The sequence below is a fragment of the Sander vitreus genome, chromosome 16, assembly GCF_031162955.1.
Source record: "Sander vitreus isolate 19-12246 chromosome 16, sanVit1, whole genome shotgun sequence".
Lineage (NCBI taxonomy): Eukaryota > Metazoa > Chordata > Actinopteri > Perciformes > Percidae > Sander > Sander vitreus.
The window spans coordinates 10,907,924-11,050,549 of record NC_135870.1 but is presented as its reverse complement, the minus strand read 5'-3'; the positions used below and the strand labels follow the sequence as shown (position 1 = coordinate 11,050,549).

Sequence of the window (142,626 nt, the reverse complement as noted above, 5' to 3'; positions counted from 1 at the left end):
CTCTTGACTCCCAGGACCGTTAAAAGGCGACTGTTTTATACACTAATGGACAGTTGTGTCCAAATTTTTTCATCAAGTGTAATTTCCAAAAGCCAATAATTCAAACTGCAGGTCATTTGAGAGAATTAAGTTTACTCTACATACCTCTCTCCTCCATGTTTTCCACGTCGCCACCCTTTGCGTAATGACGACATGTGGGCGTTAGTTACGTCTGTGACGTTCCAGACAGAAATAGGGCCATAGTGCCTGATCTAAACCACGATCTAAACCAGACTGTATATAAAAACCATAACAACTTTGATTTTCTATCTACTAACAGGTTCTACAGTAGAACATTTTACACAGGATAGCCGCATCAATGGCTATCACACTGTCACATCAATGCACTTTTGAGATGGATGCACTTGTTGTCAGTATGGGATCAATGAATAAGCATCTTTTTTATATATACAAGATTGTATTTTATTTATTGATTAAATTTGACTGAGGAAAACTATTCTACCAAGAGTGAATACATACAGGTATACAAGTACATGTTGTAAAAAGAAGCATATATTATGTACACAATTGGCATGTATACAGGTATGTATGTATGTGTGCATGCCGGGGCTGAACTATTCATTTGTATCTACTTCCAGTTTTGTCTAAAAAAATATTTTACTCATTTTAAAATTGTCATGAAACTGCTAAAATCTTGTTTTTTTCACTATTTGTCATTACAAATCTCAAACCATTTTTCCACAGATATGATATTGCTGTTAGTTACATTTAAAATATCTCAAAAATACAAACAAAATTGAACCCTTAATGACTTTACAATATGAAGTGAGCAAGCTAGTTGAAGTGGAAGCCAATCTTAGTATGGGAGCAATAAAGCAGCCTCTTTTTTTTGATTTGAAGGGTTTCTTTTATTCATTCATTAAACTGCAAGTTTGTTTTAGAAAAACTATTCCATTGAGAGTGAATATTTGACACAGTAAAGGCATATATCAATTCATGATTAATAAGGAATATATATCAACAAATACCAATTTCTTAAAGTTATTGTATAACAAATGAAAAAGAAACGCACACTATGGAAGGTCATCAAAAACCACTCCATTCAAAGAAGAAATGATAAGTTAGTTAATAGTTTCTCTATTTTATATTAACGTACTGTAATATTTACACTGTTTTAGATGCATTATGAACATGTATAGCCGTCAATCTGTCTTCTTATCTGCTGCTATAAGGGATCCATTGGCAGTGACCTCACCGTTGCTTTCAGGCTGAAACACATGTGAAAGAAACTTTAAAAATGCAAATTATCATAAGTTAACATACAACCATGAAGATGTTCTAAAACGAACACCAGTATCAGTCATGATTAGGCCAAGTGAAACCCAACTTAACCTGCAAAAGCCAATCACCCTAAATTATGTTAAATATGAGAAAATACATTTACATTTGTACATTTGTCTGGATGAGTGGTTAAGTGGTTCCTGTTAGGTGAGTTGTGGAAACACATTTTTCTATTGGAAATACTTATTTTGAAGCAATTATCTGATATTCCTGCACTAGAGCAGTCATCATGTTAGAAAGAATCCTTCTACTATATTCTACTGATATTCAATGTACAATACAATATTGAGGCCTACAGCTCGACAAAAATAAATAAATAAAAGAAAAAGGGTTTAATTATTAAAATCTCATAACGAAGCACCGATACCACATTTTTCTTAGACTAAGTACAAGTACTTACATTTGGGTACTCGCCAATACCGAGTACCGATATAAGAACTTAATAATCCCTCTGGGGTCCGAGGGTGTTTTCAGACACACAGATGATTTTGGCCTGCTCTGATATTGTTGTCAACAAATGTAAGCCATATTTTCAAAGTACCATGCCTTTTTGCTATTCAAAGCTCAGTGCCCGTGGGCTGGACATTTCCCTGCGTTATTGTCAATAAAATAAATCATATTCCTGATATCAAAATACTGAGTGAAGTTTAGCAAGAATGAAGAACGTAAAGTCCAATGATGCCATTCACATGCATATTAATTAGCCATGTGGATTTACTGCTGTTAGAGAGAATGGTTTGTTTACGCCAGCAGTTACCAGTGTTTCTGCCGGTCATGGGACCTGTAAGGTTTCATTTTACCAGTCAAATGGGAAAAGTTCTAAAAGAAATATTTTCCTCCGTGTTTATTGTGCTAAAAAAACAATTGATAGGCAGGCTATATAAAGAATAATATCATCAAGGGATGTAGATTTATACTATTTATATTGAAATGTAGGCTACTTGCTACAGGCAGAGAGGTTAAAAGAATGAAATCAATGCACATAACATTATGCTGATTAAAATTAAACTACAGTGCAAACAAACTGGCTCATAAAATTATAAAGTGCTGAGTTGAATCAAAATAATTGTAAACAAGTGTCTTTCTGCAACTCGCGATGCACATAAGCCTTTGCCTTCCCCCAAGGCAACGTCACTGCGCTGTTTTGATGCGGTTCTTCAGGGAGAAGCCTCTCTCTGCTGGCACACTAGAGACAGGAATTACGCAGGCCTACTTTGGCCAGTATGACCCCCCCGGATAGATTTCACCATAATCCCAATAAGCTTCGCAGGCTGTTTAGAAAGTCAAGCCTCCGTAAGAGCTGTCATCATTTATGGCATCTGGATGTGCTCCTTTTACGCCGCCTACCTGCTCGACTAAGAATGTCACGTTGCTATGAGGTGGTATCGGAGTCATTTTATAATTACAAGTACATGTACATGCGCACGGCGTCGGGTCGATACCCGATACTGGCATCGGTATCGGTGCACCCTTAATAACAAAATCATTACTTTTCAATTAACTTACCATGCAAGTCCCATTACTCTTTTCGCTAACTTTTTGGTCAGTAGCGCCAGTCTCCTGAACCGCTTTTTTGGTCCAGAATGTATTAATAATAGGTGAAATGAAAGGATAGAGGAAAGGCTCCAAGAACCTCTTGTAGACCCACAACAGGACAGGAATCACAATACAGGGAATGCACACCATGGCTGTGGCTGAAACAGGCTGCACAAAATGAAGAATCTAAAGCAGAGAAAGAACACACAGAGATTCACAAGCTTTCAAAATAATAATAATAGTAATGTGCCTTTATCTCAGTCACCACAGACTGTTAAACATTTTATGCAAATATATGAAGAAAGATAATTTTATATATTGATTTCATTAATCAAGACATATGACTGAACTGTCAATATAGATATCCTTGTGGGCTATAGGGTGGCCATTTAATTTTTTTGAAATGTTTGGTTAAAACCCTGCATGTCTGTCCATGAGGCCACCTGAAAATACAAATTAGTTGACTGAATAGTGAAATTAAACTTATATATAAATGCTGAGCAGTTATTACATAAAAGCATAAACAATGCCCTTATGAAACAAACGAACACATTTTCTTGTATGCTTGGAGGTTGATGCTAGGTGTCTGCTAAGATCTGTGCATATGATTCAGGAATGAGGTCCATTAATCATGCACAGAGCACAGAGAAACAGGATCAAAACCAGGATTTTGATGCCTGACCAAAACACTGTATGTCTAATAAACTTAATGCTGACGGTGTGCGGGACTTCCGTTTTCCTATGCATCTGTTGACGAGGTGTGCATTAGATAAAACTTAGTTGGACTTTGAAGAATAGAAGTGAAAATTGTCAAAAATATATAAAAACTACAAAACTACAAGAAAAGTTCTAAGGACAGAGGGTGTCATATATTGTACAGATTGTAAAGCAAATGTGTGATATTGGGCTGTATAAATAAAATTGATGCAACTATTGTTGTGATGTCTGCTCACAGTGCCAAGGATGATTGAGAGCCAAAACAGCAGCAACGTTTACCAATTAGCCATCTACAAGATGATAAATCCTTAGGATGATTTGGGTAGTGCCCAACTGCAATAAAAACCTTCACTGGTCGATCATAGCAATGCCTGTTAGGGTTGTAGTACAAAGATGAATAGCAGCCAACCAGACTGTAGTGTCGACAGAGCTTCACAAGGGGGAGTATAACAAGCAGGTTTTAAGTGTCAAGATGCGAACTGTATCTGATAAAGTGTATTCTCCATATCACTTTAGTAAGCACATGTATTATGCCTCCCTCCACTAGTTCTTAAAGCAGTGAGGTTTGTCACCAGCGACCTGTTAGTAAAACTGGTGTTTAAAAAGCAAATGTTAAGTTAAAAATAGCAGAAAAGAGGCGGTGTTCTCTGCTCTCCTTTGCAACATTAATCGTCGACCTGCCGTGGCCCTTTTTGAGACAACTGTGTGTGTTATTAACTTGTCTTGTTACTGATCAGCGTCATCAGAGTGACTGACAGCTAACGTTAATGCTAGCTTCCTACCATCGCTCCGTAACGTTACAGGTATGAGGAATTATAATGAACCTGCAGACTAAACAGCATTTTTCTAGCCATACATTAACTAAGTAATAATTCTCACCTCTGTTGATGACAAAACACCACTGTTGTCACGTACTGCCGCTGTAGACGGGATATATTATTCTCATGTGTTTTGGTCTCTGCTGTGAAGTCTCCGGAATGCGATTACACATGCGCAATACCTACTTCCGTAGAAGAAGCGACTAGAAGCGGAAGTTGTCCGGGGCGCTAATCTTTCTTCAAAACACAATCAACCAAATGAGTTTCTGAATAACAACTGTGTAAGTGACCGACACATTATCAGAGTTAACAGTAAAACGTTGTACACGTTTATTTACTGGGGATGCTAGATAGTGCAATACATGGCACAGGAATTAGCAGCATCTCGCTATTTACGGTGTTTTTAACTGCTACATGTGATGCCTAGCTTAAAATAGCTAGGTAAATATCAGACAGCTAAATGACAGATTCGTGCGTGTATGCTATAGTTTACATGAAGCTTTTAAGTCAAGCGTTCCCTCTTGATTTGAAAATGAAAATGGTATCCAAGTTGCAATAAAAGAGTCCTCTCTATAACAACATTTTCGATATTTAACTTAGCTATTTTATAGTTTTGTGCAGATTTTACCCTCCTGAACATTTGCTGTTCAGACGTTCCTTGTAAAGTTCTGTGTCTTCATTTCAGTCCCACAATGCCTCTGTCAACCCAGTCGCAAGGCGATGCTGAACAATACGTTTTAGTGGCCAGTTTGGATAACGCTCGCAATCTGTCCAACATACTGAAAGCGATCACATTTAAAGACCATGCCATCTTCAGCGCCACACCCAACGGCCTGAAGGTTACTGTGGAGGACTCCAAATGTCTGCAAGCCAATGCCTTCATCCAGGTGTGCTTGCTTTACATAGTAATACTAACTTTAGTAGTACTTTTTCATTGAGCAAACACAGGAAGTGATCCAGCTGAATGCAGGAGAGTCTTGTGTTTCTGTTAAATGTATCCCCTTTAATGGCGATACTTGGAATAACAGACATGTCTTCTTTTTGTTCCAGGCTGAGATCTTCCAAGAGTTCACCATAAAGGACGATTCCGTGGGTTTTCAGGTCAACCTCACAGTTCTGCTGGACTGCCTCAATATATTTGGAGGAAGCACAGCACCAGGTAAAGATGAAGGAATCCAAATATATATTTATTTAAACAAAGTTTGCTAACTTTGTTCATATTTTAGCTATCGTTAGATTATTATCCATCTCAGCTATAATTTAACATTTTCATTAACTCCCTGGTGCGATGATGCAGGAGTATCAACAGCCTTGCGGATGTGCTACAAGGGGTACGGTTACCCCCTGACCCTGTTCCTAGAGGAGGGTGGAGTCGTGACTGTGTGCAAGATCAACACCCAAGAACCAGAAGAGCCAGTGGACTTTGAGTTCTGCAGCACCAACGTCACAAATAAGGTAAACATTCACTATTTCATGTAATGATAGGGATAAACTACTTTTCAGTTTCCTTACAATGTCACTTACTTTACAAACACATTAGGGATATTTGTGACAGTATCTGCAAGTTTTATAAAAAACAAACAAAAAAAAACATGACTGATTACTACTCATGTACCTCTGTCTCTTTTCAAAGGTGATCCTGCTGTCAGAAAGTCTGAAGGAAGCCTTTTCTGAGCTGGACATGACCAGTGAGGTGCTTCAGATCACTATGTCCCCCAGCCAGCCATACTTTAGGTGTGTTATCAAAACTAAAACAGCATTGCTACTTGTTCATGTTTACAGGACATTTGGCTAATGGTTATATTGCTAAAACTCCAAAGAACCATGTTTAGAATACATTAATCTCCTTTCAATAATGAAACGGTTAAATCTTTCAAGGTTGGGGGCGACCTCTAGCTCACCCAGTAAGAGCCCATGTAGGCTGAGTCCTTTGCAGCGGCCCGGGTTCGAGTCCAACCTGCGGCCCTTTGCTGCGTGTCATCCCCCATCTCTCTCCCTCCCGCCTTTCCACTGTCACTATCAAATAAAGGGAAAAGCCCCCCAAAATAATATTTCAAGGTTAAGGAAGTACACTAAACTCTACAATGTTTTTTTTGTTTGATTATACCAAACAAAAATCACCTCCTGCACACTGTCAGTGCTTATATGTTAAATGGATTGAGTAGCAAAGTTTTAGTCGCGACCTTCATCAGGGATTCTGTTTTAACAAAATGTTTTCCAATAAATTTACCATTTAGCGTTCACAGAATCAATTTTAGAGTTTTAGAAATAGTGCTGACAGATGCTTCTTACTACCTTTCAGCTAAAGCGCTCCTCACTTTTTCTGCTCTTCAGGTTGTCTACGTTTGGGAACTCTGGAAATGCCCATTATGATTATCCCAAAGACTCTGACATGATGGAGCTTTTCCGATGCACCAAGACACAAACCAACAGGTATGCACCGAGAAATAGTCTATACTAACCCTGGGGTGGACCAGGGGAACTGGAGATAGTAAACATATGAAAAGAATGGCATTGACGAAGTAGTGGATGAATGGACATAACGTGTGGTTATTTATTTCCCATAAGTTCTTTTTGAGTTTCATTTAGTTGCCGATGTGATGTGGTGATGGACTCGTCTCTTTAAAAGCTGATGATTACGATCCAATTCATATACCTCTATAATCTAACTACTTTTGTAATAACCTTTCTGACGGAAGACATTTAAATTGTCAGAGCAGGAAAAGCATAGATATAATTAATAACACTGATTGCTTTGTTCCATTTAATTGTATCACAGAGCCACACCAGTGAGTCAAAATATCTGCTATGAAAAGGACCAATTCTGCTGCCTCAGCTTTAGTTTGTCCACCTCTTGTACCACACACGGAGGAATTCGCTCTCTGTTTCTGTCTGTAATGAGTTTTATTAAAGCGCCACCTTCTGTGCTGTCCTCTGTTAATTGGCGACAGGTACAAGATGTCCCTGCTGAAGCCGTCCACCAAAGCCCTGGCTTTGTCCTGTAAAGTCTCCGTGAGGACAGACAGCAGGGGCTTCCTCTCTCTGCAGTACCTGGTCAGGAACGACGATGGACAGATCTGCTTTGTAGAATATTTTTGTTGTCCTGACGAGGAGGTGGAGGAGCAGTAATTACAAGTCTGTGGAATTTCCCTTTAAACAAGCACCTTAACTTCGGTGATGGCCGGTCGCTTTGAATTTGTAGGCAGTCTAGCCAGTGGGGTGCACACCAGAAATAAATGGAGGACTTAATGGGCCAAATGGATAATGGACACAGTGGCAAAGGCTGCATTGTTTTTACAAAATGGCCTGGTTCACTATTTGCCAAGCCATTTGAGTGGAGCATTTCCACTGGATTTGTGGAAAGATGATGTCACTTACCTGGTCTTGTCCCCGTGTGTAGTTAGACCACTATTATAACGAGTACATCATTCCATACAGATATGTACTACTGTTTGTTCCTATGGAGACTGAGGTACTTGTCTCCCTCGACATAAAAACATTGCCTGTAACTTCATGAGCATGCAGTTTGTAGACCAATTGTGATCTGGTCATGGTCTGTGTACAGTGCGATATCTTTCTGGCACTTCTGCCTTTTTTCTTTGACACATGGAGTGAGCTGGTTGACGGCCCATAAAAAGGAAGAGATTTAAGACACGTCACATGATACGGTTTCCTCAAGGGGTCTAATGTTGCAGGTTTACAGTAGGTCTGCTCTCAACAGGCCTTTGATTTCCCTGCAGCTCTCCACACACATGCCATAGTTGTCCATGTTGAATGTGTATGCTGACACCTTTAACAACCACTTGTTTGGAGTATATTGGACAACACAGACAGTAAGTTTAAATTGTTTTATTTCCATGACATAGAAAACTGCAGTCACTCAAAATCAATAAACAAGGTTGTTTTTTTTTACACTGATGGAATATTTACTTTTATCAAAAGGGCAAGTATTGTTTGCTGTATTGTTAAAGCTGAGACTTATTGCCAGCTACAATCGGCACAATCCTCCTAAACAAGGGAGCAAATTTACAATGGGTGAATCCACCTCTACGGCAACCGATGTCATACACAATGTAAATATTTAAGATTTCATACTGTCAAAACTGATAATTAAATGACGTTTTGCACATTAAGTCTTCTCTTGCTGCACTGTTGCATTACCACATTTCCTTGAGACAATAGTGAATCATGGCAGTAGTAAGCCACTCCCTCGGAATCGCGTCCCTCCAGTTACCTGCGTGCCATCCTTTGTCTTTTGAAAGCTTTGTGTTTGTTCTTCTTCATCACTTTAGGCGCAGGTGCTTCCGTTTGGATGTGAACAGCCTTCTCCTCAGCTGGCGTTAGGAAGACGTCGGCTGTAACGTCTTTGGCCACTTCCTGCTTCGCTTCAGTCCTCTTCGTTTTCTGCATCTCCTTCACCATTTGCTTTTCACGCACTCTGGCTGCGGCTGCCAGTCGGATCTCTCGCCGGTGCTGTGGGTGTGTGAAGAGAAATGTAACTGACAGTCAGAAACTAATAGCAGGGTTTCTGCAGGTCTTACCAAGTCAAAATTTAAGGCCTTTCTCACGACAAAAGTACAATGAAATGCAGAGTCACAAAAGTACTTTCAAGTACATAAATGTATTCAAATTGAATAAAAGCGACAGTAATAATAGTCTGTACACATACAGCGAATTATATATTTGGACTAGCGAAAGAGAACACCGCAGAATTTAAAAAAACATTTCAATGAGCATTAGAGGTAGCGTTGCATGGATGTAGGACAATTAAGACGCGTTTAAAATAATTTAAGACCTAGAACACAATACTTCAGCAAATTTAGGACTTTAAGGCCTAAAATATTGATTTTGAAATTTTAGACTTTTTAAGACCCCACGAAACCCTGAATAGGCTGTAGCAGGGTAATGCATCAGGCACACCACATGCTTACAATCTAGACTAGCAGGCACTGGATTTTTACCATGTTGGGAGACTTGAAGTCTGAGTTTTCAAAGAGCGTAGGCCCTCCAAAGCTCCCCTGAAAGATCTTGATGAGGTTGAGAACCAGGCGAGGTCCGATCTCCACTAGAGAGGCATCCTCCTCGATGATCTGAACGGGGCACAGAGAAAATATTACAAATGTAAAGAAAATAAATATTTGAATACTGAACCCACAACAGAAGAACAATGAAATATTTACTAATTTTAGCCTTGTAGACTTTGCTAAGAATTGTAAAACGTTACCTGGTAGTTTCTGAACCATATCCGGTTGTCTGCAATGGTGAATGTGAAGACGTGGTCCACAAACGGCTGACTTTTAGGGTGGTACCGTGGCGTGGAAAAAGTCTGAAACCGTAATGAGTACTTTTAAATTTAGAAATGTAGATACACAACCTACTCAGCTTTCAAACAAAGTAAAGCTTGCATATGGTTACATTCACTGCTGCATTTGAACAATGACCACCGACACTGTCCAAGTCATATTACATCAAGTTAACTTTAATCTAACACTGTCTAAATTTAAATTACACAATGCAAATGTAAAATTGTTGAACGTTCCAGTTAAATAACACTCCATCTCAGAATTCCACAATGTCATCTTCTGGCTGCAGTTGAACAGAAAGTACTTTGCTAGGTTATTACCAAAAGGGTTGTCAGGATTAATGTATGCATCTTGTATACACACCTGGATGAAGAGCTCCTTCAGTAAAGCAAAGTGGGGCTCCTTGTCAAATTTCTGTAAGAGACAAAAAGTTTAGTTCTGGTTCTGAAAAGTTCTTACCTTTTCATTGAACTACCAGCTGTCAACGTACATAAATGCATTTTTTGTTGTTGCAGCTGGGTAATATAGAACCCCTTAGTACTCAGACCAACAATGGGAAATCATGTACCAAGAGTGGAGAGTGTGTGCAGGTGAACATTTTATAGTTCAATTAATCAAAAACAATAATTAGACTGATAATTACTGAAATTGTCTGATGTCACGTTTGGATGGAATTACAGGTCTTTGTGGCACAGATGCCCATCGCTGAAATACTCACGGGATCGAACGAAAGCAGCGGCCTGGATCCTTTGAGGCAGTTTCCTGTCATCTTGAGTTCAGCCAGTGTGTGAACTGTGGAGGAGACAATCATATAAATCTTTTTTTTTTTTCCCATGGCACATGACAGATGTTGGACTTCAGGATTGTAGGACAGATGTAACTCACTGTTTTGAACCAGAAACTTTGCAGAAGGGCCATGAGGACTGTTTGAAATCCTATAAGAAAAGAACATTATTGAATTTACTTTGAATGTGTTCTATAACAGCGGTTACCAAATTGGGGGCCGGGGACCCCCAGGGATCCTTGAGGTGGTCCCAGGTGTTGCACAGCAAAAAGTAATTTATTTTTTACTATATTTCCATCCATAAGTAAAACAATGACAGAATGTATGACTCATTTGGTCATGGGCTTCATACACTTTGTTATAAAACATCTAAAAAGCAAAAATCCTAAAAGATACAGGACCCAGAGACAAAATCTTATCAAATGGGGGGGGGGTCCATGGATAAATTAGTGTCAGTTTAGAGGTCCTTGATGTGAAAAACTTTGGGACCGCTGTTCTATAACACCAATTACAAACGGGCATCATACTGTTTAGAGAATGTAACAAATACACACCACATATAGAGGTCCTGCTTCTTCTTGGCCTCAAAAAAGAGGCATTTGTTGCAGTTTTTGATCTCACACACCTGCAAACAATGCAGATCTTTAATTAATCTGTAATGTATCTGAATATACATACGTGTTCAAATCTTAAATAAACTCACCTCATTAACAATGAACAACTTGTCCTTTCTGTCCATTTTTGTATCTAAAAGACACAAGAAATACCTTGTTATTGTGGCAGTATGCTTGACCAAACTTATATCTGCTCAACATAATTAACAATGTGTAGTCCGCTCATGTGGGGTGTGTGAAATAATACTGTATAATTGACACAGGGCACCAACCTGCTTTTGAATGAGGCATCAGGGTTCTCAGGTCTTGCATCAAGTGTCTTGTTCTGAAGTTAATGCCTCTTGAGGAGAAAATGAGAACCCTTTCCTTGTTGGTCCATTTACCCTGTTCAAGATAATTTATTTCATCATATCAAAACAAACAAAAACACGCTTACAATTATATCATTTAAAACATCCCCGGTGATTCAGATGGCCTCCTTATATATTTTAATAATAGCCAGGAAACATTGAGCAAATCAAATGTTTGCTTGGCCCGGTTATGCGAGTGTTGATCTCAGACTGGGCACGTTGTGATTTAAAGACTTTATCTTTGTCGTGCTAACGTTACACATTAACATACACAAGGCAATGCGTATGTCATAGCTAAGTTACGGGGTATTTGCTGTTTTAGTATAACAATGGCATTAAATAACTTAAAGAAAACATACAACCGTGTATTACGCTAGCTAATGTTAACTCGCTACCAACTTCTGTGGCTAATAAGCACAAGCACTTACCAACGAAACCGGTGGTGGAATCGTGACTTCATTTTTCTTCTCCTGTTCGGCTTCTAACGGTGCTTCAGCTTTATCTACTACAAATTTCCCTTTCTTTGCCTTTTTATTAACAGGAGCCTGTCCTCCACGTTTTCTCTTGAACGCCGACATGTTTGTACGCCGATACAAAATCTCGCGTAGAATCCATCCAACTCAAACACACGTGCGGATAGAGCAGAGGAGGAGACCCCTAGTGGCGCGGAGGTGGTAGTGCAGGTACTAAACATGGCGTCACATCCGAAAAAACAACAACTAAAACTTAAACGAGGACTATGAATTTTCTACGACGGCATATATTAATTCAAAGCAATTATTAATTCATTAATAATTCAAATTATTATATTTTTCTAATTATATATAATGTTACATGCATCTAGAGGATGGTCTGGCAAAGCGAGACTAAATGTGATATAATGTCAACAGGGCCATTGCCAGGAATTTGGAAACACTGAGACTGAGGTCAGAATCAGCTTTATTGGCCAGGTTCGATAGATAGGAAAGTGAGGAATATAAAATATACTGTTAAGTATACAGTATAACTGTAAGAAGAACTTTACAAAAAACATACAATAACAGTTGAAGAGAGGGAAGGAATAGTGCAATATCAGTATGGTCTGAGATTTAAGATTTGAATATAAATACAGTGCAAGGCAGTCTGCATATTGTATACTAATACACCCATAATTGTACGCCCCACAGCCCTATGAAGAATTTGATCAGAACATATTAAGATCTCTAAATTCTTTAATTAATTTTATTTCTTCATAAACAGAGGTGTGGTAGTCAGCGTGCATTGTAAATAGTTCATGCTTTAGTAGTAGCTTTAGTTCATGCTTTTTTATCACCACATTGGTCTCAAGGAGAGTAATGGTATAATATTCTATAGTAACAATATAATATAATATTAGAGCATAATAAAAAAATAATCTATTATACACGATTTTGATTTTGTAGAGGGCAGCAATACGGGGTTAGAGCTTCATGTCTGCCGAAATTACAAAAGTAAAGAAGACCAATTCTCGCGAGATTTAGCGGCACCATACAGTAGATAGGGTTTATGATGCTTATGGTCCTAGCAACCGGTCGTAAAGTAACTTATCATATAGAAGCTGTTTGACAGTGGTAAAGGACATTGTGTGTATTTGAATATGTAAGGCCAAAATATTATAATATCGTCTTCTCTAATATACTGTGAGAAGTCTGGATCATTTAAGAGATAGAATAGAAATGCTGCAGTTAGCATAGCTAGCTACATGCTGCAGTTAGCTTTGTCTGGGACAACGTGAAGAACATCTTTACAGAATATTTATCCTAGAGTTAACTCTGTCTTTGTAGTTAGCTAACAATGAAGTGTCACTATGAAATTTTGGGTGTGAAACGAGACGCAGGAGACGATGAGTTGAAGAAAACGTATCGTAAATTGGCATTGAAGTGGCATCCGGGTAAGTTGTAGTAGAAACATTGTATAGGCACAAAGTAGGATCACAGTATCTCTGATGTAAAAGTATCTATACCGCTCTGGAATAATATTTCATTTAAAGTAAATTTTCTTAAGTCACTTCTTCGATATTTGCAAGTATTGTTAGTATTGGTAAAGTATCAAAAGTGAAGAGTAGTCTTATGTGCCATCTCAGTGTGACATGTGATACTACATTATGATTTTGAAAGTATATATATATTAACGTCTCTTTAAGCTTAATTCTTTATTGAACCATGGCAGAGAAGAAGGTTTCAGCTTTTTATATTTGACGGGAGCTACGGAGTCATTATGCTTTTCAAGTGAAACTAACTAAAAGAAAACACCCACTTTTAATATTGTAGTGGTCTGCAACACTACATATTGATTACATAGTGTTAATTTACTAATGTGCCTTTGAAACTTGTGTTATGTATTTCTTACTCTGAGAACATTGAGATGCTATGTTTGAAACTGCTTTGTTCTGGTATATTCCTTCTACTGTCAGTTTTTCATTCTTGCAACATGCAACGCTATCAACAATAATCTTATATCAATAAAGCTTTCAGTGAAGTTTTTCACTCTAACAATAGCTGTGGTTTCCCTCTGAAATTTCTAGATAAAAACTTGGACAATGCTGAAGATGCGGCGGAGCAGTTCAAGCTGATTCAGGCAGCTTATGAGGTCCTGAGTGATCCGCAGGAAAGAGCTTGGTGCGGATGAATTTATTTCAAAATGTGCAGCAGGGCTCTGATGTTAAGAGTAACAATATCTTAATTATTATAAGCACAAACCGTGTGGGTGATGTATGTCTTAGATTGATGCCTCTTGTCTCCTTCTGTGTGGCAGGTATGACAATCATAGGGAGGCTCTTCTGAAAGGAGGAATCAGTGGAGATTATGAAGATGACAGCATTGACCTGCTGCAGTACTTCACGGTCACCTGCTACTCCGGCTATGGAGATGACGAGAAGGTTAGTGTTTGTGGTCAACCATGTCTCTTCAGTCTTCTTCTTCGTCAAGAAAAAATGCCAATAGAAGCAGGATCTCAATCTGCCGAGAAAACGTCTTTCAAACATCCCATGCAGTCTCATTTTGTGGGTGATAAATCAATGATGTCCCCATATGATATTTGTTTCCAAAGAAAAAAAAAGAAAATTCCCGCACCCACTTGTCACTCACTTGGTGCGGAAGTATTTTTTCGTTGGAAATGGGTCTTCGAGTGAATTAATTCCCTGCATCACAAAGGCGACAAAGCAAGTGGGCTGTGTGTTGCTTTCTACTCACCATATGGTATGTTGTCAACATGTCTTTATTATGTCCTGAACAGGGGAGGAAACCAAAAACTGTTACTGTTAAGTGTTAAACTGTGCAGGTTTATCCACAATAAGCACAGAGATACGTGTGACTGACCTAGAAATGGAATCTTAAACTCAAAACACATACCACACAATTTGAATGGATGTCTATTGATTTTAAAAAGTCAATGCAACCCGGTATTTGTGGCACCACACAACTAAATAACAGGTCAGACTATCTATCCTTGTTGGATTATTCTCTTATTAAGGAAGAGGAAGGAGTGTTGAGATTATCAAAAGGAATTGACAGCATTTATGCCATCTGCAGGAATGTAGGCAAGCTGAAAATAATGCCCCACTTAAAAAAAAAAAAAAAAAGAAACAAGATCCGATCTCCTTTTTCAGTATGTAAGAACATGCATCCAGTCTACCAAAACAGTAGCCTGACATCGTCATACTCAGATTCTAGTCAGACCTCGAATGTTGTGGGCGGGGCTAAGTTTGGCTGGCTTTCAGGCTACCAAGATGGCACAATAGACCCAAGATTTGATGAAACCCAGGTAGAATTGTTTTGGTTTAAATTCCAAAAACTATGAGTCACTTGCACTTGTTGTTCAAATTGGTGGTGGCAGCGTCGTCCTTTGGGATTGTGGGTACAGAAATTCTTTGTGCATCTCAGAACATTTATTTTCTCATGTATTATTCCCTCTCGTTTTTATCCACTCTCCCTTAGGGCTTTTACACAGTCTACAGGAATCTCTTTGAGTCCATTGTAAAGGAGGAGATGGAGCACAGAAAGGTGGAAGATGAGGAAGAGGAGGAGTTTCCTCCCTTTGGAGACTCTCAGAGTGACTATGACACCGTAAGCCAGCACCACACTTAAAACAACTTGTCTCAAGGTTGTTCCTCTGTTGGATGATGTAAGAGTTCTTTATACAATTCAGTTACATGAAAAAATAGTACATTTTTCTGAGTAAAAACTAAACTAAAGAGCAACAACACTAAAATATTAATAGTGAACCAGAAAGATTTGTAGTTGGCTTCTGTACTTATTCAGTCTCTATTTCCATATTATTACAGGTAGTGCACGTGTTTTACGGCTACTGGCAGAGCTTCTGCACTCGTAAAAACTTTGCCTGGAAGGAGGAGTATGATTCGAGGCAGGCCTCCAACCGCTGGGAGAAAAGGGCCATGGAGAAGGAGAACAAGAAGACCAGAGAAAAGGCTCGAAAGGAGCGCAACGAGCTTGTGCGTCAACTCGTGGCTTTTGTTCGCAAGCGTGACCGGCGTGTGCAGGCCCACAGGAAGCTGGTGGAGGAGCAGAACGCTGAGAAGATCAAGAAGGTGGAGGAGCTGAGGCGGGAGCAGAGGCTCAGACAGGCCAAGTAAGTAGTGGATGGATGGTTGGGTAAATGTGACATTTATCGGTCTCTTTGTCCCTTCTCATACTCATAATACTCTACTGTATGTCCACCCAAGACTGGCAGAGGAGTACAAGGAGCAAAGCTGGGCGGCCATGTCTGAACTTGAGAAGGAGCTGCAGCAGATAGAGGCTCAGTATGGAGAGGAGTTTGGAGATGCATCCGAGAGTGAGGAAGAAGAGCTGGATATGGACACAGGGGAGAAGAACAGCGACGAGGGAGGAGGTCAGTGAGACTGCGTGTCCTTCTCACTTCGCTTAAATTGCATCCCAGACTCCTCCACTTGCCTCCCTTCCTCGCGTCCGTCCCACCACATGGGGGAGACGCGAGGAAATCATGGGAGGAGAGAGGAAACAAGCAAATGTGTTTAAGAGGGATAAGACATCCGTTTCCTCTGATGCGCCACATGAATTTGTGAGCTGTTTGGGCGGGTTAGCAACCATTTCAGCTGCACGGCTTCTGCGAAGGCTGCTCTCGTGTTTCCTCGCCTATAGCTCCTCGGTGATCCCTCCTCGGTCCTCGGGGTATAAATAAGGGCTTTGAGACGGCCTGTCACGGAGTAGGGACAGAACAACTTCTGGTTCAACCGAGGAGCTATCAGATAAGAGACATGAGATGCGGCATTAAGGGGTGGAGAAATTGATCTTGTATGATACATTCATCCATGTTATCGGCGGGAGAAATCAAAGCCTGAACTATAAATCAAAACGTTCGGCAGGACTACCTTTAACCCCTTGCATTAAGTATAAATCCAGCGTTAAACTTTTGTAAACTATTCGAGCCACCTGTTTTGTCTTTTGTTTCTCTAAATTAAAAAAAGGAGTTTAAGACATTGTAACAATATCCCATTAGGCTGTGTTTATACATAGTAAACTGTGGTTTATAGTTAAGGTTACATTTTAATTTAGAATTAATCTCAAAGGGAGCAAGTAATACTGGGCATACAGCATGGTTGAGGTTTGAATTGAAGTTGATTTGTCAGTGAAGTATAAAGTTATTTTTGTGTGTGTGTGTTTCCTTTTTTCCCCCTTCTTCAATGCATCAATATTCATTCACAGATGCAGAGCAGCCCAATGGACACGAACTGACAATTGATGATTATTATGATGATCTGTACTGCCCAGCCTGTGACAAATCCTTCAAATCAGATAAAGCGTGAGTAACCCCTCTCTCACTCCACCTACCTGCAGGTACCCACAGGGTCCACGGGGGTGACAACCTCTAATGCATTCACTTAACTATTATATTGATGTCAGCGTTGCATTAGAAAGTCGCACAAAGTTTATATCTATCCAAAGTGTTAATAAAACAGTAGGTTTGACATGACTGAATCAATGTCCTGATGTAAATGACAGGAATTATGTAATTGTAAACAGACTGCCTAAAGTCTTGGTAATTTTATCTTCGGCACTAACTGATCGAAGGTGTGTGGACTTCATTCAGGGTTTTTCCTGGCTCAGAATGGGTCTTTTTTTTGGGGGGGGTGGATATACGCACATTCATTCACAGAAAGCATGATCGGTTTGCGTACAGTATAGGCAATGAGTCTGTGTTTCCGTATTCGACCGAAATCTATTTTTTATTTCTGAAAATTTGATAAGCAAAAATGTTTACGCTTGAGTAAATAAAGCTCCAGTCAACTAAACTGCTTAAAAAAAAAAAGAATATTATTATTGAAACACAAGTTTGACCACAAGTTTATGCTCTGCTTTACAACGGTCGTTTGGTAAATGGCTATTAAACACAGTCGAAAAGGATTTGTTTGATCTAAATTCTTATTATTTTGGCACCGGTGATTTTCCTTTGGGGCTGGCTAAAACCTCTTTGGGGGGGGCGCCAAAAATTTGTTGATGCAGGAAAAAACCCTGTGAGTGGGTTTACGTTCCCTATAATGAATCTGACCAATGGAGAAGAACTGTAATAGTCAAACTTGAATGACGTTGTCAGTCGTTACTCATCGATTTGCTCGGAGCTCTTGCAGTTTTTGTTTGTGCGTTTTTTGTTTTCTTACTCCTTACTCAGTGATACTGCACACTTCAGACAAATACAGTAGTACAGTTTGAAATGACTCACTTCTGTGCGTTTAATTCCTCAATTTAGCAAATGTACCTTTTCCATGGCGGAATCAATGTCAATAATTATTTTGAGTGATTATGTTAATACTTGTTGGTGATAATACATTTCTGTAACGGGCGTTTATACACTTCACACACTGTTAGATCTGTGTTAGCAATGCCTTAACGTTGTTTCTTTCCTTTTTTCTCTACAGTATGAAAAACCATGAAAAATCGAAAAAGCACCGGGAGATGGTGGTGTTTCTACGGCAACAGCTAGAGGAGGAAGATGATTTACTTGGTTTGAACCTGAACGGAAAGGAGGGAAGAGAGGAGGAAAATGAGGAGGAGGAGGAGGAAGATGAGGAGGAAGACAAGCCAAAGCAAAAGTGCGTAGCTTATTTTAGTACCTTTTCACCTGGTTGTCAGTGTGGTTAGAACTTGTTGAATTGTATATAATTTCTGGCATTTTTCTTTTACCTACACAGGCTGTCCAAAAAGCAAAAGAGGAAAAAGAAACAGAAGAAAGTAGTACAGGCGAGTTCTATATTCTTCTTTCTTTCAGAAGCTGTGCCTGGTTTAGTGTGATGTAAACCTTCTCATTTTATGCTCTCTTCCTCCATAGCAGAGTGCTCCGGAGGAGGAGGAGGAGAAGGAAGAAGAGAAACCAACGCTGACCACGTGCGAGGACGAGGCCCCCGAGAAGTCAGAGAACACTACAGAGCCGGAGAAGCAGGATGATCCCCCTCCAGCAGAAGTCAAGAGGTCAGTCCAGTTCGCCAGTCTAACTGTGTGTGTTCATTGCTTGGTGCTGGGCAGGTAGTGAACAGGTGGTTTATTAGAGCCATTTCCCTGGAAACAGCTGCCTGTTGGAAATGAGCTCGATGAGAGTAGAGTTAATGGGTTGTGAGATCAAAATAATGAGTTGAACAATGCTGAGAGAGTCGGGTCGTATTGCCTATGTTTCAGTTACACTTGTGAAGGACTAGCGGGACCTGACTCTACTGAAATGAACACTGGAGAAATAGGGGATGCAACAAAGTTAATTCCTAAAATAAATTAGGCGGGATAACCGTTATTTTTAGGGCTGGGTATCGTTACTGTGACTTCGATACCTTTTTCAGATCCCAATTTTATAAAATCCATTTGACCAACTCTGTGTTCTATAAAGGTCACAGGCACTTATTTTCATATGTTTTGGGAATGTTCCCCAGGGGCCAGATTGTGGGTAATGGTTGCCTCCAACCTCTCCGACATGTTTAAGATCAGCGTGCCCCATTCACCCGTTGTACTAACACTAAATGATTTGTGCAAGCTGGGCCTGACACTGGTTAAAAAGCGAACGCTACTAGCCGGGCTCACTGCAGCGGACAAAAATTGTTGCTGCGTGCTGGAAGCCTCGCCTTTCGATTGTGGGTTTTAATGTTTTAATGAAATAGATATGGACCTTTTTCACAGCAGACATTTTGACTTGTCATAGTAGGAAAAGCACAGCTTGTGTGATGTGATTATTACTTATCTGTCATCTGAATGTTGCCTCAGCAGCTCTGGGAAGACGAAAGGAAAGAAGGGAGGAGGAAAAGAAAAAACGAAGAATGTCAAGTCAAACACAGAAGGAGAACAGCTTCCTGAGGTTTGTACAGTTAAACCCAGAGTTTAAGGATTCCATGCGAGTGATTTGTATTTTCCATTTAATCATTTCATTACAAATCTCCTCTGCCTACACATGCATCCACACTCGTATAACATGTAACTTAGTTTGAGTTATCAAAAATAACCTTATTACATAACTTGCTGTGAGGAAACGATCCATCCTTATTCAGTCACATTCTTATTTCCACCTTCAGAAGGAAATAAACCTCCGCTGTGTGACCTGCGACAACGAGTTCTCCACAAGAAACAAGTTGTTTGACCATCTAAAGACCAGCGGTCACGCCAGCCCTCTCTCTTCAAACGCTCCCAACAGCTCCATGAACAAGAGCAAAAAAGACAAGAAGAAGAACAGATAACAAATTATCTGGGCAGATGAACCTAAAAGAGTTTGACTCAGCAGGGACACAGGAAACAGAAGTCTCCCGGTAGGAAAATAGAAAAAAAAGCTTTGAAAGTGGACTTTTAATGGACTGCTTGGCTAACGAAGAGCAGAGAGTTTTTTTTTTTTTTTTTTTTTTTAATTACACAATAATCTGATCAGTAAGACAGTTGTATGTGTGAGAGAGATAGGACTGTTTTACTATTGTAAAATATAGTTTTCCAGATTAGTATGATGAAATATTTTCAGTACCTTTCCCAGTAACTTATGAACGTCTCTGTACTGATAAATCTATGTGGAGAAATAAAAACACAGTATGTGCATAGGATACACCCTATTATTAGATCCTTGAGTGTTTTGGGAATCACCTCTTGGTTTGTCGTAGGGGTATCAGTGTATCATAAAAACAAAAGGTGACGATATTGCATGTTGGTATTTATACAACTCTGGATTGATTTGCATCAATGCCTCAGGTAAACCTGTCTAACAAACTCCTGTATGTTTAATATTTCTGTACAAAACACGCACCTGTACCTTTTTTTTTGTTGATTTATTACACAAAAAAAACAATAGAATATTTAAAAGCATGAATAGTAGCTACATCAAACATGATCATTTTTACATCTATAGCCTGTAAAGCAATCATGTTGATTTAGTAGATCTAAACAGAGCAAAATTAATTTCAAGTCAGTCAGGAAGATAAGATTTTTTTTTTGCTCAGTGTATTACATAAAGTCCTCACTAAAAAGAAAATGTTCTAAAGCAGGACAGGCTTCATAATTAACATACAGATCATAGTTCCCATTTAAACAGTAAATAACACAGTCTTTCACAACAGGACAAAAATGGTTAATTACATTTTAACATTTTAAAAGATTAACAAAAATGCAGTCTAGTGCTGAGTGCTAGTGGTTTCCAGGTTTGGTTTTAGGCATCGACTTACTCTGAGCCTTTCATTTTCTGTCCATGTAGTTGTGGACGGCCTTGTTAAAAACTGACAGGAAGAAATCGACATCGTCCGTTGTGATGCACATAGGGGGTTGGATGCGAAAGGTCTGAAGTGGTGAGAAAAGACGAGGGGACATTATCAGAAAGCGTAAACATGCATAACCAGGTCAAGTGCTTTATTCATGGTCACTCGAGACACATTTGGAGACACGTTCTACACACCTGTCTACTTGTGATCTGATCACTCTGATTGGATTTTAATAGCAGGTGAAAATGGGGCCATAGTAAAGGCCGAGCAGGCACTTGAAAAAAAAAATTTCAAAAAAAAATGCCATAATTGCTAAATAAATTTATAATAAAATAAACAGATTTTAACACAAGAATATGCTTTTGTGTTCTTCCTCTTTCACGATTTCACTCTTATTGTAAAGAAGGGTAAGAACCCAACGGAGTGCTCCTCCTATAGGCCAATCTCCTTATTAAACGTTGATGCCAAAATTTTTGGCCCGTAGATTAGAGGGTATACTACCACTGATCATATCAGAGGATCAAACTGGCTTTGTAAAAAAATCGGCACTCTTATTTCAATATACGTCGCTTATTTGACATTTTGTACTCACCCTCTATGGCAGTTCCAGAATGCATCCTTTCCCTAGACGCAGAGAAAGCGTTTGACCGCGTGGAGTGGAAATATTTATTTGCAGTCTTAGAAAAATTTGGCTTTGGACCAAACTGGATTAGGTAGATTAAACTGCTATATCCAAGCCCAACTGCTTCTATCCTTACCAACTCTCAACGGTCTCAACCTTTCAATCTTCATAGAGGAACCCGTCAAGGCTGCCCTTTAAGCCCACTACTTTTTGATCTGGCTATAGAGACACTAGCAAATGTATTTCACAGCTGCAAAGATATTTCAGGGATTTTGAGGAAAGGCATTCAACATAAAGTGTCTCTGTACACCGATGATTTTACTTTTTATATCAAACCCAGATACCTCTTTACCTGCAATGTTGTCCTTACTCAATTTGGAATGAACTTTTTCTTGTGAATACGGAGGCACTTGCCACTTTTAAGATTGTGGGACATGAATTCACCTACCTCGGCGTTATAGTTACAAGGAAACATAAGTGTCTTAATAAAGAAAATTTTCAGACTCTACTAAATCACGTGAAAGAGCGCTTGGTGCAGTGGTCATCCCTACATCCCTGGTGGGCCGGCTCAATTCTGTTAAAATGAATAGTCTTCCTAAATTTCTATATCTCTTTCAATCTATACCAATCTTCATTCCTAAATCTTTCTTTGACTCATTGGACTCAATCATATCGGCCTATATATGGAGGGGTAAGCGCCCTCGACTAAACAAAGTCCATCTTCAAAAATCCCAAAAAGATGGTGGCATGGCACTGCCTAATTTCCGACTTTACTACTAGGCGGCTAATCTACGTAGTCTTACTTTTTGGTCTCACTTTCATGATCGAGCTGACAGTCCGACATGGGTGACAATGGAGTTGAGATCGGTCCGAAATGTCTGCATTTTAGCTTGGATCCTCACTTCCTCTCCCCACAAGTAAATTAACTGATAGTCTGACGGTTTGGCATACAATGAGGGTGTGGGCTCAGTTCAGGAGGCATTTTGGTTTCCATGATTTTTCTCTTGAGTCCTATTTTGTCCAACCCTTCCTTTCAACCTTCACTATCTGATTCTGCATTCCAAGAATGGCGCAGAAGGGGCATCGAGAAGTTTGAAGATCTTTTTACTGGTAATAACTTTACATTATTTGCACAATTGTCTGAAAAGTTCAGCCTACCAAATACCCATTTTTTCAGATACCTGCAGGCGAGACACTTTCTCCATTCTCAGATGCCTAGTTTCCCTGAGGCAACCACTGCGACCACCGGCGACGTGTTACTGTGTCTGCATCCATCGCGCAAGGGCTTAATATCGGTTGCCTATGACAAATTGATGGGCATAAAACAGGCTCCTGTGGACAAAATTTAAACTGCCTGGGAGCAGGATTTAAACCTCTCACTGTCAAACAATGTATGGGATTCCATTTTCAGGCTGGTAAATTCAATATCTCTCTGTGCACGTCACTGACTGTTACAGTTTAAGGTGGTGCACAGGGCTCATATAGCTAAAGTCAAACTATCTCATATGTACTCAGATGTTGATCCCTTGTGTGACAAATGTAAGAGTGGTGAGGCTTCACTTATTCACATGTTCTGGACTTGTCCCAGCCTGGAAAGATACTGGAGAGATGTTTTCCAAACCTTGTCCCTCATTCTTGATCTTGAGCTAGAGCCCAACCCACTGATTGTCCTTTTTGGCACCACTGGGGTGGATGACACGCGCCTAACTCCAACCAAAAGTCGCACACTGTCCTTCGCTTCTTTTTTGGCTAGGCGAGCAACACTACTAAGATGGAGGGATGCTGTTCCGCCCACACACGCTCAGTGGCTTAGGGACATCATGTCCTGTCTAGACCTTGAAAAGATCTGCTACTCAGTTTGTAACTCAGGTGGGAAGTCTTCAGTCAAACTGAAGTTTTTTTTTTTTTCTTTCCTCTGTTTTGCTTCTTTGCTTGTCTTTCTGTCAGTTACATAGTCTGTATTTGTCTATGTCTAAATTCGCCTTCTACCCATTTATCTTTATTTCTCTATTCATTCTGTTGTTTTTCTTTTCTTTTTTTAATCAATTTATCTTTAATTTTTAGTGTTTACAATTTGCGGTTTGGTACTTGACTTCCAGCAGATTCTTGCAGTGCTCCAGGTACAGTGCTCCGTGGGAGGTATCATTTGTGGAGGTGGCTAGTGGGAGGGGAGTTTGTGCTTTGACACTTTGGAGGAAAAATGTGCATTGTATGAGCATTTCTGTGTTTGTGACTGAACTTCAATAAAAATATCGGAGAGAAAAAAATAAAATAATGGTAATGTTTATTCATTTATAGAACTATTAGTATTGACTATAGGGCTGGTTGGAGAAGCGCTGTAGCTGGCGAGCTAACTGGATTTACACAAATATGGTTAAAACTAAATCAAATTATTGGCTGCATAGATACAACATTTATATATGTAGACAGAGAACGAACGGTATTTTGACAAATTAATCTAAATAGGGGGCGCCATCTCCCTTTTGGTTTCCGATTTGTCCCCCACACAGGATGCAATTTAGAGAGCACAAAAAATATTATGAATGAGTTATAATTCAGTGTGCTTGCGTGATTATGGACTTTTCAACCTCAGCTGAAGTAATTACACAAGACTGGATTTTGATCAAATTAAAATATCTTGTGCTAATGAACAGGACTGATGTAGAAAGAGATTCATTCTTACGTCAAGCACTGATGAAGCAACGGCACAAGCCACAGGACTTCCTCCAAAGGTGTTGAAGTGGGATGCCTTAGCAAAGGAAGCAGCAATGTCTAGAAAACACACGAAGAAACAAGCTCACACCTCCACTCACTGCTGCCTCAAATATGCTTTTTATGTCACACAGTATTATCAAACCTGGTGTGGTAACAACAGCTCCCATTGGGAATCCATTACCGATGCCCTTCGCCATAGTAACCATATCAGGAATAACAGAAGTGGCTTCCTGTTCGCCCAAATCCAGTCTGGACCTGCCAGGTGCAAAATAGATTAGTTTCTTAAAAAAAATGTTTTAATTCAAATGTCATAACTTTTATGTGTATATCTAACCTCATCAGCAATGCAGATCCCTCCTCTCTTTCTCACGAGTTTGTAGGCCTCCTTGAGGTAGTTTTTAGGGTACTGCACAGCTCCTCCGACTCCCTGTAAAGACAAAACACACTCACATGTCACATCTTAACACAAGCAGTCATACTGAACAAGACTAGACAATGATAACAAAGAACGCAAGTTCTAACTTTTTCAGGTCAATACTGCACAACAGAGTAAAGTACCTGGATTGGCTCTGCAAAGAAAGCAGCAATTCGACTTGGGACACTTGTAGCAAATGTCTCTTTGAGCTGCCCAATGTATTTGCCATTTGCCATGCAATGACCTGTGGGATTAATGACAATTATTTTGGTGATAAATAGGCATGTACATTACAACATATCATTTAGCTGACGCTTTTACCCAAAGCAACTTACAATATATATATATATATATACACACACACGTGTGTGTCAGAGGTCACATGCCTCTGGAGCAACTAGGGGTTAAGTGTCTTGCTCAGGGACACATTGGTTGATGTATCACAGTGGGAATTGAACCCAGGTCTCCCACACCAAAGGCAAGTGTCATATCCACTGCGCCATCACCAACACTGTGTACCATATATCACCAAAATAGTTATTCGCACTTTACAGCAGTTAAGGGCTGAGCATTCAATAAATTGTCTTTATGTGCAATACAAACGTTTTGACAGGCATCTCATATCACATTTTCCTGTGGAAGTTGAACATATTGCATTCCTTTGTTGTAGGAATATTTCAGAAGGGATTGTAATGCTTGGTGTCACACACAATGGTGGGGTTATGAGAGCACCCTGAGAGATAACCAAAGTGTGGAGCAATGTGTTTGTGTACCTTGGGCACAGCTACATTCTCTGATGGTCTGCACAGGAGAGTCCTCCCCATGGAGTGGCTTCCTCCCCATGGACCTCTGAACACATCAGGACACATGGTCTGTTTGTTGGGCAGAAACCTAGTCAGCTAGACCAGCCTGACAGCATAATTAATGCAACACAAAGAAATTATTATGAAACACGCAATGATGCCACAGCATTGTTAACCATCACCAATCCACAGTATACAAAGTAAGCGGAAAAGTAATAAAGTGTTTTGTATCTATTGCTGGCTAGTTGTGCAGCCTGTGGCATGCTCTTGTTTGATGTTAATGCAAAGCGTTTTTTTTTGTTTCAACTACAGAGCACATAAAGTAGTTGAAAGATGCTGGTCTTGTGAACTGCCATCAAACTCCTTTGCATCCATAAAATCAAATCTGAACTGTCTGCTAAAGGTGTTTAGTACACGTACAAACAACTCGTTTACAACAAATCTTTAAGCTGAACTGACTGAAAGATCTTCTCACTGGTGACAGAGAAGAGCACGCTGGCCAAAGACTGACCTCATTAAAATATAAAGAATAGGTTTTATGTTGTGTATTGCTGCGTATGACACTGCAAAACATCAATGTATACATACATGTGTGCAGCCTGAACTAGTGGCGATGGGGTATTTATATGGTGAGTTGGAGGTAAGATCCATGGTCTGTTGGGTGCCACCGTGATATGACCCTCTGGAGGATAATAAAAAGAAAATCAAACATTTTGAATTTTTAAAGCAATTACTGCTATATAGGATAACAAGGATAAGACTTGTACCTGAAAGTGATGATGTCAAAGTTGCCTGTATAAAGGCGAGCCATCAACATAGCCAGGTCATTGGCCTCTGAGCCACTGTTGGTCAGATATACCACCTGGACAGCGAAACACAAACCATCAGATATTTTAATTACATCCTACATGTTTATCCAGACTTCTGATGGTGATCAAATCCACTGCCATCTACCTTGAGAGGATCCGGTAAGTAGGAGGCTAGTTTTTCACAATACTCATGGAGAGGAGGATAGACGTAGATGTTTGTAGTATGCCACAGTCTCTTCAACTGCTTCTGTGCGGCTTCTGTCACTTTCCTGTGCCCACAGATGTCAGGGTTGGTGCAACTATGAACAGTGATTTTTGACTGAAAACATACTTGAAAAATTGGAATTAAACATGTTTTCACAGCAAAGAAAAAAAGACCTTACGGGTGGCAGTGGCCCACACTAACAGTAGCCACACCAGCAAATAGATCCAGATATCGCTTCCCGTCCACATCCCACAGCCACTGCATGTGTCCCTGGTGGATGAACACTGGTTTCTTATAGGAGGTTTCCTTCATGATCATGGGGTTGCAGTTCTTCCTGCGGATCTCCATCATCCGCTCTTTGGACATACCCTAGACAGAGACAAATACACAGGGTAGGAGCTACAGTCATTGTCAATACCAGCATGCTATCTGATATAATAAGATATATAATTATATTCATTATAAAGTAATTACGAAATACAGGGCCCAACCGTGCAAGATAGAGACACTGTATGTCTGGAGGATATTGTGTCACGTCTGGGGATGCAGGCTTGGACCCAAAAGTGCAGAGACGAGGAGGCAGTGGAAGATTTTAGAAGATTTATTAAATAAGACAGCTTACAACTAAGGAAGTCCTGAGGCAGGCAGGCAAAAGGAGTTCCAAAATACTCAGAAAACAGAAGACTAGTGAATCCAAAAACCACATGGAACAGAGAGAAGTAGGGATCAGACAAAGGAAGCACAGAAACTAAATACACGAGGTAACGAGGGTAGCAACGAGGGACAGGTGATATGAACAGGTGAGACACATCAGGGCAGGGCATCCAATCACAAAGGCGGGAAAATACAAGGCAGGAAGGAAAGCAAGACATGACACAGGAGAAACAGACACTACAAAGTAAAACAGGAAACCAAAGCATGAAAACACACAAGGCTAGGAAAACAAAACACAGAACTAACACAGATAAAACATAACCAGGAACAAATAACAGGGAAACAGTAACACACAGGGAATTAATTGACAAACTCTTACCGTGTATTCCTCTGGTTTGAAATTGGCCTTATTCATTTGTGCATTTCTACCTTTCAAAGCCATTAGCAGTGGATATGCATTATATCACCCTCTGCATTCTGCAATACCTATGTCTGTGGTTTACTATTAACATATTGTAGTGTGTGTACTGTACTATTGGCAATCATTTCAATGTCTTTACATTTAGGGTAATGTCACATGCAGTAACTGCCATGTAAAGTTGAATATTTAAGTGCAGCACGGTACACCTTTGTATGACATAATGACTTTTTTAGATTTTTACTAAAGCCATTACAGAAAGTAAAACCCAACAGTGCAAGATAGACACTATCTGAATGCCACCACACTCTTACCTTGTATTCCTCTGGTTGGAAATTGCATGAGGGCATCTCTGGTAGTTCAGCGGGATGGTATTTGAAGGCTGATTTCTGACATACTACACCTGTGAAATAGTTTCGATTGAAATTCTTAAAGAGGTAAAGGAGATTGTCATGAGCTGATCAAAGCCTCACTATGATATTTCTGTGACATTTAGGGCTTGTTTTTGTGACTGTTACATTTTCCCAGAGGTCTTGAAACCTCTTAACTTCATTTCTAATCTAGACCATATAGTGTAGCCTGACAATCAGATCAAACTGGCATTTGTCAGTGAATTGCCATTACATTGCTGAAACAAATCGTAGATGTGGGCAGCGATTCAGACATCTGGAACAGGCTACTAATTATCTACAGAAAAAACAAAACATCTAATCATAATGTTGTACCTTCATTCTGAATTATCTGGTCAATATTTAATCCAATTAAAACCTGGTTGATGGTTTACCAAATTAACTTAACATTCTGCATCACAGAACTAACTATGCTTCCTGTTTTTCCCAGTCTACCCATGCCTGAAAAATTACAAAACAGAACTGGTTTGACTGCAGGCAAAGTTATATTATTTAAAAAAAAAGTAATGCTCTTAAGTGGAGATTATGAAGTCTAACAAGTAACATAACTCTCACCAGGAACCCTCCATTTAACCACTAATGTTCCAAGTATTTTACTGCAATGTTTGCAGGATTTTTGTTTCTGTTATTTCATTTGTTACAGTTGCCTTAATTCTTATGTCATCGTATCAAGTCTTTTTTTTGAATAAGACATCCATATTACCCAGTGAAGTGCACCAATCTCTTCTGCAGCCTATAATAAATAAATCCTTCCTACGTTTTTTTTTTAAAGATAATTTTTTGGGCATTTCCATCTTTAATGGATAGGACAGCTAGATATGAAAGGGGGAAGACATGCAGGAAACCATCACAGGTCAGACTCGAACCCTAGACCTTCTGCGTCGAGGAATAAACCTCCACATGTGCGCCCACTCTACCAACTGAACGAACCTGGCCACAAATCCTTCCTAAGTTTTACACAGACACAGACAGATAATTAATTTATGAGCTAACAATCTAATATCATTTACCAGAAAAATTAATTGTCACCTGGTATTCAAAGTTTACTAAGACAAACATAAAGGCTACATAAAATACCTCCCATTCAGGCTGCGTAAGCATCAGCAACAGACCATGATTAACAAAAAAGGCTTTTGTTCATCTTCATGGTAACTCACCACTTCCCAGGTGAAGTTTGGCAAAACTGGGTGAACAGCAAGACTGTCCTGTTGAAACGGCACAATGGCCACTTAGAGATGAAATAACTTTATACATTTTGAGCAGGTACAGAGGGCACACAGCTATCACTGTCTGACTCTGCAGCAGACCTACTTCTTATTTTTGTAAAAGGTCAGAAGGATGGGTGGACAGTGCACAGCCAATGGTACCCTGGTCCCACCAAACCTAACACAATTAACATAAATTAATATATAACCACTGATACCTGGTCACTAGATTTCCACTACATGCTCACTGATTGGGTTATGAAAGAAGGTCAGATATGTTGGATTGTGCTGGTGCTTTACTGTTGGAGACCAGAGAAGATGCTAAACTCACTCTGACGTGAGTGGGACTTTGATGTGTGGTAGGTGTGACTGTGTTTTCTATGCTGTGCCTGTTTTCCCTCCTGCAATAAAAAAAACAAACAGGTGGCTGCTTTGGTGACCAGAGCAGCTAGCAGGATGTCAGAGCACCTGCCTGCACATGAGAAGTGGGAGTAGCCATGGTTATAAGAGGCATGCTCTCCTAGGCCACTCTCTCTTTTCTGAGCATCCACCTCTTGGTCTCCACAACCCCTCTGTTTATTTTAGGTCTGCTTCTTAAACAACACTACAAACCTCTACTCCCACTGACTTCTTCCACATCGCCATCCCCTATCATGTGTTCCTTTGTTAAGTGAAAGTTGCATTTTCAACTTTTTTGTTTGTGGACTTCCTCCATCTTTTTTAGATATACGGTTGATGGTCCCAACAATTACAGAGAGTTTTTTTTATGACAAATGTTACATTTTCAACAATGACAAACACTGATGTTACCATTCTAGGGGTATGTGCCATTTTGAGGGGTGACCCAAACAGTAATTATATGAGAAAGCTATATCTTATGTAATTGGAAGGAAAGTATTAAACTCTATTGTAAACTGTGCAAACACTGACCCATTAGAAGCCCTACTGTAGTTCTGAAATCCCTTGAAAACCCCTTAAGTTGAACCCATCTCGTTTTCAAGGGGGGCACTCCTGGTAGAGAGTGACATCCAAATTGTATTCTGTGGATTCTCATGGCTGCATATCCTGAAAATCCAGTCAGACAGCCCCACCTAGTTAACTAAAATTAGACTTTTTCCAAGAACCACAAAGAACTAAAAAGCAACAAGCATTAGGCCCTGTTCTATAAATATAGGAATGTTTGCAAGTGTGACATACAGTACATGTTGGTTGTACCTACATGGGATTCCTCTGGGTGTTTAGACACCAGTATGGAATCTTTGCGTTGTATTCCTCGCGTACCCAGTCTAAATATTAACAGCTGGCAGAGAGCCGAGTAATTTGAGAAAGTAATAGCCCTCATTAGTCTTGAATGGTTTGGGAAAAAAAAAAAAAAGGATAGAAGCATACACGTATGCATGGACTACAGACTACGTTTCTTTTTCAAGAATTTGAGTCCTTAGATACCCTGGCTGGAGCTCTACTATAATAATATAATAACTATAATCTGGTTGTTTAGTTGTATTCTCTTTGGGTAAAGTATATTACACCCAGTGCATTTCAATGTCTCATGGAGCATTTGTTTGGGGACTGCTGACATCAGTCAGTACTCTTGTATTTGGACAATGATAATAATTTGATAAGGAAGGATGATAAGGATAATCTTAGGAGAAGATTATATGATAAAAAAGATAATTAAAACCACACTCCCATTATGACTTCCGTACCTCAAATAGGTAGAGCAGTAGAACCCATAAAATGAATACCTGTAGAGGGCGGTGTGACCGGTGTAATAGTACAAATGGCTGTTCCTCAAGCTCACAGATTTATTATTATTACATTGACATCTATAATTTAGCATCAAAGCATGTGTTCAGAAATTACAATCTTACGTTACATCCAAGCATGATTCAGCAGATCCAAAACAAGCTTAATGAACTTCAAGTTATTAGAAAGGCCCTGTACACGATTCTTTTCTCATTATAATGAGTGAGGTACGTTAAGTGATTCAAGTCTTCAAATTACAACGTAGTTAAACAAGTTCCCTTTTACAAGTGCTAAGCAAGGGCAATAACAGAGGTAGTCTTCCTCAGAAGGTCAAAATGATTGATACTGTCATTTTAAAGAATATACAAAATGCAATCCACTGCCGAGAGGGGTTCCAGATTTGGTCCTTGGCATCGAGCAATCCAGCTGACCTTTATTTGTCTTTCATCTTCTTTCCATGTAGTTGTGGATGGACTTGTTAAAAATTGCCAGGAAGAAATCTGCGTCTTCCATCGTGATGCACATCGGGGGTTTGATGCGAAAGGTCTTAAGTGGTGAGAAAAATGGAAAACAAGAGGAGAAATTTTGGAGCTCCAGAGATTACTGGGAAAACAAGTAACCAGGTCAGGTGCTTTATTCTGTGTCAGGCAGCAATATTCATAATATGAATCTATATTGAAAAGTATTATCAGAGAATCCTTTTGTCAAGCCACCAGGGGTCTTTTGTTAATGCAGGGTTAATTTTTATGGTGGTTTAATGATTTCAAATCTAACTTGTTTTATCTCTTTTCCATGAAACAAGCAGCTTGGTGATGTGGATGTCAGCTGTGTTCATACCACATGCTGACTCAGCAATCTCACAATGTTCTTCTCACAGTGTTCTTCTTTCAGTGTTCTTCGTCTTTTACGATTAACAAGATGTGTGGTGGTGACGTTTAAAAAACATTTGCCTCATATGCTTCTATTTTTTTAGTATAATAATCACTATGTGACAGAAACAAAAAACTGCAGTATTTTATTTCCCTAAGCCTTGAAATCCTGTTTTTCTTTTACTCAGAGTTGCCCAAAAACTCTTCTGTAGTGTTTATACCACATGCTGGTGACCCTGCAAAATAAAGTGACAGAGGGAAAGGCTACTTCAAGATCAGTGCTGTTACCTGTCCATAGATTCCTCCTTTCCCTATCAGGACACCCATGTCCTTCATGTCCTCAAAGATCTCACTCATTGCCTCAAGAGGCAGTGGCTCTCTGCTGGCCTGTGGAGGACAGAGAGGCGAAAGGATGAATGAGGCTGGATGTGTAACAGTAACCATAGTAATTAAGTAATTAAAGGTAACTAACTATATGAACACTGCAACTGCTTGTGTCCAATTATTCGATTGTGACTCAAGCACCTAACCTCTGATTGCTAATTGGCTTGAGAGGCTATAAATCTGAATAATGGAAAGGACACCAGTATGGAATCTTTGCGTTGTATTCCTCGCGTACCCAGTCTAAATATTAACAGCTGGCAGAGAGCCGAGTAATTTGAGAAAGTAATAGCCCTCATTAGTCTTGAATGGTTTGGAGGATAGAAGCATACACGTATGCATGGACTACAGACTACGTTTCTTTTTCAAGAATTTGAGTCCTTAGATACCCTGGCTGGAGCTCTACTATAATAATATAATAACTATAATCTGGTTGTTTAGTTGTATTCTCTTTGGGTAAAGTATATTACACCCAGTGCATTTCAATGTCTCATGGAGCATTTGTTTGGGGACTGCTGACATCAGTCAGTACTCTTGTATTTGGACAATGATAATAATTTGATAAGGAAGGATGATAAGGATAATCTTAGGAGAAGATTATATGATAAAAAAGATAATTAAAACCACACTCCCATTATGACTTCCGTACCTCAAATAGGTAGAGCAGTAGAACCCATAAAATGAATACCTGTAGAGGGCGGTGTGACCGGTGTAATAGTACAAATGGCTGTTCCTCAAGCTCACAGATTTATTATTATTACATTGACATCTATAATTTAGCATCAAAGCATGTGTTCAGAAATTACAATCTTACGTTACATCCAAGCATGATTCAGCAGATCCAAAACAAGCTTAATGAACTTCAAGTTATTAGAAAGGCCCTGTACACGATTCTTTCTCATTATAATGAGTGAGGTACGTTAAGTGATTCAAGTCTTCAAATTACAACGTAGTTAAACAAGTTCCCTTTACAAGTGCTAAGCAAGGGCAATAACAGAGGTAGTCTTCTCAGAAGGTCAAAATGATTGATACTGTCATTTTAAAGAATATACAAAATGCAATCCACTGTCGAGAGGGGTTCCAGATTTGGTCCTTGGCATCGAGCAATCCAGCTGACCTTTATTTGTCTTTCATCTTCTTTCCATGTAGTTGTGGATGGACTTGTTAAAAATTGCCAGGAAGAAATCTGCGTCTTCCATCGTGATGCACATCGGGGGTTTGATGCGAAAGGTCTTAAGTGGTGAGAAAAATGGAAAACAAGAGGAGAAATTTTGGAGCTCCAGAGATTACTGGGAAAACAAGTAACCAGGTCAGGTGCTTTATTCTGTGTCAGGCAGCAATATTCATAATATGAATCTATATTGAAAAGTATTATCAGAGAATCCTTTTGTCAAGCCACCAGGGGTCTTTTGTTAATGCAGGGTTAATTTTTTATGGTGGTTTAATGATTTCAAATCTAACTTGTTTATCTCTGTTTTCCATGAAACAAGCAGCTTGGTGATGTGGATGTCAGCTGTGTTCATACCACATGCTGACTCAGCAATCTCACAATGTTCTTCTCACAGTGTTCTTCTTTCAGTGTTCTTCGTCTTTTTACGATTAACAAGATGTGTGGTGGTGACGTTTAAAAAAACATTTGCCTCATATGCTTCTATTTTTTTTAGTATAATAATCACTGTGCGACAGAAACAAAAAACTGCAGTATTTTATTTCCCTAAGCCTTGAAATCCTGTTTTTCTTTTACTCAGAGTTGCCCAAAAACTCTTCTGTAGTGTTTATACCACATGCTGGTGACCCTGCAAAATAAAGTGACAGAGGGAAAGGCTACTTCAAGATCAGTGCTGTTACCTGTCCATAGATTCCTCCTTTCCCTATCAGGACACCCATGTCCTTCATGTCCTCAAAGATCTCACTCATTGCCTCAAGAGGCAGCGGCTCTCTGCTGGCCTGTGGAGGACAGAGAGGCGAAAGGATGAATGAGGCTGGATGTGTAACAGTAACCATAGTAATTAAGTAATTAAAGGTAACTAACTATATGAACACTGCAACTGCTTGTGTCCAATTATTCGATTGTGACTCAAGCACCTAACCTCTGATTGCTAATTGGCTTGAGAGGCTATAAATCTGAATAATGGAAAGTCCAACTTTTGCACAAGGAAACCAAGTTTATAATTCTTGTTTGTTGTTATTGATACTGTCAGAGGTGTTTAATCAATGTGATGCTCATTTGTGAGGCTGTAGTTTGTAGTTTTAAACTAACTTCCTTTAAGTCGATCTTGGTGTCGTGAAAATATTAGGACACCCATGCTAAAGTTGACTATAAAGAAGAATAGAAAAATCATCTTTTGCAAATTGATCTAAATGCCTTAATTAAAAAAATGAGGAAAAATCCAATCTTTAAGGACACCAATTTTCTTTGTGAATGAATAATGTATCGTAAATAAATAAATGTTCTTCCTTAAAATACAGGGGGCATAAGTAAGTACACCCCTATGTTAAAGTCCCATAGAGGCAGGCAGATTTGTATTTTTAAAGGCCAGTTATTTCATGGATCCAGGATACTATGCATCCTGATAAAGTTCCCTTGGCCTTTGGAATTAAAATAGCCCCACATCATCACATCCCCTTCACCATACCTAGAGATTGGCATGGGGTACTTTCCATAAAGTCATCTCTCAATGCAAATCAAACCAGCTATTAGGCTAACTGAAATAAAACCATGTCAGAATTTCAGTCAGTAGTACATGTCCTGAAGCTGAGATTGTTCTTAGGTCACTGTTGCTCCGGCTAATGGTTAACCGGGGCACTGCTGAACCATGCCCCCGGGAGGCACAGAACAGACACACACATTGTTCAAGCATGTGAGGAGAGGTGAGTGTCACTTCTGTCACTTCTCAGTACCTTGTCTTTGACCATTTCCACACCGATCTGCAGGCCTTTTCCACGGACATCACCGATTATCTCATACTTGTCTCTGAGTTTTGCCAGTTCTGTCATCAGATAGGTGCCCACATTGAGACTGTTCTGCTGCGCGCCGTCTTCTTTGATAGTCTGTTGAGATAAAAAAGCGTTAGTCATGTTTGAATTGTAATTCAGTGTGCTTCTGTGATTATAAAAATGTTGTTTTCAGATGCAACTACAATAATATGAATACAAAGATATACACAAAAAAAGGACCGATGTACAAAGAGAAGATTAATTCTTACATCTAGCACTGATGAAGCAACGGCACAAGCCACAGGATTTCCTCCAAAGGTGTTGAAGTGAACCCCCTTGGCAAATGAGGCCGCAATTTCTGGAAAACACATGAAGAAACAAGCTCACACCTCCACTCACTGCTGCTTAAAATTATGACCTTGTTTGGAGATTTTTAGTGGAGTCCAAACTCTCAACTCACAAAATAACTCTATATAATTCATCCCTATCTGGGAAACTGGGTTGTATCTCTTCCCATGCATCATGACAATTTAATAGCGGAAATAATAAAGAACAATACACTTTGCAAACTCTCTTACAACTGTATTTAATCTTTTACAAACACACAAGTAGATTTCCGAACATGCCTTTTATGTCCCACATTATTATCTCACCTGGTGTGGTAACAACAGCTCCCATTGGGAATCCATTACCGATGCCCTTCGCCATAGTAACCATATCAGGAATGACATCATGACCTTGGAAACCCCAGAAGTGGCTTCCTGTTCGCCCAAATCCAGTCTGGACCTGCCAGGTGCAAAATAGATGATTACAGTTTGTTTCCATTTGTATTCAGAAGGGCTAAAGAGATGGAAACATGATAAAAGACACCATGGCGGTCCATTAAAGCTTAATATATAAACCCATGTTAAAAGGTTGTTTGCTTTATATGCCTCTTGGGCATAATATAGTAACTTGGAATGGAACTGTAAACTCACATGCAGACTTCCTTATCTTGCAAAATAAGCTGAAAAAAGAAAATAAGATTGTGTAAAGATAAGTAATAGGCCAACAACTCAATTATTGACTTGTTCCCATGAGCAGTAGGTGTTTCATTTTCATGTAACTTTTAAATGTTTCTGAAACTGTGTAATTTTTCATCTAATGATCATAAATGACCTGTAACAGCGAACGAGACTAACAGTGAAATAAACGCTATTTTTACATCGTTTTAATAATGCCTTTGCCCGGGTCCGATTTTCTCCGCAAAGTCACAAAATGATTTACGGCAGGTATGCCAGCTCTACAGAGCACACATTCTGATCAGTCACAGATTTCGGTGTAACACCGGAAACGCCTGTGTTAGTGAGCCAGGTGAAAGGTAGCAGGAGATTTCTTTATTATTAATAAAGAAATCCAATAATTTATTATTAAATTATTGGCTCGTGACACAGTGACAGTGATAGCGTTACCTGGTTTAGCTCACGAGACGTATGGAACACTTGAAATGTAACGATGCATCTGTAACGTATTTTCTAGTTGTAAATTTTAAAATTGAATGATTTTCTGTCTGAGCAAAACATTCATCGCAACTATATGACCTCCTGGTAAGATAACTCAGTAATACAGTAATACAGCACCATAAAGAAAAGACCTTTACGACAGCAGGTGTGGTAAAAACACTACCACTTCTGTCCAAAGCGGCCGCTAGAGTCAAAAACAAACTGAAAGTTACAAATAGCCACTTTAAAGCTGCAATGATCAATATTTTTGTATCAACAATAGTTCAAATGACTATGAGTAATGTGAAAGTCACTCACAGAGAATTATCACCTGACTCTGCAGTCCCCCTAAGCTGTACAGAGCGTTTTAGTGTCTTTCAGCTCATTGTTTTTGTTTTTACGGCCCTAAAATATTCAAAACATAAAATGTATATCTAACCTCATCAGCAATGCAGACGCCTCCTCTCTCTCTCACGAGTTTGTAGGCCTCCTTGAGGTAGTTTTTAGGGTACTGCACAGCTCCTCCGACTCCCTGTACAAACAAAACACATTCACACCCCACAGTCCCATCTTAATTAACACAAGCACTCGTTACACTTAAAATGAGGAAACAATTAACATGGATGGCATACTAACAAAGGCCTCGTTCGCACTTTCCTGATGTCAGCTGCATTTACTTAGTAAATTAATCATTTACTCGCTAGTCTCGTATTGCCAGACCATCCTCCACACGCTGCGGAGGATGGTCTGGCTAGTCCACACAGCATTCCGGGATGGGAGAAAAACGTGCTCTGGTTTATTGGCATTTCTTTAAATAAATCGTCTTGGATGGACCAACGGTGCCTCTGCAAAATAGCCTCGGGAAGGAACTTGTTTTGGTGGAACGTGTACGTTCAAAGGTTGTTTTAGTCGTGCAACAGAAAACTCTGATTGGACAGATACTAGCTAGCTGTCTGGATTCACCCTGCAGAGATCGGAGGAGCAGTTAACCATAGTCTTCATAAATCCACTGGAGTTTAAAATTCCAAACATAAAGAAAGCCTAAGGTAACGGACATCAGGAAAAATTGAGGGACATCCGGTGAAATTTCCGGCAGCACCTGAACAATCCCGGAAATGAAACGTCCATATAGACTATTGACTTGCTAATATTACTGTAAAGACATACAATCGATAGTTAATATTCAATGTGGCAAAGCAACAAATCAGACATGCAAAACCATTTCCAACATGTTGACTCAACTACATTTCTTATATATATATATATATATATATATATATATATATATATATATATATATATATATATATATATATATATATATATATATATATATATATATATATATATATATATATATATATATATATATATATATATATATAATACTCCACAACAGTACCTGAATAGGCTCTCCAAAGAAAGCAGCAATTTGACTTGGGACACTAGTAGCAAATGTCTCTTTGAGCTGTCCAATGTATTGGTCATTTGCCATGCAATATCCTGTGGGATTAAACAAAAGTCCTTTATGTCAAACTAATACAGACATAAATAGGAAATTCCAAAAACAAGCAATGGGCAGAACAATTTTCAATGTATTGTTTATCATCTTTCCATAAAATAGTATCATGAGTAAATGTTCATACTACTACATGGTTCACAGCTAATGAATAAATGAAAGTTAAAGCCTACCAAAATCAGTTAGTGTAAGATCCTAAATACTTGAACAAACACAAAACATCTTTTTTGTCTCTCTTTTTTTTGACAGTTGACTCTATGGGATTTTGAATATTTTTATTATTATATTGTATTTTGTGGATTGAGATGGGGCTTTGATAATTGCCCATATAACAGCTAACAACCATTGAACTAAATTTAGCAGAGGTGTCATTGACTGATATTGATATTATACAGCAGCATAAGTTTTTTCTGTGTCAGTCATGTATATATGCTAACATACAGTACTGATCCTTTCCAGATAGGCTCTCTAGCTGAGACACAGGCATATTATATAGCTACAATTCCTGAAAATGGTAAAAGGTTAACAGAGGTAGAGGTACAGTAAATGATCAACAGTAGGAGACTTTGAACTTTATACAGGCAATTCAACACTTTTTGTTGCATTTTATAGTTACAACTTACCTGTCTTACTATTATGACTATTAGACAGATTTTATAGAAAGAAATGCAATTTGTGAATTGCAAATCTACGTAAATTAATTAAAATACACATCCCTTTAAGCTGTCACAGACATCTGACCTGAAATTTAAACCTGGGCTAATATTTTTTAAATGTTTTTTTCACTTTGGATAAAGACAGAACGCTCTCAAAGGTCAAGCATTCACACTAACAAAAGAAGCAGTTGTATGTTGTGCATGTAAATTACTATGCAATTAAAAAGGAAAAGAATAAAACACACACAACCTTACACAACCTCCAGCATGAACCATTGTTTATCACTGTGCATGAACACAACACATACAAAACAGTAAAGTTAATGTTTTGTAGGAATATTGCAAAAGGGGGTTATAATGCTTAATCGTACAGTCAACGGTCGGGTTTTTTTCTGTTTATGAGAGCAGTATGAGTGTGTGGAGCAATGTGTTTGTGTACCTTGGGCACAGCTACATTCTCTGATGGTCTGCACAGGAGAGTCCCTGCAGTGGCTTCCTCCCCACGGACCTCTGAACACATCAGGACACATGGTCTGTTTGTTGGGCAGAAACCTAGTCAGCTAGACCAGCCTGACAGCACTCATAATACAACTTGGACTGCTGCCACAGCATTATTCATCTGTATTTCAGATATTTATGGAATCTATACGAAAACAGAAGTGAAGTCATGAAGCTGTTTATTGCAAAATGTGAAATATAATGAGTTTAATTAATGCACAGAATATAAGCACTAATGGGCAGTAAGAACATAAAAACAGTTTGGAGTGACCACTAATTAACTCCAACGTATTTCAAGCTTAGAAATGTATTGCTTGGAACAGCAGCTATTTTCAGGCAGATGCCACCTGAGCATTGGGTGTGTGTGTGTGCACACATGTTCTTTCTGCTTCTAAGTGCGTGTATGCACTTATTTAGAACATTTTATTTTACATTTTTAGCACAGCTTTCCCTCTGTCTTCGGTGAGATGTTCATTTATTACACACACATCTGTCTATTTACATATTATATATTAACCTTCGTTAGAATAAAAATTATAACGCACACCAACAGCTGTATGTGTTTCCTTTATGGCACTGTAAGATGTTAATGCATACGTACATTTGTGCAGCCTAAACCATTGGCAATGGGGTATTTATATGCTGCGTTGGAAGTAAGACCCATGGTCTGTGGGCTGCCACCGTGGTATGATCCTCTGGAAGAGAAAAATGAATCCGAGACATTTAGATTACAGAGAACTTATTCTCGACAATTAAACTATCAAGGTATACTAAGCTGAATGAATATAATAATGCCATTTAAACACACATTCACAAAGAATATTTTTTCATATGCCTGAGTAGGAGCTGGAATCATCAACTTTGTAAGCTGTTGTTTACTCAAATTGTGTACTTGTGACTTCTGACTCACAGTGTCAGGTTCAATTCCTGTGCAATAACCCAGCAACACTGTCTCTAATCAGCACCTGTTTACTGGTTCCACTTAATATTTATTCATCATTCTCTATTTCAGAGCTGTTCATACTGTTTATATTGTAATATAATACTTATATAACATAATACTTATTTATTCCAGCATCCTTTGCACTATGCTCCATAATTAAAATAATAATAATTTATCATAAAAATGATTTACTCCTGCACACTTTGCATTCTTCATTGCACTACTGCCTCAACCTGTCTATACTGTTTCTGTTTATAGTGTGTATATATTGTTTGTTTTGTATGAGTAAGCACATTGTGAGCAATGTATAATCGAAAGCAAAATTCCTCGTATGTGTCCTCATACCTGGCAAATAAAGCTGATTCTGATTCTTGTTCTGATAGAATCTTGAATTAATGGGGAAATTGTGAATTTTAGTCTTTAGCCTTATTAAAAAAAGTCATGTTAGTTACTCTTACGTTATGTAATCTTTAAGAATTACTGTTAGATGAACACAACAAACATTTCTGTATTTTTATATACTTTTTATGGAATTATGAAACACATAAGGATGTCTCTCTCTATTGACAATTGATTAAAAAATATATACTTGTACCTGAAAGTGATGATGTCGAAGTTGCCTGTGTAAAGTCGAGCCATCAACATAGCCAGGTCATTGGCCTCTGAGCCGCTGTTGGTCAGATATACCACCTGGAGAGGGAAACACAGAATAAGACACATTTAAATAACAACCAACATGTTCATCCAGGCACCTGGCCTCAGCTCTTCAGGAGAAAAAAAATCCACCACAGTACCTTAAGAGGATCCGGTAAGTAGGAGGCTAGTTTCTCACAATACTCATGGAGAGGAGGATAGACGTAGATGTTTGTAGTATGCCACAGTCTCTTTAACTGCTGCTCTGCAGCTGCTGTCACCTTCCTGTACCCACAGATGTCAGGAATCAGATATAAGAACATGTAATAATAACATTATGAACTGTATATCACAATTACACCAACAATTGTTGGAAATAAAGAACTAACAAAGAAAAAGGACCTTACGGGTGGCAGTGGCCCACACTAACAGTAGCCACACCAGCAAATAGATCCAGATATCGCTTCCCGTCCACATCCCACAGCCACTGCATGTGTCCCTGGTGGATGAACACTGGTTTCTTATAGGAGGTAACCTTCATGATCATGGGGTTGCAGTTCTTCCTGCGGATCTCCATCATCCGCTCTTTGGACATACCCTGGACAGAGACAAATACACAGGGTAGGAGCTACAGTCATTGTCAATACCAGCATGTTACATTTTATATTTTATTTTATTTAGGTGATACAGAATGCAAGACCCAACTATGTAAGATAGAGACACAGTATGCTTGGAAGATATTGCTCTTACCGTGTATTCCTCTGGTTTGAAATTGCATGGGGGCATATCTGGGATGTCTGTGGGAGGGTGTCTGAAGGCAGATTTCTGACATAATGCAGCTGTGAAATAATTACGATTGAAGTTAAGAAACTGAGGTAAAAGAGACAATGATTCTTTGAGGAACTACATGAGCTGACTGCGTTACTTGGATGAGGCCGATGAAAGCTTTACTAGGAGATTTTGTGTTACATTTTGAATTCATTCATGAAACAACCTGTCAGTGACATTTATTTTACCCAAAGGTCTTTCAACTCTTTTCTTTCTTTCTACAGACAGACAGATGTGCATTTTAATTGGTGTTGATGCTGTTGTTTTCAGAACATTCAGTATTTATTCTGTATTAAACCTGGCTGACAATCTAATCACATAAATTCCTTTTAGATCTCATTTTGTGCAACACAGGATACAATCCTGCCTGTTTGCTCTTGGTTGTAAAATGTAAAAAATAGAAGGGCCGCTGGTCGGCAACAAGTAATATGATCAAAGCTCAATTGTTTACCCCAGGAGAAACATTCCACTTTCGACAGAGGAGTAGAGATTACGTAAAATCTAATAGCGTAATTATTCCCTCTTCCTATGCATGTCCTAATTCGACCAGTCCTGGTGAAGTAATATGAAGTATCGCAATAACTATCTTTTAAACGTCTTCTGCTGCAATTTAATTTATATGTAGTTAATCATATTATTTTTTCATCCTATCAAATATGCCTTGTTTGAACTTGAGGTCGGTCAGTTTTACTTGGCTAAAACTAGCTAAAAACAAAAAGCAGTCTAATAGTCCTGCAATAAATCCTACCTTCATGAAGTTTAATATGTTCAGTTTTTGTAGAGGTTCAACTGAAGGGTTTGTGGTGCTGTGCAACTGTATTGCATTAGGTGTTTCTGTTATGAAGCCTACACTCATTGTAAATGGGGTGGACAAAATATTAGAAACACCTCACATAACGTTAAAGTTGAATCAACACCTCTCTAGAATTGTTTCTACAAAAACGGAACAGTATGCACTTCATTAGGGTAGGATTTATTTGTAGGACTGTTGTATTTTGTGGATGTGGCACTTTGCGTTAAACCAGTCGGGTTTTGCTAATTAAAAGAATTAAACGTTAGCTAAAACGTAACATTAACGTTACAGCCTAATGAAAAAAATAAAGGATAGGCCTAACTTAAATTCACCTCATGTTCAGGTTAATAGAAAAGTTCTAGCTAGTTAGTAACTTAGTTAGCTCTTGATTTTTTCCCGTCTCCATGGTAACTCACCATTTGCCAAGTGGAATTTGACAGAACCGGGGCGAGAGCAGGACTGTCCTTTTAAAACTGCACAGCGGCGACTTAGAGAGGAAACAACTTTAAACATATTGAATAGGTATATAGGGCACACGCCTATCCTACTTCCTACTCCGTTCACCGTCTGACACTCAACAGGAGACTACTTCGGGTCTCCAAAAAGTGTCTGAGATGGGGGGCGGTCAGCGACCACTCCACAACTCTGAGGCACGTTCAATCTCAAAACGGTGTGCGTGTTCCTGTTTATAATAGGCAACACCCATGCTTGAACATGTTTCCTCGAAACGGCGTGCAACGGGCTTTGAGGTACGCTTTCTCTCGTTTTGGTGGGTGTGTCAGAAGTGTTACTTACCCAATCAGCAGCGACGTGTAGCCTAGCTACGTAAACTCCTGGTAATTAAAAGGCAGACAACAGGGTGTTCAACGCACCACCGTTTCAGTTTAAATAAACGTTTTGGTACGTTTTGCCGGGGCTGAACGCACACTTGACTACCCCAAAGCGGCCCCTCTGAAACGTCACAGGATCGTCCATGCACAGGATTGTGTCATAGGTCATACAGTGGTGTGAAAAAGTGTTTGCCCCCTTCCTCATTTCCTGTTCCTTTGCATGTTTGTCACACTTAAGTGTTTCGGAACATCAAACCAATTTAAACAATAGTCAAGGACAACACAAGTAAACACAAAATGCAATTTGTAAATGAAGGTGTTAATTATTAAAGGTGAAAAAAAATCCAAACCATCATGGCCCTGTGTGAAAAAGTGATTGCCCCCCTAAACCTAATAACTGGTTGGGCCACCCTTAGCAGCAACAACTGCAACCAAGCGCTTTGCGATAACGTGCAATGAGGCTTTTACAGCGTCCCTGGAGGAATTTTGGCCCACTCATCTTTGCAGAATTGTCCTAATTCAGTTACATTAGAGGGTTTTCGAGCATGAACGGCCTTTTTAAGGTCATACCACAACATCTCAATAGGATTCAGGTCAGGACTTTGGCTAGGCCACTCCAAAGTCTTCATTTAGTTTTTCTTCAGCCATTCGGTGGTGGACTTGCTGGTGTGTTTAGGATCATTGTCCTGCTGCAGAACCCAAGTTCGTTTCAGCTTGAGTACACGAACAGATGGTCGGACATTCTCCTTCAGGATCTCTTGGTAGACAGCAGAATTCATAGTTCCTTTTATCACGGCAAGTCTTCCAGGTCCTGAAGCAGCAAAACAGCCCCAGACCATCACACTACCACCACCATATTTTTACAGTTGGTATAATGTTCTTTTATGAAATGCAGTGTTCCTTCTACGCCAGATATACTTGGACACACACCTTCCAAAGAGTTCCACTTTTGTCTCATCGGTCCACAGAATGTTGTCCCAAAAGTCTTGGGGATCATCAAGATGTGTTCTGGAGAAATTGAGACAAGCTTTGATGTTCTTTTTGCTCAGCAGTGGTTTTCTCCTTGGAACTCTGCCATGCAGGCCATTTTTTGCCCAGTCTTTTCCTGATGGTGGAGGCATGAACGCTGACCTTAACTGAGGCAAGTGAGGCCTGCAGTTCTTGGACGTTGTTGTGGGGTCTTTGTGACCTCTTGATGAGTTGTCGCTGCGCTCTTGGGGGTAATTTTTGGGCGGCCGGCCACTCCTGGGAAGGTTCACCACTGTTCCATGTCTTCGCCATTTGTGGATAATGGCTCTCACTGTGGTTCGCTGGATTCCCAAAGCTTTGGAAATGGCTTTATAACCCTTTCCAGACTGATAGATCTCAATTACTTTCTTTCTCAATTGTTCCTGAATTTCTTTGGGTCTCGGCATGATGTGTAGCTTTTAAGGATCTTCTGGTGGACCTTACTGTGTCAAGCAGCTCCTATTTAAGTGATGCCTTGATTGTGAACAGGTGTGGCAATAATCAGGCCTGGGTGTGGCTAGAGAAATTGAACTCAGGTGTGGACAACCACAGTTATAGTATGTTTTAACAAGGGGGGCAATCACTTTTTCACACAGGGCCATGATGGTTTGGATTTTTTTTCTCCTTTAATAATAAACACCTTCATTTACAAATTGCATTTTGTGTTTACTTGTGTTGTCCTTGACTTTTGTTTAAATTGGTTTGATGTTCGAAACACTTAAGTGTGACAAACATGCAAAGGAACAGGAAATGAGGAAGGGGGCAAACACTTTTTCACACCACTGTATGTAGCCAGCATGCAGTCATGTAGAAAATCATGTTTAACCTTCTGATCAACTGATTTTTCATACTGTAGCCACAACAGAATAATGCATCTACAAGAAGTTGAGCGGAAACTGTTAAAAATATATTTTTATCAGAGATTATTTAAAAAGGTAAAACTATATTTTTTTATTTCAGGTGGTTCACTCTGACCAGTAGTGGGCGCTGCAGTTCCCCATAATGTCTTTAAGATATAGTCTTCTACAGGAAGCAGAGAAAATAAGCACATACAACATTGAAACAAAACAAAAACATTGTAAGTGTAAGCTTTCTGCAACTGGGATTTTACACACATCATTTTAACAGATACCCACATTACACCAGTATAGATCAATATATCTGATAAAAGACATTAAAAAAGTTCATGAAACATGCCTGTGAGGAGAAAAATATTTATGACAAATAAAGACATAATTAATCATAATGGCAGCATTTAGTAACACATAATTTATACAATCAATCATATTCTTTCTGAAGTTGAATGAAGATTAGTATTCAGATCCTTCAATCAAATTTTTCTTCTTCAAAATGTGACACTGCAGCATAATTGGAGAAAAGACATCTCTTATATGAGGAAAAAATGGAAAATAAATAAAGTTAACAGCAAAATATTGTCTTAATCCTCCAGTGTTAGTGTTTTCTGTTAGTGTTCAGTCCCGACCTAAAACAGGTCTTGCAATGTCCCAGACATGCCAGTTGAGCTTATGTGGCAGTTAGCAGGTGGGCAGGGTGCACATGGTGGCAGTGTCAACATAACCATTCATCGCCAGGGCCATGTCGCCCTGAACCGGCATGGCATTGTGAATGCAGGCTGTCGGCTTCTGAGTAGTGTTAACTGTGGACAATGTGTAGCAGTTCCCTGTCCCTCCATTAATCTCCTGGTCCACACCAGGGCACCAGTCTTCTTCCATCACCTCGCTCTGGAGCAACAGCATATTGTCACTGTCCACCCCCTTCACCTTACTGTAGTCCTTCCCCTTGGGCATCTGGGGGTAACCTTCAATGCGGCCACAGCTTGACACAACAGGCTGGAGAAGCACGAAATCCTCTTCGTTAACCCTCTGGACTTCAACGTACTCGGTGGACCGGAGAGCGGGCGACTGCAGACCAGCAGGTGCCTGTTTGCGGCCAATGTTGGAGATGTTGACTTCGCTGTGGGCCTGGAGTTGCCGGCCGACCTGTGTCTGGGGATGGAGCAGATGAGGTTGCTTGTTGCCCAAGCAGAAGTCCCAGTTGCTCGGTCCGAGAGCCTCCTTGGTGCTGTGGCCAGGCTGGGTGAGGCAGGAGGATGTTGAGAAGCAATGCTGTTTGGCCATCTCAAGTGAACTCTGTTTGTCCAGTGGGTTTGAGCTGTACTGGGGCAGTGGAGAAAATACAGAGGGCCAGGTCTTCACCCTTCCATTGGACATGTCAGGGCTAACCATGTCTCCATGAGCGTAGGTCAACGTATCTTCCTCCCAGCCCTTCTGGTGCCTCTGTGCCTCTGTCAGCATTCGACTGCTTTCCCTATCTGTATGCCTCCCTTCTTCTTTTGCCTCCCCACACTTATCCATAAGCAGAGTGTGGCTATCGCAACTGCCCCGGCCAGAGTCGCTGTCAGATGTGGAGCGCTCACATTTGAGGCAACCACCATGTAGATCCTTGCTTTCCTCCTGCATCAGCTCCTGCTCCACTGGAACATACACCTCTAAGTACTCCACCAGAAAGTCCTCATAGTTGGATGATGTGGTTGGAGGGAAATTAGACACCATCAATGCACTGAAGATCTCGTCAGACTTGCCATTCTATACACAAAGAGGAAAATTCAGTTACAGAAAAGTAGTGATACAATAGTCATACGTCCTTTGACTTATTTCAAAATGATTATTTGCAGAATGTTTGTATAAATCAAAACCTTGTTCCATACAGTATGTAGCTGCTTTACCTTGAGAAGCTGATTATCAAATCCTTTGATTTTAGGACCAGGGACTGGTGGCAGAATACAATCCTTTAGACTTCACACATGGAACAAAAAACAAGATATCTATGTCAGGGCTTGTGAGCAGCAGAGGAACAATCAATAAGTATGAGATGATAATAACAATCTTATCTTGCTGTACAATATTGAAGCCCAAAGTATCAGCGGTTACATAAGCCCTTTTATTTTGTGATCACAACTTATGTATCACATTATCTCAAGATATTAAACTGTTTCAGTGTAGGTCTTTCATTATCTTGCAATGACAAAATGATAGTTTAGTTGCCATCAATAAGAAAGATATGCAAATAACAGTAACTGTAAGAAATGACAATAACATTTAACTATTCTGTAATAGCTATTAAATAATAGCTTTAGAATTTTTAATTGGTTTTCTTAAGTAAATACTAAATACTAAAACAATAAATTTCTTAGTTATACACTGTCAATGAAAAAATGAATAAAGTTGTAGTCACACTTTTCTCCTCCTAATTAATAATTGGGAGTCTGTGTTGTAATTCTACAACAAAGCACTGACTAATTATGTGCTTAGAAAACAAATATATGCTTCTTTTTAATGGGATAGTTCAGTCACCATCACAACGAAAATAAAAGGTATCTTAAGATATGCTAATGATTATGTTGTGAACTTGAGGTAAACAGCCGCTCTGGGCCTCTGTAGCATATAACATGTATTCATATTACAATAACAAATAACATTTAACCAAACACACTGCATCATAAATGCATGATCATTGTTTTACCTGCGGCTGTTCATGTGAAGCAACCATGTGACGATGAGGAAGATGAAGGCAGAAAAGATTGTAAGGAGGACCCACACTGATTTCTCTCGATGGAAATCTGTAAGACACAACCCAACAATGTTAGTGTCCTATTATCTATTTATTCCTATGGTGATATATATTATAGGATATTAAATTAGTTTAATGCATAATTATATAACCATCCTGCTTCTATCCAATTACCATTGGTTAAAGGCATGATTGACATTTTGGGAAACACGCTTATTTGATTTCTTGCTGACAGTTAGATCAGAACTCAAGTCTGGATATGGTTAGCTTATAGCTTAGCATAGCATAAAGACAGGGAAAACTTTGGACAGAGCCGGACTAGCTGTTACCAGTCTTTATGCTAAGCTAACTGTCTCCTGGCTGTAGCGTCATACTTGACAGACAGTTATGAGAGTGGTATAGACCTTGAAGATCAGATCTCATCATCTAACACTCAGCAAGAAAGCAAATAAGCAAAGCCCCCCCCCCCACAAAAAAAAAGTTGCACTATTACTTTAATAAATGCTTTATAGCTTTTTAAAAAAGTACATGGTGTATATATTTATATATACTGTGAAGTGTACGGTAGATGATTGTTGGTAGTCTTACAGTCAGGAACTTTAATGTAGGAAGTGGAACTCCATTCACTCCAAAATCCATGATCGGGCTTACAGCGCACCTCAACAAGGTATTTACCACCTGACCGCAGGCTGAAAATGTTAAATGTCTTCTGATGGCCTGCAAGGTGCATCTGGAAACACAACACACACAATTGACACAATGTGAGGAGTTATGCACTGCCCAATCAGTCTTTGAAGTTGTTAACAACAAAAGTTGTAAGGTATAATTAAAGAAAATGAAAATGAATCATTCATCACTAACATGGGGGTTGAACATTTTAACTGCTTGGCCACTCCCTTAGACAGATAACGAGTTACATACCTCCCACTCATTTTCCTCCTCCAACTTGACGCGGAGCTCGTAGATGAGAGTGATCCAACCTGACCGTGTGTCAGCTTTTTGTGGCGGTTCCCATGACACCCGGAGGAAGGGCCAACCCTTGTCCTCCATTACAGTCACGGTTTGCTTCTCTGGAGGATTAGGCTTGACTGGAGAGGGAGAGAGAGAAAATGTGAATGAGTAAGGGTGTGTTTAGTGTGGGTGTCACTGAGAGGGAGGAAGAGAAAAATAATGTATGTTCATACCACAGTTACATAATACGAGCCAACTGTGAGTGTGTAAGGCGTTTCCAGTGTTCTCAATAGACAGGTGACCATGTCTCTTCCTCTATGTAAAAGTACACCGTTGCACACCTCCAACTGAGGTCATTGTACTTAAAGAGTGACTTTCCAAATTTAAGATAAGTATTTCATTTTATGTATGTATTTGTTTATTTGTTAATTTGACAGGAAAAGTGCTCATTAATCAACAGCAAAGTAACTGTAAATGAGCCAGAGTTAGCTCAGCAGGCATTTTGTGGCGCGGTGGTTGAGATAATTGTCAGTGTTTAGGTTTTAAAGTGGCCATATTATGCTCATTTTCAGGTTCATAATTGTAATTTGAGATTGTATCAGGATAGGTTTACATGGTTTAATTTTCAAAAAAACACCATATTTTTGTTGTACTGCCCATTGCTGCAGATCCTCTTTTCACCCTGTGTCAGGTCTCTGTTTTAGCTACAGAGTGAGACCTCTCAACGTCTGTATTATCTTTGTTGGCAGTCACACATGCGCAGTAGCTAGGTAAGCTCACAATTGCTAGCTAGCTGTTTCTCCAACTTCGGCCTGTACAAGGCAGGATTAGCTGGGAGACTTCTTCTAAACGAGGGAACACTTCCAACTTTGCGTGGAATATCTGCATAACAGGGACATGTAAGTAGTTCTATACAATTTATTTTGCAGACTAGGGTGAATTTGTGTGTTGTAGCAGTGTTTTGCCATTGAGAATGAGCTAGTATGCTAGCGCTAGCATGCTAACGGTTAGCCCCCTAACCTAGGGTGACCAGACGTCCCCGGTTTCCGGGGACAGTCCCCAGTTTCGGTGACCTGTCCCCGGCTGGAGCTGTCCCCGGAAATGTCCCCGGTTTTCACTGTGACTTACAGACCTGAAATTGGAATGAAAGAAAGAAAACATTGACCAAACGTATAGTCGTGCACCCTACACACGCAGGCTCAAGACAGCCAGAGCAAGGGCTGCTCAGAGCTCAGAGATGTAGAATACCCATATTTTACGATGCTTTATTTACATAGTAGTACATAGTCTGGTGGGTTTAGCGAACGCAATTTCGCAAACTTTTTATGTTTAAAAATCATACTCTTTAACAGAAAGGCCGACCTACTTAGAAATCCTTTCCATAATGTCCATTAATGTCCACACTTAGAATATTAATCTTAGCCTGTCAGTGGCAAAACGAGCACTTTTATGAACGTGAATACAAGCTGGAAAATTGTGCTATTACTGGTTTAATACTGGACAAATGTCAAAGGAAAATATTTCCTCAATAGTTTTAATTGTATCCGTTACTCAATGAGCTGTTGCAGAAACAAGCCCAGCCTGAAGCAATAAAGCAAAAGCTGTCAGATAAATGTAGTGCAGTAAACATTACAGCATTTCCCTCTGAGGTGTAGTGGAGTACAAGTATGAAGTAGCAACAGGGTCGATTCTAGGATCAGACCTTTAGGGGGGCTCAGCCCCTAATGAGAATGTGACACGGATATAGTGTATGTAAAAGTGTTGTTGCTGTGAAAAATGATTTGCGAGAAAATGAACATTGAACTTACATGAAATGTTATCATATTTGCATTCTGCATAAATCTCTGCACACCCATTACTCTCTGTGAAATATCTCACAAACTCTTTACTCAACACATGCATCGGTACAACTAGCGGTTCCCGGGTAATCCGGTTTTGAAATTTCAACTAAATTTCTACATGGTCTCCAACTTTGGGTACAAATTATAATGTATTCTCATGTAAACTATTTATGTCAGCACAGACATTTTTGTAAATTAGTTAGCCAGTGTATCACACCATAATGGTTATTATATTGCCAGATTCCAGACTTACAAATATGAATATATATTTCTACTGGTATGCTTCCTAGTGACATTAATGCAAAAATATCAAGAAAAAACTATTCCACCTGTGTGTGCATGGTTATAATTCTGAAGTGCAAAATAGTTCAGGCTACAGCACAAATATGTCCATCCATAGATAAGAATAATCAAGTCTAACCTCTCAATTTCTTTTCAAAGTGCACCAGATTGATGCAAAACGTTAAAATAGACAACATTTTCTTACAGGGGAGCATGCCTATGGACCCCCCCCTACGGAGGCTTGTGCCCCAGTGCAGCTATAGGTCTGGTGAGGGGCAGTGTCCCCGTTTTAAGTTTTACAAAGATAAAAACATTACCTGTTTTGGAGGTATTTACGCTTCTGAGCTGAAAATGTCCCCAGATTTTGTCTCAGAAATCTGGTCACCTTACCCTAACCCCCTCGTTTCGGCTAGTGACGTAGAAAGCCATGCAGATTTTGAACAGCTCACTACCAACTACCCTACCCTGTCTGTGGCCTTCCGCATCCCCAAGCCCCATGTGTTCCTACTTTTAAAATGGGTCACAAATACAGTATATATATAAAACAGCTCGGGCCACTTTAGATCTTAAAAACCATCACTCAAAGAGGAGAAAATAGTGAAGTTGTTGGGGACTATTTTCAGCCATGGATTAATTCGTATTTGGTGCTCTGGTGAGTATTTCCGGCAGCAGTACGGTGTATGTGGGATTGACTCAAAATAAACTACACATGCAACACGTCAGTGCAACAGTGTGGCACTTTTATGTGTTTATGATAGTTTTTGAACAACAATGCTGCCCTGCAAAGGCAAAAGACCTTAACTCGCTAGAGTGTGAAACTGAGAAAAATGACTTTAAAGTTTCTGTTTTGTCCAGACAAAAGTATTATAGGTAGGACTCCCAAAAAATACTAGTTGCTATAATGAAGAAATGTTTGTATGCAAAAAATCTTGAGCTCTTTGCAAGGCACTGTATCCGTATCACATTCTCATTAGGGGCTGAGCCCCCCTAAAGGTCTGATCTTAGAATCGCCCCTGGTTAAGGGTTAAGGGCCACCAAACTGCTCAAGATGCACAGTCAGCGAACTCAACTTGGATTACTACTTTTTAATTCTGAGATAACAGCCAGAGTCGAACGAAAAAAAAAAAAGTTGGAATTACTTTTACCATTTGGATTTATGTAAGATCTGACATGAACACCTGCAAGAAGGAAATATGGCTCAAACACGTATGGATTGTTGTGGATACAGCAGATGACGTGCATTGTTATGGATTATATATTCCATGGATTATATTGGATTGCATGGAAAGGTAGGATGCCTGTGTATTAGTTTTCGGCGTCTGATGTGACGCTCCGCCAAGTGAGGAGGTGTGTCAGCATCAACGTTAGCGCTATGTGACACAGATTAAATTTAGCTAGCTCCGGACTGTCACTGTGTCGTGTGTATGTTACGTGGTTTGGTGACAATTAAAGAGCGGCAAACTTTGACAGTATGACAAAGCCAGAGTAGGCAGTAACATCACGGCGGCACAGTAACATCTCTCTTGATGCCTGGCTAAACAAAGTCAGAACACCGGCACCGGAACAAAGGCAAAGAGCCGTAACAGCTGTTACGGTGTTCTGCTGTGGTTTCTCGTATGGTTTTGGAAGTTACGGTTGTCATAGCCCTTTATTTTGCCCTTTATGTTAAAACAATCAAATTGACTCACGATATTTACATGATAAAGGAGGTCTCAAATACCCCAAAAATGACATTAACTCATTTTTGACCAAACATGATGTTACGGCGTTTTGCCTTTGTAGGGCAGAATGGATGTCTGTGGCATAGAGGAAAAAGCTATAGGCTTGGGATAGTAATATTTGTTACTGGGATCAGTTAGTTTTTGGTTTAAATATAGAATATCAACAGATTTATTCTTCAAGCCCCTTCATTTCTCTTACATTTGGTTTGATCATTATTAACGTTTGTTCAGCAGGCTGACAAAATATTTTTTAAATTTCACTGCTTTAAAATGGTGACCTTTAGTGCGCAGTTACAGCTGGAGGGAGGGTTAGAACACTTAGAGAGCATTAGACCCAGAGTAACCCAGTGTGCCATTGAGCAGCTGTGTGAGTGTGCGTTAAAATACACATTTTTAATCCTCATAGGGAAATTGTGCCTCGAATATAACAACGAGAGAAAATACGACCCAAAACACTCATTTCCTTACCAATGTACACTACATCTACATCCACGGGGTCGGAGAAGGCGCTGCCCAGTGCGTTGGTGGCCACCACAGTGATGTTGTAGTTGACCCAGATGGACGTGTCGTTCTTGTTAAAGAAGCAGGAGTTCGCTCCAGCTGTGTGGTAGTCGGGACATTCGTATACTCTCTCTGAGCTGCAAGAGAGGTAGGGGAACAGCATGTCATTGCATGTGTGCATTTGTGCTGTACTGCACTGTTACATTTCCAAAGAACAGCATGAATTCTCCATGCTACATTTCCTCAAAATGTCCTATTATGCCTGCACCCTGTGTATTATTGGGTTTGCATCTTCTTTTTTTTAATTCACTGTCAGAAGCTCCTACACAACCGTCTTTCTCACCACAGGTTTGCCTCATCTCTAGGATGTTTTCTCCTCAAAAGGACATCCAAAATAACTCAGCTGAGTCCCAGTAGACCTGCTGTAGCAGCAACTGGTGCGAATTGGTCAGAGGAACCATTAGGTAGATTTCTGAAAGATTGTGTGAGCTTCTACATGCATGACGTTCACCCAGCGGTGAAGTGAAAGGAAGCCGCTGGTGGCTACTCTGACCTACAACCTCCCCGGGCAAATGGCAGGGGTTGGCCCCAAACCACCGGGTAGGCTGCTCACTGACAACTGCGCCGGCCATACTGACATTAAGCTTGATTATTCTTCTATGTTGATGTAGTCTGGATTGACGACAATTCATTTACTGATTAATCGCCGGAACATCCGGCGCCGCCGGATCTTCCGCCGGATGTCCCTCACCTTGCAAAACTCCGTGGGTTTTTGGAAACATCAACAAACTTTGAGCTAGCAACCTTTTTGCTGAAAATGGCAAGTTTTGAAGAAACTTTAGATTGCGCAACAGGGCAGGCCTGCTTGTTTTTTTCGGCGAATGATTGTAAAGATTTACAAAGAATATGTTTACGGCATTTACTATCTAACTGGAATGTTTTGGGACCGATAGGTGGGATTGTTATGGACGAAAAACACACAGGGATACACTGCTAAAAGCTAATTATGTTTAACCATATATCCAGCTTATATAAATAGCTCATGTTACTGTATTGTGTGAACAATTAACTTCATTTAATATTGTATGTGGCGTTTTCGTTTGTGGGGTGCAAATGTTCCACCAAAACAAGTTCCTTCCCGAGACCAATTTGCAGATACACCGTCGCTGCGACTGGAGCTTAGCGCAGCCCAAGACAATTGTGATTGGTATAAAGAAATGCAAACAACCCAGGCCATTTTTTTTCTCCTATCTAGTGTATGTGTGGAAGGGCCAGACCTTACTCCGCAGCACTGTGGTTTGACAAGCGAGACTAATGTTGATCTGACGTCCTCATCTTTGCTGATTTACACTGTAGAGCCCTTCAGACCTGACAAAATCAAACCAGCTGCTGCAATCGTACATTAGAATTCTCGATGAAGAAACTCAATGAAGTTAGTCTGTAACTGCATTAAACTGGAAGCCACTCACCTTTCTTTGCGATAGTACAGGGCGTGGGTAGTGGGCAGTCCCCCATCAGAGCCTGGCTCCCACCAGCAAGTGAAGGTCTCTTTTTCGGGAGAACGGCATCTGGTCAGTGTGGGCTTCCCTGGCGGGCTGTAGCCTTAAAACAGACAGGAAAAAGAGGATATGAAAGCAAATACTAGATAATATTCTTAACAGTGTGTATTATGTTACAAAAATAGAAGTGGCATTGTCAATGATGTGTAATATGCCACAAAATATCAGATATCAATTTCAGATCACAGATAAACAACACTATTACTTAGCACCTTTTAATTGTGCAGCTGTGGCTCCTGTTTCCTGTGTCATCTCTCAAGATACTGAGACTGTGTTTCAAGTCTGGCTCGATCCAAACACTTACGTTTTCCCATTGTATGTGGCGTGAAGAACAGCAACAACAAAAGCAGGATGAGTTCCACGGCTTTCTTCATCATGGCACCACAAAGCCTTTGGCTGTTGAAAAAATAAACATAAGACAGCTGAATATGGGGGAATTGTCGGATCTGTGCTGTTGACAAATCAAGTGACCCACAATGTTTGATGCTGTCTGCCACAACAACAGAACTGCATATTATTGTATTGAGTCACAACCTGCTTGCATGACAAAGGAAAACCGCCTGCTGTAGCTGAGATGTTTTGTTATTGTCACACACCCTGCTTGAGGGTAAAGTCATACGTGCAATATTACAATTAATTTAAAGCCCTTGAAGACATAATTAGGAAGAGATAAGATAAAAGAATGTCATCCACAAGTGAACCGTTTAGAATACTGGATACATTAATGCAGAGATAATATATGCTTTTCAGCAGTGATACAGAATATAATTACAAAAGCAATTTGTTTGAGAACATTACTGAATCCTGTCTTTGGACTTAACTTACAAAATACCCATGCCTTAAACAGATATGATCATTATATTAAACTGACACAAAATCACAGAACAGTAAATGTGATGAACTGAAGAAAATCTTCTACAGTGGATGTATGCCGTTTCACTCAGGATTAAAAAAACATCATCTCCGTTTCTATCTACCTCTACCAGCTGGCACATGCAGCGTGACTGATTGCATAACCTCAGTTCAGGCTTTTGCCTCAAAGACAGAGACACACACAGCGGGAGGCGGGATTGTCCGATTCCCATTCACATGACTTGGAAATCTGCGACTCACTAGCCATGTGCATATGTTTGAGCTATTACTAAAGGGCAGGGAGGGGAGAGAGAGAGAGAGAGAGAGAGAGAGAGAGAGAGAGAGAGAGAGAGAGAGGGTAAATAGATGCTGGAGCTGATGTTGCACTTCATCCCTCACATGCTCTCTCCCTTTCTTCTGATTACTGATGACGAATTGTTGCTGTCAGTTGAGGATTTGACGTATTGAATAGAGAGATCTCTTGACTTGCTCTACTCCATCGAAGGCCAGGAAAAAGTACCGACATGCATGTTTAAATTCTTACACATACTACCTCCCAGACCCAGTCCGCCAGATATAAACCTCAGAGCCATCACACGCTTAGCACTCACAATAACAAATGACACCGATCACCCCCTCAATCAGCACTTCACATTACTATCATCTTGTCGGAGATAAAGAACACTTTAATGGAAAAGAGCTCGCTTCAGCAGGGGTTTTGTCCCCTCTGCAATGGCAGCCCTGAAAAATCTGCCTCTGGATGCATACATGGAGATTTTGTGTACTATTCTTAAATGAAATAAAGTTGAGTCTAAATAAATGCTATTATATGCAAATGACTCCTCTCTATAACACCCTAAAAACATTAGGCTCTCAAAACATTTAGCCAAACATGGAAAACGGATGATGCAAAAAATGTACGAGGAAGTACGAGGAAATGGAATATAAGAAATGCTCTTCCAAACAGACATATCCAGTCAGAGACTAGTATGTGTATGTATTTTTAAGTGAGAATTCACTATTGCTTCAGAAAAAGTCTTTCAACATTGTTATTTTAATTAGGAGCTTTTCTAGTGTGCATGCCCCACCCACATCTGTGTACTTGCACTGTCCCACCTACCTGACAAACATTGGCATGGCACCTGAGGTTTCTCACTGGTTAGGATTTGTTTAAAGCATTACAAAGCTGTGCAGGCAGCTTGTTTTAAGGCCGTTACACTACCTTAATAACGTAAAGATTTTCGGTAAGTGACTGTTCCCAACTCTTCTTTATGGTGCCTTAATTTCAATAACCTCACCATGATCTGATAATTGGCATTAAGGTAAAGGATTAGCCACCTGCTGTATATAGCCTTCTTACGTAATCAGTAGCCCAAAATGAATAAGCTGCTAAGCTGGGAAAGCATTGGCGGTGAGAACAGTGAGAATCTTGTTCCCCTTAACAGATAATAATGGTCTGGACATTTCTCAGTTTTACCTCAGGAGCCCCTTGTCTTATTTGTTAATTACATAATGTATATCCCTCCACATGTATGGCCATCATACAAAGCCAGCTTACATTTAACTGCTTGGTTACTGACCCACTGCTCCATAGTTTTACATATAGTTTAACGTGGTGAACAGTTAAGTAGCAGGGTTAAAATGACAGATATACACTTGAGAAAATTATATAGCAGCGACCAACATTTAAGGTAATTATGTAAAATGTCTCATGTCTTGAAATAGAGCACAGGCTTTAGGTGAATAATACCCAGAGATATACCTGCATGATCTATACATTCACTACATTTTAATGTAACAATCAGTTTTACAAAAACAATCAGAAATAAGTCAGTCAGGTCATGGTAGGACTATGAATTATTGACGATTTGTGTTCGTCCGCTGCCTCTCAATATCAAAAGGTGAGAAGAGTATAGGTCAAATGACATGTTGAGGTAAAAATGTGAGCAGTGAAGCAAGATGATCCCCTCTGGGCATGGTAGTACGACAGCCGACCATTGCAAAGGTGATTAATAAGGAATGTTTCTTTTTCATGCACTGAAAGACACCGCTGAGAAACACAGCAGCAGAATAGCAGTCCTGATTCTAGGAACAGCAATACACAAAACATCCTTAATGATTTACTGCACAGCCACATATTTCAGTTTTATATTAAATACATTTTTAAATGCAGCGCACATAAAATAAGCAAGCAAGCCTCCTTTTCCTCAAGGCATAGCCGCTCTGCTGTAGCCACTATCATAAATGAAAGCTTCAGTATATAGACAATACACTGACGGTGTCTTCAGATCTACCGCAACTATTGCTGCACAGGGAATTCACACAGTAGCTCGGCAGGTTTGGCATGATAGACATGTGGCTCGTTGTTGCAACAGCTCCTTAAGGTTCTGCCCTCATAACAGAAAATATAGATAGTGTATGTTACAATTTGAAAATTCAGCCATGGATAGAAGAAAAATGTAAAACATAGATAGTGTACATTACAATTTGTAAATATGGCCATGAATTGAAGGGATATGTAAAACAGATAAGAGGAATCACTCAAACTGCTTTCATAAAATGTTGACCTGTGCTCCTCCAGAGCAGACTAAACACTTCTTGGTACTGTAAAATAACCGGTTTGATCATCAACTGAAACTAGGAACTCTTTGTTTCTCAGAAAGGTATTTACGGGCAGAATGCAACAGAAAACATGATGTCTAACTTGAAGTTGCTGAATACATTTTAAGGAGATGAAAACTTGATTGTAATGACCACATGGCTTTTCTATAAATCTATTGTCACCCTCACTATAAAGATTTAGTCATACTACTGGTGGATACTGTAGACTTACACAAGCTTAGGATCCCAGTTTAATACCAATCGATATGTTTGGGTATAGTTCTCTGACATATGTAACTTTCCATCTTTTGCTCTGTAAAAGACAATTTCCTTTTGTACATTCACTGTACAGTGAGAGTTAAAAAATACACAGAGCTACACTAAGCTTAAGGTACAACAATGTGACAAACAATCTGCATACAAAAACACATGCAAGTACAGAGCAGTATGGTGACACTTACTCACTCACAAACAGCAATGTGCATGTGTCTGCATAAATGATTAAACGGCCCCCAGAGCACATTTATGTCAACTACATACAGTAAACCATTAAAAAAAAACACAAATCATGTGTCGCCTATTTCAGCACTGTTCCAGGTACACTACCTACAACACTTTTTACTAATTTGTGTTGTAAATGTGTAGCCCTGTGAAATTGTACTTCCTCTATGGTCTTGGCCAACCTTATCCTGTTCCCTCCTGCGTTTTAAAGCACTCACGCAATGGAAAAAAAAGACTTCAAGGACACCAGACAACACAGCCTTGATGTTAAGAATTAGATTAGTAAGATAAAAGAAAATAACTGTATAGGTGGCCACTACAGTTCCACACATTAGACTGGTGCATGTGTTTAAAGGTGAATTCATTTAACAGCTGATTTCTCCTGACACAACTAGGTTGTGAGGGATAGATTTGACCGTAGGTGGCTCTGCTAGGAGATAATTGCGGCTGCAGGCATGTGCTTTTCTGATGGTGCGTTTAATAAAACCAACTCAGCTCCATCTGGTCTGTCCTTGACAAATAGAAACACTGAGTGAGATAGCCATGCTGTGAATGTACACATGAGAGGGAAAAATGAATACTTTGTTTGTGGTTTAATTACAAAAAATAAGGCATAGTGCATTAGTAAGTAATTGCAAAAGAGCATAGGGTTGTGAAAAGAATTTATTGTCATGAGTCACCACTTATGTTGCCCATTACTGTCTGTTAGAGCTGGGCAATATATGATATTATATCGATATCGTGATATGAGACTAGATATCGTCTTAGATTTTAGATATCATAATATCGTAATATGGCATAAGTGTTCTCTTTTACTGGTTTTAAAGGCTGCATTACAGTAAAGTGATGTCATTTTCGGAACTTACCAGACTGTTGTAACTGTTCTATTATTTGCCTTTACCCACTTAGTCATTGTATCCACATTACTGATCTCATCTCATGAGAGATACCAATCTCATTGTGTAAATATTTTGTGAAAGCACCAATAGTCAATACTACAATATCGTTGCGGTATCGATATCGAGGTATTTGGTCAAAAATATTGTGATATTTGATTTTCTCCATATCTTCCAGCCCTAGTGTCTGTGTCACAGCAGCAACAGCACCAACCAGTACATTATAAATAATAATAAAATGTAAACTCACCTGTACAGAGAATACTCACATTACAGTACACTTTCTGTAATATTAAATGAGCCTTTGTCACACAAAAAAAGGCCAAAACCAGCGCTGCCTTTCTGACCTGGAGAACTGATCAGACTGATCTCAGAATTATACCCTTTAAATGTGAAAAAGTTGTTTTAATTGGTGTGCAAGCATTTGAAAATAAAGGCACAACCAGTGTACTGATTAAAAAAATAATCCTAGATGGATTTTATGCTTCAATTATGCTGTGTGACCTATTAATAACAGCTGCAGTTAGCATGCAACACTGACTGTATAAAGGCCAGTGTAGGGCTAACAGTGGAAATAGTCAGTAAGCTGCAGGCACCTATTGAGCTGATCAATTTGGTTCTATAATAGCCAATGGCCTCTTTCACCTCTTCCTGACCAGAGGAGGACCAGATCATGGGAATGGAAATCCCATTATGTGGCTGACTCCCCAGCATCATCATCCTCCTAGGCTGAAGGAAATAACCTGCCAATCAGTCAGCTGTCAACCAGGGAATACGTCCGATCCAGAGGAACACACAAAGAGTATAGGTGTAAACTAATTCATAGTAAGGTTATTGTTATTTGTGACTAAATTTCCCTTTTTTTTTGGTATTTCCCTCTAAATTAATTTCATGCGGTTACAGTTTAAGAAATAAGCCACTTTGTGCACGTTCGACAGATTTAATTATGCTATAGGAAAACTCGCATGATGACTAACATGATCTGAAATATAGCCATCCTAAAACTTTTCATCTCTATCTCATTTAATAATAAACACTTTAACATAACTGCTTGGGTCTTTAACTGTAACAACAAGCATCAACAACAGGTTTGATCTTCTTTTAAACGATATGGCAATATGGTCCTTCATAAACGTTTGCTGTTACCTGCGCTTCTAAGCAGCTTGCAACAATAATGAACAGATAAGGACTTTATAACATAAATTGTAACGCTCAAATAATGATATTTAAAATGCATTAAATTGCTGTTTTAAAGGCAACATGGTTGGTACAAAAATGATCCTGATGGGGGGGGGGGTCCGTCAATCGGTCCATCATCTGAAACTGGCCTGAACACGCTGCCCACCAATGAGAAGTATACAGTAAACTCTACGTGCTCCGCGCCTCTGTGTTCACTCGGTCCTGATGTTACAATGCAAAAGATAAATGTAGGCTGTATCTTACCAGCAGCTGAGAGGAGTTTTAAGTCTCTCCCTCGGTGCCTTAGCCGTGGTGACTTATCTGTCTGTTCCCAGGAAAGCGGAACTTATACTATTATAACTGGTTTACCGGGATGACAGAAGGAAAGGACACATGCGTTGCAACTCAGCCGTCCTGCCAGCGACTCAGCGAACGAATCGCAACATCCACTCTCCTACCTCAATGATCCTGAGGAGGGCGGGGCAGATTGTTAACCCTGCCCCCGGCTTTGGTGGGCATCATACAGCCTGTGGTTGCCACAGAGGAGGGACAAACTGATGAGTGTGACATTGAGCAGAAGTTTTTCAAAGGCGTAGGCTAACAATTAAAAACCAATGGGAGATTTGGGAGCTTAAAATGTGTTCAATGTAACATCTTGTCATTCAGATTGATTTGTTTTGTGTGTCTACCCAATTTCTTTTACATTAGGCCTACATAATATTCCCTTTCAATTTGTGTTCATTGTTCATTATCTTCAGGGATTGTGTGACCTAGTGGTTGTGGTTAAGGTAGGCCTATCGCTCCAGGATTTAAATGACAGTCAATGCAATTTCCTCCTAAGTGACAAAACAGAGAGGGAAACCTACTTCTAATCCAGAGAAGCCTATATTTCCAAAATATAAACACATTATCTCACAATTTGTTGTACCATCAGGGAATTCCCCGGTAGCTTAAAACAGACTTAAAACTGCCATGTAGTACACCACTACACTATGCCCTTGCTGTAAGTATATATTTATTTTGTGTATAAAAAGATATAACCTGGGTTTGGGTTTTCTCAGCAAAACAATACAAGTCATCTCTCCTCAGTACAACACATGCTGACCTTGTTTTTACACATGGTGTAGATACTGAATTTGTTTTTTGCTAAGGATTTATGCATCAGTGACCACAAATGCATTTTATTTGACATTTGCTTTACATTGGAGTCTCAACCTTCTTGCCATATGAGACCCACCTATTTCATGAACGAGGCTGCGGCTGTCAATTTTACTATGGGGTTTGACAGTGTAGTATCTGAAGAGCCTATAAGGTTAAAGTTTGTATAAAGCTCAGACGTGCTGAGACATAATGAGCACTGTGTTAGTGAAGTAAGTTTAATGATTTTCCTCTCAGTGGAGTGATGTGTTGAAAAGGATGTTTTATGTGATTCTGTGATTGGGGGCTGAGTGGGATCAATGATTTTATGTGTAGTGTTGGAGCCCCCCAAAGAGACTCTGACCTCAAAGGGACTCAGACCTTTACTTGACAACTCACATCTATTTACTTTATCTAACATGTTACCTAAACATACCCCTTATAAGCCATGTTCTTGCTGCAGCAAGACAAAGTGCATATTGGCTTTGTACTCTCTGGGCTCTGCAGGATCCGTCATGATGCTGAAATCCTTGATGTAATAAACCTTTTATAATCAAGAACAGTGTCAACGAAGTTCCTTTTCCACACATCGGCAACGCAGGGCTGCAACTAAATATACAACAACAGCAATATTGTTTCAAATGATGGACAGGTGGACACTGTAGTCCAATCATTTAACAATCACTGCTCCTCTGTGCTCCTTTACCTTTACCTGCTCCTTGTATATTTTATGTGGTGCTTAATCTTTGATTTATTTCTTTGACTGTGAAGCACTTTGTGACTGGTGTCTGTAAGAGGTGCTATATAAATGTTGCGTGCTACCTTAGTGGTTTTTACTCACTCTACCTACGTATGAACAAATATTGTAAACCATGTTGTGACCATCAGAACGCTGTGACCTTATAAAACAGTGTGTACCCTCTCTCCTCACTGGTTCCTCTTACTGGGAGCTGTAAACATAGCGAGGTCTCCCACATCTGTCTCCCCCTGCCCTCCCATGTTCTGTCCCCGAGTCACTCTCTTATGCATTAATGTGTTTGTCTGTGTGTGTGTGTGTGTGTGTGTGTGTGCGTGCGAGAGAGAAAGAGTTTATCTATACTTAAACTGTTGATATGACATGAATATGTAAAGGATTAGTACACTTTTTTGTTTTTAATCCTCTATTATAGAGAAGCACACATCCTTTAAAAGAAAAGTACAGCCATAATTAACAGGTTTTTACAACAGGACGTAACCCTGACCATGATCAGCACTGAACAGAATATAATGTCTCGGTTTGTGTATTTCTGTCTAAGTAGCAAAAAGTATATTTGGCTTGGAAGCTGTCTTTACCCTAAATAGGACTAAAACCAGTATGGAAAAATGATGTGTGGACAACTGTGATTCTTAAAAACACAAGTTCTCTGTGCAGGTACACAACATACAGGCTGCAAAAGAAACAACATGCAGGCTGCAAATTTCAGCTGTCAGAAATTTCGAAGTAAACAAGGAAAAACAGACAGCTGGGAGGATACAGGAGGAGACAGAGACAGATTCCTTTTAGGGATCTGTTTCAGGATCCAATCATTGTCTCCTGAACCGAACTTCCTTTCCTTCCACGCACACACACACACACACACACACACACACACACACACACACACACACACACACACACACACACACACACACACACACACACACACACACACACATACATTCACGTGAAAGAACTCCTGGAAAGTGGTGACTGTGGAAAACCTATTTTCAGGTTAAATTGTGTGAAGAAATCTTTAAAAAATGAAGAAAAACAAGAATTGTTCAGATATTCAGTATAATGACGGTCTCTATCAAACAGTGGTGGAGGAAGTATTCAAATCCTTTACTAAATAAAAATAAAACACTGTAAAAGTACTCCATTACAAGTAAAAGTCCTGCATTGAAAATGTCACATAAGTAAAAGTATGTAAGTATTATCAGCTAAATGTACTTAAAATATCAAAAGTAAAAGTACTGCCCATTGGTTATAATGTCAGATATCATATTATTGGATAATTATTACATTATTGATGCATTGACGTGTAAATAGGATTTTACTGTTGTAGTTGGTTCAGATGGAGCTCATTTCAACGATTTTATACAGCGTACTATCTGTAATGCATTATGAATGAATGCTTAATTTCGACATGTAAAACAATACAATAAAAACAAAAAGAACAAAAACAAAATATAAAGTTAACATGTCCGAAAACTAATAGGAAAAAGCAGAAGCTTATTTAATCCTACCCCTTTTCCACTACTATATAATGATCATCATGAATGGCATCATATTTAGATCATATATCTTTACCACAGTCTTTATAATTTCCTACCGATTTTCATTTACACCCCACAAAAACATACATATTTACATATGTATATATTCACCATAGAAAATAAAAAATGTAAATATATGTTATACAGCAAGATCATTATGTGATCACAGCAGTTTTGTGTGTAAAATCTTACCTAAAAACAAGCTGTCAAATAAATGAAGGGGAGTCAAAAGTACGATATTTTCCTCTGAATTGCAGTGGAGTAGAGGTAGGTCTATAAAGTTGCATAAAAGGGAAATACTCAAGTAAAATAAAATTACCTTTAAATTTGTACTTAATTACAGTACTTGAGTAAATTCCACCACTGCTTTCAAAGTCTTGATCTACTGTACATGCCCTCTTGTGAAAAAAGCCTTCCTGTCTGAAAAATGTCAGTGATTTGTGTATGATGTCTATGAAGTCAATGATGAGTGAATAAAAAAACCCGTCTCTAACATATTTAATTTAAAGAAAAAACGATAGCATATTAATATAGATTTTTTATTTTTTTTGACTGGCTTATTGATAAGCCTTGGTGCATATTTTCATTAATGCCTAAACGCAGCTATTTGTGAGTAGAACAATTCCGAGCAAAACATTTGGACGAAGTGTCTGATTGTATTAAGGGTGGCTTGGGAAATCGCCGGCCCTCCCCTTTTTAGCTCTACTTAGAAGCAATAATGTTACGTAATATGACCATCTGCTCTTCATGTTGATTTAAAAGTCCTGTGACATAGCCATGGTGAATGTGAACATTTGAACCAGGACGTGCTGTCCTTTTTACTCGATGTCTCTCATAATAAACGAGTTAGTGTTGCGTGTGCGCAGCAGCAGAGGATGTGTTAGATGTTTTCGGTGTGACAGCTTGCATGCCTGTGCTTGCTTTTTGATGCTGGCGCTGTTGCAAAAGAAGGTCTTGAAAGAAGAGAAGCACGAGCTGCAGTCAGAGATGAAGGACTGAGGTCCACCTCACCTCTTCCTCAATAAAACAATGTAACTGAGCTTTGTGTCTCTGACATTTGCTCTCTTAATCACTGGACCATCTGGCATCAGGTTTCAGGGCCAAACCGGTACAACCGATCAAGAGATCACGGCTATGTAGTGACATCTAGCGGCGCCTTTGTGAACTGGTCCGACAAAGCAATCTGTGTTTATGTAGTCTAGAATTTCATCAGCGTCTAGGCGGCAGTATAGGACCAGTGTTGCTCATAAAAGTGACGATAAAGAAACAAACAACATTACATTCATTCACATGTCTCTCGATATGTTAGCGAGCTGTGCGAATGAATATAAATGATCGACAAAAAGTCACATAGGCCTATTATAATACCCTAAACATGGCTAAAACTAGATATAAACAAAAGAGTTTGTAAATGAATGAACCCACTGTGAATAGGAACTCTTCACATACTGGACCAATGAGTTGTAATACAGTTCTTAATCGATTTGGCACATTTACTGAAATAAACTTAATTGTCAAAACTCTAAGTAGCCTACACCACGTGGTACTTTCAGCACATCACCCTATGTGAACTGCAAAAGTTGATCACCCAATCAAAAGAATTAACTCATGTTTCAAATGTAAATAAATCCATCAATGAATACATCATTGTCATCAAAACAAAAGGTTCCTATATCATTGCTTAGACCAAGACAGTCAAAATGCAAAGACATCTTGTCAAATGATAGTGTACTTTGAAAGTGTGATAGTAATATTATCCAGTTGCTAACATTGTATATTTAGGCAGCTGAATAGTAGCCTATTGTAGCTACTTCTCTATGCTATTAATCTATATGTTTATGTATTTTCACATAGCTATAACCTTGCTATTTTAGTCTATTGTTAATATCATTATTTTCACTTACTTATCGCTTGTTTTTATTTAAAATTATGGATGCTGATCTAAATAAAACTAGAGTTCATGTAATTTCCCACGGTGACTCCTGTAACTTTTGCCTCTTCATCGACCTAAATTCGTGACGCGGATCAGATTGGCTGTATTTTTCCACAAGCCCCGCCCCTGACATGAACGCGCTCAGGACTGAATGGTAATGACCAGAGCGAATAACCACCTTCATGAGACTAGTTAGCTAGAAATTGTGATATTATATATTATATAGATACCTAAAAAATCCTAACAATATCAAACTTAGTTGCTTTGCGAGACACAGCCTCACACACCCCGAAAAAAAAAACACAGACACACCAGCACCACGCCCTCTGCATATTTTATTGGCCGATGAGGAACTTTAGAGACTTCACGTCGCACTTGATTGGTTGATATTGACAGCAATCACGTTGAATCGGCACACGATTGGCTGAGCTGTTAGGAGGAAGTCAAGTGTCAAAACGTTTCGGGGGATAAGCTTGGAGTTGACAAAAGCGATCTGTTTTAGTTGAAACATTTTGGACACGGTTTTTTTTTTAATTTCCAGGTTGTGTCCTGGATGGAACACGCTGGCGAGGGTTACGATATCCGGCTGCGAACCGAAGCCCCGTGCCGTGCCAAGGTCTCACCGTGGATTTGACCACCACCGCACGGCACAGAGGAAAGTGAGACTTTATTGTCCAAGGCTAGCTAGCTTTGCCAGGCGGCTTTTTGTGTGTGTTTAGTGTGAACCGCAGGCTATATGGCTGCGAATTTTGAGCCGATATATGGACTTTCAGAAGATGAGGTAAGATTCAATTTCACCAAAGCTTTGTTATGAAGACATCAGTCATGAATAGGTGTCTCTCATTAGGGGTTCAGTCCTTAACAGCAACGCTAGCTAACAAGCCCTCACCGACGATAACATTCCATAGTGATGTTCGGGCAGCTGTCAATTTCCTGCCCTCTAGTCTGCGTGTCCACTAGTTTACTAACATTAATTTCAGTAACAGATGCACCATTTTGCCTTCAGAGTATTGCAATTAAACCGCCCAGTTCGACCGAGCAGGATTAACAGCCTCGCTATGTCCTTTATTTGAATTCATTTATGAACGACTTGTAGCTCCAAAGTGCTATTTTGAAAATGAGACATTTTTTTGTGTGGAGGGCTAGGTAGCATTTCAAGCTTAACAACTCTGTCTGACTTATCATCTCTTTTTGTCAGTAATCCAAGCTGTTTGATGGTGAGCTCACCGCTAAACGAGTTGAAAGCGGAGTCATGCACGTCTTAAACTGTCAACTGAGGTCGATAATTCAGAATCATATGTTATTATTTATTAATAATATTAATGTTACCAAAGTACGTTTTCACTTGCAAGGAATTTGTCTTGGTTTATTTGCTGCATAGAATACACGTTTTAGTAAAGGGAATAAGCAATAAGGCAAAGTAACGTTACTGCTACCGTCAAGAACATAAATCCAGAATAGATACCTTAGTAATTTTTTTTTTTTTACCTTTTAGGCCAGTAAGCCTATCATCAATGTGTTTTTTCACAAATTGTCTGATTTGTATTTGCTAATAATAATTTGTTGGATTCATGTTGACATTTTCATTTTTGAAAAAAACTTTAAAACGTTGCAAAGATACTCCCTTTATTAATTTTGCCTGATGATGGTATTACCGAAACGTTGCATTCTATTACATTCATTTTTTGCAAGTTAGACAGTGTGCGGGAGTTTCTTTGCAACTTTTGACTTACTTATACACCTCCGACGCACTTGTCTCACGTTATATACTGTATGTGCGAAGTTTTTCTGTAATAAAAAACGTTACCAACATGAATACTTTGGTGGCCCCCCTGCTGTAACTCTGAGGGGCCCCGGGACCCCCTGTTGTTGCGATATGATTCACGATATTGGAGGGGATGATCATTTTTGTATTAATGATTATTCTCATTTTCATTAAAAAAAAATATTAAAACAAACTAAAAACGATTTATAATGTGATTTTTGCGAGGATCTTTACCAAACAAAGACTTTTTTCTTTAGTCTGTAGGAAACTATTTGTAGCCTGAGACGTCTCTGCAGCACCCCAATACTTAATTCAGAATGGTTAGAACATATTTTGCCTTTAACAAATATTGAGCCACCCCTGCGATTGGGATATTGGACTAGTCCATATTGCCATTTCGATTAAATTGGGATTAATTGTGCTGACCTAAAAGTAATTATGCAAACGTTGTTTTACATAGTAGCACGATAGTCACGAGTCAAACATGATGACACTACTGAGTGAAAAAATACTTTGCTAATTGAGCTGCTGCCTCGTCACCAACTACCTGTCAGACATAATTTAATATGCATTTGTAATGCAGTTTAGCCAACTAGTAAGACTGGAGATTTCTTTTTTTTTGGATGATTAAAAATAATTCTTTCATGTTTATTAAAGGTTCTCAGAGGAAAATAGGGGCGTGACTCTGATTGTTGAGTTTGTCGTCAGTAGGCTAAACTGTCTGTCACCAGGATGCAGGCGAGATTTCTACGTGGCCTTTTTATGCAAATTTAGTGGACATACGTCTTGGTAGATACACTGAACATTAACCCCCCCCACATATCTGAATGGATATTCTAAAACCCATTACATTTGTTTTACTGACATTTTACATTTTTTATTAAGATCAGACCAGGTAATGATTCACTTTATTTCACAGGTAATGAACAATCTAACTCAGCCAGGGTTTGTGTTTGCGCTGCTTTCTTGATGAGGTATTTTGACTTTCATAGCCCTGTGGTGCCCTGTCTGTCAGTCATTACTGGAGGGGAAGCATGCCAGTAAAAAATAAATAAATAAATACACACACACACACACACACACACACACACACACACACACACACACACACACACTAACTGCAACATGGGGGACTTCAGAAAGGTTTGGGTAGTTTTTGGTTAACATTCCTGTTATCTCCACAAGTAATGGTTTTTAAGACAAATGTGGCCCTACATTCCATGAGACATTGCACTTCCTGTGACTATGAGGCAAACATTCAGAAATGTTACACCCTCTGAACAAGGCCATGGCCTAAGGTAACAGCTGGGTTGGTCTGGGCTCCCATCCCCACTCCCTCCTTTGCTCCATTCTCTAGCACTTGTCATTGTTGTTCAGATTGTGCTAAAAAAATAGTTGAAAGGCTTTATGTAAATATCATTACCTCTACTCAGAACTACCACCAAGAAGCTGTGTGTCAGTGATTTTACTTCAGACCCCATTTCAAGTCAAGTAGAGAATAAGAGTGTGCGAAGCTGTAAACCAGATATGGTGTGTGGTGGTTTAACTCAACCTATAGTTTCTTCTACAGGCGGTGCTGTGGGAATTAGATGCATACGCACATACATAAACTAAAAGAACATCATGTTTTTCTCTGCAATAATTCAAATACATTTTTTAAATGTTGGTGTCAGTCATGACTGAAAGCTTTTCAGGTAAAACTCATTTGGTTTCTATGTCAGGGTTATTGACTTAGGTTATGAGATCTTTTTTTTTTCTTTCTTTTTCTCCATGAATTTGATTTAATGTTATCCTCTTTCTTCTACAGCATGAAACGCGAGTGCTGCGGGTTAAGGTCGTTGCCGGAATTGATCTGGCGAAGAAAGACATCATTGGAGCCAGGTGAGCATCACAGGACTTTCTTTTTACGAAGATGCTGTTTCGTCAGAGGTTTCTTACACTGTTCAGGTGCACTGCCTCTGACATTGCACGTCTTTTGCCCAAGCTAGTCTTATACTTTAAAGGTCCCATGACATGCTGCTCTTTGGATGCTTTTATATAGACCTTAGTGGTCCCCTAATACTGTATCTGAAGTCTCTTTCCCGAAATTCAGCCTTGGTGCAGAATTACAGCCACTAGAGCCAGTCCCACAATGAGCTTTACTTAGGATGTGCCATTTCTATTCTACAGCTATTGAGGAGGGGGGGTTGGTGTCCGTCCTTGACCAACTGCCACTTTGCTCGTTTAAAAGCCATGATGCCTCTCTCTCATAGGTGGGCCAAATTCTCTGGGCGGGCAAAGCAGAGAAAGGGGAGGTAACCTTCCTCCTTATGACCTCATAAGGAGGAAGATTCCAGATCGGCCCATCTGAGCTTTCATTTTCTCAAAGGCAGAGCAGGATACCCAGGGCTCGGTTTACACCTATCGCCATTTCTAGCCACTGGGGGACCATAGGCAGGCTGGGGGAACGCATATTAATCTTAAAAAAAAACTCAGAAAATAAAATCTCATGCCATGGGACATTTAATATGTTGGCTGATGTTTGGCTCTCTAAATATGTATTGCCATTTTTGCCACTGTTTTTGTAACACACGCTATTTATATGAGAAAAGCCAAACATAAGACCAAGTGTAGGACGTGTGTAAATTCTTATTGCTATTTAGATGGACTCCTTTAGTCTGTCCTTTCAACATTGGACAGCACAGTGCTATGCACTTTGACTACACTTCTTTTCCTTATAAAGACCTTGAACTCCAAGTGTTAATCAATGATTACCCACCTGCCTCTCCCATCCTAGTTATAACCACCTCTATTACTTTTTTCCCCAAGATAAAAGTGGTTGACTAATAATTATACCTACCACATACTTTCTCACATGAACAAATGTTAAACTTAAATGTCTGTCGGTCTTTGAAACAGTACAGCCTTTTTATTATGCTGTCAGACCTCCTCTCTCCTTGTGTGATTCTGTGATGAAGTGTAACCCACTGTTATCACAACTTTTATGCAGCATTACATAATATCCCTCTGTGGAGTTTTTATTTGAAGTCTGTGTTTATTTATGTTTCTGCATAGCTAAGCTCTGTGACTTCTGCTCTCTGAATTTGTCATACCTACTGTACCTCTTTCCGTACTTGCGGTGCTAGCACACTGTGATCAATTAATAGTACACAGAGTGACCATCAAGCACTGCTAAATCAGTAATAATGTTATATATGTGCTATTTCAGACTGATCTCATGAAGTGGCATATGTATGACATGCAAATTCGTATGCCATTATTGGCGTGTTATAAAGACGCATACTCGCTTTTTAGTGTGTTTATCAACGCCGTTTGGCCTCAATTAACTTACATTACCTTGTGATTGCGTGTGAATTTACGGCGTAGGGAGTAGTATGAAACGGTGAAAATCCGCGTAGCGAGGTTGGTTGGGGTGGCGGATGGGTAAAACACAGGACTTTCACCCAGGAGACCGGGGATCGTGTCCCGTGTGGCGTTTCCTCGCTCTCTTGTTTGTATAAAGCCAACCCCTTTGTTCTTTTCCTAAACTCAGCCGTATATTTCTTCTTTTCCTAAACTCAGCCGTCGCTTTCTTCTTTTACTAAAGCCAACCTAAACCCAAACGGTTCTTCTTTTCCTAAACTCAACTGTAGCTTTCTTCTCGCGATAACACGTTGTTCTCGTGATACGTTGTTCTCGTGATACGTTGTTCTCGCGATACGTTGTTCTCGCGATAACGGCATGACGCGATAATGCGCCACGTGGCGTGTATGTTTACTTCCGCTTTATACAGCGTAGACATACACACGGATAGCTCAAAATGCGTACAGATAACACGCCACTTGGCTTTAGAAAGTCGGCGTGTATGTTTACACGAAGTCATGATACCGCGTTGGCTATTTATGTGCTCTTACTCAGGGGCCTAACTTTAAGTATAATACCTGTTTATTTTTAATGGGTTTATATTAAAGTGCTCATATTATGCTCATTTGCGGGTTCATAATTGTGTTTAGAGGTTGTACCAGAATAGGTTTACATGGTTTAATTTTCAAAAAACACTATTTTTGTTGTACTGCACATTGCTGCAGCTCCTCTTTTCACCCTGTGTGTTGAGCTCTCTGTTTTAGCTACAGAGACCTCTCACTTTGTTGGGAGTCGCATATGCACAATAGCTAGGTAAGGACTACTACCCAGTCAGAAGCAGAGTATGAGGGAGTGCCATGCTAGCAGCTAGATGAGCATTATAATGTGTGTTACAAAGTGGCGCACGTTCGTCACGGAAGTAAAGGCTGGACTACAATAGAGCTGTTTGGAGCAGTTTGTGAACAGTGTTTTCTGTTGGAGATGGTAAGTCCCTTTGGGGTGGACTTTGGGCTTTTTCACTTTGTAAACCTATAACATGCACAAAAAAGATATATAACACAATAAAGGAAAGGGGGGGAAAAAGCCAAAAAGCATAATATGAGCACTTTAAATGACTGAACCCAGAATGACCAACCATCCCTTCTGCTGCAGATTTGTTTTACCTTCAGGAAGTCGTAGGCTGCCATTCTTTTCAAAGACGCATTTAAAACGGTTCACTGACATGCTGTTGGGCTTCTCATGGGCATTCCTTGCCAAGTTCCCACACTGGTATTGATGTCATATGATAGCCTATAAATCAATTCACATGTACAGGAAGTGTAAATGGGATCCACATATAATTCAGGAGTCTGCAGGTGGAGACAACACACTCCCTTGAAAGCAAATTCCCAGACAGTTGAACTGATATTCCTGTTCAAAAATCAGCTCTTTCGCCTACAAAGGTTCACTCAAATACCTGAATAAGTCTTTTCATTGAAATGTAACGCAAATACAGTACATGTAGCAGTCCGGCAGTAATGCCATCCCAGGCTGTCTAACTGAAGATCACCTGTTATCATTCTTTAACTGCATGCTCATCAGTAACTTCTGCTGGTAAACAGCAAGCACGAGAACGTTTAACCCCTATTTTCCACCGGGTGTGTCTGCGCTGTGTTCCGGAGGTGCAGTGGCCCCCGCGAGCAATCGTGGCCATTCAAGTCAATGTTTTATATTCCACCACCCGCGTTACGGCGCGTCCCAGAAGCGTGCTTGAAGCGGCTCCGCTAAAGATACGCCCCAGGTCTATTTTCATGCGAGTCGCAGTCTTTCGGACAGCCGGGCAGGAAGTGAAACAGGAGAGCATCCAGTCAGTTTATGAAAATACACCTCCAATATCGTATATGTTTCCTCTACATCATGGAGGTGGAAAAACATAATAGACACCACCGATCCTTTAATGTTAAGGACAACGCCAGAAAAGGGAAGGCATGGAGTTTAGTTGCAGGAAGGCTTAGAGTGGAAGGTAGATACTACTAGCTTAATAAACACGTGATTGTTCTTTCAAGTACTTGTAGAGACGCAGTTATGACTAGTGTAAGCCCCATTTAAATTTAAACACTGTCCCTACTGTTGTTTCCAGTAATGCATTGTATCTGAGCTATGAGAGAGCGGACGCTGTTGGAGAACGAGCCTGGCATGTTTGGACCTGTGTCAGTGCTACTGACGTGCCAGAGTGCATGTGTTAGCATCCTAATGCCGTGCTGGCAGGACAGCTCAGCCTGGCTCAGGAGAAATCTGAACTGTAATGAAGAAACACTGAATGAGGTCTGGGTGTGTGGCTAGCTACCACAGGAGACAGTGCTGACTTGGCAGTCTGTCACCTAATAAGATGCTCAAACAGTGCTGGCTTGTTCTTTTCTTCTTTTAGCTCCAAACCTGTTCCTGTTGCTGATAGCCCACATTCTGTAATACTGTACAGCCACTTTGATCTATTGTGTTCTGCTCTGTTATTTCGGACTAAGTGAAACACCCCTGGGTTTTGGTTTTGTTTTGATAGAAACTTGAGGAACTCGCATGCAATCAAACAACAAGTGGACCGAGCTAGCACTTGAATCCAGCGACCCATGCTAGCTTTTATCTCCCAGTCTTGACATTAGAGGGCGAAGTAGCCTGTCTCCCTCAGCTGGATTTTTGTTGACAGAGGGAAGGAGACAAGAAGGAGTCTCAGTGCAGTCGAGATACAGTAGGCCCATTGTTTTAGTTTAGTCACAGCACATCACAGACCCACACAAACGCACAATTAGAGGCTGTGGGGTTCCTGGAGACGTTAATTAATAATCAAGCAACAACGGTTTTGCTTTGGGTACATTTGCAGCTCATTTAGTTTTTTATATTTCCCATCCTTTCCTTCCCTTTTCCTTTGGCTCCCTCTCAGCAACTTCCTCAAAATCAATGTAAGGCTGCGCTTCAACTGGCAGGCCAAATCTAATTTTGGATATATCCATACTGGAATAAGATTGCTGCTTATATCAAGTCTGGATGGCAAAAAATCCCCTGGAAACTGATTATGGCAAATCAGATTTAAAACACATTCATAGATGGTTTGAAATGTGATTTTCAAAATCAAATTCCTACTGTATGTGTGTTAAGTCTAATGGCCGCAATCAAAATGTAATTTATTGCACAGGAACTGCAATATGTAACACTAACTTCTTACCCAGAGCATGGGAAAAACAACAATTTAATAAGATTCTTTGGTGTTGAAAGCTCTGTGCCACATCAGACATTGTGATGTTGTGGAGTTAAATGTTACATCTCTATTCTTCATGTGGCCTGCAGCTTGCTTTTTGACTTCCACATTGGAGAAACGCGTCATCTGTTACCTTTTATGTATATACATTAAGTGTTTCCACACTATACAGTGGATGTGTGTCCTCAAATAACTAAATAACTGGAATAACTACGCACATAATGCAACAGATGGTGTACACATTGATAGAAGTTATTTCAGGACACAGCAGACGAGGAGAAAAGGGCAGGGAAATGGAAGCTTTATGGGAAACTTTGGCACCTGAATTAGATGATCGATAAGTCAGTTAATTGATTAGGTGAGAAAATTGATCAGCAACTCTGGATCACCGAATAATCATTTAAGTAAGGTTTTGGACTGTTGGTCAGACAAAACAAGACATTTAATGAAGTTAACTTGGGCTTTATGGTATTGGGATGGGCATTTTTTGTACTGTTTTCCGATGTTGACACAGATGTTCTGATGAAGACCAAACTATTAATCTACACTTGAAAATGTAATTGACAGATTAGTCAATAATTAAAATAATCATTAGTTGCAGCCCTACTTTAAAGTCAGGTATTGTATTGGTTTCTGAATTTGGATGTTGTGGTTAGATCGCAGCAGGAGTGAGCCAGGTTAAAAATCATGACTTACCTTGGAGTTTTCCGTCCACTTAGCTCCACAGATGTCCAATCTGCCCTCAGCAGTCATCTTCCTTTCCGTATCCATTCAGAGCTTTTTTTCTGTTGCCTACTATCAAAGGGTTATACAAGGCAAGTACAATACAGAAAAAAAACCTTCAGCCATCACGTTGTTTGTGTTGACAGTGCCACCTCTCCACATACTACGTGCTTTATGTAATATACACAAGAATAAATGGCATTATGGACAGAATACAGACAACAGGAATACATTTAAGTGTGTAAGAAATGTAATCACAACAAGTAGCCAATCACATTTGTAAAAGTGATTTTTGTTGTCCAGGTTTGGTTTTAATGTAAAAAAGTTTTAAACAGGAATGTGTGTTAGTAGTGAAGTTACTGATTCAAAAATGTCCACTGTCACCACACACACACAGCCTTGTGAGAAGTTTTCCTTCTCAGGGAGGTATTTGGAAAGGCTACAACCTGACACTGTACCTCGTGTTGCCTGTTGGGACTGAGATCAGTCGAGTAATTGGTGTGCCTGGTGAATAGTGCAGCTCTGCCTCTCTATCCAGAACTCACTGGAGATTTTCTACCCTGTCAGCACCTTCAGATAAACCAATTGGCTATTTTTAAATAGCACAGTCACATACTCTGCTTACTATTTGCACTGCTCACCTCAAAATCATTTGCAGTTTGTATTTTTAGCACTCTGCTTTGTCAATAAGACATTAGTGCCTTATCTCACAATACCCACATACAAGCAGTTTTTATCTGCTGGGTTGTTGGTGGCAGACTCAGGTTTCAGGTCTGGAAACAAGCTGTGTGTCAGAGTGTAGGTAGCCTAGCAATATGGGCTCTAGCACCTGTGTCCACAGTTAATGATGTTAGATTGGAAATGGGAAAAACTAAGCACACTAGGCTGTACCATAGACAGTATATAAACTGGACCAACAGATCCCGTTGCTCTGGACGGAGACCAGTGAAGGATATTAGAAGCACCTTTCCGGTGAGCGCTGAGCGTTACTGCGCAGCCTCCAACTGAGAGAGACGACGTAAATGTGACGTGAGCAACCTGTCTGAAAGTTGTATGTCTTCTGGTAGCTGTGCCAAGAGAAATCTCAGTCATTCCCAATCTTGCAGAGACAGAGAGCGTAGGTATATGTAAGGAGAGAACATGGGCACAGGCTAATTATTGCTAACTAAAATGTTAGTTAACATTAGTAATTAAACTTAAACAGCTAATGTAAGTCCAAACTGCCTGCGAGCTTCTCCTGTACTATACGGTAATTCCTCTGCTATGCGACAGTAAGTCGCGTGGTTATGACACAATCGTTAGCCTATTTTGACAGACGCTTACCCCCTCGGGCTGTACAGATTGTATGTTATTTCCCTTTTAAAGACCTAAAAGTGTGTTTTAGTACAGAGGATTAAAAACTGCCAAGTACTTAGTTCTCACTTGATGTCTTGACTGGCTTTCTTAAGTGAGGAAAAAAAAGATTTTAGAAATATATTGGAAAAATATTGTTTTTGGTATTGGTACTGAACTGTACCGGTATGTATCTTGTCAGCAATGCTATTGTACATTTTTTAAATATTATCTAGGAAATACTCATGACTGTGGGGAGCAGATTTGTACCTGTGAATTTGCTCAAGCTGTTACAAAGTGAGAACTGTGAAAGGCTCAAGATCCCTTTTTCGGCACAATTTTTTTTTTAATTCTTCTTTTGTTTCTGCAGCGATCCTTACGTCAAACTTTCCCTCTATGTTGCGGATGAAAACAAAGAACTTGCCTTAGTCCAAACAAAAACCATTAAAAAGGTAAGTCATAAGGTAAGAAGAAGTGACTTTGATACATGCGTCTCGTAGCTTCAGACCTAATGATCTCTTATGTGTTTGCACCGTACCAAATTGGCCACTCCTGCCGCAGTAATCTCCTCCCACTCACCTGTACCACGTATAAACCGCACAGCCACTCAAATGTGGCTATTGTTTTCACAGACACTTCCCTTTTTGAGTCACAGATTTGAGATCACCCTATCCTTCTAATCCCATCCCCAATGCTTTCACCACCTTTCCTTCCAATCAAGGTAATCGTATCATCTTATGAGATGGAAACCACAGGAAGGCACCAGAAGGCAGTGCTTCCTTTTCTGCTCAGAAGAGGGACATTGGGCATGCTCTTTTCTCTCAGTGGCCTATTTTTTTTTCACAGCAGGGGGAGCTATTACTTGCTATTAGTGTAAGCTCCATTCAGAGGGTATTTAAATGATAAAAGACTGTGATTTTAAACCAAATGTTTGTTTCTAACATTTTGGAATGTTTTGGGCTTCATGGTTTAATATGAAGTCTGTAGAGCTCTGCGTTACATGTTGTTCACATGTAATACAAAACATGTAATGCATGTTATTCTGCAAAACATTTTATATAATAATTGGGTGAAACCTCGATGAAGCTGTTTGCTTCCAACACTGTAAAATAGCCTGTACTCAGCTTATATCTTTTGTAAATTTCTCCTTTCTTGCTAGTTAAGGTTAGCTACATGTAGCTGCCAGCCAACCCTCTGCTGGAGTCGGGCGGCTCAGGCCTCCATGCAGGCAGACGTATGCTGCCAGTGGCCATGGTTGCCTTGCTGGATATAAATAGCTGACAATGCACTGCTATGTGGAGCAGAAAATGAAGCATCACTGCTCGCCCTCTTTTATAGGCTCTGTGTCTTTAAGTGGGACACCTTTTGATGGCATCTTTGTCATTTGAGTTGAGTGTGGCAGGATGGCATGAACATTGATAACAAATGAAGAGTCAGTCTGAGACTAACATCAGTACCTAGAAGCAACCCTGATTCTATAACACATACATTGATATTTGGCATATATTTCTAGAAATTTTCATTATTTCATCAAGAAGAATTGAACAGATTTTGGGGTTAAATTTTTTTTTTTTTTTTTTTAGGGCAGCGGGTTCATTTGTCTCAGCAGTTGTTTTAACTGAGATGCTATTTTATCGCTGCCGTAAAATGTAAAGTGTTTATTAATCAGAGTGACTTGTGAAATTAAGGCTTCATTGACATCCTAGTGTTTAAGTCATTTCAATCACCGAAGGAATTTTAATGAGATGTGTCACATAGTTCTCAGTCCAATAAAATATCAAATGTGTGAGGCAGAAGGAGAGCTTCTGTGTGTCCACACACTGAGCTGATTCATCCAGAAAATGGATGAAAGTCCACATTGCTGTTAATTTAGGGACTAATGCCAATCGCTGGGACATGTTGTTAGCCACAAACCTCCTCTAACAACGTAAGAGGATCATTGACGCACAAGATTGAGCCTAATTTCTCACTATGGCTCTGAGTTCGATAGGTTTCATACATCTCTTTTGTTTTCTGTGTGAACTAATGACAGTGTTCACTGTGCTTTAATACGCAATTAATTATTATCAATCTAACCACGGCTATACTTTGTGTTTCAGACCCTCAATCCCAAATGGAACGAGGAATTCTACTTTAGAGTGAGTTCAGATTTAGAACTCTTTGTGTGTTTTATTATGTGTCAGATTCCCTGTCTTCCTGCTACGATGATCTGTTATTTCACTTGTTTACTCTAGAGTGGCAGTGTCAGAGTTGTAAATCTTTGGATGCATCTTAACTGAGACCGGAGTCCCACCTCCTCCATCACTATAATCAAACAGACCATATTAGACTCAGAAGCTTAGCTACATGCGTATGATTACTCCATTGGTTATGTGTAAAAGAGTTATAGTTCAGCCCTATGTTATGAAGATTTGAGGATTGACTACCTTCTAGCCACAGTAGTCGTGAATTATTGTTACACAAAAACAAGCAGGCAATTGCCTACAAAGTGTTTGTATGCATGTACATCTACATTGGCTCTGTATGCTACATAACCACTGGATGACTGCTGTGTAATCTCCGCTGTCATTTTGTTGCCAACACAGGTGTGTCCGCAGAATCACAGGCTACTCTTTGAGGTGTTTGATGAAAACAGATTGGTAAGATTCACACTTCATAACCTCTTACCTTTTACTCCCTCTGCATATATTACGCATACATTACACATTTAATTTTTTTTTTATTTCTGTTTTCACCAGCAGTTGATTTATTTAGTTCCACCCACTGCAAACCTCATGTCTCTTTTCATTTACTTCATGCACTTTGTTTCCACTTCAAGCTAAGTATACATTGTACCGTTTAAATAACATCTCATCTATTTCACTGGTGATAATGGGCTTTCCAGTAGTACTTTACTTTTATGGTTTAGTCTCAGTTATGCCATCAAAAAACATCCATGTGCTAGGGCTGCACAATTAATCGCAATTTTATCGCAATATGGACTAGTGCAATACCCAAATCGCAGGTGGGGCAAAATATTTGTTGAAGGCAAAATATGTGTCTAACCATTCTGAATGATGTATTGTGGGGCTGCAGAGACGTCCCGGCCTACAGATCCTATCCTGCAGACTAAAGGAAAACATCTTTGTTTGGTACAGATTCTTGCAGAAATCGCACTACATGACTATAGTACATTTTTATTTGTTTCAATCAAAATGAGAATGATGATCCAAAAAAATTTATCATTCCTTCCAATATCGTGAATCCAATCGCAACATCAGTCAAAAATAATCGCAATTAGACATTTTCCTCATATCGTGCAGCCCTACCATGTGCCACCAAATAAAATCAGATTATTGCAGAACTAAAATTGGTGCACACTTGTATTGTTTTCGATGCCCTTTTTTCCCCCCAGAATCGGCTTTCATTTAACCACAGGGATCATTGACAACCTGCTATAAATTGTATTGACTTTATCTGCACCCCAGTGTTTTCACAGTTTTCTTCTTGTGAGCTCTCTGACACATTGCCAGATTTGATGTCACAGGATTTCAGCTGTAGGCTCTCAGTCAATAGAACTCAAGCAAAACAAATACATTGCTGTCCACATTTCGTCCATGTGTACAGGAAGTGCGCGGCCTGTTTATCTGCTGGTTTCATCTTTCTACTTTAAAGCTATAGTCCACTAACAACTCCTACATTCCTCTTATGTAAAATTTCTCAGATTTCCACCAAAGACGAGAACACTAGTTTCATTGACTTTTGAAATTAAGCCTGTTGTAGATTGAATGTCTGCACAATGTCAAGAGTTGCAGCAATTAAAAACAGCACAAGTAGGTCTTGATAATCGTTTGACTAATTCACACTTTTGCACAACCTTCACCTTGGCGAACCGTCTTCAGAGGAGACAGGGGCGAGTGGAGTGGTTGTTCACATAATGAAGACATTGTTCTGTGGAAGAAGTGAAAAGGCTTCCCTCGAAAGGAGATTAGGACTGCAGTGATATTTGCTTGTATAAATTCTCATTAACTCTGGGGTCTGTGTCTTGAGTTTGATAAAACAAACAGCGGATGCAGCTCAACATAGTTCTGATGTTCTTGGCTGGATAAGGCACATTCTGTCTGGGCCTCGCAGGTTCAGGAGGACTACTGCTTTTGTGCATAGAGCACTGACGTGGGAGGTTGACAGATTTGAGCTTGTGATTTGAGCTTGTTGTCACACCACATTCTGCAGCTTTCCTGATATCTTTGTGAAGGGAAGGTACATTATATGATTAATTCTCATTCAGTCACTTCCATGTGCATGTTACTGATAAAATCAGTGCATACATTAGAGTGTGTTGTGTGCATATTCGACAGAGGGGAATTGCTGTTGCTCAGCCTGCTAAGAAAAAGGCAGGTCCAATTTTTCCCTCGGTACAGTGGGAGCTCTCTGCTGCCATATAGAAGAGGATAACACAAGAACAGCACAGCACTGACAGCCTCAAGCCCGATCCTCTCCTTATATGTCTGAGGAGGCGCTTTTATGTCTATCTCTAGGTGCATGCCAAGGCAGCTCCTCCACCACTGGCCAGTATTTCTTTCAAGGGGCTGCTTGTTCTCTTACATCAATTAATGAATGGTTTATTTGTCTGAAGAGCTCAAATGTTTGACTAAACTTGTGCTATAGCATGTATGATAGATTATGGTTCACTTATGTACTTGGAGAAATGCTCTAGGTACACTAAATGTCAACTAATGTAAGTACCTACAGAATATAGGAGAGCGATACATATGAGACTGACAGCTACCATGTAAATGTAATGATAGGCTGAATAGACCTACAATACAGTGTAGTGCTTTGTTTAAAGCAGGCATGTTATGTCATTTGGCAAGTTGGGCTTGCTGCAATTGGACCACACATTGGCATTTTGTTTCTTTTATACAGAACATTCTCCATAACATTTCACACACATTTATTGACTGTGCCTAACACTATAGGCAGTGTGTCATCGCGAAGTGTAACTGGCTGCCAAGCCACGATTTCTCCTCTACAGTCTTTTTGTTTGGCTGTTTCTCTGACTCAAGTCAATAAAGCGTGTCTCGTTGATGCCCTCCTGTCCACAATGGAGAACTTTCATTATTTTGTTTGTTGCTTTTTTCCGTCGTTTGGCTGCCAGCTTGTTGCAGCTAGATTTTTTTTTTTAAACCGATAGGGTGACGCACTAAGGGCTAAACCATAGGTCGAACTAGTCATAGAAGTGGGAACAACTTTTTGGAAGATATAGTTCTGAAAGGCTAAATTATCATAGGGGCTTTATCAGTTCTGTTAGTGGAGGCAGATGGCTTGGCCACTAGTTCTGGTCTCAGGGCAAAGTAGCCTCAAACCTCTTTTTTCACATGCGGATCCACCGGTGAATCACAGCAGTATAAAGAATGCTCTCATGGATGCACAGTGTGTTGTGAATCTCTCTCTCTGTTTTATCATGTACTGTAGCAAAATGCATTGCAAGTGCTTAAGCATCATAATTGGTGTGCCTGATTTAAGCATTGCAGACTAGGATCACAGCTGAGTCGTATCTTGGGAGATTTTTGGAGGCAAACAGAGTGGCCTATAAAACCACCAGACAGTTAAGTGTTTGGCTGTGTATGGGAGACAGCCTAGTCTAGTCTGTTTGAAGAAGACTTGGATATCTTTCTCCAGAGAGGACTGCTCTTTGCCTTATCAAAGCTGCAATCTGTCAGATTTTTTTCTGGTCCATTTTTAGCAACAACTTCCTTTATGCTTCTTTTTTTCTGATCCAAGCTACAAGAAGTAACAGGGCTTAATTTGTCCTTCAGATATGTTGGTGAATTTAGCAATTTATTGAGACCATTTAGTAAGGAAATCTTCACTTCCTGTTGTGACCAGAGTACATGTTGAAAAAGGATATGGATGTTATATTGTGTGTTTGTATACAACAGATATATGGGTCTGTTCCTCTTTCTTTCTGCCCTCCCTCTCCAGGGGGGGCATGGCTGTGTGCTCTGCCAAGTTTATTTATACAGCACCATTCAGACAAAAGGCCATTGCTTTACAGGGGCATAGAAATACATTAAACAAAAAGAACAAGCAAATAAATAGTTAAAAAGAAGTTATGTATCTAATTTATTGGAAACCTGCAGTAAACAATATTATTAAGCCCTCATTTAAATGATCTGACAGTTTTAGCAGACCTCCGGTATTCAAGAAGCTTGTTCCACAGGTGGGGAGCAAAGAAACTAAAAGCTGAGCTCAGGCAGATCAGTAACAGTAGAAAGGCTGATGTTAAGTCATTACATGAATGAAAAGATAGCGTAGAGGTCATATTTACCAGTGATGTTTTAAGATAAGTTACTTTAGTTATCTTTTATTGATAAAGGCAGTGGTGTTGTGAAGAAGACATTTAGTGCTACTACAAGAAACTAGACTACACTCTGATACTCACAATGGCAGTTTTAGGTAAAGGAATGGAAAAGTGGGAGGTAATGTCAGAATTAAGAGGTAACTTATTTGGGTTAAAGACTACCAAACTGCGTGGACCAAGGAGTGAAAGCATTATTGAGATGTGTGGAGGGAAATGGGCTGAGGTTAAAAAGAGGTCATGTGAGTGGAGGAAGGGATGGACAGTGGTACGTGGGGTGTGTATGTGGGGGCCAGTCGGCACTTGAGGGCAGCATGGGGTTGTAACAGGAGGTGCTGGGGCCATTTGTGGTCACATGACTTACAAGCAACTCACTGTCACCTCGGAAACCAGGAGCGCCGGCCACTCTTATCCAATCATGTCAGGAATGCTGGCTGTCACTCGGCTCAGGCTATTTCTGCTGTCTGTCGCTAGTGCTTGGTTGTGCTAAGAGTATGGCATACAGTGATTCTTCTTCATGCCCCCCTTTTCACCCTTCTTCTCTTTAGCCTCCACTGCCTGCCACTCCTTTAAGTGCGCAGTGTAAAGTTGTCAGCTCTTTTGCAGTGGCTGTTCTGTTCAGTTTTTGTGGTGTGACTTCTTTCCTCCATACAGTTTACTGTGGAAAGAAAGTTGTGGAAGACACTCCGAGAGGGTGGGAGTGGGGGTAGGCGGGGTGAGGGAGAGTGGAAGAAAAAAAAGGGGGGATCAGTCATCGAGCCAGCCAAAGGAGAGAAGTGGGCGACACTAAGAGACAGAGGCTGGAGCCAGAGGAGAGAACCAAACAGCCAGTCAGAGAGAAAGTGAGAGGGAACGGGAGCTGTGGGACGGGAGGTGAAAATGGCTCAACGTCTGCGTTTGTACTTTGGCTCAGGCCGCAGTAACACAGCCCCGGAGATACTGGAAGGAGACTCTGATGAGCATCAGGGAGACAATGATGTGGTCACTGCGCTCCACATGCAGCCGCCTCCGGTGTCGATGCCTTCTCTGGAGCTAGCTGCGCAGCATGCCCCACCAAGAGTTTTGCGGCCGGAGCCTTCGCTTAAACGCAGCTCCTCCATGTTCATACCCCAGCTTTCCGCCTACGCTGAGCCTCGGCCCACCAAGAGCTCCTCCATGCACATCTCCCTCCAGCGTTCCAATGGATCAAGTAATGGAGATTGCCGTGGTTATGCTGATGATGTCCCGCCACCCTGTTATACTCCTCCAGGACCCGCTCCTGCCTATACTGAACCACATGTCCAAGCAGATGTTCCACGACACCCGCCTCCTCCGTACAGCCTAGATACTTTAAACTCACAAACTTTTCTGACGGAGCCGAACCTGCCCAAACGCAGGGTCTTTAGTATTGGCTCCAATGGCCATACCCTGTATAGCAGAGGCCAACCTGGTATCAGTGTTGGTGGTATTAGTATCCAGAGGAACTCTCCTGACGGTTCTGATATTCAGCATTTCAGAATCCACCCTTATAGTGGTACTGGCTGGTCTGTCCAGCAGCAGAGCTTGGACCAGTGCTCTGTTGTTAATGGTGGAACACAGAGACTAGTGTTTCAGCTCCAGCAAAACCAGAACCAGAACCAGGATCAGAGCCAGGGCAGGCAACAGGCTGCTGCATCCCAGGAAGAATGCACAGATGTTGCCTTTGCCAGCTCAAGAGGTAGCCATGTAGTGCGTTACCCCAAAATTCGACTGGAGAGAAGCTCGTCTCATCAAAGGCCGTTGATGGAAAATCAACACCAGGAAACTGGGGCAGATAGCCAAGCTGTAGAGGTGAACCAAACAGACATGGAGAGAATAGAAGCAAGAAACCGATCTAATGGCTGCACTTTCAAAATCAGTAGGGATTCTTCCAGGAGGCAGCCTCATTTCAAGATATATTTTACCCCAGGCGGAGGTGGAGATCAGGATGTGTGCCTTGGCAATGATTCAACATGGAATAATCCCAAGGTAAAGATTTTTGGAAAACTTAAGTCGAACTGAAAAAGTTTTTAAAATGAAAAATGACAGTTGCCAGTGAGATTTGCAGGCCTTTTAGTTTTTAATGAAGAAATTAATTTGAGAATGAATCGTAAACAGTCAAAACAAATAGTGGATGAGTCATCTCGCTCATATGACGTTTAGTTGAACACATGATATCTTGTATTTAGTGTAGCCAGAAGAAGGGAGTGTTTAGTAGGGATATGGGTATATTGTGGGATGTCCTAAGTATTTCACATGCAATTTGTTGCTCACTGAATCCAGCCCAGTTGAGGAGAGATCCGTATGGTGCAGGAATAGGGTGGTGACATTCTGGGAAGTGAAAAGCACAGACATGGTTGCTGAGCTAAATCACACACATTGGCTTTCTTTCACTTCACAACTACAGGGCATTTAAAGTTTTACACATATCGGCCAATTCAGTCATGAAAGGAAACCAGGAACGGGCTTATGGATGAATGGATAATTTCTCCCCATGCACTTGTTGCCTTCTGTTTCACAGAAATGTGACTCTTGAGTTTGGTAATACCCTTAACTGCAGCCAGTGCTGGTGAGAGTTGGCGGTTTCTATCTTTAGTCTTTTTCTAGTGTGGTTGTTGATTTTGAGAGTGGGCAGACGTCATGTCTTCTTTGGCTCTCGGCTGGTAAGGATCTGTATCATCGCAGCTGCTCCATGAGTGATTAGGAACGAAGATGTCATTACGGGCCAAACAATGATCAAAAAGTTTAACAAGCTATGGGTATCTATGTTTCCTGAAAGCCTGAAGTCTTGTGATAGTGCTGTCTGTTCTCCTTCCACGTATAGCCCAAGCTTTGAAAGCAAAACAGATCTAAAGGTTGCACTTTTATAATCAGTGTGTCATATTACTGTACCTAATTTTTCATTCACAAGCTTCTTCTGGAAGCACTTTTCAGCAGCAGATTGTTCGGTATACACCTTGGACATTTGTGGTTCCCAACCTTTTTGGCTTCTGACTCTTGAATGTCTACTTACCACCTCTTGCCACAGGTTGTATGTTTACAAGTCGTGACCAGTTAGCCAAAGAGTACATTTTTACTTCTCAGATTGATTTTTGAAAAAAAATCTTTCATAAAAAATAATTTTTGTGTTTTGTTGGTGACAAATCCTTCCTGCCAAAAGTGTGACATTATTCCACTGATCGACAAGTGGTTGCAAGGTGCAAAGATAAAAACCAATGCACCAGTAAAGGAAGTAACGAAAAAGATGTTTACAATGGAGTTTTTTAAATATTAAAAAACAGCTGTGCAAATGTTTAATGAGTAAGGAAATAATAATCATCATTATTAACATAATAATCATTATTGTTTACAAGAAAACACCACAGGGCAGCTTTTAATAGTGAACATAAAATGATGTACTGTAATTATTTAATTATCTTCCACAATAAGATAATTATATTCCTTTCTGTGTGCCCTGGGGCCTATGCCAGGCTTATGTCACAAGAATAACTGGATTGTATTGGATAAACCAGTTACTCTTGTGTTATGGATTTAAATAAAATACTTCTGGTTTTGTCAGTCACAGAGTCGGAAGACCTGTGGCACAATTAGATCTATGATGTGATTGGCTTGCAAAAATTGGCTGTTCTCCACTAATGCATATATAATCTTAATATATTTTAGTCATATTTCTGACCGCCATACTTGAATGCTTTTTGCACACCTTCTCCTTTCCCTACTTTTTTTTTATTTTTTATTTTTTTTATAAAAAGACGTGGTGTTGTATTACCTCACGGCATCCCGTTTCTAATGCAGCAAGGAAATCCTCATTTAGACCATAATGACAGGTCTTCCCCAACGAGAGAGAGAGAGAGAGAGAGAGAGAGAGAGAGAGAGAGAGAGAGAGAGAGAGAGAGAGAGAGAGAGAGAGAGAGAGAGAGAGAGAGAGAGAGAGAGAGAGAGAAGTTTCCATTCCCATTCACAAACAGCTCTTGCAGGCCACTAGGTTTGCTATATTTACCTGAGACTTGTGGATGGATTTTGGGGGGGACTCTGTTTTTTATTTTGGTCCAGTATGAGAGGGGTTCAAATGCTATTGTTGTGAAGGGCTTTTCTCTGTCATCTCTGAGCTCTGATACAATGCATGGCATTGTAATTCAGTTGTGTCAGCATGGAGACTGTTGAGTAGGTGAGACCTTTTCACACTTCAGTGCCAGCCTGGACCCTTTCCAGGTCTGTTACCACCTCCTCATAAATATCTTCATGGCAGTTCTGCTGAAGTTAGCATTGCCATTTATTATCACTTGATTTCCTTTCCTTTACTGTCTTAAAGAATCTGTTCACCCAAATAAAATAATAATAATTAAAAAAAAATCTCACTTACCTCTTGGGGTATCCAGGCATGCTGATAGTTTTTGGTTTTTATTTGTTTGGGTCCAACACAGGTGAATCATTAAAAATAATATTTAAAAGATTCAACAGCAACATCAACATAAACAATGTCTATGAAAACTGATAATGTGCTCTGCGAAATATCGGAGCGTTAACGGGGACATGTTTCTGGAAAGGAATGCTGCTCGTCAATGTTTTAAATTTGTCAATGCTGTGAGCACCACTGATGAAATTGCATTCAGCTCTATTGTACTGGGGTTGCGGCAGAACATTTTGAGACGGATTTGTAAAACCTCAAACCTATCTGCATACAACTAAAAGTATTTGAGAAAGGTTTTGGGTTAACTGACCTGTTTGGGTTTTATTCTCAAACCTTTTTTGTACTCGTTTTACAGTCCTTCATTTGCCTCTTACACTCCTCATCCCTCCTCCTTCTGATGGTCGTTAGTGGCACCCTCCCTCTCAGAGTGTAACCTGGCCCTGGGAGGCAGCTGCAGGCTCAACTGTGACCCTTTGATGACTCTGCAGTTATATCCCTCTGCGTACACATACCCACAGCTTAAAATGCTTGTAATTGTTAAGGACAGAAAAGAAAACGCCATGTGTCCCATGGGATACTGCCATTGCTACTGACTGTCTCATAGGTTACAAGCTACAGTGCGGCTATGTTTTATAGCAGGGGTGTCAAACTCATTTTCACTAATGGCCACACTAAAAAAAAAGAGAATCACACCAAGGGCCGGACATGTAGAGTTTATTGACATGCTTTTGTTACTGCATGTCACTTTTTTTTTACATTTTGGTAGCTTTTTTCCTCATTTTCGTTGTTTTTGTTCCGGCTTTTTTGTGGCTTTCTCAGACATTTGTCACCTTTTTTGTAATTGTTTTTGCTTTTTCTGACATTTTTGTACGCTTTTTGTTGACATAAAGCCCTACAAAAGTCATCAAAAGAGTTCCTTAGCCATCATAGAATTTAGCAAATCAAGCAAAACGATGATACAACACACCATTTCACAGCCTGAATATGAAAACTGTACCTTCTTTTGGGGGAATTTCTGAGTCTCAGAGTCGGCAAATCTGCCATATTCTGCTTTGAATGTCACGTAATTGCAGTTTTAAAAAACACTTTCCTGCGTTTTTGGATTGGCACACAACTAGGCGGGTCAAAATGTATTGTGAACCCAAATTGATATACGGGCCAGATCTAAATCTGCAAGGGGCCGGATTTGGCCCACGGGCCTTGAGTTTGACACGTGTTTTATAGGGTCAAGCATGTTAGCCAGTGAGATTTCCAGGTGAAGATTAACTTGGTGCTTGGCTGGTTAGGGAAATCCCTAGAGCATTAATTGTAATTCAGAACTGTATTTATAAAGCCCTTTTCAAAACAAACAAGTGTTTTTTATTTACAAATTCACATCAGGTCAACACGTGAAAGAGTAATATGATACTATCAGACTTTCGCTGCGCTCTCCTAGTTAGGGTTAGGCTTATGATTGACTGTTTTGAATTACTTGGGATTGTTATGTAAGAAGTAAATGAATTGTGTAGTTTGGGAAATGAAAGCAGATACTTAAGATAAGGCTGTTACTTACATAGTGTTGTGTGCTTTTCCAAGAAGCAATAGATTGCAGCTGTGTGCGTCTGCTTGTGTGTGAGAGAGAGAAGAGAGTACACATGCATTCACAAGTGTCTGTTTACATGCCTGTGCATTAATAACTCAGCGTTTTTATGTGACCCATTTGTAAACTTTCATCATTGAATTAACTTTTTCCTTCCGATGATCAGAATAAACCAGTGTGATTGCTGTATACATTAACTTCATACTAGCTTCAGTCTTTCTTGTTTTTACTACATTACCTAATTTCTGACATGGCAAAACAACATGTGATGAGTTTTAAGTAGGGGTGTCACGATTCTCCGAATCCACGATTCCATTGGCTTTCGATTTTAATGATCAATTTAAACTTAAACTTCTTTTTTTTCCCCAAGTGATGGAATGCCACAATAAGAGCCACTAGATGGCAGAGGGTATTTTACAACAACAGTTTGCGTTTACAAGGTGCAATTGAATGCCCCCTGAGTTTAACAAAGGGCCCCTGGATGCACCTTGAAGTCCTGTCGGAACCCACACTTACCCTTGGTAGTTTGTTTATTTAACTCACTGGAAGGCATGTCTTGTCACACCAGTGACTTCGTGGAAGTGGGAGGATTTCCCAGTTCTGTTGTTTTGCCATCATCTCCGGCTCGGGCAGTCGGTCTGGAAAAGTGCAGGCTACCGGTAAACAATGTTATGCTGTGTCTTTACCTGCATGCTACCTGCTGGTAAGCTACGCTGTGTTTGTTGATGTGTTGTTGTTTTTTTCTTCGGAAGCCACAAGTAGGCGGGGGTGGAGAGAGAAAAACATACTGGGTGAATTGCTGATCCTGCTTTTGATTCAGTAATCAAAATCATGAACTCATTTCGATCAATTAAAAATATAAAATCGTGACACCCCTAGATTTAAGGAAGTGCGAAGGACTTAAGAGATGGCTTTGAACCTTTTTTTACATACGGTTTTGTTTCAAAGCTCTTTTTTTGCTGACTTAAAGTAAAAAAAAGGGACCCCAAATATGAAATGCCATTGTCAAATTAAGTTGCTATACAGCGTTCCCCACACTTAAAAATTCAATTGGGAATTGTTTCCATAACTCCATACTGAACTTTTATGTCTGTGCTACCTTTGTGCAGCAGTGAAGCAACTTTTACAGATGCCAGACCATTGAAAATGTCTTCAGTTGTATTAACGCTTGTGCAGCACAGCAGACTCCCAGGTTGCTCCTAAGTCTCCGACAACCCACAGGTGGACCATAACTCAAATTGACAAACACTGGACTAAAAGTGTCACGCATTGTTTCAACTCAGCCTTTCCTGTCAAACCAGTGTCAACAAACAAATATCATTGTTAGTTAATGCCTGTTGTCTAAATCAGTTGTGTCCCACACACAGGCTACTTCCAAGAATGGCATTTTCCATCTCACACAGGTAATCATTGCTCCTACTAGGGGCTGCTGCTGTGCAGCTCAATCATCATCAATCCCCCCCCCCCCCTTTTCCTCTCAGTCTGCATTCATTACAACAAAAGGATGGACAAATCTACAGGCTTCTTAAATCTGAAACAGAAATTCCTCCCTGGTTCACTACTGTTGTCACATCTATCCTTCTATTCCTCTGTCTGGCTGACTTGGCTTCAATCTGGTGGCAGTGGGTGCTGTTTTTCCTTGCTGGGTTCAGGGGTTCTTCTCCTCTGAAATGATACTAAAGGCCTGTCCATAAATAAAACCTTAGACTGAGCCTTCTGTGATGGACACTTGTGGAAATCGAATCGGTAGAGAAGATTAAAAAAAAAAAAAAATATTCCTAATTTCCTAATAAGCCACAACAAACTAGCCCAAATATGATATGATAATTTAAGTTACTGTAGAAATTGCTCAAACATAACATTGCCCTTCCATCTGAGATTTTCAGATCAATACAGGTGTTCATAAAAAAAAGGCCAGAGGTTATTTATGGACAGGGCTGTCCATGAAATAAAAATCTTTGTCTCTTTTCACTCTGTCTGTGACAAATAAAAACAAAGTGGTGCTGGACATTCTGGTGCATTACGTAATTCACCTCAACATTGTGGTTTTTTTCCCCCTCTCTTTCCCCTCCTGGAAATGTTGGTATTCCCCAGACACACTGAAAAAGCTATTACTTTTTAAAATGAAGCTGCTGAAGGTGGGTGACCCTCTCCTTTTCTTTCCCAGACCAGAGATGATTTCCTGGGACAGGTTGACGTTCCTCTTAGTCATTTGCCGGTGAGTAATTTGTGTGCGTGTGTGTGACCAACTGTGTTTTGAATACTCCGCTTTTTCTTATCTTCAATTTTGCTCCGTCTGATTAACCTCTGTGAAGGTTAGACAAAATGTGTTTGTGTGTGTGTCATGAGTGTGAGAAAGTGCAAGTCTCACAAGTAGCATGTTGTGGTTAAACAGCACACTCCTTGTTGGAAATGGAAAGCGGGCGGTTTAGAATATAAACAGAGGTAGCTATCCTGAGGGCGGGCTAACCTCAGGGCTAATAGAAAACGATACACTTGTCAGATTGACACACTTGCATGTACTTGATTGGATACTGTGGACTGCTGAGAGGTAAAAGCTTTTAAAATCAGTAACATGCAGAGTTTTTACAGCTTAGGTTTGATGTAAGTGAACAGGACCTGAAACTAGAAAAATAGACCTGCAAGTCATTCTCCCCTCCTCTTCTCAGCTGTGTTGTCAGACTGATTGAGGCTCTCTGAAGTTCTGTAAAAGTTTATCAGTAAAAGGTGTTTGGGTTAATTAATGTCCTGATTGACTCCCATAGGTCCAGGAAAATTAGCAGATAAAAGCCTCAGCTGAGTTATGTTGAGAGATGAAGTCAGTTGACGTGAGAATATTTGGTCCATGCTGCAAATCTTATTTTAGCCATTAAACGAATAAACTGAGCATGAATAAGCTGCTGCATTGCATGTATAGATGGTGTGATCAGTGTTTTATGTGTGTTTTGATTTGATTCATGAGTTGTATGCATGACTACATGTTGTAGGAAGTCTTATTCACAGTTACTGGACATTACTTTAGTCAGCCATGTTGACTCATCGGAAGCAATCTGGTAACTACATTTGCTTTGTGGAAGCTTAAGGCTTACTTAAACCCTTTTTATGCACTATACAGCATGAAACCTTAAGCCAGCTCATGAACCTAGCCCTGTTTTGTATGAGTCACACACAAGATAATAGTACTGTACATGTGGATTCAGGCTTTGAACAGCAATGTTTTTAAACAATCATTTTGATGAAATATTTACAAAACGTGATATCAATTCCTAAAGCCTAATATGTGAAGGACTGTTTGGTCCCGACAGCTTCACCACATCTCGAATGATTACGTTTTGTTGCTTTCAATATTGTACTTTTGATTTGGAAAGTGACTGATTCAGTGGTACGTTACAGAGCAGTATATGGTGAGCAGCCTGTGTGGACTGGTTTGGCCCAGTCAGAGTAGTGGGTGATTGCTGTGTATTACAAAAGACCTTTCTATGTAATGGGAGAAGCTCACCGTTGCATAATGATCCTGGGATGGCTGTGCAGAGGGTGGCAGCCATTCTGTAAACTCATGACTGATATTCTGACACCGTCTAACGTGTATTTGTGTGTTCAATTGATTACTGCCAACAAATGCCTCCTCTTGATTTACAGACAGAGGACCCTGCTATGGAGCGGCCGTACACATTTAAAGACTTCTTGTTGCGGCCCAGAAGGTCAGTTTCTGCAGGACGTGACAAACAGGATGTGACAAGTAAACAGTGAGGACCCAGTAATGTAATGTTCTTAAGTTAAATTGTGTCTGATTTTCCCCCATTAGCAATTGGAATAGACATTGATAGATTATGAAACTCACCGTGACGTTAATCATGCTTTGCAACGCCATGTAGACTGGTGTCATGTCTCCAGAGACCAGTAATTTAACGGTCAGTTGAACACTGAAGGTGAAAGACCATCTGGTGTTTATAGGCAGTTTGGTAACTCCCCTACATTTCTAAGCATTAGCCTGGAAGGGCTTCTAAAGGGTGCAGACCTGGCTTTAATGTGCTGTTTTCAAGTGCCCATGTTATCCTTCTAGTCACAAGTCCAGGGTGAAGGGTTACCTGCGTCTGAAGATGGCCTATCTGCCCAAACAAGGAGGACCTGAAGAGGAGGCTGGAGAGATGAGGGAAGAGGCTGAGGTAACGTCTTGGCTGCTGATGTTGTTTTAATCACTGACTTAGCATAACCTAAGGCATGCTTTGGAATGTCTTGATCATAATAACCTGAAGCCAAACCAGAATCTATTTTTATTTCTTCCTTCCACACAAAGAAACAACACTTCTAAGCTTAAAGATGGATGTGAGAGTCCCAATTTGGACCAATAAAAATGTGAGATTGTATTTTGCTTAGAATGAGACAAGAAAGGTTGGCTCTTCTTTTTATTATTTTGTCTAAGAATTTAGGCAGCATCTTGCTGCCAATATCTGGTGAAAGTCTTTTCCAGGTCAGGGTATGGAAAAACCATTTACAATTCTGCCAATTATTTGGAGAAATAGGAGCCTCTTCTCTTTTACTTTATGTGAGTTCTTGTATGTGTGTTCAAGTGTGCTAGAGAGGCACTATACATGTAGTGAATGGCTTCACAGATGACACAAATGTGAGTTTTAGCAGGCAAAGTATGAAAACTGTATTGCCAATTTGCTAACCACCCTTTACTACATGCTCTCTCTGTGAAAAATCTCAAATTTCCACTCTAGATTTTTTTATTTTTATTTCTGTACACTGACCTCCTAAATGAAATCTCTGTCTTGTTTTGTATTCCTTTAAACCAATCACAACCGTCCTGGACGTGTATGTCAGGCTTTATCCCAGCAAAGTACATCCTTTGAGCCAGACTACTTCTCTGCCAGTGTATCCTCAAAAAGAGATTTCACATTTGTCAACTCTGGTAGTGATATAGATAAACATAAGCTCAGATCCTGCGGCCAGAGATGTCCTACCCAGGCGGCAGCTTGTCAAACTAAAAGAAACACCAGTAAATGCTAACATAAACATTTTAAACCACATCACAGCAACACGTTTTACCCAGCCACAAGTGAAACCAACATCTTTAATGTATTTCCATGCTTGAATACCCTCTTTAAATTGGATGTTCATGTGTGTCTGACAAGCTGTCAGCTCACTGGGATATCTGTGAATAGTGCTGCCTCATGTCAGAAAACCTGAACTTTCTCTTTCAGGGATGGGATGAGTCGGCAGACTCAGGCTCCCAGCGACCCCAGCAGTTGCTTCCTCCATTGCCTCCAGGCTGGGAAGAGAAGGTGGACAACCTGGGACGCACCTACTACGTCAACCACAACAAACGCAACACACAGTGGAAGCGGCCCTCCAACATGTACGCCTTTTCCTTCTCCTTAAGTTCTTCTATTTAAAATGTATTTTTTAAATTAGTTAAATGAGAAAATCTTAGTTCAGCACAACGGCGGTACCACAGACATGAAGAGTACCTTTTTTAAAAAGTATACACTTTATTACATGGTATATAAATCCATGTATGTGAGGGGTTATTTTCTGTATGAATGAATCACTGGGTCAGTGTGTCCAAGCCTATTCAAGAACTTTACTGTACTACTACCTTATCTATCTATAGTAATTTAGTTTTCATTTACCTAGCAGCAATTCTGGCTTAATCTAATGTTAAGGGCATATTTCTAAGCAGTCATTTTGTGACTTACTAATTTTTACTTTTGTCTGAAATAACTTCTTCTCCTTCAGGGATGTGATTTCAGAGACTGAGAGTGACAATCAACAGCGGCAGATCAATCAGGAAGCACACCGTGTTTTCCGTTCAAGACGCCACATCAGTGAAGACCTAGAGAACGAGCAACAGGAGCCCAGGGACATGGACAATGTGAGAGAGAAGAGTATACACGTGCATACAGCATATGCATACTAAGCCACAGCTATCTCAAGTGATAAGGTCACTAAAATGATATTATTGTTTCATGGCTGTGTCTCGTTGTAACCCTTGTAGTCCTGGGATCTCATCACAGAAGAGGATCCTAGTGAAAGCCTGGCCCAGTCTCTGCCTGGCCCCTCTACAGTCTTGACACCACAACTACCACAGACACCTGTCACCCAGGATTTCTCTGAAGATTTAAATCTGAGGCTGTCACTTACTCCGGATACCAACGGCGAAGTGCCAGGGCCCAGCTCTGCTCTGGTGAGACTGCAATTTTCTCCACGTTTGAATGACTTAATGGTGTAAATGTAGGCAGGTCTTTTTCTGTCCGACATTAAAGTGGCAGGCAGTGCTAGCAATAAAGTCTTTTTTTCTTCTTTCCCACGCTTACTTTTGTTTAACAGAGCCAGCTGTCAAACAGACTCCGATCCTCAAGTATGACGGATGGTGTCAGTGATCAGGCCCAGGCTCCTCCTCTTATGGTACATATTTCTCAACCCTCACATTTTTCTCCATCGTTATCTCTTTCTCCCTTTCCTTTGCATGTCTCAGTGCTGTGGGTGTACCGCCCATCAAATCACCTTCTTTGCTCCTGCTTGCATCTAAAATGTCTTGTTCACGCTAGGCTCATATGTGCTTCCTCCTCACCCTTCCTTCCTGCTCTCTGTGCTTCTTCGATTTTACTGGTACCTCCTTTCTTCTTGCCTCTGTAGGATAACCACACCTCTTCCTCCCCCTCCTCTCCCACTACTACTCTTTGTGATTCACTCGCAGCTATGTTTGATGTATTGTAGAAATATTGGCGTTATAGCTGTGTGCCAGCAGAATTACCATTCCAGTAGAAACCATTGGCAAAGATAGACGCCGTATAGTAAGCGATTTTAATCCAATACACTTTTTGTCAAATTCAGCGAATATCTCCTCACGGGCACTTAGCTCTCTTTCGTCTGTGTGCGCTCAAAAAACAAATCTGGTGTTCCTACACAGCCCTGGCTGTGTAAATGCAAAACAAACAGAAAGGTGCGCAAGAGCACCAAAACACTATTCCAGCCAATCAGCAACAGGCGGCGCCAGTTGCTCGTGTAAGCGAGTGATGGGGGAGGGGTGGTAGAGGGGGAGGCAGCATGTGATGGTGCCGGGGCTGGCCAGGAGTTATCAAGAGATCGCTGAGAAACAACAAAAGAGGAAAAGGTCTTTTAAGAATAGAAATAAAAAAGAAGTTGAATAAACGGGGAAAGGAGGAAGAGCCTTAGTAACATCAGTGAGGCTTTTCAACGCTGCAGAAATCTCCGTGATTTCAAAGGAATGAAAACTGATGAGGGCTATTGTCCTGATGGACTAGTGAGTAATAACGTTTGCTGTTTTCAATAGGTCAGTTTAACCTCGTTCGTTTGCCATTGTTTGTGATGACTGCACCCAACTGGTCGGCTTTACAGCAGTAGCGACAGTTTGCTAATCCACAACCTAACATGAGCTAACATCGACTCTGCCAAATTTCGTTTAGTCAGCAGAGACACTAGCAGAAGTGTTTCACTGGTTGCTATGGCAATGCACATCCATGAATCTACAATCAACAATCTTTACGCAGCATCGCTTACTGCACCTTTTTAAGGTCAGCACCACACATCAGATCACACGTTCACCAGAGAGTCCTGAGTCATAGCATCAGTGGGGATTCAGCTCGAATAAACTCTGACAAGATCTGAGTCAGATGTTTGTCACACAGCTGAGTCACAGCAGTGAGCTTTGCATTGTCAAACCGAGGAAAAGTACAGGTGCTGATGTCAGCCTTTTTTCCCTTGAAGGACTGGATAACAGGAGGCTCGTAAAGAAGCCTTCAGAGGAGAAATATAATCAGCAGTTGTTAGTGTGAGGACTTAGGGAAGGCTAGTTACAGTTCCACAAGATATTAAATGTGTATGCAGGTGGATGGGTGCTGTTTCTACCCACCAATGGATATGACATTCCCTCTTGGATAAAGGTAGCCTTCACTTGTCTTGACGCTTGTCTTGTCAGTTACCCTTAAAGGATAAAGCTAGTATTAATCTATATTTTTCCTATTGTCATTAAATCCCATAAAGATACCAAAACCAACAATGTGTTAGTCCGTCATTCAATACTTTCCGATTTCCCTACCCTGTCTATAGCACTCAGCCTCAAACCCATTGGTTCCTACTGAAGACGAACGGGTCACAAATGTATAGTTTCATTTTTTTTTTTAAAGGCTCAGTAATTTCCCAAAACAGCTGGGCTTTGTAGTTTTTAGGAAACGTTACTCGAACAGGAGTAAATAGTGTTATTTGTTGGGGACTATTTTCAGTCGTAGATTAATACACATTTAGTCCTCTGGTGATTATTAACAGAAGCAGGATGTTGTGTGTTAGCCTAGAAATCTAGACACACCCTAGTGGCAGCAAATTTATTTTGAAGCTAGGGGGGTCTAGGCCCTCTCCGTCGGCTTGCGAGCTGGAAAAACCAAACTCTGGTCAGGCCAATCACATTGTATAGAGTCGTAAGGCGGGCTTATGGCTGCTGCTGCTGGGAACAGCGGTCTTCTGGAAGACTTGGAGTTAAGCTTTTCTTTGAGAAAAGAACAAAGAACGACACTGAAATCATTCTTAAAAAAGGAAGATGTGTTCGGAATTTTGCCGACCGGCTACGGCAAAAGTTTAATTTATCAACTAGCTTCGCTACCTTCTTCGTTGTGCTGCCTGGTTGTAGCGCTATCCTGTTGCGTGCAGAGGGAATTTGAAAGACAACCGTTTATCCCGCCCCTCGGATTGAGCTCCGTCAATGGTGAGTTCCCAGAGCCAACATCTTGATGTGGGTCTGGCTTGTCAGGCTAGTTGTGTGTGGGATTGATTCAAAATAAACTATAGTGGCTATGTTCATGGTAATGAAGGAACATGTCACCCAGTGCAACAGTGAGGCTCATTTAAATAGTTTTTGCACAACAATGGAGGCCTACGGCACCCAGAAATAAGCTACTGTATGTCAGGCATTTGCTGCACAGACAATATTTGTTAGTAGAATCAATCATTATTGGTTTTGGTCTTGGTATTCAGGGTTTCCCGCAGCACTTTGCAGTTAAGGCGGCCGCCTTAACACGTGCCAGCCACCTTAACTAAGTCATAAAAAAAATGAAAAGAAAAATATCCGCTGTGTTACTCTGTCCTGTTTGAGTGGCTGTAATGTACAAGTCGCATCAACACAGTCTGTAGGAAACAAGGTAACGGCGAGTTGTCAAGATACCACCAATCACAACGGAAAGAGCATTTGCTGGCGGTGAGTGTAACTGTCGTTTATTCACATTTAAAGGGATAAATCCGGAAGCCATTTCACCGTCACGTGCATTGTTGTTTGTGGGAGTTTGTGCGGGCAGCTGGGGCATGCCCGGGCAGAGTCAAGTCAAGTCAGTTTTATTTGTATAGCACATTTAAACGAACAACAGTTGACCCAAAGTGCTTTACAAGTAGAGCAGGGAAGGCAGAAACAGTATGCCTTAAAGATACTTAATCAAGTGTGCAAGGTACCATGAATATAATTAAACAGAGGAAGAATTAAATAAAATAACAGAGAAAAAAAGAAAAAAAAACAGCAATGGAACGTTTGTAAATACAAAAAGGTAAGAAAAAGTTGGGTTCAGTTCATAGCTCTGAAAAAAAAAAAAAATCAAAGGTAGTTAAAAGCAAGAGAGTGAAAATGCGTCTTCAGATTTGATTTAAAACTAGTAATTGTATTACATGATTTGATATGGGGTGGGAGAGAATTCCAGAGTTTGGGGGCTACTACAGAGAAGGCTCGGTCCCCTCTGGTTTTTAGGCGTGTCCGGGGGATGACAAAGAGTTGTTGGGTTGTGGACCTGAGTGCCCTGGCAGCAGAGTAAGTAGACAGGAGATCGGAAATATACGGAGGGGCTTGACCATGGAGTGCTTTAAAAACAAAAAGTAAATCTTTAAAATCGATTCGGTCTGACTTTCACTGGCAACCAATGAAGCTCAGCTAAAACTGGAGTTATGTGGTCATACTTTTTGGTGCCAGTGAGGAGTCTAGCAGCAGCATTCTGGACTAATTGGAGTCTGTTTAAATTATATTGGGTTAGGCCTGTGTATAGTGAATTGCAGTAGTCTAAGTGTGAAGTAATAAAAGCATGAATGATTGTCTCGAGATCGTTCTTAGATAAAAAGTATTTCAGCTTAGCTACTGTTCTAAGCTGGTAAAAGCTACCTTTAACAACAGAGCTGACTTGTTTATTAAAATTAAGAGAGCTGTCAAAGAGAACACCTAGGTTTCTGACCTTGCACTGTAAATTTGAAGACCAAGGGCGTTGCTCAGGTTGTTTATAGAGGTGGGGGATCCAAATAAAATCATCTGTTTTCTTTTCATTTAACTGGAGGAAGTTTGCTGCCATCCAGGATTTAATGTCTTCCAAACAGCTAAACATTTTGTTAATTGATGAGGTGCAACCAGGGGAGATGGGTAAGTACAGTTGTGTATCATCAGCATAGCAATGGTAATTTACGTTAAGCTTTTCATGGGAAGACTAACATGGGGCCAAGAACTGATCCTTGGGGGACGCCGAATTTAATACCCACTAGAGAGGAGAACTTGTAACCAGTTTGACAGAGAAAGTTCTCTCTGTCAAATATGATTTAAACCAGCTTGAGACAGGCGATCAATAAGAATGCCATGATCGATGGTGTCGAAAGCAGCGCTGAGGTCTAGGAGGATGAGCAATGCACATGATCCATTGGGATCATTGGGATCCTAGGGAGGCGCCCAGGGGGCATCCTTACCAGATGCCCGAACCACCTCAACTGGCTCCTTTCGACGCAAAGGAGCAGCGGCTCTACTCCGAGCTCCTCACGGATAACTGAGCTTCTCACCCTCTCTCTAAGGGAGACGCCAGCTACCCCCCTGAGTAAACCCATTTTGGCCGCTTGTACCCTGGATCTTGTTCTTTCGGTCATGACCCAGCCTTCATGACCATAGGTGAGGGTAGGAACAAAAACTGACCGGTAGATTGAGAGCTTTGCCTTCTGGCTCAGCTCTCTTTTCGTCACAACGGTGCGATAAATTGAATGTAATACCGCACCTGCTGTGCCGATTCTCCGACCAATCTCCCGCTCCATTGTCCCCTCACTCGCGAACAAGACCCCAAGGTACTTGAACTCCTTCACTTGGGGTAAGGACTCATTCCCTACCTGGAGAAGGCACTCCATCGGTTTCCTGCTGAGAGGTGCTGATCCTCATCCCAGCCGCTTCACACTCGGCTGCGAACCAATCCAGTGAGTGCTGAAGGTCACAGGCCGATGATGCCATCAGGACCACATCATCTGCAAAAAGCAGCGATGAGATCCCCAGCCCACCGAACTGCAACCCCTCTCCACCCCGACTACGCCTCGATATCCTGTCCATAAATACTACAAACAGGATTGGTGACAAAGCGCAGCCCTGGTGGAGGCCGACTCTCACCTGAAACGAGTCCGACTTACTGCCGAGAACCCGGACACAGCTCTTGCTTTGGTCGTACAGAGATTGGATGGCCCTGAGAAGGGACCCCCTCACCCCGTACTCCTGCAGCACCTCCCACAGTATCTCCCGGGGCACCCGGTCATACGCCTTCTCCAGATCCACAAAACACATGTAGACTGGTTGGGCATACTCCCAGGCTCCCTCCAGGATCCTTGCGAGAGTAAAGATCTGGTCCGTTCTTCCACGACCAGGACGGAATCCGCATTGTTCCTCTTCAACCTGAGATTCGACTATCGAACCCTCCTTTCCAGCACCTTGGAGTAGACTTTACCGGGGAGGCTGAGAAGTGTGATAGCCCTGTAATTGGCACACACCGCCTGGTCCCCCTTTTTAAAAAGGGGAACCACCACCCCGGTCTGCCACTCCTTAGGCACCGTCCCAGACTTCCACGCAATGTTGAAGAGGCGTGTCAACCAAGACAACCCCTCCACACCCAGAGCTTTAAGCATTTCTGGACGGATCTCATCAATTCCTGGGGCTTTGCCACTGTGGAGTTGTTTAACTACCTCAGCAACCTCCACCAGGGAAATTGATGCCAATCCCCCCTCATCCTCCAGCTCTGCCTCTACCATAGAGGGCGTATTAGTCGGATTTAGGAGTTCCTCAAAGTGCTTCTTCCACCGCCCTATTACCTCCTCAGTTGAGGTCAACAGCGTCCCATCCTTACTGTACACAGCTTGGATGGTTCCCCGCTTCCCCCTCCTGAGGTGGCGAACGGTTTTCCAGAAGTACCTTGGTGCCGACCGAAAGTCCTTCTCCATGTCTTCTCCGAACTTCTCCCACACACGCTGCTTTGCCTCTTTCACGGCAGAGGCTGCAGCCCTTCGGGCCCTTCGGTACCTTGCAACTGCCTCCGGAGTCGTCTGGGATAACATATCCCGGAAAGACTCCTTCTTCAGTCGGACGGCTTCCCTGACCACCGGTGTCCACCACGGTGTTCGTGGGTTACCGCCCCTTGAGGCACCTAAGACCCTAAGACCACAGCTCCTCACCGCAGCTTCAGCAATGGAAACTTTGAACATTGTCCACTCGGGTTCAATGCCCCCCAGCCTCCACAGGGATGCACGAAAAGCTCCGCCGGAGGTGTGAGTTGAAAGTCTGTCGGACAGGGCCTCCTCCAGACGTTCCCAATTTACCCGCACTACCCGTTTGGGCTTACCAGGTCCGTCCAGAGTCTTCCCCCACCCCCTGACCCAACTCACCACCAGATGGTGATCGGTTGACAGTTCCTCCCCTCTCTTCACCCGAGTGTCCAAAACATACGGCCTCAGATCAGATGAAACGATTATAAAATCGATCATTGACCTTTGGCCTAGGGTGCTCTGGTACCAAGTACACTTATGAGCATCCCTATGTTCGAACATGGTGTTCGTTATAGACAATCCATGACTAGCACAGAAGTCCAACAACAAACAACCACTCTGGTTTAGATCAGGGAGGCCGTTCCTCCCAATCACGCCTCCATGTGTCTCCATCATTACCCACGTGCGCGTTGAAGTCCCCCCAGCAGAACTATGGAGTCCCCGACTGGAGCCCCCATGCAGGACTCCACTCAAGGTCTCCTAGAAGGCCGAATACTCCGAACTCTTGTTTGGTGCATATGCACAAACAACAGTCAGAGTTTTCCCCCCCACAACCCGCAGGCGTAGGGAGGCGACCCTCTCGTTCACCGGGTTAAACTCCAACGTAGCGGCGCTCAGCCGGGGACTTGTGAGTATCCCCACACCCGCCCGGCGCCTCACACCCTGGGCAACTCCGGAGAAGAAAAGAGTCCAACCCCTATCCAGGAGTATGGTTCCAGAACCAAGACTGTGCGTAGAGGTAAGCCCCACCAGATCTAACCGGTAGCGCTCCACCTCCCGCACAAGTTCCGGCTCCTTCCCCCACAGAGAGGTGACATTCCACGTCCCCAGAGCCAGCCTCTGCTGCCCGGGTCTGGTCCGTCGAGGCCCTGGTCATTTATCCAATATATTAAAACTATTAAGGAAAGAGGAAATCTTCTGGACAACTACTTTTTCCAGGATTTTGGACATAAAAGATAATTTAGAGATGGGTCTATAATTACTAAGGTCATTGGGGTAAAAATTGGGTTTTTTGACAGGGTGAGTGGACTTACCGGAGCGTTGGCATATGGCAGGCAGAGAGCATATGTATCTCTGTCCTGTTCTTCACATCAGTGAGGCTTTCTTCTCTTGTTTCAGCGAAGTGAATACATGACAAAGTGACTGGAACTATCATCTCCTCTCGCGCGTGGATTCTCAACGTCCCGGCTGTTGCCCGGTCTTTGAGACACAGCTGTTGTCTGTTTTTTTTAAATCACTACACGCGGTTCACAACACACGATTAGTTAGCGTAGTTAAACACTACACACAGTGAAATTACGTGTCCTATTTTTATTTCACGCATACTATCTGCTTTGAGTGAGTTATCTCAGAGCTGTTTGTTTTGGCGAAGAGTTGTCAGGCGAAGTGGGAGAGAGCGTGTCACGGAGGATAATGGGAGCCATGCGAGTAACACTGTTATAGCACATGTTTTTTAAATAGTTTACTGAGCTGAAAATTGCACATTGCAACTGTTATTTTGAAAAGCTGGTTATTTATGAATTATATATTATTATTTAAAATAAATACTTTAGATGGCAGATGGCAACCCCAATTCTACCACCTTAACTAACAAATTTTCTGCGGGAAACCCTGGTATTTGTTGACAATAATAAAAATACCACCACACTTATCTTTTAATTCGATGTTGTGTGTTGACTTTAAATGTCTGCCAGGTTTATAGTAAAGTAATAAGCAGAACAACATCCAGTGTCTTTAACCACTGCTGAACTGCTGAACTACACTGGTATTGACATCTTACATGTCTTTTGAATTGCTTTGATGAAACTACAATTTCTATTGTTTTTTTCCCCCTGCAATGTCATTTTCTTACAGTTCATGTCTGAGATTCAAACTCCTTTTTGTGAACTTTCTTCGATCTTCAGCACAGTAAATCACTTTCACTGCTCTAACATTTTCAGGACACAGAACTGTTTTCTCTGACTGGTGTTACTGTATCTTGAACATCCTTTTCAATTTTGGTTGAGATTAAAGATGCCTGCACCGACTGGGAATACATTTACTGTTCAGGGAAAATAATGATGAAAAATGTCTTCCTTTCAGCAGGGAAATGCAAGCTTCTGTGGCTTTGACTGTCATGATTCTTTTCTTTGTCTGTCTTAATATTTAAGTTGATTTACTCTTCTTGAAAGTTTCTGGCAGCACACTGCTAAAAGCTTCCCTAACCTACATTTTGTGTAATCACGTCCAAATTGATTGTGCTCCTTCCTGCTACCCGTCGTCAACCTCGCAGCTCGTATGCTTCAGTGGAGGAATCTTCCCCCTTTCTGTCACTCCCCACCTCCTTTGCGATTTAATCTCCCCCCACCCTGTGCATTCAGTTTTTCCTCACTCAACCTTCACTACTACCCAAACACTCCCCCCGCCTTGCTCTGTTACTTACACCCTGGCATTGAAAACATAACATACTGTGAACTAAAGGCCGTCTTACCCTGTTGTCTACCACCAGCAGGCTTCCCAGACCAGAAGAACAAGAGCTCAAACTGTCTCAGGTGGTGAGGAGTCCATGGTAATATCTCAGTTTATATACAGTTTAAACATAGGATGAGCTATATGTCTCCCCTGACTAGTTTTATGATTTATTTCCTACACTTGGCTGAAGTGGATGGCTTATTTAGATCAGCAGTTGTCCCAAGCAGGGGGGGGGGGTGTGTGTGGGGGGTGTGTGTGACATGATCCACTAGAAAGAAGATGTATCACTCTGCTGGATTTGTTGGAACTACAGAAACATTCACGCTTGTAAACCAGTCTGCATTTTGCAAGTTTTGCTCGCTTTGCCAGACCATCAACACGCTGTGGAGTGGAGGAGGGTCTGGCTACCCCACACAGCATTCCGGGATGGGAGAAAAACGTGCTCTGGTCTATTGGGATTTTTTTAAACCAATCACAATCGTCATGGGCGGTGCTAAACTCACGGCATGGAGCCGCTGTAAAATAGTCGTCAGACAGACAGACAGACAGACAGTCTAGCTAGCTGTTTCAATTTACCCTGCAGAGATCTGAGGAGCAGTCAACCATAGTCCTCATAAATCCACCAGAGTTTAAAATTCCAACACAAAGAAAGCGGAAGGAAATGGACATCAGCGAAAATGCATGCATCTGGCGGAATTTCCTGCAGCACCAGAGCAATCCCGGAAGTGGAACGTCAAGGATAAAGACTAGCATTTTGCTAACCTCAGTGTCTGAACTTAGAGAGACATTTAAGCGCACCTAATTATTTTTACACATTTACACACCCCAAAGTTCACTCACATATGCATCAAAATGCTTGCATTGTGGAGTACAGTAAAGAAATATGCCCGATAAGCTTGGGACATCTCTGGTGTCCAATGTTCGAGGCTGCTATCCCTGCGCAGACACAACTAAAATTCCACCGCAGTTAATGTTGTGATAGTTTGGTTGACTATTTCAGGAATCTTTATGCTACTAATGGTTTATTGTTCACTCAGCAAAGTAGTAATGATTCACTACTTTTGCCCATGTGGTGTTTGTTTTAGTACAACTCTGTGTTTCATTGTCATTTGTGGGTGAAGGTTCACGTCCGACAGTCACCTACTTTTCCATCGAAGAAAAAAAATAATCTTTTGTTACATGTTGTTCCTAAACTGTTTCTGTCACTGTGCTGCACAGCTTAAATGGGAAAAGATTTTAAAAGCTGTTGTGTTGTCCTTGATAGATGTACAGAATTTTGTATATCCCTCCACATATCCTTACGCATACCAGCATGTACTGATTAGTTGTCTTTGCTTTGCTCTCTCTCTACACTTGGCCAGTCTCCCTCGGCGACTGCTTACGCATTGACCACCCCTGGCCTGCCCCCTGGATGGGAGGAGAGGAAGGACGGCAAGGGAAGAACTTATTACGTCAACCATAACAGCCGCACCACTACCTGGACTAGGCCAATTGTGCAGGTACAGCAGGTCTAAAGGCTGAGCTGGACTCTATGCATAGGACTGGACCTTTCCTTCGACCCGTCATGGCCTAGGCCTGTGTGTCGGACCTCTTCCTCTATTCCCCCTCTGTTTCTCCTCTGTGTAGCCATAAAGAATGACGGAAAGAGAGACAGCTTTGCGACTTCAAAGGCTCCTTTTCTGTCTTTCTCTCTCCCCGGTTTCCTCTTCTGTCCAACTTTACTGTATGTCTTCCTCCTCTTGTCTAGCATTTAGTTTGATACTCTGGATGAAGTGCAGCTCTGTATTGGTCACGCCTGTCTAAACACTGGCATGGAACTGCAACCACCACTTTTCCTTCCCTTTTCCCATTTCTACCCTGTTTTTCCACTTGTCTTCCCCCTGTCGTTCTCTCTGCAAATGTGGCAGCTCCAGATAGTCTGAGCTCAAGGAGAGACTAAATGGGACTGGGTGTATGTTTAATCCCTCACCTCTTTGAAATCCACCCTTTCATATCTGCTTTTAGCAGACCACCGCCGCTCATATCATAAATTTTCTGTTGTCTCTCATCACCTGGTCTTCTCGTTCTACGATTCTCATCTGTTTTTGTTATTACTCTACCAAATGATTAACATAACAAAATCATAGCATTGCTTTGTTTTTGGTACATACTCATATCTTATTATACCAGCCACTTGGGTTAGGATTATTATGTAACTGATCCCAAGCCTTCGTCCCTGCTTTTTAAGTTGGATGCCTAATCTTAATCATTATACTTTAAGCAACATTATTGATTGTCTTCTTGGGCCTATATGACCCATGCTTTTGACACTTTAGGAACTCATTTTCCTGAGAGAAAAGCTTGCATCCAGACCTTCCCATTGCAGACAAACCTCTCCTGACAGCCAACATGGCTATGATGAGAACATGTTTAGTTTTTTTTCACAACCTTATTCCAACCCCGCTTAACCTCAAAAGTGCTATTTTTACTGACAGCTGACTGAAGACGGAGCCAGCACCTCAGCAGCAGCAGAAGCATCAGGAGGAGCCTCGGCCCCGGCCCCGGCACCCCCATCCACCCCCTCCTCCTCTTCCAATGCCTCCAACAACCACCTCCATGAGCCCCAAGTCCGACGACCTCGTAGTCTCAGCTCCCCTACTGTCACCCTTTCCACCCCCTTGGAGGTGAGAATAAATCACCTGTACTGTCCCGCTTTTCCATATCCTTTCCCTTTTTTCTTCAATCTCTACCCTTCCACACTTCCTTGTCATGCAATCCTTCATTACCATCCCTTTGAATATGACTAAATCATGATCCTCAAACATCTACCATCAGCCAATCCTCAATTTCCTTCTTTAATATTACACCGTTTTTCTCATCTCTCTTTCTTTCAGGTAAACTCTGTCTTGATGCTGCTTTTCGCTCTCTTAATGCTTAACAACCCTGTGGAAATCTTTTCATCTCATCCCTTCTTTTCATCTCTCCATTGAGGATGATTTTCTTTCTTCATACTGCTCTTTTTTCCATCTTCATTAAATATGAGTAAAGCTTGGACCAACATGAAATGGTTCGAGCTTTACTTCACCTTTTGTTATTCATGAGTTTGTTTGCTTTTCATTCTGCAGCACAGTGTGTTGTAAAGCCATAACAGTGTGAGGCTGGTGTGGTAAATCCAAGATGGTAGATTCAGTTACTGCTGGAAGAATACATTATTTGAATGGATCACAGGTCCCAAATGACTGCTGTAATTTGCTAAAGCAAACCCAGGGATATCCAAATCATTGATATTGATCTCGGAAACTAAACATCCTTAAATCTAGAAGCCATTTTAGTAACACAAAGGCAACCACAAAAGCAAATAAAAATGAGGTCTCATAGGTAGCATTTGAAGATTAATTTGTACGGCATGGCTCCTTTGTGAGAACATTAAGGTGTGTTTGTGATGGTGTGTGTGTCTGAACATGCACTTGCAGCTCAAAGCAGCTGACATTTTAGAAAACTTGTGAAACTTTTGATGAAGTTACTTATTGCCTGTGCACATTTAACTTTAAACTGTGCGGTGTAGCTATAAATACACCACACAAACAGTTGGTCTCGTTTTGACCTCTTACTGCATTTAATGGCTTGACTCGGTGCTACTACCAAGGGAACTGTCCTGAAGAAGGTTTAATTAAGGTGTATGTCTGTGTGCGTCTGTGTGTTAACAAGGCATTGTAGAGGTAAAAGGAAGTGAAACACTCTTCAGAAAATTGTAATTACAACTTTCAGAAGAGGTGAGAGGTCTGTGGATTAATTAATGCAGTCTTTTCTCTTGAAAAATGAGATCTGTCAGTGATAATTACTGCTAAATGAATGTGATTTGGGAACACTCATTAGCCTGAGTAACTTAATGTTTGTTTAATGTTGCTTCAGAAGTTTTTAACATGCCAGAAATGTCAGGTTTCCTGTAGATACATGGTTTCTGGAATAGTGGTATTACATGACCATGGTCTCCATCTATTACCAGAAATAGATTCATAAAGAGTTTTGGTCATTTTACAGTAAAACATCTTACGTTTTTCTTGGACTTTTATATCCTGTGGAACAATGAAGGAGTAAAAATCAACAAAAAAGTGGTTACTGTACCATTAAGCCTCAGAGGGAATATCCAGGGAATCAGTAAAAGCTGAGATCTGTAGAATTTTGATTGGACAACTTGACAGGCCGACGTACGCAGCATGGTTGTTGATTAGCTCCGTCCCTCTTTACACGTGAATCAAAAGAAAATTCGGCGATGGGGATGGTTTTTCTAATCGTATCCAGTTTTCTAACAGAATACGAAGGCAACTCTTGGAAGACTGGTTTACGTCCTTGTTATTGTGTGTTGTGTTTCAAAGGATCATTCATTCACATTTGGTTATAACTTTAGTGCTCCCCTTTTTAGTCTAATAGGAGTGATAGTGATTAGGCTTAATTTAACTTTTCCATTTTGGTTCCAGGGAGCCAACAACATCCAGGTGCGGAGGGCTGTAAAGGACACGTTCTCCAACCCGCAGTCTCCCCAGCCGTCCCCCTACAGCTCCCCCAAGTCCCAGCCCAAGACACAGCAGAGCTTCCTGCCCCCAGGCTGGGAGATGAGGATAGCCCCCAATGGACGGCCTTTCTTCATCGACCACAACAGCAGAATCACCACCTGGGTGAGCTAACACACCGTGGTAACAAGCTGTAACTGAATTATAATTTAGGCTTGAAAATATGAAACATATGACTAAAGGGTGAAGCTTTAATTTGCAGAGCTGTAATTTCCTAACAATTTCCTACTAAGTTTCCAGGAAAGAAACTGTTATTTGGTAATAATTATAGGGAATATAAGTTGAGATCCAATGAACTGCTTGCATCAAATCAAGCACAAAGTCAGCCGACCCATAGACTGTTAATATTCATGGACAATGCATCCGGTTCGGCGAAGTGCTGCAAATGCGGATGTGCCTTAAACCTGCATTCTATCTGAATTCCAGCAGGGGGCGACACGTGCGGTTGTAAAAGGAGGTTGGTTTCTGTAGAAGTCTATGAGAAAGTGACCCACTTCTCACCTGATGTATTACCTCAGTAAACATTTTCATAAGGAGTTTATGGTCTCAATCGCTAGTTTTAAGTCTTCTGCAACACAGAATGATGTTCATTTTTTTTTTATTATGCTCTCGTTGATTTTAAAATCGGCGATAAAGCAGGGGGTGTTTTAGGGCGTGGCTATGATGTGATTGCCAGTGAAAGTGTGTAACGTAATATAGAGTGTAAGCAGCTCCTCCATCACACCTCCCTCTTGTCTAAAATCGTCACATCCACAACCAGGATGGCTGCGCCAGTAACGGCAAACTCCACGACTCCTAGCAGATCTCCACAAACCAATGGGTGATGTCACACATGCTCTGTCTGTTAATATACAGTCTATGAGCATACCCCAAGGAGGTGGCTGTGGCTCAGTCTCAGAGGTAGAGGGGGCCGGCCACAAGATTGGCGGTTCGATCCCGGCCTCCTATATGTCAAAGTGTCCTTGAGCAAGACACTGAACCCCATTTAGCTCCCCAGACGCTATGTGGAGTCTACTGCTCCTAATGCTTATAAGATGGGTTCAATTCAGAGATTTAATTTCACTACATTATACTGTACGATTGTGTGTGACTAATAATAACTTTTCTTCTTCTATATATGAAGTTCCAATAACGAACAATGAATGAGTATTTACTTAGGTTTAAATTTCAAAGTTTCAAAAGCTGTCTACAGAAACTTGTAAACAGCTGTGTAAAAACTCAACTAAACCGATATAACTGTCTTACACCTTTGTTTCTATTTTCTTTATAATTAGTACCAATTCACATTCTTTCCATTAAAACCTGTTTTGACCCTAAAATAAAGTGTACAGTATAAGGCAAATGAAGCTATACAATTTACAAGTGGATTATTATTTTTGTTTCTGCATGCGGTTGTGGGCTGTTATTTTGACAGTTCTAGTTGATAAATAGACACTACAAATCTAGGGCAGCAGTTAGTGTTGATATTCCAGGATGTTGCAGTGACATCTGGTGGTGTGAAAGTCAATCAGACATTTACTTCAGTCCTTAATAGGATTCAGCTCCTCAGACCAAGGAGTTGTGTTATATTCAGTCATTTTTCTTCACCCTGTATTGGAATAAATAATTAGCATTTCTCTATCTCTTCCTTCCCTCCCTCTCTCTTTTGACAACCAGGAGGATCCCAGGTTGAAATATCCAGTCTATATGAGGAATAAGAACTCAATGGAGCCTGGTGAACTTGGTCCTCTTCCTGTAAGTACAGTCACAATAAGACCAACTGCGTACCCTACAACAACCTCATAGATCCCAATAATTGCCTCGCTTTGTTCACTCATTACTCACTCATTAACTTGCTGTTACCAAGATGTACTTTATTATGTGTTCTAGATCATTCTATGTAGATTACCGTAACTGTGTAACCAGTTCCCTAAGATAAACTTTGAATGAGAAAAGGTATTTATTTGACCTTGTTGCACCATCAGCGGCTTTTCTTATAATTTTGTTTGTTTACCTACAGGTCACCTTAAAAGGTGTTTTAGCTATGTGAATGAAGTGGCTTTTGAGGAAAAGAATGAGGCATGGTCTTGTGATCAGACTGTATCAGACATCTCCTTTTTTAGTCCTGTTAGAAAAGAGGGTGTCAGTGGGAGAATGTCACGGGCGAGGATGAGAAAGCAGAGTCTGGGGGCTGAGTGATAATCCCTATTTAGGAGGCAAAGACTGTCTGCCACCTGCACTATTATCTGTTTGACAAAGACAAACCCCCAACAAATGTTACTGTAGGTAGCTGTTGAATAACCAAAGCTTCATAGTTTTGTACATCTCACAGGCTTGTGTGATGTGTGCATGTGTGTGTGTTCTCTCTTCCTCTTTCTCTTTTTTTCTCTCCGTTCTGGTGGATCTAATGTATGCTGGCCATGTCTGTTTGGCAGAACCTACCAGAGGAGGTTGGTTGGTGCCTCCCTCCCTCTGCCTGCCTTTCTACCTGTCTGGTCCGGTCTGGTCAAATGCCTGCAGACAGCCTTGCGCTTTCTTTTTCTTTTCTTCGTTCTCTCTTTCGTTCTCTCTCTCTCTTTCGTTCTCTCTCTCTCTCTCTCTCTCTCTCTCTCTCTCTCTCTCTCTCTCTCTCTCTCTCTCTGTATCTTTTCTCTTTCATGACCGGCATGGATGGGCTGTACCTTTCCCTTCCTTTTCATCATAAGTATTTTACCCCACTTCCTCTCTCTATGCGCTTCTATGATTAACATTTGGAGCTCCTGACCATTCTCCTGGGATCCCTCCGTCTGCTCCATGTCTGTGTACTTGTTTCAGTGTCTGAGGCACAGATAAGACGAGTCGGGAAAGTGGATTGAGGCAAGGCGCACCGGGCATTTGTTAGGGAGGGAATGAGAACGAACTAGAAGCACTGAAGGAGAAGAACCGGGTTGAACAAAGGGGGCAGAGGGTGGGAGAGAAAGGAGCTATACATGTTAGAGGAAGGAACTGGCTGTATGCTGCATGTGTTATCAGCATTTCAATCTGGTCTCTCCTCTCATGCAGTAGCAGCATACTTAAACACACATACTATTAGGTTCACCCTGTTTGACACATTGTCAGTCTCGGTCCCTTTCCCCACCCCTTTCTCTCAATCTACTGTTTTACTTGTGTGTGTGTGTGTGTGTGTGTGTGTGTGTGTGTGTGTGTGTGTGTGTGTGTGTGTGTGTGTGTGTCTGTGGCACTGTACCGAGTGGTCACCGTGTCAGTGGTGGTGTACTGGTTTGAACTAGTAGTGGTTATTAACCTTTATGTTGTGGTCGTATCCCTGCCTTGCTGACGTCTCAGACCTTGACTCAAATAGGAGAGAAAATCCTTTCAGTTCCTTTTGTAGTGTTTGATTGAGCTTGCCTCGCCCGCAGTGCCGGGCTGTCAGTGTTCGGCCCATTTGATACTCGGTCACGTTCAATCAAGCATAAAATAAAAAAGGACAAAAAAGTGGATGGATTTTAAATTACTATTTGAACATGGCCTGTTTTTTTAATAGTACTGTCTAATGGTGAATTAGCTTTTTCTTACTCTTCTTCTTTTTTTTGTTCCTTTTAGCCTGGATGGGAAGAAAGAATTCATTCGGACGGACGCACCTTCTACATTGACCACAGTAAGACGACATTTTTCAGTGTCCGGGACCGCAAAGCGGCTCGTCCATTACAGCAAATACTCAGTGGACAGGTCATGCTGTTGAGGATGTATTGTATGATGGCCTGATCACTTAAATGAAAGTTGTATGGTCATAATAGTGTTAAAGAGGGCCTGCAACTAACAAGTATTTTCATTACTGATCAATCTGTTGATAATTTCTTTGATTAATTGAGTAATTTGTGAAAGAAATTGTGAAAAAGTGCCCTTTACATTTCCCCGAGTCAAATGTGACCTCTTCAAATAATTCAGTCCAAAACCTAAAGATGTTTAGTTTACTTTGATATAAAACAGAGAAAAAGTAGAAAATCCTCACATGTGAAAAGCAGAAACCAGCAAAGTTTTAGGTTTTTGCTTAATAAATGAAATAAATTAATAATCAATTCTTAAATGTCTTGGTGATTTATTGTCAGTCAAATGACTGACGCTAGCTTTCCCTAAAGGGTCTTGGTGAACCCTTTTATTACCTAAAGAGCTTGTGTTATTTATGTTTGTTTCATCCAGATACAAAGAACACACAGTGGGAGGACCCTCGTCTGCAGAGTCCGGCTATCACAGGACCTGTGAGTAGTTTCCTCCTTCTCCCCCACCACTTTAGACCACTTGTTGTTGTCTTGCTGCACAGACAACAACAAGTTCTTCTTTTAACATTGGGGTTCTATATGTCACACTCTATCATCAGCCTCAGTGTCCTTGTACAACAAAGATAAATCACTCCATCGCTGCATGCCGACACCTTGGTGTCACTCTGTGTACCACTTCAGATATTCTTCTCCCTTGTTGCCGACTCCTCTCCCAAAGTTACAGTCCATGTAGTTTTTTTGTTTTTGTTTGTTTTAACAAGAAATCGAAGCATATTAAGTTTTCCTTATTTACATCACAAGCCAAATGTTTATAACTGAGCTGTGTTGTTTGATGTCTGTGCAGGTTGTTCCCTACTCCAGAGAGTTCAAGCAGAAGTACGACTACTTCAGGAAGAAGTTGAAGAAACCGGTAAGAAGTGATTTTTAAAATACTTGGGTTTCTTGGTTTATGCTGGGGCACTTTATATATATATATATATATATATATATATATATATATATATATATATATAAAACAAAGCTAAATTTGGTTGAAACCTCACATCCTCTCCTCGCACAAGAATTTTGATTGATTGCATACTTCAACTTTCCTTACACTGCCTTGACTCTGCGTGACTGAGTTTGACATGTTTATCGCATGCTAAATATTCATATCAATAATTTCACATTTCTTCGTGACGACACTTGGAAGGTGGAGTGCAGAATTGAATGTTACTGCCTGTTTTCTTCCCTAACTTTTGTTTTTCTAATGCTGGAATCTAATCTTGGGTAAATAGTAACAATAATAACAATAATAAAAAACTGAGATTAATTTCTATGCAAGTTTATAGACAGTGGTTAGAGAAGCGAGCTTGTGACGAGGTGGTCGTCGGTTAAATCCCCAGATTTTCTTTGCGCCGAGGTCACATATTTCCACGTACCTTAGCCCTAGTTTAGTTTTACCTGAATGTATTACAGCATGCTTTTTTATTTGCATTAAAGTGAGTTCTATGTGAACTATCTTAGGCTGACATCCCCAACCGATTCGAGATGAAGTTACACAGGAACAACATCTTTGAGGAATCCTACCGTCGAATCATGTCCCTGAAGAGGCCTGATGTTCTGAAGTCACGGCTGTGGATCGAGTTTGAGTCAGAGAAAGGATTGGACTACGGCGGTGTGGCCAGAGAGTGGTTCTTCCTCTTATCGAAGGAGATGTTCAATCCTTACTACGGCCTGTTTGAATACTCTGCTACGTAAGTCTCTGCTTGTTGTGTGTGCTGACTTTAAGATTAACAGAGCTGCTTCTAACTGAGAAACAGGATATGACACAGGACTTAGTGTTAAAAGGATTGTTCCGATTTTTTGAAGTGGGGTTGTATGAGGTACTTATACTTAATTAATAAGTGACGGAGACGAGGAAATAAGTGACGGAGACGAGGAAATAAGTGACGGAGACGAGGAAACGAGTTAAGGAGACGAGGAAATAAGTGAAGGAGAAGAGGAAATAAGTGAAGGAAAAGAGGAAATAAGTGAAGGAGGAAAAGAGGAAATAAGTGGAAATGAGGAAATAAGTGGAGATGAGGAAATAAGTGAGTCAGTGTATAAATTACCTTATAGTGTATTACGATGGCGGTTGGCACGCCCCCAGTTTGGATAAGCAGGCAGGAGTACTGACACAGAAGCAAAGCAATGTACTGCTGTTGACTAATGGAAAGTGCTAAACATATTTAACCACCTACAGAAAGGCCCGGTTTCAGTGTATGCTTCACCTTGCCGTCAAACAGCCCTTTCTGACGGGAACCGAAGCCGTTTGCTCTCGTCAAAGCCACCTGACTCCTTTTGACAAAAACGGTAATTTTACCTCACATAACACAGGAGTTGCTGGCCTAGCGCTGCCACGATCGTTTAGCGTGTTAGTTTTGTTAGTTCCTAACCTTTTTAAAGCACCAAAATCACACAATAACACAAACAAAATAAGCGATTGAGGCAGAGGTAGACCAGCGACTCCTGTGTTCTGCGAGGTAAAACGACTGGTTTTGTCAAAGTGTCTGGTTGCTTGAAGAGAGCAAAAGGGCTAGAGCTTCCGTGTTGTTTCCCTATGAGACTTGTTAAAGTTTCCTTTTACTCTGATTAACTTTTCCTCTCATTCATAAAGCCATCCTTTCCCACATACAGCAAAGGTTAAGATAATTAAAGTGACTTATGTTTTGTTCCTTTTCCTGGCACCATCATTAGTGGATGATCACTCTGTTGATTCTCTCTCATTTTTGCCATCTAGGGCAAAGGTAACAAAGCATAAATAATCCAAATCAAGCTGTTAAAAAGGCAGGGACATTTAAAAAAAGAAGCCCTTACTTTAATTAAACGTTTGCTCAATTTAATAAAAAAATAAGACTATGATTAAAACCTTTTAAAATGAAACCACACTGATTATTCATCACAGCAACTTTTATTATTTTGTCTTAACGTTATCATGCAGATCCAATTAAATAAAAGCCGATGCTTAGCAACCACCTTAAAGTTTTGTGTCTCCACTTGTGTGTTTGCTCCTAGGTGCATAAAGACACTTTGAATGAAAAATTTTGCTCTTAACCAAGCTTTTAAAGTCACACTGTTTTAGCGAAAACAATATCATGTAATATTTGAACAATGTTTTGCGAAGTGAGATGTGAGCTGCTCCAACACAGCGTCTGTGTGAATCATGCAGGGTTTTGTTTCCATGGTAAGGAGTGAAAATATGACATATTTTACATTATCTGCTATAAAAAAAAAAAAAAACTTTCCCCTCACATAAATCACAGCCATACTTTATAAAGTCAAGATTGTTTCAGTGAGGTAATTCATGTTTGTTGTATTAAATCAAGGGCAAAGGTGTGTCTCCTCCACTGTCATTCAATCCATTTTCTTCATTTTCTTTTCAAAATGTTCTGTTTGCAGCTGCAAATAACAAAGAAATTTCAGTCAAGAAACAAAGTTTTCTGTATTGGGTACTACCGTTAATGAATAACCTGGAATTGTAACCATCGAAATGACTTTCTTCCTTTGTTCTCTTGTCTGTGCAGAGACAACTACACACTCCAAATCAATCCCAACTCTGGCCTGTGCAACGAGGATCACCTCTCCTATTTTAAGTTCATCGGACGTGTGGCAGGAATGGCTGTGTTTCATGGAAAACTGCTGGATGGTAAGCTGCTTTATTTTGGATCCTGTCATTAGAAATGTACTGAAATGTTATCTTTTGTTATTATGTGTATTTGCAACTCTTCAGCAACATTTTCATTTTTCACATTTGTTTTTTAAACTTTTTTTTTTTTTTCACCACACATAAAGTTACAGCACAGTGTTGTTTTCTGCTTTCTTAGGTTTTTTCATCCGACCCTTCTACAAGATGATGCTGGGAAAACAGATCTCCCTTAAAGACATGGAGTCTGTGGTAAGATCTCAATGCTACTAAATTAAATTAACTCCTTAATATTATTTTTGATTGTTTGTTTGACTTTGTGAAATAGACATATAGAAATATGTATTTAGTGAATATGCTTTTAATTTGCTAATTCATTTTTATTATTTTAACAATCAGCATTCTTTTTTTTCTTTTTTTTTTTATTAACAATTGAGTAGTCTATATCCACGACCTTCCACTTCCGGGATTGTTCAGGTGCCGCCAGAATTTCCGCCGTATGTCCCTCTTTTCGGCCGGATGTCCGTTACCTTCTGCTTTCTTAGTGTTGGCATTTTAAACTCCGGTGGATTTCTGAGGACTATGGTTAACTGCTCCTCAGATCTCTGCAGGGTAAATCCAGACAGCTAGCTAGACTATCTGTCCAATCTGAGTTTTATGTTGCACGACTAAAACAACTTTTGAACGTACACGTGTTACACACAAACAAGTTCCTTCCCGAGGCTATTTTGCAGTGGCACCGGAACTCATGATGATTGTGATTGGTTTAAAGCCATGCCAGTAAACCAGAGCACATTTTTCTCCCATCCCGGAATGCTGTGTGGACTAGCCAGACCCTCTAAGGAGGAAGGTCTGGCAATGCGAGACTAGCAATTGAGCTACAACGACACTGACCACAGGGTTGTTTAACACAGCCAAGAATGAATTTTGCAAATAAAAGCCACTTCTTTTTCTCTGTGTGTAACGTTGATCTGCCCTGCGTTGCATCCCTGCAGGACAGTGAATACTACAACTCTCTGAAGTGGATCCTGGAGAACGATCCCACTGAGCTGGACCTGAGGTTCTGTATTGACGAGGACAACTTTGGACAGGTGTGCACGCCCAAAATCAGTCACCATTTACAGTTGCAGTAAAGTAATGTAGTTTGGTATCTGGAGTGTTTTCTTGTGTTTTTCTTTTCTTTCTCAGACGTACCAGGTCGACCTGAAGCCCAGTGGCTCAGACATGGTGGTGACCAACGAGAACAAAAAGGAATACATTGAGTAAGAACATGACAAATCATTTTCTTCACATGAATAGTTACTGGCTTTTAGCAATGGTTACAATAAAGTTACATTACTTAAATGTCAATAATTTTCCCTCGGACAGCCTGGTCATCCAGTGGAGGTTTGTCAACCGGGTCCAGAAGCAGATGAACGCCTTCCTGGAGGTATTTATGTGCAATAATACAGTCGCCACTCGGGGGCAATGTGACCACTGACTTTGGGTTGGCGTGCCTGAGGCCCTCTGAATCTAAACCTAAACCTCCTCCTTTAATATTTGTAGCTTTCAAAATGTATTAACATCTCAATTATTTAGTGGGAGTTTCTGTTCTTGTGTTGTTGGAATTGAACTTTCATTAGAATTATGTTTTAATTCTCTTTTTGTTTAATTTTCAGGGCTTCACTGAGCTCATTCTCATAGATCTGATCAAGATCTTTGATGAAAACGAACTGGAGGTACAGCATGGATCCTTTATGTAATCAGTTCAATTTGACATATGGCATTTTAACAGAAAGTGACACTGGTTGTTAATATTTTCTTTCTCCGTCGCCCTCTGTGTAGCTGCTCATGTGTGGTCTAGGTGACGTGGACGTCAACGACTGGAGGCAACACACTGTTTACAAGAACGGCTACTGTCCCAACCATCCTGTTATACAGTGGTTCTGGAAGGTACGACTGTGATACATCCACACACCAGCCACATGTTGCCACATATTAGTCACGGGTATTTCATAATAAAAGTTGGTAGCTGTCATCTTTCCCTCCGTCCAGCCTGCGAAAGGTTTGCTGGCCTCGCTTTTGAGATCAAAGTCTGTTTGGAAGTAACAGGCTTGTTTGCACTGATGAAAGAGCCTGGATCAAATGGCTTCTGTTTGAATTTGTGCTGATTTTTTTTTGTAGGGCTGCACGATATGAGGGAAATATCTTATTGCAATTATTTAAATCGATATTGCGATATGATTCACGATAATGGAGGAAATGATCGTTTTTGTATCATTATGCTCATTTTCATTAAAAAATAATACATTTTAAATGTATTGTAATTTTCTTTATTCTACTTCGTTTAAGAATGCTTGATTCTGATTGGCTGGGAGGAGGGCATTAACCCGGCAGGTTGCCCGCTGACTGAGCACAGCGTCAACAAAGAGTAGATCAATACGCTGCTTGTATTTTTTTTCTATCACAGAAATTTCAAACATGACGTCCCTTGTAAAAATAAACCTTGTTTCTGAAATGTGTCGGAAATCCATCGGAGGGTCAGTCGATACATAGTTTCGCAAGCGAGATACAATGTAGCAACTACGTTATTAAACTAACATTAGTGATCAGATGCAGCCTTGTGTGGTTGCTGTAGAAACTAATTAACGTTAGCTACAGTTGAGCTAACGTTATTCGCCGTAGTTCTAAACATTACAGTGTTTTAACAATGGACGAATTCATTGTCAATTTTAATATATTTGGAGTAGGGAAGACATTTGAGGACTGGTTAAAGAGCGACGAGGACGACGGAATGACAAAAGAAAAAGACAAGGCCCAGGGTAGCCGTTTCCGAGATCTGACAGACGAGGAGCCGCGTACAACTGAAGACGGGGCCCTTGAATCAAACACGAAAAAGGCAACTGCCTTTGCTATCAAGGTTTTCACCGAGTGGAAGAGCCACCAGAAGGATAGACTGACAGTGACAACTGACCCGGACTGTGGTTGCTATAGAAACTAATTAGCTACAGCCAAGCTAACGTTATTCACCGTAGTTTTAAAGGGGACTACTTTTTGAAGGAGATGAACTCAAACAGTGTATACATTTAATAAGCATGCAATACGAATAAGAAAAAGCATAATTATTAAAGTATTTGAATTGTTTTATTATGTTGGCAAGCAAGAAGTAGAATAAACGGGATAATCACCTCAAGGCAGGGCAATAAACAGTTTGATATGTTCCACAAGCCGGGCATATCAAAGACATCTCTGCAGCACCACAATATTAAATTTAGAATGGTTTGACACAAACTGATCAATTCCCCCCCAACTGCGATATGGGTATTGCACTAGTCCATATTGTGATTTCGATAAAATTGCAATTAATTGTGCAGCCCTAGTTTTTTGATTTACACACACACACACAGAGTGCTTTGAATGAATTGATCACCTTTTTCTGTGTTGTAATTGTAGAAATGACAAATTATCATATAAATATTTTTTGTGCGGGTAGAGACTGGTATTTCCTAAATGAATTCTGTGAACTATTTGATAAATATCACAGAGAGATTTGATCTTTCCTCTGTCATCAGGTTGTCCTGTTGATGGATGCTGAAAAGAGGATCCGACTCCTCCAGTTTGTTACGGGGACGTCACGAGTGCCCATGAATGGCTTTGCCGAGCTTTATGGTACGTTACCTCAACAGATAACTACAGGTTTCCTTTATTTCCTGCTTGCATATCAGTACCAGTTCTTTACAAATCATATATTCAATGTTTTAACTGCAAGGCCTGGACTTTATGTAACAGTGAGAGAAGTCAAACAGTTGCAGTTCCAAGAATTGGATTACTATGACTGTACACATACAGATAGATAAATGTGTCAAACTGATGAGGAATGACCAAAAATGTACAATACTATGGATGCTTAAATGTTAGATCCATATACACATATAGATTATTTTATCAAAGTTTAAGATTTTTATCATATTTATTATGATGGCATCAGTGTGAGAAAATACTGCATATTTATTAATTAAATTATTTACATTAAATGCTCTCCTTCCTCCTCTTTCTCTACCAATGATTGAATCTATTGAATATACCTGTCCAATTAAAGTATTTCTATTTCTCAACTGTGTGATCATAGTTATCATTTTTTGTTTTGTGCCAGGTTCTAATGGACCTCAGCTGTTCACAATCGAGCAGTGGGGAACACCAGATAAGTTGCCAAGAGCTCACACGTGGTATGTTATTACCACACACACACACACACACACACACACACACACACACACACACACACACACACACACACACACACACACACACACAAACACACAGATGGCACAGTGGTGCTTTGAGCTTAATGCTAATGTCAGCATGTGACAATGCTGACTAAGCAGGTGTAATGTTTACAATGTTCACCATCCTAGTTTAGTATGTAGCATACAAACACAAAGTACAGCTGAGGCTGATGGGAATGCCTTAAAGGAAAGGAACGTTTTAAAGGTGTTTGGTCATTAAAGTAAGCAGTACCTGCTGGGGCCACTAGAAGAAAAGTCAGGGGATCACAAAAGTAATTGCATTGTCTGGGATCCATGAATGTTTCTACCAGATTTTGTGTCAATCAATCAAGTAGTTCAGTTTCAGTCTGGACCAAAGTGGACTGATCAACCAACATTGCTGTCCATGAAAAAAAAAAAAAATATATATAAAAAAAATAAAAGAGTCAAGTGCATTTTGAAACCAAATGCCATCTTGATTTTTTGTAACTTGACAAACGTTTTCTCTTCCCAGTTTCAACCGCTTGGATCTGCCCACTTATGAATCATTTGAGGACCTGAGAGAGAAACTGCTCATGGCTGTGGAGAACGCGCAGGGCTTCGAGGGGGTCGACTAACCACAGCAGCCTTTGACTGCATCCAACCAACCAACCAACAGTAAAAAATAAACAAAACAAAAAGCCACAGGGATATCAAACCAACTGCTGTAGCAGTTCTGTGCGAGCATGTTGTACTGTAATGCCTGACTGTGAGCCACTTCCACAGCACGGTGGCTTGAGACCGTACAGCGATTTGTCAAGCCAATATGCCTACATCTTTAAATCTTTTTAGAGTGGGTAGGTCACTCCTTAAAGGTGCTGGGGAAAGAACAGGAGAGTCGCACTGGTGAATGCTGAAATTATTATCCACAGGCATGAGCAAAGAATGAGCTGGCCCCTGAGCCGCCGTTTGTTTCCCCTCTACCCTCGTCCTGTGAAAATCTACAGTGCTGGAAAACACTAATGCATTTCAATAGCTCCTTTATGTACACTATAGCACAGTATTCAAGCACCCTTCAATGGAGGGGATTTAGCATGGCCTTAGTTTGGCTCCTACATGCACTATTTCTCTAAGAAACTGCAACGGCACTATGATCACAGCTCTCTCAAATCCTTAGACCAACACCAGGTTACCTTCGGAATGCTGGCCAATCACATTTCAGGAAATCGGCCACACCCCTCCATAGAGCCTTGTCTATATGTTGTGTGATCAGAAATCTCCGCTGCAGCCTTTTTTTTTTAGCCACTGGTAAGGATTCAAGAATGGGGTATAAGATACTCTCCAAACAATTTTTTTTAAATAATTTTTTAGTCATGTAACAGATTATCATTGGTATAATTCTTGCAGGAAATGATACGTATTTGTACTGATGAACAATGTTGTTTACTATTTTGACAATTCTATATGACATTGTGTGTGAAGTGTAAATCTGGCTAGTGTGGGGAAAAAAATAATCCATATAATTTGTTACGGTCATAGCAAATATGTTGAATAAAATGTTTTTTTTATTGTAGTGCTATGAAAGCAGCATGAAACTGTATCTTGTTTTTGCTTTGACGACATCGTAGTAATTTGGACGTGCACGGTCTCAAGGTCGAGAAGGCAAAACTAAAATAGGGATAGTTTCTCTGAGACATTTATATTAATATTCTCATGCCTGTTGCTGTTCATAATGCTGTAAGTTGTTCTGGTGGGGGGGGGGGGACACCTTTTTAAGTTCTTTAATGATATATAAATATATGTATGAACTTAACAGAAGTATTACTGATCAACAACACTAAAATGAAGCTGTGTGTGCGTGCGAGTGTTTGAGAGAAAAGCTGTGATTGCCACTGAACATAAAGCAGCACGTTTCTTACTTAGAAAACTGTTTTTTCTTCTTTATGTTTTTGTTTCTCTCTCCTTTTTCTAACACAATTGAACCTAAAGGGCACTTTATAGATCACTCTGAGGTAATTTCGCCTGTTGTATGTCTTTTGTCATTAACTTGAATGTGATTCTTTTCTTTTTTTCTCCATTCAGAGCACTTTCCTGGTGCAGTATAAATAGTCTGTAAATCTGGGCTGCTGCTAAAGTAGAAAAAGTTGACAGAAGTGAAGCAGAGACTTCACATCCTTTAAGTCTTCTCTATTTTCTCTCTTCTTTTGTCATGAAATGTGGTTCATTTAACTTCAGTCAAATAAAATGAAACTTCCCAGTGTGTTGTTTGAGTTAATATGACTGGACGTTCCTCACACCAGAAGTAGAAACATAAGATCCATAAATATATCATATAGATGAAAGTAGATTGGTAACTAGTTACTGTCTTAACAGTCCTGTATGAACATTCAGTTTTCCACAAATGTTCTATGATTAATTTGTTTTTTGCACTGATTGAAAGTAACTAAGTATATTTACTCAAGTAGTGTATTTAAGTACAACTTTAAGTAAAAATGTTCTCATGCTTTACTTCAGTGTATCCATTACTTTATACTTTGACTCCAATACACTCCACGGGAAAGTATTGTACTTTTTACACCATTTATTTGACCCCTTTAGTTACTATTTTACAAAAGTTAAAATTTAAATATAAAACATGAACATCTTGTAAATTGTTATAGACAAACCTACCGAACAGTATTTAAAATGTAAAAGTAGTTTAAAGTAATACATTTTATTAAAAAACTCTGAAAAGGGCCATTCTGAGAATTCATCTAGATTCATACTTGCCAGTTTATTCATACCGATCTGAACTGACCTTTGTACTTTTAATAATTTCTGACTTGAAATGTACAGAAATACTGGAATGGTCCTTAAAGTGTATACTAGCAGTTGTATAGCTAGGAATCTGCATTTTATTTTTTACTTCAAACATTCCTTTCACAGAAGGTCATAAAGTTTAAAAAAAGTTTTTATTTTATGGATAGGTGCTGCTGCTGAGAGACATTGTTCTAATAAAAGCACCTCTCTTGAGAAATGAATGAGGCTTTTTGTAACTCCCCCTGCCTCTTTTTTTGGTGTGTGCAGTGCACGTGGTGTGGTGAAGGGACCTCAGTTCATTCACACAAGCAATCTAGAAGTTATCAGCTCCAAGGACAAGCAAATAAAAGCCACCCTGCCTGTCTGGGGACATTTTATCAAGCCTTGCTATCCTCAATCTGGTCACAAACAAACCAAGAGCCAACTCTTCTTTAGATCCACCTGCCCGAAAATAATGTCACAAAGTGCAAATGAGAGTAAATTTGAACTGATAATAGCAAAAACACATTTCTTTGGTTTTCAGTCTCTCACATCCCTCTGTTTCTATGTTAGGTCACACCACTGACCTCAATGAAACCCTGATGGAAGTTAAATCAATGACCTGCACCAAAAGTGGATCCTCATAAGTTGAAAATACTCTTAATGATTAATGTTCAACTCTAATGTTCCTCTGCTAAGTCCCAGGTGGACAAACCTGTCAAATATTTTATTTTAATTGTTGCTACATTCTTCCTTTTAAACACCAGCAATTTAACATAATGATTTTAACATGACCTGGTGAGCAGCATTGCTTCTTTCTGATTACTGTCAAAATGCAAGTGTCTGTGACAGTAGGGTAAATTGTGGTTTAATGTTAGATGATTTACTGTATTGCCAATCTGTAGCTAACTCTATTTCAGATGATTAAAATTACAGGTGATTGTAATATCTTGAATAGAAACAAAGGTTGCAGTGACCTAATGCTGTGCAGTGCAATCACAATCATCATTTTTCTTTGTAAGGTTGTATAAAGTCAGACACTAGTCTACACTACCTTTCACAGTAGTACAGCATCTTTAATAATATGTTACAGTTGTCGAAAGTCATTCTTAATCTACATCATTTCAAACACAGACGTCTTCAGAAAGTATATGTGTTTTGCTCATTGCCATTTGTATAAAACTAAAAGGTAATGGCCCCTACAGACTATACTTAGATTGGTATGATAGTTACTGGTTGGCAACTACAGAAGTGCCCCGGGGGGTACAAGTACCCCTGGTTGGGAGTCACTGATTTAACATTGGGCTTCGGAGAGTGAAAACTGAGCAGAGTGACACATATCTGACCTCTAGTTAAAGGGATGCTCTTTCATAATCTGCCTTAGTTGACATATTTTTATTATGAAACTGATCTTTTTGGACATATCACTACTTTTAGTGTATCTTTTAACTATTTTCTATCCATTACCTATTAACTACTAAGAATGTGTACAGCCACTGTGTGAGATAAAATGGAGTTTGTCAAAGAAGAAACATTTGCTTTTGGATAAATATAGTTAGGATGTAACTTGTGTGTTGACTTGACTCTTTGACTTGCTTTTACTTTACTTGATGTCTAATTTTACTCCAAACATCTGCCTACTGGTTGTGTACCTTGCTGACCTTTTGGCCCCTTCAATTCCACCAAACTCCATATTTTATTAGAGTCTTGAGTCTGAGGTCATCAGGTCAGATGTTGTTAGTGGTCCAACGCACTCATTTTATAACCAGGGGGGATCGATCATTTCAAGCAGTGGCACCCAGGCTGTGGAATGTACTGCCCCTCTCCTTAAGTTGTTTAATTTCTGTTGATTCTTTTAAAAAACAGTTGAAGACGTTGTTATTCAAACTTTTGTTTGCTTTTAGTTAGACAAGGGTTCTTATGGCTGTCTGATTTCCTTTGTGTTCTTACGTCTTACTTATTACATAGATTTTCCAGTTTGTTCTTCTGTCAGGAACCACCACCCATTACATTCAGCTCATGGCAACTTTCAGTGAAACCTTGGTATTAAGGCCCTGTTGCCTCACCGAGGCAGTTTTTTTGTCTCCCCCTCCTCCACTGCTCACCCTCTACCTCTGGTCAGGGTCGATCAATACTTCCCCTGTAGCTTATCACTAATGTGGAACTGGCTGTTTGTCCAAACCTTGTTCTGTCTACATAAAGACTTGGAACGGGACAACATCAAACCCAAATGCACCACACATCACCTCATGAACCTGCAGCTCCGGACGCACAACTGGACTTTTAACTGTTTGGAAACACTCTGACAAGAAGATACGCTGTAGCGAGAGGGAAGGAGCAGAGAGGAAGCTGGGAGAATCAGAAGCAGGAGAGTGACCACTGGGTACAAATTCATGAATCCTGGAAAAAGGATCTACTTTAGAAACTTGAGGTAAGTTGGTTGTTGTCCTGCAATACGTTTAAACCCTTTAATGATGTTTTCATCAAAGTTTTATTAGTAAAGTTGGTAATTGATGTATTAATTAATGAACTATGATCAATTTACCAATAAAAAAACTTCTTGGTTGCAATTTCAGCTCAGAAATGTTATATAATAGTTAAAAGCAGAAACAAGGAATCTGGTGTGGCATACAGTCCCAACCAACTCTATGTTCAACTACATTTTTAGAAAAATTTATGAAAAAATGGTTATTATATAGAAAGAAATGAGGCTCACACATGTGGTCTTTTACGCTCTCACACAGCTGCAGTCATCACCACAATCAGTAAAAAACAGCATGGACTTTGGACACTTTGGATAAGCCTTGTGTATTTACTCAGTGTTATTTCCCCCATTTTCTGTTGTTTTTCTGTTTTCCTTTTGCGTTTTATTTCTGCATATTTATGGGTACAAAATTAAAGTGCTGCATGGATAGTCATAAATCATAGCTTAGTGTGATTTCAGCCTGGGTTTTTCACAGGCCTACACACCAACACCATGTGTACTTTAACATTATCTGTGTTTCTTTTCGAACTTTAACTCTCTCCGTTGCTCCTCATTGATTTTACACATCACCAATCTACTTTTTTTCCCCCTTCTTTCACCAGGTCGTCCATCCACCATTATTAACCTCTCCGTCTGCAGTATCTACACTAAATGGTGTCCTCTAGAGTTGTGGAGTGTGACAATGGTGTTTGTGTCCTGTGTTTCAAACGCCATTTTCACACTAAATAGCTACAGTGTGAAACAGACCTCAGTATATTCTTCAGTTTCCTGATTGGCTTTTTGATTTCTCCTTCTGTTTGTGGTCTTTTTGTAGCTTTGTAATAGTTTTCTCATTAATTCTGTAAAGCCTAAAAACACATCGAGGACACACTACACCATGCAGGAGGGACAGAGATGAAAATAGATGTGTGTTAATACGGACCAACATCCTACATGATCTTAAGCCTCTGAGTGTGACCCACTTTCTTTAGCGTTTGAGGTGCTAATTTGCTGCTGGAGACCTTCTCCTGTAAGTATAAATAGAAATAGAGCACTCATTTGTTTTCATGCTGCAGCCATTTCTTGTGTCATCATTCAAACTTTTTCCACCATGTAAACGGGTCGTCTACTATGATTGCACAATGGTCTTCATCCATGCAAATTACGTAAATACAGTGTTTTTTTTTGTCTGTTGCTATAGAGTGAACTTTATCCATTCATGAGAAAGACTTAGTAGTCACATTTAAAATCACCTTCAAACCCAGTCCTGTGTACAAAGACAAGTATATATTTGCATATAAACATAGACACAGTGTCAAAATCATGGAAATGTGAGTTGAATTAACTTGACTAAAATAAATCACAAAGCATCTTGACAGCAACATCTCTTTAATAACAAAGATCTACTGTGTGATTACACACTGGCCATAGCTGCAACCTGAAAACCATGTCTGCAATTTGAGTCAGGGATTCAAAAAACAACAATGAGAGTCGAACAGAGAGGATTATTATATGGAAACCGTTTGAGACTGCCTTTGAATAGCTGGTATGTGGTTGAGATCAAATGTGTGTAAGTAGGCTCTGGATGTCAGACTTGGTTTTACATTTCTCGCACTCAGTTTGAGCTGGACCGGTAACATATAGATCCTTGAAATGATCAGAATTGCACCAGACAATTAAATGATAAATCAATAAATCTTCACATTTATCAGTGAATACATTCAAATGCATACTTTGTGTGTGTACAAAATGTATTTGTGTTGTTTCCAGAATAAAGAAATGAGCTTATCCTGAATCAGTAGCTTTTACTTAATGAAAAAAAACATTATAATCTAACATTAAACTGAAAATGCAATTATCATATATCTTTGTCACCTCACCCACCAAATACACAAATATTGCCCACTCATACTGAATCCAAAACAAAATGTGTCCTCTGCTGTGTGTTTTTTATCAAACAACCTACTTAAAAGACATTTCCTCTATTCAATTAATAAACAAGTTCATTAATTTAATGAACTAATAGTTTGAAGACATCACCGAAGTAGAAAAACAATAAAAACTCATCAAAAATGCAATCTCTAAGACATCACATTTCAACACTGCATAGACTCATCATTATCATCATCATTTTTAAGTGTTTGTTAAATTTGTCACAGTTTTCCTAGTCTGGCTCAAAGGATGCACATTGCTGGGATAAAGATGATAAAAGGATCTCTCACATGCCAGACGTCCCTTCCCTTTTTGCTGCTATAGGGGGTTAGTGCCGCCCAGGATGGTTGTGATTGGTTTAAAGAAATAGATAGATAGATGGACTTTATTAATCCCAAATTGGGAAATTACTCTGTTAGAAGCAGCAAGTAGCAAGTTACAAACAAGCCAGAGCTTTTTTCCCCCTACCCCTAGAATAGATATAGAATAGAATAGAATAGAATAGAATAGACCATACTCCAATGCTGGAGATTAGTCTGGTAATGGGAGATTACAGTTTTCCCAATACTCGTGAAATAAAGTGTCCTCCCCGAGATAATAAATACACTCTCGTACAGAAATAATCTCATTAAAATAAAATATATCTCTCAAATGTTCAACACGAGATGAAGCAAAAACTCTCGCTGGTTGTGTAAAAATTGCTCTCTTCAGAGTCAAACGCATCTGTCCTCTCCATCATCTGGCCTTCTGCAGCGCAAAACTTTTCTGATTCCTCCTTGACAGGCCAAACGCTGCATGACGAGGTGCAGCATGAGTGAAGCAAATTATTTAAAACCCTCACCATTTCAATAAAAATGACACCCGCAGTCCAAGATTCTCCTCCTATTATGACTTGCCCTTCACTGTTGGCCCAAATATTTTCTTCTTGGGTGCAGCAGAGGGTTGTTGAGGTCTGGATTTCGGAGCAGATGCAGGCTTTTTAGGTTTGGGCTGCATGGATTTGAGGCCCAGGATCTCACAGTACTTGTTGCACTGGTGCAAGGCTTTGAACTGGTCAATGAAGGAGGTGGCACAGTTTCCTTTGAAGCCCTTATATCTAAAAAGAAAGAAATAATTCATCTATCAATTTGCATGTATCAACAATTTGCAACTAGTATTGGTCTCAAAATAAATACTCACCCTTTTTTAGAAGTGGCTATTCCCACATCAGTAAGCCTCATTCCCACCCCTGAAAACCAAAAAATCAGACTGATATTTAGTTTAAGTGTAATTTAAAGCACATGATGATTTGCAGGAAAAAAAAAAAAAAAAACATTTTGAACTTGTACACATTTCAAAATATCTATGTGACCTTGCATGTCAGTAACCAGCAGGTTGCCCTCAGTCTTATGATAGACCCAGTGCTGGAAAGCACAACATTTCTGTCCTGCCTCCGAGTCACGTCTCTTAAGGTTGATCTCTTTGCCGTCCTTGACTGAATACTTGACAAAGTCACCAATCAGCTCCTCCTCCAGCGTGGCGTACGGGATGTCATTGGATGGACGGTGAACCAGGTAGATGGGAATGATCCTGGTGGAAGCATGAATCAAAATTGCTTGAGCTATGAGTATATTAGATTATTCTAAAATGCTATAAAGGCAGAGATTTATGCTGCGCACTAAGTTTACAGCTTGTGTCACTCACTCTGGGATCTCTCCGAAGGCTTCCACAGACTGTGCAGCAGTGTTGTACGCCTTGATGTACTCTCTTGCTGTGTTCTGGACATGGCACTCCTACAGAGCAAAAAGTCAATTACAGTACTTTCTATGTTAGAAGATCTGTGGACACATGATAATAAGTAGAAGACTCTCTATGACTCTCTCATGAAATATTTGATAAAAGATTGTGTTGCTGTTTTATTGTATTTAAATTCAGAATGGGATGATAACCTGATGACCCCAAGTGTCACATTTTGCATATTATGTCTATGATGTAGCCTAATATAAATTTGAACTTTGTAATCAAAATTGTATGACATTACATGAAAAGGTTGAGCCAAAAACATTTAACTCTTAGTACACAAAAAGTGTATTTCGTGAAACTTCCTCAGCATTTTACTGTATGTGGCATTTCTCAACAAAATCTATAATATTTTCTCACAAAACTTCTTTCACTAAAGAAAAAAGACATTGTCCAAAGCATTATTAAATTAATGTGCAAGCAATATTGTGATTATGTCACAATTATATATTAATTATTTCATCCCATTTCCATAATGTTGTGGCAGAAAAAGTATTAAGTGGCATGTAATGAGCTTGGTTCCCAAAGAGGACTTTTATGCACATAATGCAATTACACTTTGAGCTATGAAGGACTATTGGAGAGTCCCATGATGTTCCTACCTCTACAGCCAAGGAAAAGTTTTTCTGAACAAGCTCGTCATTGTTCTTGGTCCCGTAGCTGATAGCATTGTGTACTTTGAGCACACAGGAGCGTCCAGGTAGTAACAGAGGTATCTGACCCGCCTGCAGCTTGGTCCGGAAAGCCCGCCGGTGCATCCCTTCCCCAAAGTGGATCTTTTCAGTTATGATGCTGGCATGTTGGTTCTCTCCAAAGTGTTGGTCAGATAGAAAATCCTCTTTGAAAATCAGCCTGGAACAGTGGACATCCTCTTCTTCACTACCAACCTCTACAGGGGCAGCTAGAAAAAAAAAAGACAGAGATAATTTGTCTTCTCTTATCCGTCAAAACAAAAAACTGGGCCGGGCTTTTACAGCTCAACTGTGTACACTAATAAGGTTTCTAAGATCACAACTCACATGAGGTGGTCTTTGGAGATGGAGGGATGACAATCTCACTAAGCACTGTAAAATAGTCAAAAATAAGAAATGCATTCTTTGTTGTAAAATGTGTTGGATACACATTTTTAACCACATTTACGTTCTGGATAGTTGTTATAGTTAAATCATGATTTAATTCAATTCAATTCAATTTTATTTATAGTATCAAATCATAACAAGAGTTATCTTGAGACACTTTACAGATAGAGTAGGTCTAGACCACACTCAATGCAACACAAAGACCCAACAATTCCAGTAATTCCCCCAAGAGCAAGCATTAGCAGTGGCTAATGCGACAGTGGCGAGGAAAAACTCCCTTTTAGGAAGAAACCTCGGACAGACCCAGGCTCTTGGTAGGCGGTGTCTGACGGTGCCGGTTGGGGATGTGTTGAACAGTGGCTGAACAGTGGCAATAATAATCACAAAGATAATGGAACAGTGAACATTTATACCTTCATATGTAAGCAGATAGTCCAGGGTGACTGATCCATGTAAACTAGTGAGCCGACACTGGTACTTGCCCAAGTCTTTGTGAGAAACGTTGGAGATGGTCAGTGACACTCTGCTCTCGTCCCCTGCACTTCAGAGAAAGGTACAATGTCACAAAATGCACCATACAAAGCCACTAATCTCTACACAACAACAACAACAACCCTCTGGCATTGCATCTGAAATTTTGATTTCCTGTGACATGTAATTATATACATTATGACAATCCAGGATCCCTTCTATGCCCTATGCCAAAATGAATTGTGTCTGCTGATATTTTACTGTTTTGGTTGCTCCTCTGTTTTTAAAAATGGTCATGTCGAACAGAGTATTACGCAAGTGAAGGTAGCTGGATATATGAAAGTGCAGGTTACAAAATAGAAGCGACTGCCTGCTGTGCATAGATTTAAAGAAAGCAAAATGTAAAACCATACTTTATTCCTGCTGTCAAAGTGTTGCATAAGATTTTCTGCCCACTTTTCTCCTACCTGATGCTAAATATTAATGCCTGCTAACATGCTGTAGATCAGTGATTCTTAGGACTACTTGTATTTTCCAGGGGTACGTGGAAAAATTGTGGAGTTAACTCAATTAATTTAAAAAAGATACATTTTTTATACAATTTAAAAAATATATTTTTAATCCACATATTGAGTCAGCTGTAACACCTGAACACTAGTGAGAGTAGGTGAAAACTAGAACTAGCAAGCGAGCAGAGATGTTGAAACAGTTAGCAAAAAGTAGTAAACAATTTAAATTAGCTTAGCTAAAAGTATTTAATGAAAGGTTTAAATAAATAATAAGCGAAAAGTAATGGATATATGTTTGTAGGCTAATAGTTAGATAAAAGTAATGGATTAATGTTTGTAATAGTTAGCTAAAAGTAACGTTAATGGATAAACATTTGTAATAATGAGCTTAAAGTTATGGATAAACAGTTGAAGTAACGTTATTTAGTTAAAAGTAAAAGTTGAAATTCTTAGCTAAAAGTAATAGATATACGGTTGAAATAGTCAACGTTAGCTAATGCTAAGCATTAATGTTTGTAATGGCTAAAAGTGATGGATAAACAATTTAACTAGTTAGCTAAAGTAAAGGATAAATGATTGTCAAACTAGCTAAGTGGTAGCTAGTAGCACAAATGAAAACTTGACCTATCGGCCTAACACTAAACATGAACATTATGATTGTATAAACAATAAGCCTAACAATACACACTTTATATGATTAACCGTGTTAAACTAAATCACATTTTAAATACATTTAAATCAAAACATTTAGAATAGGACCAGTGATGTCGATAAAGGACTTGAGTTCATTTCGAAGGGACTGTGGAGCTACCTCAGAGAGAAAGTCATGAATCATGCTATAGCATCATTTTGACTAAAAAAAGTACACCGTTACTATACTATAATCTGGTTATGAGGCTAGGGTGTAATTTCCACTAGGGACAGTGGGGGGACATGTCCGGTCATTTCGAGTAAAAAAACGAACAGAAAATCCCAAAAAAGTCAAAGGTACAAGACTGTGTACATATCGTCATGTCAGAGTGAAGGAACTACTCATCCCATAAACCACTGCGCACCACTGAACAAAGGAATCTAACATTAGTTTAGCTAACAGCTAATTCGGCTTACTGCTAGCTGAGACAGCATGTAATAACTTTAAAAGACCCTCAAAATAAAACCTGAAAATAACCGTTAACATATATAACGGCTGTTACGTCAGCTGTAGACGGCTTTACCCAGTGTTAAGTTTGAGTTAACGTTATTTTAGACTGAATCAAGCTGTCAGCTAGCGGTTAGCCGAATTAGCTGTTAGCTAAACTAACGTTAGCTTCCCGGCAGAGGCTAATGTCAGAAGCGTGGAACAGATCGTGATTCGTGCAGTGTCGTAAATCCTCGTGACGGATTGTGCAGGCAGCACAAATCGGGTACTGACACCCCCCCTCCTCACCAGCATGAGTTCCACCAATCAGAGGCATCACTGTGGGATTGTGGGATTGTTCAGGATTGTGGGTAATGAAGTACTTATCCAAGACATCGCAAATAAAAAACATTTATCTCAAAACAAGGGTAGTGCCCCATGATTTGTGGTGTCTATATGACCATGTACAATCGCTGAGTCATGTCGGCATGCTGGTTTTAAGTCTACCATCGACGGTTACGATTTTATGGCTTATACTTCCGGAACCCGCTGTGGGCGGGACTGTTGAGCTCTATAGTCTCGGGGATTGGCCACTATTTTAAGCAATAAAGAAAGTAAGACACCTTTTTCTTTATTAGCCTACTATTCTTTCTGGCACAATTTCATTATGGTCAACTTCCTTATTTCCTGGATTCTGTACCACCATAGTCCCTATAAATGTATTTTGAAATGCAGGAAATGGGATTCAAATCGAAAATATTTTTCTGGCAGAGGACCCCCACACCCCCTGTTTTGTGCCCCCCCACTTCTCAAACCAAAGTGACACCCTTGTTATGAGGTATGTGGTAGTTCACTGGTAGGAGACCGGTTGGTGCTTTGGGGTGTTAAGCTGAGTTATGTGAAAGAATTGTGTAAAAATGACATTGCCGAAAATACATTCAAGTACATTAGATTAAAATCATGTAAAATGAAATACCTTCTCTTGCTCTCAGACAGAACAGTGTCCCCTCTGCTCCAGGTGACAGTGTGGTGGGAGAAGACAGCAGCAAACTGACACCACAGGCACAGACTCTGGGGGTCCCCGCTCACTGACACTGCCTGGATAGGCTGCACTACCTTGGGGTCTGCAGACATTGTCATATGCTTTTATTATGTTCACATACCATCATGCAGGAGAACTTGTGTTATAATGTTTCATAGAAGAGTGTTTAGCATAAAAATGGTCTATCCCTTACCTTCCTTAGGTGGGATTTTCTGTTTGACCACTTCACTGTACGCCTTTTTGCGAGTTGCCCCGGTTTCTACTTTGGGCTCCTCTCCCTTTGTCTGAATGGAAGTTTCTGGCTTCGGAAGTTTAGACTCCAAACCACTGACAATCTTTCCAAACTTATCCTCTGACAGGCGTCGTCTTTTAATAATATCATCGTTCAGAGGACTGGTGAAGTTGTTTGGCTGGTGGTCTTTATGATCTGGATGATGCGGAGGTTGTTCTCCCCGGGAAGCTTTAGCTTTAGCCTCTGGTTGCTGGGACTTTTTCTCATCTGACTGATCACTGTCCTTTTGAGCCTTCCCAGCACCCAGCTTGGCCTCAAACATATCAATCCTTCCTTTTGCAGTCTTTGGTTTTGCTCCATTCTCCACTTCAACCAGTGGCTCAACTACACTTTTCACTCCTGTTGCATTGGGAGCATGTTTCTTTTTCTTCTTGCCGTGTGGCTTGTTTGGAGCCTTCTCAGTTGCTACACCAGTCTCAATCACAAATTTAGCCTCCTTGTCCTCAAGACCGACTGGAGTGTTCTCACTGGTGTGATTTTCCCCAGTAAGAGGATGAGTTTCTTGTTGTTTGCAGACCTGCTGGGCTGAAACATGGTGAGATAAATTCTCCTGTTTCGTGGAAACTTGTGCACCATAATGATGACCAGCTGTTTTGTCTTTTTTGGAGCGCGTTTTGCTCTCTGAGTTGGACTTGTGGGTTTTGTGTGGCATCTTCTCAGCTGTTTTCGGATTCAACTCAGATTGTATGGCTGTGGCGATGGGTTTTGCAGCTCTGGAGACAAATGGGTCATTTAGATCTAAAGTTATAAATGCAATGCGGTTCCCTTCTGAGATGATGAAATGAGCTGCAGGGACATCAGCCAAGTTTGATAGTTCTCCACTGAGGTCATGAATCTCCTCAATTATTGTTTTTCTCGCAGGGACAAAGTCCAGTTGTCCCTCTGGTAAAGATTTCTCAGCAGAGTCTGTTGTATATCCCTTTTTATGAATCAAATCCTTACCAACGTCCAGAGATGTTTTCTCAGTAATCCTATCCAAGGTTGGCCAGAGAACACAAGGTTGTACGTGATCACAACAAAGGTTTCTGTTGTCATTGAGATACCTTTTGGAACATGTTTGATCTCCTTCCAAACAGCTTGTCCGACAGACGAGGGAGGAGCCGATACCAAGAGGAGCTAAGGGCATAATAAACTTACGACCTCCCCACTGACATGCTCCGTCAAGGTCCGGTAAAGTGTCAGATGACACGTGTGTGTGGAGGCCTGGTTGTGTGTGCACACCTGGAACCTGTGAGTTTGTCAGAGTGTGTTTGGTGAGGAAATGAAGATCTGTTGAAGATTCAGTTCCTTTACGATCAACCCCAGCTGGCCCACACCTCCTTTTGGCTTGCTTGGCCACCAAATCCGGCTGGGAGACACTGTGTTCATCTGTCACTTCACACACTTCATCTCCAAAAGTCTGATAAGGAAAGTAGACAAATATTAGTAAAAATGTGAGGTAATTAAAAAAATAAATAAATAAAAATAAAAAATAAATTATATATATATATTTCTGAGGCTGAGATATATAATATAATCGTCATGCGTTTGAGTAAAAGACTCCACTAAGACTGTGATATGATAGTATACACATGTAATATATTTATATTTATTATTGTCTGTGTCTTCTACTTTTCCTCTCATCCCTTGATGCTGCAACAGTGTGAATGCCCCCATTGTGGGATTAATAAAGGATTTTGAATCTTGAATCTTGAATCTAATAATAGTGTTAAAGTGCTGGCATCAATAGCACTAAATAGGTAATTATTTTAAAGGCAGATCCTACAGAAAGGACACAAACATGCCATAACATTCAGATCCGTTCAACACATACCTTTCTATAGAGCCACAAAACAGACGTTTATGAAACACCATGCTTCTATATCCAATCCCACAGTCCATGTGTCCTGCATGCAACTGAGACCACACTGTTGCTGTTATAGACAGGAGCTCCAGCTATGCCTTGCGCACCTAAGCCAACCAAAAACAGTCTCCTAGGCCCATGGACCTGTTGTTGTCCTGATCCTGGGTTTTTAAAGGAGATGAGGTGGGAATGGGTGTGTTAAAGGGTATGTATGTAAAGAGAGAGAGAGAGAGAGAGAGAGAGAGAGAGAGAGAGAGAGAGAGAGAGTAAGGGAGGGTCATGTTTCAGTCCTCAGCTGTGCTCTCCTCTCACCGCTCCACCCTGACACGCCACGGATGCATGCTATTATTATTGAACTCTCCGCTATTATTAGATGCCATTTCTGTCCATCTGAAGTTTTCCTCTCATGCTCTCTCTGTTTCCTTTAGCACAAACAGCTGGCAGTCTTTAAAATTGGAGCCAAAGGACTTATCCAATAATACAGAAGCAAGCCTTGGTGAGAGTCCTTCATGAGTGCAAAATAAGTGGCTCCAACCCAAAGCAAGGCGACAATACTCGTGAGTCTCGTACGTACCTCCTGACTGGCTATCAATACTGTAGGTATGACAACACTGACAAGGGCAGGAGTGGGAATGTTTCTTATGTTTCCAAATCTCATGACTGATTTATCTGTTAGCCAGCACGACTGATGTGAAGGTGATCATTGTTATTCTCTCTATCATGAAGGGTGAATCTTTTACTGCTCTAACACTCTGTCTGCCACAGACTTTAGAGAAAGTGATGTGTGTTTGAGAGTGTGTGGACAAGCCCATGTTTGTGTCTGACCCAACACAAAAAAAACGTACCTTCCCCAAGTTTAGTTTTGTGATATGCACTCATATGTCATGCGTTTCACATAAAGCAGAGCACACATTTCCACCTGTCAAATTTAAATCTATATAATAAGTCATCTTACCTCCTCAATTACTAGCTCACCACGTGTATTTTGTCCCTCCAAATCTGTATCCTCTATTATATTCAGTATGATTGGATCTTCTTCATTACTCATGAAATTGTCTGACTTGACGAATCCTCCAAAATGAGAAAGGTCCAGATCAGCAAAAGAAGTAGATCCAGGTATCACATCTACACCGTATCCTCCAGGAGAGGCCACTGTACCACCGGATGATCCCATGGATGAGTGCTGCTGTGTGGGGCATGGAGAGCGCTCAGCCTGGCTGTTCTGGATCTCTTCTAGCTCATTTTCTCCTTGTGTGGTAGCTGTTGAATCACACAAGGATTCAAGGCTCTGTGAGCCCTCGAGGCAGCTCTGCCCAGAAAGGACGGAGCTCTCTGGGATGTTTTGTGCCTCTATAGGCTGTTCCTGGATACCCATGGGTGGCAGTGTTTGTGCCTGCGCTGCTGGCTCTTGAGCCTTTCCTTCTTTAGACGTCTCTATTTCTATATTAGTATTTACCTTTGCTAATGCCTGTGTCAGAGCATCTATCTCAGCCCCTATCTCTGTGAAGGCAGCTGTGAAGTCCTCTGGTGGAGCCGCGATGATCCCGGCCCAGTCTGAGAGTGCACTTGCCCAGCTGTCCACTGATGACCACCTCTCAACAGGTGGCCCCCAACCTTTGGTGTCATCGCTGGACCAGCCAATCCCGTCGCTACCATCAGGGTTGTAACCTGACTCTCCTGGGGGAAAAGATAAGTCACCGGTGAGCCCTCCTTGCATCAAAGAATGTTGTGTCTTGTCTAAAACATCCCTATCTTCTGTGTCCTCACCTGCTAGATACTGGCATGCGTCCAGCCACAGCTCGATAGGGCTGTCGCTTCGCCGTGGTTGGGGGGTTAAATCAGTGACCTCTGCTTTCCCTCGACTCCCATCATTTACCGACATCAAGCCTGCCTCACAGGCATCCACAGCAGGTGGTCTTAGCTTTGCATGTTGGCTCATGTCTGACTCATAGTCCACCATAGCTCGTTCCTCACTAGAGCCACAATGGCATTGTGTCACCACATGGTCTGAATCACCCATCAGGACATGTGCATTGTAGTCAGTTTGTGATAATGTCTGGTATTCAGGACATTGAATCTCCTGGGGATTAGGGCTCAAGATGAAGTCCTGTGTGTCACTTTCAAAAATATAAAGGTCTGACACAGGAGCTATAGCTGTATCACTCTCTAAACTATCCGACTGATGTGATACTGACCTTAATAGGTAAATGGCTCGACTGTGTTCTGAGCTGGAGAGAGTCTCAGTGAGAGATGGCTCCGTCGAACCCTCAGAAGTAGATGACAACACCCCAAGAGGTTCAGGTGTACTATTGTGTTGTATGAGTGAAAAGGAGAGGGCTGGTTCTTGTTTAAAGTGAAACGATTCAGATAGAGGGGAAATAAGGTCATGAGAGAAGTGAGGTAAAAGAGGTAATACAGGTTGTGATAAGCCAAAATAGCTACAAACCCTAAAATCATCATCGTTTGCAGGCTTGGAGCAAAGTGGTAAACACTCTGATATGTTATAGCTGGATGAGCCTGTGCTTTTCTCCTGAGAGAGGCATTTGGAAACGATTGATAAAGGCTCAGTGGATTTGTCTTTGGGGTCTGAGAGATCTGACACCGCCTCTGCTCCTTTCTCATATGCAGAAAGCATGTTTTCCTTGGGACTGTGCAAAAGAGATAGAGGGTCTAAATCCTCAGTTTGACTGTCTGGTGGTGACGGCATTTGGTCATCCATGCAAAAGAGTGATAGCTCTATTAAGACTTCTAGTTGTGCTGCTAGAAAAGATTATCAGCAGCAAAACTCCAGCTGTCAAACAGCAACTACAGGCCAAGTTTTGGGACAAATGGCATAAAGGTCTGCGCACAGATTGTTTGGCTTTGACTTTTCTGGTGTCATTTCCTACACTGGGTCCAACTGTATCCTTAGATCCTGAGATTCAGTACCTGCAAAGTGAAGACAGACAGTCAAATAATCTTTCACCTGAGCCTCTTGTGTATATTTGCCTCTTCAAGCTGAAGTATTTGAAGTAAGGCCCACTATCTCCCTCTAGCTATTTATCTTGCAGGTGCTACCCATTTAAATGGCATGTTGCATCTATTTTGGAAGCTTTCAAAGGACACTTGACGTACCTTATCAACAGAAAACCTTCCTGTTGTTGTTACCTTGTAGCTGATAAAAAACATCTGGTGTTTGGTGGTTGTGTTGTTGCTGCAGACTACACACTCTAATTTCTATTGTCTTGCACAAGTGACAGGTAGTAAAATATGCATTATCAATATTGATCTTTTAAATAACCCTGATCAGTCACTGTTATGTCATTTACCAGATAAAAAACACAAGAATATTGAGCTCACAATATTAGAACTGCAAGGAGTTACATACATATTGTGAGATTGTTAAGAATATCTGGTATTACTCATTAGTTCAAAGGTAGTACATTACAGTACATGCTATGTAAGGAAGGTACAATTCCATGTTTTGTTAATCTCCAGTTTCTGCCTATAACCTGTAATGCAGTCGGAACAACCAAAACTTTCTTTTGCATTTCAGGTTCTTCTGAGTACACTTGAAAATCATTCAGCAGATAATCTGCAGCTTTAATTAATACCAACCTTATATGGGATATTTATGAAGCGGCAGTAATTGTTGCTAATGCCCTCAACATTCATGAAACTCCAAACTTCATAATTTGGTAAAGCACGGTTTTACATAGTTCTTCAGTAATTATATTGTTAAATATGGTGGAGTTAGATACATCTGATGAGTAACACCAGGGATGTTTCTTTATATTTTAGCTGTGTTTCCTGTTGTTGTTTTTTTAGATTACAGCTGCTATTATTTAGAGACTTAATGTGACTGTAAAACCATAGCTGTGTCTAAATTCACAATGCTCGTGTTGGCAACCTGACAGGGGTGGTATGAAGTGTTGAAGTAGGAGGCTTCAAAACATGCACCCTGATATACAAGATTGCAGGAGATGGAACTGGTGGCACAGACACTGGAAAAATACCAGCACATCTTCACCCATGACCTGCATTTGTTACATTCCTTCTGAAGTGAAGGACACCTAGAAGAGCCCTCACGCCTGAAATGTTTACGATGGTATAGAGATCCTAACTTTAGTAAGTCTATTGACAAACACCTTGAAAATAAACACTTCACACAATTTTCAGGCTGCGAAACACATTAAAACCCCTCACAAAATGCTAATCTTTCTTTAAATGAATCCAGTCTGTTTGATTTTACAATCACATTTACTACACTGACTCCATATTTAGATTCAATTATGGGGTGCATATTAATGGTCCCATATATCTGAGTTGTAACCTGCTTTTAGGGCATTTTACTACTTTAGGCACTTGGGTGGTTTTAAATGAATCAGAAATCAATGTTGTTGATGTGGTTGATTAGTGCATTTGATAAGACTTGATCTGTACTGACATAAAACTATAAAGATGTCAGCACCTGCGTGACTGAGAGCAAGAAAGTGTAATTTGATTTCATTTTGACTGCCTGTGCCAAAATAGATCCATCCTTGGTCACACAACACCCCCAAGATCCTGCTGCATCTTTAAGCCTCTGTAGAGTATGAACAACTTGTTTTAAAGACGTGAGCTCAAGTTAATTAGGAACACAGTTTTAAAAGAAAAAAAAAAAAAAAAGCTGCCTTAAAATGCAAGACTTTCTCAACACTAACTGGCTACAAATGAGCAGAAAACTAAACAAATGTTCATAATTCATTATACTTGTAAATCCCTTTAAGGTATTAATCTTGACAAAAGTGTATCATGCAGCCCAGCAGTGTGTCAACCTGTCAGCAGTGTCAGACAAAGCAGTGTAATTAACAACATTTACCATTCCCAAAGAAAATGTACACACAAGTCTAACAAGTTACCTCACAGCTGAGTCACACGTGATAAAAGTATTAATACTTGAGGTATTAAAACAGTTGTCTCAGCCTGTGAAGGGGATTTTCAGCCATGCATGTAGTACGTACCCTAGTCATAGCCGTGTGGTTGAGGATATGGACCTATGATGTAGGACCTCAGTGTGAGCTCAGGCTAGAGATGGCGGTCTCGGGGCATGAGTCTATTTTTAACTGTTATCCCCTGCAAGTACAAAGTCAGTTACCTGATATTGCAGACATGTGGCAATCTTGAACATTTAACTCTCAATATCTATATTTACAGGCCGTTTCAGTGGTCTACTTTACAGACAAAGATGTTGACTTGTGGGTGGTATAGACATTTAATTAAGAGAAGCATATGACTCTGACCAAAGAGAGAAATAAAGAGAAACAAGCACACATTGGAGTAATAATTAAGGTTTAGATGGTAATTTTGCCACAATTAGACATACTGTATGCAAGACAAAGAAATAATTAAATGTTAATTTCACTCCTGTCTGTCCAACTCAACCCAGTATATAGAACATAATGAAGAAAATAGAGACAAACCGCTAATACTCCTTTGAACATAAGGCAGTTTTTTTTTCAAAGACGTAATCTAAGCATTAAACTAAACACTCTTACTACAAATTTTCTGAAGGTTACTATTAGCTTGTATATAAGTTTGTTAATTGTATTTTGTGTGAAAAACATTTAGCAGACAGCGTTCATATCCACTTACATTCAATTGGTGCAAATAAGCTTATGAATGAAAAAAGAACATGGAAAGGTTACAGCTTGGAATTGAGCCTGCATGGGAAAAAAAATACAACATATATATTTAGTTTTTTTCCCACTAAAACAATGTATCACAATGTAAAATCTGATTTAGACATGTGTTTACAGTGCACTTGTGATATTGAGGGTCACATTTCTGGCAACATTATCGCCTCTCTAACTGCTCTGGCAAAGCAACAATGCACTGTTGTCACTGGCCAAAATCACCTAAGGAGGACAGACCTTTCTTGGCTTTTATGTAAAATTATTAGTTGTCAATTATCTCACCCTGGCGTGACAGTGATTCAATGTGACTTTGCCTCTCGATTAGCCAAATTACTCATCTCATAAGCAGTGAACACAACTGAATCCCTAATGACATAGATGGCAGGTCAGTTTCCAATAATTTGAATGATCCAATCTTTCTAATTTAGTTAGAAAGTCATAATTTGTTGTTTGTACTTAAAGACATTAGACAATTATGCTTTTTCTCACCAAGCTCCCAAAGTCCATACTGTACACATTTTATAAGAAAAAGGGGCATTTCTGCCTTTATTGGATAGGAAAGCTGAGATATGAAAAGGGAGAGAGAGGGGGAAGACATGCAGGAAAACCACCACAGGTTGGACTTGAACCCTGGACCTTCTGCATCGAGGAACAAACCTCTGCATATGTGCGTGCGCTCCACCAACCGAGCCAACCGGCCACAACGGTGGCATTTCTTTATGATTTTTCTTTTGTCACATTTTCTTCTTCTTCTTCTTCTTCTTCTTCTTCTTCTTCTTCTTCTTCTTCTTATCATTATTATTTTTCCCCAAGACTAGACACCATCTCCAGGCCTCTCTGGATCCTTATTGTTCACATAAAACAAAAAAGCATTTTACATTTGAGAAAACTCTAGTTGTTTTCTTCTTTTGGTCTGATCAAACACTGTTGCAGAGTTGTTCACATTTACAAAATTGCACGTAAATTATCTTCCATTATTTTCCAGAAAAACTAAAACAAAATGTTGTTTCATAATGACAGTGAAGGACAGTTTTATAACCAAGAGTAAGTCATGGCTCTTACATCATTGTTCCTGTGACAGGTGTAGGGGATGGAAATGTTTACTGCTTTACTGTGAAATCACCAGGTTGTAAATAGTGGTGTAACAAGAGGCCCTCCTCTGTGTGTGTGTGTGTGTGTGTGTGTGTGTGTGTGTGTGTGTCAGTAACAAGTTTTATGAATGAATATCCCCCCCAACACAGACTACAAAGGGTTTGTCATTGCGTGTATATACAATAAACAGAAGAGGATGAGGACACAAACCATTAAAATGATGTCATGTCCTTTTGCTCCTTTAGTGTCATTATGGAACACTTGTGTCCGCACACCTGTTCTTATGGTGCATGTTGTGCAT

At 40.3% G+C, this 142,626-nt stretch overlaps 9 protein-coding genes, 1 long non-coding RNA gene and 1 pseudogene across 24 annotated transcripts in view; 3 read left to right on the top strand and 8 right to left on the bottom strand.

Annotated features, from left to right (window-relative positions):
- dym (dymeclin) overlaps positions 1 to 213 on the bottom strand; it is a 56,833-nt gene extending 56,620 nt beyond the window's left edge. Inside the window, exon 1 of one of the 2 annotated variants that reach the window (XM_078271545.1) lies at positions 145 to 213. The gene's annotated coding sequence lies outside the window, so the exon portion shown is untranslated. The other variant, XM_078271544.1, reaches the window with a different exon arrangement.
- Positions 214 to 883: 670 nt separating this feature from the next.
- Positions 884 to 4,582, bottom strand: c21h18orf32 (chromosome 21 C18orf32 homolog). Its single transcript, XM_078271549.1, has 3 exons — positions 4,474 to 4,582; positions 2,848 to 3,063; positions 884 to 1,268 (listed from the first exon to the last, which is right to left on the bottom strand). The coding sequence occupies exons 2-3, from the start codon at positions 3,025 to 3,027 to the stop codon at positions 1,203 to 1,205; spliced, it is 246 nt and encodes an 81-aa protein (XP_078127675.1). The 5' UTR covers positions 3,028 to 3,063; positions 4,474 to 4,582; the 3' UTR covers positions 884 to 1,202.
- An 8-nt stretch (positions 4,583 to 4,590) lies between these two features.
- Positions 4,591 to 10,145, top strand: rad1 (RAD1 homolog (S. pombe)). The gene is made up of 7 exons (XM_078271547.1): positions 4,591 to 4,693; positions 5,098 to 5,299; positions 5,463 to 5,571; positions 5,710 to 5,867; positions 6,046 to 6,146; positions 6,747 to 6,845; positions 7,364 to 10,145. Exons 2-7 carry the CDS (start codon positions 5,105 to 5,107, stop codon positions 7,539 to 7,541), a joined length of 840 nt encoding a protein of 279 aa, XP_078127673.1. The 5' UTR covers positions 4,591 to 4,693; positions 5,098 to 5,104; the 3' UTR covers positions 7,542 to 10,145.
- Positions 8,247 to 12,092, bottom strand: bxdc2 (brix domain containing 2). Its single transcript, XM_078271546.1, has 10 exons — positions 11,892 to 12,092; positions 11,386 to 11,497; positions 11,203 to 11,246; positions 11,054 to 11,124; positions 10,601 to 10,650; positions 10,434 to 10,507; positions 10,079 to 10,129; positions 9,637 to 9,738; positions 9,374 to 9,502; positions 8,247 to 8,885 (listed from the first exon to the last, which is right to left on the bottom strand). The coding sequence occupies exons 1-10, from the start codon at positions 12,039 to 12,041 to the stop codon at positions 8,643 to 8,645; spliced, it is 1,026 nt and encodes a 341-aa protein (XP_078127672.1). The 5' UTR covers positions 12,042 to 12,092; the 3' UTR covers positions 8,247 to 8,642.
- An 856-nt stretch (positions 12,093 to 12,948) lies between these two features.
- Positions 12,949 to 20,516, top strand: dnajc21 (DnaJ heat shock protein family (Hsp40) member C21). Of its 3 annotated transcripts, none has more exons than XM_078271124.1 (12): positions 12,949 to 13,372; positions 14,006 to 14,099; positions 14,236 to 14,359; positions 15,417 to 15,545; positions 15,764 to 16,068; positions 16,163 to 16,329; positions 17,163 to 17,259; positions 18,374 to 18,547; positions 18,647 to 18,695; positions 18,787 to 18,923; positions 19,701 to 19,791; positions 20,006 to 20,516. In XM_078271124.1, exons 1-12 carry the CDS (start codon positions 13,276 to 13,278, stop codon positions 20,165 to 20,167), a joined length of 1,626 nt encoding a protein of 541 aa, XP_078127250.1. In that variant the 5' UTR covers positions 12,949 to 13,275; the 3' UTR covers positions 20,168 to 20,516. The 3 variants fall into 3 exon arrangements, with proteins under 3 accessions (XP_078127250.1, XP_078127251.1, XP_078127249.1); XM_078271125.1 differs by having other exon boundaries at positions 18,784 to 18,923; positions 19,704 to 19,791; XM_078271123.1 differs by having other exon boundaries at positions 18,784 to 18,923.
- On the bottom strand, positions 20,444 to 29,471 carry LOC144531678 (alanine--glyoxylate aminotransferase 2, mitochondrial-like; annotated as a pseudogene).
- Positions 29,472 to 31,213: 1,742 nt separating this feature from the next.
- LOC144531451 (uncharacterized) lies at positions 31,214 to 32,420 on the bottom strand. Its single transcript, XR_013503217.1, has 2 exons — positions 32,326 to 32,420; positions 31,214 to 31,714 (listed from the first exon to the last, which is right to left on the bottom strand). It is a non-coding gene; the product is annotated as an uncharacterized LOC144531451 (long non-coding RNA).
- Positions 32,421 to 33,439: 1,019 nt separating this feature from the next.
- LOC144531817 (alanine--glyoxylate aminotransferase 2, mitochondrial-like) lies at positions 33,440 to 43,914 on the bottom strand. Of its 2 annotated transcripts, none has more exons than XM_078272124.1 (14): positions 43,123 to 43,914; positions 41,836 to 41,924; positions 41,493 to 41,683; positions 41,247 to 41,370; positions 41,048 to 41,142; positions 40,111 to 40,204; positions 39,451 to 39,544; positions 38,239 to 38,339; positions 37,276 to 37,368; positions 36,009 to 36,141; positions 35,625 to 35,713; positions 35,320 to 35,469; positions 34,267 to 34,365; positions 33,440 to 33,650 (listed from the first exon to the last, which is right to left on the bottom strand). In XM_078272124.1, the coding sequence occupies exons 1-14, from the start codon at positions 43,217 to 43,219 to the stop codon at positions 33,549 to 33,551; spliced, it is 1,551 nt and encodes a 516-aa protein (XP_078128250.1). In that variant the 5' UTR covers positions 43,220 to 43,914; the 3' UTR covers positions 33,440 to 33,548. The 2 variants fall into 2 exon arrangements, with proteins under 2 accessions (XP_078128250.1, XP_078128251.1); XM_078272125.1 differs by having other exon boundaries at positions 33,623 to 33,707.
- Positions 43,915 to 45,467: 1,553 nt separating this feature from the next.
- Positions 45,468 to 61,462, bottom strand: prlra (prolactin receptor a). 2 transcript variants are annotated; one of them, XM_078271183.1, is made up of 9 exons: positions 61,284 to 61,462; positions 55,295 to 55,386; positions 54,901 to 55,033; positions 53,399 to 53,568; positions 49,057 to 49,223; positions 48,724 to 48,865; positions 48,088 to 48,184; positions 47,291 to 47,360; positions 45,468 to 47,150 (listed from the first exon to the last, which is right to left on the bottom strand). In XM_078271183.1, the coding sequence occupies exons 2-9, from the start codon at positions 55,365 to 55,367 to the stop codon at positions 46,080 to 46,082; spliced, it is 1,923 nt and encodes a 640-aa protein (XP_078127309.1). In that variant the 5' UTR covers positions 55,368 to 55,386; positions 61,284 to 61,462; the 3' UTR covers positions 45,468 to 46,079. The 2 variants fall into 2 exon arrangements, with proteins under 2 accessions (XP_078127309.1, XP_078127310.1); XM_078271184.1 differs by lacking the exons at positions 55,295 to 55,386; positions 61,284 to 61,462 and adding an exon at positions 55,203 to 55,288.
- A 5,366-nt stretch (positions 61,463 to 66,828) lies between these two features.
- nedd4l (NEDD4 like E3 ubiquitin protein ligase) lies at positions 66,829 to 121,652 on the top strand. Of its 10 annotated transcripts, none has more exons than XM_078272284.1 (32): positions 66,829 to 67,165; positions 69,957 to 70,030; positions 77,146 to 77,227; positions 78,875 to 78,913; positions 79,361 to 79,414; positions 90,470 to 90,505; positions 91,270 to 91,320; positions 92,742 to 92,803; positions 93,166 to 93,268; positions 94,310 to 94,464; positions 94,845 to 94,980; positions 95,104 to 95,292; positions 95,436 to 95,513; positions 104,137 to 104,196; positions 105,461 to 105,598; positions 106,574 to 106,762; positions 108,557 to 108,754; positions 110,306 to 110,383; positions 112,211 to 112,265; positions 112,808 to 112,866; positions 113,231 to 113,296; positions 113,893 to 114,122; positions 115,932 to 116,053; positions 116,232 to 116,302; positions 117,046 to 117,141; positions 117,239 to 117,312; positions 117,419 to 117,479; positions 117,709 to 117,768; positions 117,875 to 117,982; positions 119,602 to 119,698; positions 120,183 to 120,255; positions 120,809 to 121,652. In XM_078272284.1, the coding sequence occupies exons 1-32, from the start codon at positions 67,121 to 67,123 to the stop codon at positions 120,909 to 120,911; spliced, it is 3,042 nt and encodes a 1,013-aa protein (XP_078128410.1). In that variant the 5' UTR covers positions 66,829 to 67,120; the 3' UTR covers positions 120,912 to 121,652. The 10 variants fall into 10 exon arrangements, with proteins under 10 accessions (XP_078128410.1, XP_078128408.1, XP_078128407.1 ...); XM_078272282.1 differs by having other exon boundaries at positions 92,742 to 92,848; positions 104,140 to 104,196; XM_078272281.1 differs by having other exon boundaries at positions 92,742 to 92,848.
- Positions 121,653 to 126,929: 5,277 nt separating this feature from the next.
- alpk2 (alpha-kinase 2) lies at positions 126,930 to 137,599 on the bottom strand. The gene is made up of 9 exons (XM_078271935.1): positions 136,535 to 137,599; positions 133,638 to 135,135; positions 133,379 to 133,526; positions 130,719 to 130,846; positions 129,829 to 130,127; positions 129,131 to 129,219; positions 128,799 to 129,016; positions 128,627 to 128,675; positions 126,930 to 128,543 (listed from the first exon to the last, which is right to left on the bottom strand). Exons 1-9 carry the CDS (start codon positions 137,597 to 137,599, stop codon positions 128,333 to 128,335), a joined length of 3,705 nt encoding a protein of 1,234 aa, XP_078128061.1. The 3' UTR covers positions 126,930 to 128,332.
- Positions 137,600 to 142,626: the final 5,027 nt, after the last annotated feature.

Coding starts and splice junctions, on each gene's coding strand:
- dnajc21 (XM_078271123.1), top strand. CDS start 13,276: ATGAAGTGTCACTATGAAATTTTGGGTGTGAAACGAGACGCAGGAGAC. Junction 14,100..14,235: donor GATCCGCAGGAAAGAGCTTG/GTGCGGATGAAT, acceptor TCTGTGTGGCAG/GTATGACAATCATAGGGAGG. Junction 16,330..17,162: donor GAACAGCGACGAGGGAGGAG/GTCAGTGAGACT, acceptor ATTCATTCACAG/ATGCAGAGCAGCCCAATGGA.
- alpk2 (XM_078271935.1), bottom strand. CDS start 137,599: ATGGGTGATTCAGACCATGTGGTGACACAATGCCATTGTGGCTCTAGT. Junction 135,136..136,534: donor GTGAGCTAGTAATTGAGGAG/GTAAGATGACTT, acceptor TTTCCTTATCAG/ACTTTTGGAGATGAAGTGTG. Junction 133,527..133,637: donor GAAAATCCCACCTAAGGAAG/GTAAGGGATAGA, acceptor CAATGTCTGCAG/ACCCCAAGGTAGTGCAGCCT.
- nedd4l (XM_078272290.1), top strand. CDS start 83,995: ATGGCTCAACGTCTGCGTTTGTACTTTGGCTCAGGCCGCAGTAACACA. Junction 95,514..104,136: donor CCCAGGCTCCTCCTCTTATG/GTACATATTTCT, acceptor GTCTACCACCAG/CAGGCTTCCCAGACCAGAAG. Junction 117,480..117,708: donor AGATGAACGCCTTCCTGGAG/GTATTTATGTGC, acceptor TTTAATTTTCAG/GGCTTCACTGAGCTCATTCT.
- prlra (XM_078271183.1), bottom strand. CDS start 55,367: ATGATGAAGAAAGCCGTGGAACTCATCCTGCTTTTGTTGTTGCTGTTC. Junction 48,866..49,056: donor AGGAGGAAAATGAGTGGGAG/GTATGTAACTCG, acceptor TTGTGTTTCCAG/ATGCACCTTGCAGGCCATCA. Junction 48,185..48,723: donor CTACATTAAAGTTCCTGACT/GTAAGACTACCA, acceptor TGTGTCTTACAG/ATTTCCATCGAGAGAAATCA.
- rad1 (XM_078271547.1), top strand. CDS start 5,105: ATGCCTCTGTCAACCCAGTCGCAAGGCGATGCTGAACAATACGTTTTA. Junction 5,300..5,462: donor AAGCCAATGCCTTCATCCAG/GTGTGCTTGCTT, acceptor TTTTTGTTCCAG/GCTGAGATCTTCCAAGAGTT. Junction 5,572..5,709: donor TGGAGGAAGCACAGCACCAG/GTAAAGATGAAG, acceptor GCGATGATGCAG/GAGTATCAACAGCCTTGCGG.
- c21h18orf32 (XM_078271549.1), bottom strand. CDS start 3,027: ATGGTGTGCATTCCCTGTATTGTGATTCCTGTCCTGTTGTGGGTCTAC. Junction 1,269..2,847: donor AGAGTAATGGGACTTGCATG/GTAAGTTAATTG, acceptor CATGTGTTTCAG/CCTGAAAGCAACGGTGAGGT.
- bxdc2 (XM_078271546.1), bottom strand. CDS start 12,041: ATGTCGGCGTTCAAGAGAAAACGTGGAGGACAGGCTCCTGTTAATAAA. Junction 11,498..11,891: donor TTCCACCACCGGTTTCGTTG/GTAAGTGCTTGT, acceptor TATCTTGAACAG/GGTAAATGGACCAACAAGGA. Junction 11,247..11,385: donor GATGCCTCATTCAAAAGCAG/GTTGGTGCCCTG, acceptor TGTGTCTTTTAG/ATACAAAAATGGACAGAAAG.
- LOC144531817 (XM_078272124.1), bottom strand. CDS start 43,219: ATGTTTAAAGTTGTTTCCTCTCTAAGTCGCCGCTGTGCAGTTTTAAAA. Junction 38,340..39,450: donor AGAATGTAGCTGTGCCCAAG/GTACACAAACAC, acceptor TTAATCCCACAG/GATATTGCATGGCAAATGAC. Junction 34,366..35,319: donor TGGAAATGGTCAAAGACAAG/GTACTGAGAAGT, acceptor TGTCCTCCACAG/GCCAGCAGAGAGCCGCTGCC.